Here is a 138227-nt window from a genome sequence, read left to right on the forward strand (position 1 = left end):
CTGCATGAAATGAAGCTGCCGCTGGATCTTCTTCCGCTCTTCTTCCCGGCTCAGCATTTCCAGATTACCAACCGCCGGCCTGGAGACAGAAGGTAAGGGAGAGAAGTGGACACGGCTCTCCTCTCACAAGCTGTGAGGTGACTGTGAGGCAGCAAACGAGCCTCACTGCGCGTGACAACGGGGTAGCCAAGATTCAGTATAGGCTTGACTACGCTGGTTGGCAAGCTCCACGAGATCCCAACCAAGAAGGTGCTTCCTGGGTAACTCTGGGGGATCGTGGAGCTGTAGCGCTTTGAAGGAAAAGCTGGGAGAGGAGAATGGGAAATGGGAGAAGCACAGGCACTGTGCCATGAAAGTGTGACTCGGGTAAGACGTGGTCACGGACAAGGGGCAGAGCTCCTCTCAAGAACGCTCTAGCCAAAGGGAGACTGTTTTGTTTTTTACCTTGGAGTCATTCCTGCCGCCGTCCTGACCCCTTCAACAGCGTTTCCAACGCAGTAAACGCCTGTCAGGAATTCCACAAAGCTCTCAATACATTGCCGGCACAAAGACTTGGCGTTCTGCCTTGGGCTGCCCACTCCCCTGTCCCTGGGCAGAACAAACCACTGGGGGCTTCCTAAAGAAGCATCCTCTAGTCAAGAGCTCTACAGAGACTCACCGAAGGGCACCACAACCACGGTGAAGAGCACCAGGGAAACTGTTTTCCAAACCAAAGGTTGCCTACAAAGGATGAGAAGGACGGTGATGAACCGCGACGCAGGCAGTATCTGCGCAGCTCTGAAGACAACAACGGAGCAGCAGATTTTTCCTTAAAACTCGTGAAGGAACCATATCCTTACCAGTCCCCACGCTCGCCTTCACCTCGTTGCTCCATTTCAGTGAAGCACAGGATTGCAAAGGAGTGAAAATCGCAGCTCGCTAAGGAGTGAGCCAAACCCTCTCCAACAGCTCGCTAAGGAGTGAGCCAAACCCTCTCCAACAGCTACGCTGTCAGGTCCGAGAGTGGCTAAGGCGTGGGGACAAACTGCCTCTGTGCTGAGGGCCCTTTGTGACTTCACAGTGGTCAGTGATGTCACCACAGAGGAGGCGGCGCCATGTTCTGAGGGACAGCCCAGCCTGACAGGGAACGAACAGATTCTGCACCTCCTGCCTGCAGGGGAAAGATCCTACATGGTCAGAACACCTCCTGCCAGCAGCCTGCTTGGTAGGATCCTGCTGAAGGGGGACAGGCTGGGAGCTACAAGCCGCTTTTTTCGGTTCCTACTTTTGATGCTCTGTACATCAGACGTCTCACTCCAGGTACCCAGACTTTTCCAGTGCTTTCCTGTATCTGTCTTCCTACTGTCAGCCAGCGCTTCAAGCAGACGTGAAGGACTGCAAATGGCAGTTCCTGCAGAAATCACCAACAGGCAGAAACAGCACGCAGTTCTTCCTGCTCGTGGGAATTTCCACGCACTTCAATAAATATATGTTGCTGCCCTCTACAAGATGTCAAGTCGTGCCACTGCAAATTTAAAAGTAGCCCACAGGGGAATAGCACGGGGATCACAGAATCATGGCTTGGGTTGGAAGGGACCTATAGGGTCCTCAGGCTCCAAACCCCCTGCTGCATGCACGGCTACCAACCCCCGTGTCTAACACTAGACCAGGTAGTCCAGGGCCCCATCCAGCCTGGCCTTGATCACCTCCGGGGATGGGGCATCCACAACATCTCTGGGCAGCCTCCTCCAGCACCTCACCGCTTTCTCTGAAAAGAACTATCCCTCCCTGCTATCCAGCCCAAATCTTCCCTCTCTCTACTTAAAACCATTTTCCCATTACCAGCCTGGACATGTTACCAACTGGACACAGAACCATCTGTCTCCACCCTCTCTCTGTGGCCTTTCAACCGAGGAGATCTTGGCCAACAATTCCTTAAACAGCCTGAAGTTTGCTCTTCCGAACTTCAGGGTCCTGACCTCGCTCTTTGCCAGGCCCACATTCCTCCAGACCACAGACTCAACCAAGGCTTGGTCAACAGCAGTAGCAACAAGATCATCACTTTTCAAGCGCAGCGGCATTTCCAACTCCTCTTTTCCCACACTGCGTGCATTGGTACAAAGGCACTTCAGCTGGGCTTCCTGTCTCACTGCTGTTCTGGAGGATCTAGTATCCCCTAGAGCAACAGCATCCCTCAGTCCTTTTCCATCTCTTTGGACTCCACCCTCTTCATCCACCAAGTTGCATATGTACCCTCCAACTACCTGCTCAGCCCCAGAGCAGGTCCCCTTCCCCCTTCACAATTCATTTATCGACGCCAGTTCCTGCACTGGGATCCCTTTACCAACGGAGACAGCTGAGTTTCCAGCTGCAGCCATCATGCCAGGTGCTGAGCAAATTGCCCCAGCGTCTTGCCTCCCTTCTCTGGCACCATCGGACTCAGGCAGGCACTCGCTGCAGCCACACGCTTCGACTGCCCCTTCTTCAGGCAGAGTCTCTGAATCCCCACTCTCCTTCTTTCTTTGTTTCTCCCCGGGCCTTTCTGCCTGCTGGACACCCCGCTGAGGCACGCTGTCCGGCACGCAGCCGACAGGCCCACTAACTAGCGGGCACATTCCAGGCCCCGCGCCAACTGCCGTGCCGTTCCACTTCCCGGCCCGGCCTACTGCCACCCCGCGCCCCGGACGCTCGCCCTGCTCGCTGCGCTCCGCAGCGGCTGCCCCGTCGGATCGGCGCTGCCAGGCGGAGGACAACGGCTCCCTGACTAGGCGAACCCCTCCAGGCGAGGCGAGGCGAGGCGAGGCGAGGCGAGGCGAGGCGAGGCGAGGCGAGGCGAGGCGAGGCGATTCCCTGCTGCGCTGCGGAGCGCGGCTGCTCCGTGCCGAGCGCCTCCCCCAAAAGAAGTGCAGGCTGGGACAGACGGCTCGGAACGGAGCTCGGAACGACCGTCCAGGCCGCAGCCCCGCTAAAGCAGGTTCCCTGAGGTGGGCTGCCCCGGAAATCGTCCGGGCAGAGTCGCGTTAACTGTTGTTCAGGCCTTGAATCCCACAGAAGGGGACTCTGCACCCTCTCCGGGCAGCCCGCTCCACTTCTCTGATACGTTCGCACTCAAGAAACGTTGCCTCCTGTTCGCAGGGCATTTCCAGCGTTCCTGTGCGTGCCCGTTGGCCCCTCATTCTGTTACTGGGCAGCTGCGAAAAGAGCCTGGCCCCAGCCACTCGACTGCTGCCTGTTGGATATTCATGAGCACTGAGGAGATCCCCTCTCAGCCTTCCAGGCCCAACTGGCCCAGCTCTCTCAGCCTTTCCTCAGAAGGGAGATGCCCTTCCACGCCCCTCCTCATCCTTGTGGCCCTCCACTGTGCCCTCTCTGGAAGTTCCCTGCCTTTGTTGAGCCCAGGAGCCCAGAATGGGACACGGTACTCCAGATGCGGCCTCACCAGGGCTAGAGGAGATGAGGAGAGTCACCTCCCTCAAACTGCTGGCCATGCTCTTTTTCATGCAGCCCAGGATGCCACTGGCCTTCTTGTCAGCACGGGCACACTGCTGGCTCATGGCCAACCTGTAACCCACCGGGACCCCAAGGTCCTCTCAAAGGCAGAGTAGAGTGACACAATCACCTCCCTGTGCCTGCTGGCCACCTCTCCTCTGATGGAGCCCCCGATACCATTTGCTTTCCACGCTGCAAGAGCACGCAGCTGGCTCGTATTCAGTTTCTACCAGGATCCCCAGGTCCTTCTCTGCACGGCTACTCTTTCCAAGGGTTGCTCCTTCCAGTCTGCATATATCCCTAGGATTCCACCGGCCCAAGTGCAAAACCTTGCACATGACTGTGCTGAACCTCATTAGATTCACCCGGGCCCACCTTTCAAGTCAGTTGAGGTCCCTCTGAATGGCACCCCTTCCTTCCATTGTTTCAACCACACTGCTCAGCTTAGTGTCCTCAGCAAACTTGCTGAGGATGCACTCAGTTCCATCATAGATGTCATTGATAATGATATTAAAGAGCACCGGCCCCAGGACAGACCACTGGGGGATGCACCTTCTCATAGAATGAAATCGGGTTTGTCAGACAGGATCTACCATTCGTAATCCCATGCTGACTGGGCCTCATCCCCCAGCTTACCGTTAACTGATCTGCGACACCTCCCGAGATCGTCCATTCCATGACCTTCCCTGGTACCAAGGTGAGACCATAGGTCTTGTAGCTACCGGGATCATCTTTTCAGCTCTTTTTAGAGACATGTGTCACGTTTGCCAGTCTCCACTCCACTGGGAGGACATCCCCAGTTAGCCCAGACAGCTGAAGGATGGTGGAGAGCAGCTTGGCAACCACATCCGCCAACTCACTCCCCACTGTAGGGTGCAGTCCATCTGGGCCCATGGACTTCTGAACATCCAGTTTTCAGAACAGGCCCCAAACCATCTCGTTGTGGATTATGCAAGGCCTATTCTGTCTCCCCTCCCTGTCTACCAGGGAAGACCGAAGCAAAGAAGGCATTAAGTTCCTCAACCTTATCCTGATCCTTGTCACCGTGTTGCCCTCAGCATCATCCAATGCGGGATGGAGATTCTCATAGCACTCCTCCTGCCGTTGATGTATTTTTGGAAATATTTACTGTTGTCCTTCCCCTAAGTGGCCAAGTTCAGTTCTAGCTGGGCTTTTGCTTTTCTAATTTTCTCCCTGCACAGCTTCACTATGGACTTGGACTAGTTGTAAGTAGCTTGCCCATTCTTCCAAATACCATAAGCTTTCCTGTTGTCCCGGACTTCCAGTCAAAATTCTCCGTTCAGCCTGACCGGCCTCCTTGCCCGTTGGCGCATCTTCCGTGACTTGGTGACGGTCAGCTCCTGTCCCTCTAAAAAAACTTCCTAGAAGTATTCCCAGCCTTCCTGGGCTCCCATGCCCTCCACAACTGCCTCCCCGGGGACCCTCTCAACCACAATCTGAAGGAGGACAAGCTCTGCCCTCTGGTAGCCCAAGGGGGTACCAGTTCTGCTGACTCCCACCCGTGGTCCAACAAGGATCAAAAAAAACAGCACGTGGGGATCACTCTGCCAACTCCCACCCAGTCGCTTGCTTGCTCTTCCTACCCAGAAGGAGAGCAAGAGAAAAGGGGATGAAAAAGCACGTGGGTCGAGATAAAGACTGGGAGATCTCTTAACAGTTACTCCGACGGACAAAACAGATTCAACATGGGAGATGTTTAATTAATTTATTTTGAGATAGGCCAGATAGATTTCCCCAAGCCAAATAAATTTCCCCAAGCCAAATAAATTTCCCCTAGCTAAGTATTATTCCCCTGGGGTCGTTGTCACGGGCTGGATCGCCGTGGACCTTGAACTGATACAGACAGGTGTACTCCGGGTGGCCCCAGTTGCTCAGCACTTGCAGCCTCATGTAACGGATGGACCTAGATGGCCCGTACTGCAATGAGAAAAAGAAATGAAATGCATTTTCCTCTCTTCTCTTTGATCACTGACAATGCGGGAGCAACATAGTCGCGCAACATCTTACTTCAGGCTGCGCTCCTAGTTCTTTGGCACACTGATGTGCTCCCGTAGCACAATCAAGACATTTCTTGCCCTGCTCCACCTCTTTGGCCACACGAGTTTTAAGGAAAGAAACAGCTACCAAAAGCTGCAGCAAATACCCAGGCAAGTTCTTTGCACGTGCTTTGAGTGTGTGTGCATGCACAAAAAACCGAGGGATGTGACACTCATTAGCTTCTCTAACAAGTCACCCAGGCAGAATGGCCTCCCTTACGCTGCCTGTTACCGGCAACAGCAAGACCCTTGGAAAGCCACACATCCCCAGTGTGAAAGTAGCACACTAACAGTATCGCATACATCGAGAGGTGCCTACTTCTGTGCAATCGCAAGCCACTTGGTCACGGTGGTTTCTGCTGCAAGTGCAGCTGAAGCTTAGCTGTGCTAAAAGCTGTAGTAGCTCGCAAGCTTAAAAACGACACAGAAGCAAAAACAGCACGGCACTCTGGGCATACGCAGGTAGGGAGTGGCAGCAGAAGAAATGCCAGAAGGCCCTCATACACCTCTGGCTTGGAAGCTTCTGCCCAGCCAACCTGGTTCTCCTCTCCCACGCTTCACATCCCTCTTAGACAACGTACCTTCAGTAGGAAGGTCTGACTGGGAGCCTGGCCTGGAACAAAGGTGAACTCTCCCATGAAAATTCCTTCCTTGTCATCTTCTGCCTTCAGGCCCTACAGGAAGACAGGGGTGGAGAAAACAGAACAATGGGATGCGCTGCCGGACAACGATCACAGAGCCCCGCAGGGACTGGAAGCAGAGGTGGTCTGGGACCATCCACTGTGCCGTTTCCCTTTCCCTCCGCCTCTCAAACTACCAACTTGCCCCAGGAGGGGGAAACCTTCTTTGCTGCGCCATGCTGGACAGAAAAGGAACGCTGTGGAAATGGAGCAACTCTGAGGAACTTCTTTCTCCCCCAAGGCAGGGAAGGACTGCATGCCGCAGCGCTCTTGGAGCTGCTACCACCGTCCACCTCAAATGCTAAGCAGAACCCCCACAGCCCAGGGGTATCACTTACATAGACAGCAAAGTCCTTGGGAGCACTGGAGATGCTGTCTGCACGGTACGCCGCTGCTGGAATTCCGTGGATCAAAGTAACTATTGTGGGAAAGGCGGCCCTGGACAACTTGATCACAACGTGCCCTTGGCTTCCTGGGAAGGGCCAGCAGTTTCCTGGATGATTGTCAGGCTAGAAAAAGAAAAAGGAACAGTGTTCACGTGTGAAAGAGAGTCCTGGCTGGAATTCCTGCTCCAGCATCAGAGGCTCTGGAGTTGTATTGGCCCATCAGCTCTGCTCCGAAGCGCATTCGTAAGTGCACGACAGTGAGCTGGGTGCACAACTCGCAGAAGCTCTCAGGCTCCTTCTTTTGCGGAGCCACTTGCCAAAAACAAGGAGGGGCTGCAGTGGTTGAGGGGCACCTGCCAGGACGAAGAAGGGCTGGCCTGCACGAGCCTTTCCTGCAAGGGGAAGCAATCGCTCCCCCGCATCAATTCCCACCTCTTTACACCAGCACCAGCCGGGGCTCCGATTTGTTAGGTAGCTTGGGAGCAGTGATACGATACGCTGGCAAACACAACATGGGGCCCTCCTGCAGCGCACGCCCTCTGTGCCCACCTGGGTCCACTGAGAGCCCCAGCGATCTCGCACCACAAATCTCCCGTGGCACCTTACGGGTTCCCCTTCAATGCCAGCCTGACAGTTCCACAATGGCTGGGAAGACAAGCAAGCCAGCCTGGCAGAAGCTTGCACAAGGAGGATTGGGGGCAGTCTGGCAGAAGAAATTCTTAGCAGGGATACACAAGAGGGGACTAGGGCCTTGCAAGAAGACCATAGGTAAGGCAAGCTGAGACGTGAGGACAAGTGTAAGGACAATCCTCTGCAGGGCTTTTGGTCTCCTCCACCCTGTACTGTTCTTCCCCCGTTTCTCAGTGTTCTTACCTCAAGAATAATCTCAGGGGCCCTCATATAAGGTGTCACCAGCAACGACTGCCAAAAGACTTTCCCACTTCCAGTCCAGGAGGGAGAAGTCTTGGAATGAACGATAGCAGCGCCTGCAAATCAAAACACGGGCCCCATTGTCAAGCAAGGCCAGGAGGAATCAAGGCCTGCTGACCTTGCTTTGCACATAAACAGCTGCACAGAGATGCCGGCCGCCCTTGCACTGTCCTCTTGAAAAAGCTTCTAAGCAGCCATACATCCCCAACAGTGATAGTTCCCTCCTCCTCTCTTGCCATTTCCCTCTGCAGCACAACGCAGGGACTCACTCAACTACCCTAAAGGGCAGCATAAACTGACAGCCAGCTGAGCAATCGCGTGAGAAACAACACCAAGTCGGAGTAGTGCTTTCCAGACGTGCTCCAGCCCACTGAAGACCCTCTCTGAAAGCACACTCTCAGGGCACAAAGCTGCCGTTCACTTTGAGAACCCCCCCTCCCCCTCCGCTGCCCAAATGCCCATCCTGTCAAAGCAGACAAGAAGTGCGTTGGAATCAAATTCTGTGGTCTGGTGGTTTCTAAAGTGTAATGGCACCTGAAGTCTTGCTGGCGTAATTCGGCATCCGGAATGGGCTTTCTTCCAGCTTCTCCAGTACTTGATTGATGATGTCTTGAACAGCCTGGGAAGGAAGACAAAGGAGAGCGCTGGTCAGAAGGATTAAGAAGGGGGAAAAGAGTTGCCTCCCAGGTTCCCTGCAAAGCCAGCCAAAGCAAACTTGGCTGCAAGTTGCCTGGGAACCTCCAGAACTCTACTATGAACATCTGGCACGGGAATGGAGAGAGGCTGCTCACTCCAGTGCTCCGGACACGGATGTGGCAGGAAAGGAAAGGCTTTTTCCTGTCGGGAAGCCCCATGACAGACAGGCAGCACTGGCAGACAGTCCTCTTACCTCGCCGGTGAAGCCTGGGAGCTCAGTTCTCTGGAAGACCTTGTGGAGAGCACGCACAGTAATGTCCCTTGCTCCCCACTGCATGAAATGAAGCTGCCGCTGGATCTTCTTCCGCTCTTCTTCCCGGCTCAGCATTTCCAGATTACCAACCGCCGGCCTGGAGACAGAAGGTAAGGGAGAGAAGTGGACACGGCTCTCCTCTCACAAGCTGTGAGGTGACTGTGAGGCAGCAAACGAGCCTCACTGCGCGTGACAACGGGGTAGCCAAGATTCAGTATAGGCTTGACTACGCTGGTTGGCAAGCTCCACGAGATCCCAACCAAGAAGGTGCTTCCTGGGTAACTCTGGGGGATCGTGGAGCTGTAGCGCTTTGAAGGAAAAGCTGGGAGTGGAGAATGGGAAATGGGAGAAGCACGGGCACTGTGCCATGAAAGTGTGACTCGGGTAAGACGTGGTCACGGACAAGGGGCAGAGCTCCTCTCAAGAACGCTCTAGCCAAAGGGAGACTGTTTTGTTTTTTACCTTGGAGTCATTCCTGCCGCCGTCCTGACCCCTTCAACAGCGTTTCCAACGCAGTAAACGCCTGTCAGGAATTCCACAAAGCTCTCAATACATTGCCGGCACAAAGACTTGGCGTTCTGCCTTGGGCTGCCCACTCCCCTGTCCCTGGGCAGAACAAACCACTGGGGGCTTCCTAAAGAAGCATCCTCTAGTCAAGAGCTCTACAGAGACTCACCGAAGGGCACCACAACCACGGTGAAGAGCACCAGGGAAACTGTTTTCCAAACCAAAGGTTGCCTACAAAGGATGAGAAGGACGGTGATGAACCGCGACGCAGGCAGTATCTGCGCAGCTCTGAAGACAACAACGGAGCAGCAGATTTTTCCTTAAAACTCGTGAAGGAACCATATCCTTACCAGTCCCCACGCTCGCCTTCACCTCGTTGCTCCATTTCAGTGAAGCACAGGATTGCAAAGGAGTGAAAATCGCAGCTCGCTAAGGAGTGAGCCAAACCCTCTCCAACAGCTCGCTAAGGAGTGAGCCAAACCCTCTCCAACAGCTACGCTGTCAGGTCCGAGAGTGGCTAAGGCGTGGGGACAAACTGCCTCTGTGCTGAGGGCCCTTTGTGACTTCACAGTGGTCAGTGATGTCACCACAGAGGAGGCGGCGCCATGTTCTGAGGGACAGCCCAGCCTGACAGGGAACGAACAGATTCTGCACCTCCTGCCTGCAGGGGAAAGATCCTACATGGTCAGAACACCTCCTGCCAGCAGCCTGCTTGGTAGGATCCTGCTGAAGGGGGACAGGCTGGGAGCTACAAGCCGCTTTTTTCGGTTCCTACTTTTGATGCTCTGTACATCAGACGTCTCACTCCAGGTACCCAGACTTTTCCAGTGCTTTCCTGTATCTGTCTTCCTATTGTCAGCCAGCGCTTCAAGCAGACATGAAGGACTGCAAATGGCAGTTCCTGCAGAAATCACCAACAGGCAGAAACAGCACGCAGTTCTTCCTGCTCGTGGGAATTTCCATGCACTTCAATAAATATATGTTGCTGCCCTCTACAAGATGTCAAGTCGTGCCACTGCAAATTTAAAAGTAGCCCACAGGGGAATAGCACGGGGATCACAGAATCATGGCTTGGGTTGGAAGGGACCTATAGGGTCCTCAGGCTCCAAATCCCCTGCTGCATGCACGGCTACCAACCCCCGTGTCTAACACTAGACCAGGTAGTCCAGGGCCCCATCCAGCCTGGCCTTGATCACCTCCGGGGATGGGGCATCCACAACATCTCTGGGCAGCCTCCTCCAGCACCTCACCGCTTTCTCTGAAAAGAACTATCCCTCCCTGCTATCCAGCCCAAATCTTCCCTCCCTCTACTTAAAACCATTTTCCCATTACCAGCCTGGACATGTTACCAACTGGACACAGAACCATCTGTCTCCACCCTCTCTCTGTGGCCTTTCAACCGAGGAGATCTTGGCCAACAATTCCTTAAACAGCCTGAAGTTTGCTCTTCCGAACTTCAGGGTCCTGACCTCGCTCTTTGCCAGGCCCACATTCCTCCAGACCACAGACTCAACCAAGGCTTGGTCAACAGCAGTAGCAACAAGATCATCACTTTTCAAGCGCAGCGGCATTTCCAACTCCTCTTTTCCCACACTGCGTGCATTGGTACAAAGGCACTTCAGCTGGGCTTCCTGTCTCACTGCTGTTCTGGAGGATCTAGTATCCCCTAGAGCAACAGCATCCCTCAGTCCTTTTCCATCTCTTTGGACTCCACCCTCTTCATCCACCAAGTTGCATATGTACCCTCCAACTACCTGCTCAGCCCCAGAGCAGGTCCCCTTCCCCCTTCACAATTCATTTATCGACACCAGTTCCTGCACTGGGATCCCTTTACCAACGGAGACAGCTGAGTTTCCAGCTGCAGCCATCATGCCAGGTGCTGAGCAAATTGCCCCAGCGTCTTGCCTCCCTTCTCTGGCACCATCGGACTCAGGCAGGCACTCGCTGCAGCCACACGCTTCGACTGCCCCTTCTTCAGGCAGAGTCTCTGAATCCCCACTCTCCTTCTTTCTTTGTTTCTCCCCTGGCCTTTCTGCCTGCTGGACACCCCGCTGAGGCACGCTGTCCGGCACGCAGCCGACAGGCCCACTAACTAGCGGGCACATTCCAGGCCCCGCGCCAACTGCCGTGCCGTTCCACTTCCCGGCCCGGCCTACTGCCACCCCGCGCCCCGGACGCTCGCCCTGCTCGCTGCGCTCCGCAGCGGCTGCCCCGTCGGATCGGCGCTGCCAGGCGGAGGACAACGGCTCCCTGACTAGGCGAACCCCTCCAGGCGAGGCGAGGCGAGGCGAGGCGAGGCGAGGCGAGGCGAGGCGAGGCGAGGCGAGGCGAGGCGAGGCGATTCCCTGCTGCGCTGCGGAGCGCGGCTGCTCCGTGCCGAGCGCCTCCCCCAAAAGAAGCGCAGGCTGGGACAGACAGCTCGGAACGGAGCTCGGAACGACCGTCCAGGCCGCAGCCCCGCTAAAGCAGGTTCCCTGTGGTGGGCTGCCCCGGAAATCGTCCGGGCAGAGTCGCGTTAACTGTTGTTCAGGCCTTGAATCCCACAGAAGGGGACTCTGCACCCTCTCCGGGCAGCCCGCTCCACTTCTCTGATACGTTCGCACTCAAGAAACGTTGCCTCCTGTTCGCAGGGCATTTCCAGCGTTCCTGTGCGTGCCCGTTGGCCCCTCATTCTGTTACTGGGCAGCTGCGAAAAGAGCCTGGCCCCAGCCACTCGACTGCTGCCTGTTGGATATTCATGAGCACTGAGGAGATCCCCTCTCAGCCTTCCAGGCCCAACTGGCCCAGCTCTCTCAGCCTTTCCTCAGAAGGGAGATGCCCTTCCACGCCCCTCCTCATCCTTGTGGCCCTCCACTGTGCCCTCTCTGGAAGTTCCCTGCCTTTGTTGAGCCCAGGAGCCCAGAATGGGACACGGTACTCCAGATGCGGCCTCACCAGGGCTAGAGGAGATGAGGAGAGTCACCTCCCTCAAACTGCTGGCCATGCTCTTTTTCATGCAGCCCAGGATGCCACTGGCCTTCTTGTCAGCACGGGCACACTGCTGGCTCATGGCCAACCTGTAACCCACCGGGACCCCAAGGTCCTCTCAAAGGCAGAGTAGAGTGACACAATCACCTCCCTGTGCCTGCTGGCCACCTCTCCTCTGATGGAGCCCCCGATACCATTTGCTTTCCACGCTGCAAGAGCACGCAGCTGGCTCGTATTCAGTTTCTACCAGGATCCCCAGGTCCTTCTCTGCACGGCTACTCTTCCCAAGGGTTGCTCCTTCCAGTCTGCATATATCCCTAGGATTCCACCGGCCCAAGTGCAAAACCTTGCACATGACTGTGCTGAACCTCATTAGATTCACCCGGGCCCACCTTTCAAGTCAGTTGAGGTCCCTCTGAATGGCACCCCTTCCTTCCATTGTTTCAACCACACTGCTCAGCTTAGTGTCCTCAGCAAACTTGCTGAGGATGCACTCAGTTCCATCATAGATGTCATTGATAATGATATTAAAGAGCACCGGCCCCAGGACAGACCACTGGGGGATGCACCTTCTCATAGAATGAAATCGGGTTTGTCAGACAGGATCTACCATTCGTAATCCCATGCTGACTGGGCCTCATCCCCCAGCTTACCGTTAACTGATCTGCGACACCTCCCGAGATCGTCCATTCCATGACCTTCCCTGGTACCAAGGTGAGACCATAGGTCTTGTAGCTACCGGGATCATCTTTTCAGCTCTTTTTAGAGACATGTGTCACGTTTGCCAGTCTCCACTCCACTGGGAGGACATCCCCAGTTAGCCCAGACAGCTGAAGGATGGTGGAGAGCAGCTTGGCAACCACATCCGCCAACTCACTCCCCACTGTAGGGTGCAGTCCATCTGGGCCCATGGACTTCTGAACATCCAGTTTTCAGAACAGGCCCCAAACCATCTCGTTGTGGATTATGCAAGGCCTATTCTGTCTCCCCTCCCTGTCTACCAGGGAAGACCGAAGCAAAGAAGGCATTAAGTTCCTCAACCTTATCCTGATCCTTGTCACCGTGTTGCCCTCAGCATCATCCAATGCGGGATGGAGATTCTCATAGCACTCCTCCTGCCGTTGATGTATTTTTGGAAATATTTACTGTTGTCCTTCCCCTAAGTGGCCAAGTTCAGTTCTAGCTGGGCTTTTGCTTTTCTAATTTTCTCCCTGCACAGCTTCACTATGGACTTGGACTAGTTGTAAGTAGCTTGCCCATTCTTCCAAATACCATAAGCTTTCCTGTTGTCCCGGACTTCCAGTCAAAATTCTCCGTTCAGCCTGACCGGCCTCCTTGCCCGTTGGCGCATCTTCCGTGACTTGGTGACGGTCAGCTCCTGTCCCTCTAAAAAAACTTCCTAGAAGTATTCCCAGCCTTCCTGGGCTCCCATGCCCTCCACAACTGCCTCCCCGGGGACCCTCTCAACCACAATCTGAAGGAGGACAAGCTCTGCCCTCTGGTAGCCCAAGGGGGTACCAGTTCTGCTGACTCCCACCCGTGGTCCAACAAGGATCAAAAAAAACAGCACGTGGGGATCACTCTGCCAACTCCCACCCAGTCGCTTGCTTGCTCTTCCTACCCAGAAGGAGAGCAAGAGAAAAGGGGATGAAAAAGCACGTGGGTCGAGATAAAGACTGGGAGATCTCTTAACAGTTACTCCGACGGACAAAACAGATTCAACATGGGAGATGTTTAATTAATTTATTTTGAGATAGGCCAGATAGATTTCCCCAAGCCAAATAAATTTCCCCAAGCCAAATAAATTTCCCCTAGCTAAGTATTATTCCCCTGGGGTCGTTGTCACGGGCTGGATCGCCGTGGACCTTGAACTGATACAGACAGGTGTACTCCGGGTGGCCCCAGTTGCTCAGCACTTGCAGCCTCATGTAACGGATGGACCTAGATGGCCCGTACTGCAATGAGAAAAAGAAATGAAATGCATTTTCCTCTCTTCTCTTTGATCACTGACAATGCGGGAGCAACATAGTCGCGCAACATCTTACTTCAGGCTGCGCTCCTAGTTCTTTGGCACACTGATGTGCTCCCGTAGCACAATCAAGACATTTCTTGCCCTGCTCCACCTCTTTGGCCACACGAGTTTTAAGGAAAGAAACAGCTACCAAAAGCTGCAGCAAATACCCAGGCAAGTTCTTTGCACGTGCTTTGAGTGTGTGTGCATGCACAAAAAACCGAGGGATGTGACACTCATTAGCTTCTCTAACAAGTCACCCAGGCAGAATGGCCTCCCTTACACTGCCTGTTACCGGCAACAGCAAGACCCTTGGAAAGCCACACATCCCCAGTGTGAAAGTAGCACACTAACAGTATCGCATACATCGAGAGGTGCCTACTTCTGTGCAATCGCAAGCCACTTGGTCACGGTGGTTTCTGCTGCAAGTGCAGCTGAAGCTTAGCTGTGCTAAAAGCTGTAGTAGCTCGCAAGCTTAAAAACGACACAGAAGCAAAAACAGCACGGCACTCTGGGCATACGCAGGTAGGGAGTGGCAGCAGAAGAAATGCCAGAAGGCCCTCATACACCTCTGGCTTGGAAGCTTCTGCCCAGCCAACCTGGTTCTCCTCTCCCACGCTTCACATCCCTCTTAGACAACGTACCTTCAGTAGGAAGGTCTGACTGGGAGCCTGGCCTGGAACAAAGGTGAACTCTCCCATGAAAATTCCTTCCTTGTCATCTTCTGCCTTCAGGCCCTACAGGAAGACAGGGGTGGAGAAAACAGAACAATGGGATGCGCTGCCGGACAACGATCACAGAGCCCCGCAGGGACTGGAAGCAGAGGTGGTCTGGGACCATCCACTGTGCCGTTTCCCTTTCCCTCCGCCTCTCAAACTACCAACTTGCCCCAGGAGGGGGAAACCTTCTTTGCTGCGCCATGCTGGACAGAAAAGGAACGCTGTGGAAATGGAGCAACTCTGAGGAACTTCTTTCTCCCCCAAGGCAGGGAAGGACTGCATGCCGCAGCGCTCTTGGAGCTGCTACCACCGTCCACCTCAAATGCTAAGCAGAACCCCCACAGCCCAGGGGTATCACTTACATAGACAGCAAAGTCCTTGGGAGCACTGGAGATGCTGTCTGCACGGTACGCCGCTGCTGGAATTCCGTGGATCAAAGTAACTATTGTGGGAAAGGCGGCCCTGGACAACTTGATCACAACGTGCCCTTGGCTTCCTGGGAAGGGCCAGCAGTTTCCTGGATGATTGTCAGGCTAGAAAAAGAAAAAGGAACAGTGTTCACGTGTGAAAGAGAGTCCTGGCTGGAATTCCTGCTCCAGCATCAGAGGCTCTGGAGTTGTATTGGCCCATCAGCTCTGCTCCGAAGCGCATTCGTAAGTGCACGACAGTGAGCTGGGTGCACAACTCGCAGAAGCTCTCAGGCTCCTTCTTTTGCGGAGCCACTTGCCAAAAACAAGGAGGGGCTGCAGTGGTTGAGGGGCACCTGCCAGGACGAAGAAGGGCTGGCCTGCACGAGCCTTTCCTGCAAGGGGAAGCAATCGCTCCCCCTCATCAATTCCCACCTCTTTACACCAGCACCAGCCGGGGCTCCGATTTGTTAGGTAGCTTGGGAGCAGTGATACGATACGCTGGCAAACACAACATGGGGCCCTCCTGCAGCGCACGCCCTCTGTGCCCACCTGGGTCCACTGAGAGCCCCAGCGATCTCGCACCACAAATCTCCCGTGGCACCTTACGGGTTCCCCTTCAATGCCAGCCTGACAGTTCCACAATGGCTGGGAAGACAAGCAAGCCAGCCTGGCAGAAGCTTGCACAAGGAGGACTGGGGGCAGTCTGGCAGAAGAAATTCTTAGCAGGGATACACAAGAGGGGACTAGGGCCTTGCAAGAAGACCATAGGTAAGGCAAGCTGAGACGTGAGGACAAGTGTAAGGACAATCCTCTGCAGGGCTTTTGGTCTCCTCCACCCTGTACCGTTCTTCCCCCGTTTCTCAGTGTTCTTACCTCAAGAATAATCTCAGGGGCCCTCATATAAGGTGTCACCAGCAACGACTGCCAAAAGACTTTCCCACTTCCAGTCCAGGAGGGAGAAGTCTTGGAATGAACGATAGCAGCGCCTGCAAATCAAAACACGGGCCCCATTGTCAAGCAAGGCCAGGAGGAATCAAGGCCTGCTGACCTTGCTTTGCACATAAACAGCTGCACAGAGATGCCGGCCGCCCTTGCACTGTCCTCTTGAAAAAGCTTCTAAGCAGCCATACATCCCCAACAGTGATAGTTCCCTCCTCCTCTCTTGCCATTTCCCTCTGCAGCACAACGCAGGGACTCACTCAACTACCCTAAAGGGCAGCATAAACTGACAGCCAGCTGAGCAATCGCGTGAGAAACAACACCAAGTCGGAGTAGTGCTTTCCAGACGTGCTCCAGCCCACTGAAGACCCTCTCTGAAAGCACACTCTCAGGGCACAAAGCTGCCGTTCACTTTGAGAACCCCCCCTCCCCCTCCGCTGCCCAAATGCCCATCCTGTCAAAGCAGACAAGAAGTGCGTTGGAATCAAATTCTGTGGTCTGGTGGTTTCTAAAGTGTAATGGCACCTGAAGTCTTGCTGGCGTAATTCGGCATCCGGAATGGGCTTTCTTCCAGCTTCTCCAGTACTTGATTGATGATGTCTTGAACAGCCTGGGAAGGAAGACAAAGGAGAGCGCTGGTCAGAAGGATTAAGAAGGGGGAAAAGAGTTGCCTCCCAGGTTCCCTGCAAAGCCAGCCAAAGCAAACTTGGCTGCAAGTTGCCTGGGAACCTCCAGAACTCTACTATGAACATCTGGCACGGGAATGGAGAGAGGCTGCTCACTCCAGTGCTCCGGACACGGATGTGGCAGGAAAGGAAAGGCTTTTTCCTGTCGGGAAGCCCCATGACAGACAGGCAGCACTGGCAGACAGTCCTCTTACCTCGCCGGTGAAGCCTGGGAGCTCAGTTCTCTGGAAGACCTTGTGGAGAGCACGCACAGTAATGTCCCTTGCTCCCCACTGCATGAAATGAAGCTGCCGCTGGATCTTCTTCCGCTCTTCTTCCCGGCTCAGCATTTCCAGATTACCAACCGCCGGCCTGGAGACAGAAGGTAAGGGAGAGAAGTGGACACGGCTCTCCTCTCACAAGCTGTGAGGTGACTGTGAGGCAGCAAACGAGCCTCACTGCGCGTGACAACGGGGTAGCCAAGATTCAGTATAGGCTTGACTACGCTGGTTGGCAAGCTCCACGAGATCCCAACCAAGAAGGTGCTTCCTGGGTAACTCTGGGGGATCGTGGAGCTGTAGCGCTTTGAAGGAAAAGCTGGGAGTGGAGAATGGGAAATGGGAGAAGCACGGGCACTGTGCCATGAAAGTGTGACTCGGGTAAGACGTGGTCACGGACAAGGGGCAGAGCTCCTCTCAAGAACGCTCTAGCCAAAGGGAGACTGTTTTGTTTTTTACCTTGGAGTCATTCCTGCCGCCGTCCTGACCCCTTCAACAGCGTTTCCAACGCAGTAAACGCCTGTCAGGAATTCCACAAAGCTCTCAATACATTGCCGGCACAAAGACTTGGCGTTCTGCCTTGGGCTGCCCACTCCCCTGTCCCTGGGCAGAACAAACCACTGGGGGCTTCCTAAAGAAGCATCCTCTAGTCAAGAGCTCTACAGAGACTCACCGAAGGGCACCACAACCACGGTGAAGAGCACCAGGGAAACTGTTTTCCAAACCAAAGGTTGCCTACAAAGGATGAGAAGGACGGTGATGAACCGCGACGCAGGCAGTATCTGCGCAGCTCTGAAGACAACAACGGAGCAGCAGATTTTTCCTTAAAACTCGTGAAGGAACCATATCCTTACCAGTCCCCACGCTCGCCTTCACCTCGTTGCTCCATTTCAGTGAAGCACAGGATTGCAAAGGAGTGAAAATCGCAGCTCGCTAAGGAGTGAGCCAAACCCTCTCCAACAGCTCGCTAAGGAGTGAGCCAAACCCTCTCCAACAGCTACGCTGTCAGGTCCGAGAGTGGCTAAGGCGTGGGGACAAACTGCCTCTGTGCTGAGGGCCCTTTGTGACTTCACAGTGGTCAGTGATGTCACCACAGAGGAGGCGGCGCCATGTTCTGAGGGACAGCCCAGCCTGACAGGGAACGAACAGATTCTGCACCTCCTGCCTGCAGGGGAAAGATCCTACATGGTCAGAACACCTCCTGCCAGCAGCCTGCTTGGTAGGATCCTGCTGAAGGGGGACAGGCTGGGAGCTACAAGCCGCTTTTTTCGGTTCCTACTTTTGATGCTCTGTACATCAGACGTCTCACTCCAGGTACCCAGACTTTTCCAGTGCTTTCCTGTATCTGTCTTCCTATTGTCAGCCAGCGCTTCAAGCAGACATGAAGGACTGCAAATGGCAGTTCCTGCAGAAATCACCAACAGGCAGAAACAGCACGCAGTTCTTCCTGCTCGTGGGAATTTCCATGCACTTCAATAAATATATGTTGCTGCCCTCTACAAGATGTCAAGTCGTGCCACTGCAAATTTAAAAGTAGCCCACAGGGGAATAGCACGGGGATCACAGAATCATGGCTTGGGTTGGAAGGGACCTATAGGGTCCTCAGGCTCCAAATCCCCTGCTGCATGCACGGCTACCAACCCCCGTGTCTAACACTAGACCAGGTAGTCCAGGGCCCCATCCAGCCTGGCCTTGATCACCTCCGGGGATGGGGCATCCACAACATCTCTGGGCAGCCTCCTCCAGCACCTCACCGCTTTCTCTGAAAAGAACTATCCCTCCCTGCTATCCAGCCCAAATCTTCCCTCCCTCTACTTAAAACCATTTTCCCATTACCAGCCTGGACATGTTACCAACTGGACACAGAACCATCTGTCTCCACCCTCTCTCTGTGGCCTTTCAACCGAGGAGATCTTGGCCAACAATTCCTTAAACAGCCTGAAGTTTGCTCTTCCGAACTTCAGGGTCCTGACCTCGCTCTTTGCCAGGCCCACATTCCTCCAGACCACAGACTCAACCAAGGCTTGGTCAACAGCAGTAGCAACAAGATCATCACTTTTCAAGCGCAGCGGCATTTCCAACTCCTCTTTTCCCACACTGCGTGCATTGGTACAAAGGCACTTCAGCTGGGCTTCCTGTCTCACTGCTGTTCTGGAGGATCTAGTATCCCCTAGAGCAACAGCATCCCTCAGTCCTTTTCCATCTCTTTGGACTCCACCCTCTTCATCCACCAAGTTGCATATGTACCCTCCAACTACCTGCTCAGCCCCAGAGCAGGTCCCCTTCCCCCTTCACAATTCATTTATCGACACCAGTTCCTGCACTGGGATCCCTTTACCAACGGAGACAGCTGAGTTTCCAGCTGCAGCCATCATGCCAGGTGCTGAGCAAATTGCCCCAGCGTCTTGCCTCCCTTCTCTGGCACCATCGGACTCAGGCAGGCACTCGCTGCAGCCACACGCTTCGACTGCCCCTTCTTCAGGCAGAGTCTCTGAATCCCCACTCTCCTTCTTTCTTTGTTTCTCCCCTGGCCTTTCTGCCTGCTGGACACCCCGCTGAGGCACGCTGTCCGGCACGCAGCCGACAGGCCCACTAACTAGCGGGCACATTCCAGGCCCCGCGCCAACTGCCGTGCCGTTCCACTTCCCGGCCCGGCCTACTGCCACCCCGCGCCCCGGACGCTCGCCCTGCTCGCTGCGCTCCGCAGCGGCTGCCCCGTCGGATCGGCGCTGCCAGGCGGAGGACAACGGCTCCCTGACTAGGCGAACCCCTCCAGGCGAGGCGAGGCGAGGCGAGGCGAGGCGAGGCGATTCCCTGCTGCGCTGCGGAGCGCGGCTGCTCCGTGCCGAGCGCCTCCCCCAAAAGAAGCGCAGGCTGGGACAGACAGCTCGGAACGGAGCTCGGAACGACCGTCCAGGCCGCAGCCCCGCTAAAGCAGGTTCCCTGTGGTGGGCTGCCCCGGAAATCGTCCGGGCAGAGTCGCGTTAACTGTTGTTCAGGCCTTGAATCCCACAGAAGGGGACTCTGCACCCTCTCCGGGCAGCCCGCTCCACTTCTCTGATACGTTCGCACTCAAGAAACGTTGCCTCCTGTTCGCAGGGCATTTCCAGCGTTCCTGTGCGTGCCCGTTGGCCCCTCATTCTGTTACTGGGCAGCTGCGAAAAGAGCCTGGCCCCAGCCACTCGACTGCTGCCTGTTGGATATTCATGAGCACTGAGGAGATCCCCTCTCAGCCTTCCAGGCCCAACTGGCCCAGCTCTCTCAGCCTTTCCTCAGAAGGGAGATGCCCTTCCACGCCCCTCCTCATCCTTGTGGCCCTCCACTGTGCCCTCTCTGGAAGTTCCCTGCCTTTGTTGAGCCCAGGAGCCCAGAATGGGACACGGTACTCCAGATGCGGCCTCACCAGGGCTAGAGGAGATGAGGAGAGTCACCTCCCTCAAACTGCTGGCCATGCTCTTTTTCATGCAGCCCAGGATGCCACTGGCCTTCTTGTCAGCACGGGCACACTGCTGGCTCATGGCCAACCTGTAACCCACCGGGACCCCAAGGTCCTCTCAAAGGCAGAGTAGAGTGACACAGTCACCTCCCTGTGCCTGCTGGCCACCTCTCCTCTGATGGAGCCCCCGATACCATTTGCTTTCCACGCTGCAAGAGCACGCAGCTGGCTCGTATTCAGTTTCTACCAGGATCCCCAGGTCCTTCTCTGCACGGCTACTCTTTCCAAGGGTTGCTCCTTCCAGTCTGCATATATCCCTAGGATTCCACCGGCCCAAGTGCAAAACCTTGCACATGACTGTGCTGAACCTCATTAGATTCACCCGGGCCCACCTTTCAAGTCAGTTGAGGTCCCTCTGAATGGCACCCCTTCCTTCCATTGTTTCAACCACACTGCTCAGCTTAGTGTCCTCAGCAAACTTGCTGAGGATGCACTCAGTTCCATCATAGATGTCATTGATAATGATATTAAAGAGCACCGGCCCCAGGACAGACCACTGGGGGATGCACCTTCTCATAGAATGAAATCGGGTTTGTCAGACAGGATCTACCATTCGTAATCCCATGCTGACTGGGCCTCATCCCCCAGCTTACCGTTAACTGATCTGCGACACCTCCCGAGATCGTCCATTCCATGACCTTCCCTGGTACCAAGGTGAGACCATAGGTCTTGTAGCTACCGGGATCATCTTTTCAGCTCTTTTTAGAGACATGTGTCACGTTTGCCAGTCTCCACTCCACTGGGAGGACATCCCCAGTTAGCCCAGACAGCTGAAGGATGGTGGAGAGCAGCTTGGCAACCACATCCGCCAACTCACTCCCCACTGTAGGGTGCAGTCCATCTGGGCCCATGGACTTCTGAACATCCAGTTTTCAGAACAGGCCCCAAACCATCTCGTTGTGGATTATGCAAGGCCTATTCTGTCTCCCCTCCCTGTCTACCAGGGAAGACCGAAGCAAAGAAGGCATTAAGTTCCTCAACCTTATCCTGATCCTTGTCACCGTGTTGCCCTCAGCATCATCCAATGCGGGATGGAGATTCTCATAGCACTCCTCCTGCCGTTGATGTATTTTTGGAAATATTTACTGTTGTCCTTCCCCTAAGTGGCCAAGTTCAGTTCTAGCTGGGCTTTTGCTTTTCTAATTTTCTCCCTGCACAGCTTCACTATGGACTTGGACTAGTTGTAAGTAGCTTGCCCATTCTTCCAAATACCATAAGCTTTCCTGTTGTCCCGGACTTCCAGTCAAAATTCTCCGTTCAGCCTGACCGGCCTCCTTGCCCGTTGGCGCATCTTCCGTGACTTGGTGACGGTCAGCTCCTGTCCCTCTAAAAAAACTTCCTAGAAGTATTCCCAGCCTTCCTGGGCTCCCATGCCCTCCACAACTGCCTCCCCGGGGACCCTCTCAACCACAATCTGAAGGAGGACAAGCTCTGCCCTCTGGTAGCCCAAGGGGGTACCAGTTCTGCTGACTCCCACCCGTGGTCCAACAAGGATCAAAAAAAACAGCACGTGGGGATCACTCTGCCAACTCCCACCCAGTCGCTTGCTTGCTCTTCCTACCCAGAAGGAGAGCAAGAGAAAAGGGGATGAAAAAGCACGTGGGTCGAGATAAAGACTGGGAGATCTCTTAACAGTTACTCCGACGGACAAAACAGATTCAACATGGGAGATGTTTAATTAATTTATTTTGAGATAGGCCAGATAGATTTCCCCAAGCCAAATAAATTTCCCCAAGCCAAATAAATTTCCCCTAGCTAAGTATTATTCCCCTGGGGTCGTTGTCACGGGCTGGATCGCCGTGGACCTTGAACTGATACAGACAGGTGTACTCCGGGTGGCCCCAGTTGCTCAGCACTTGCAGCCTCATGTAACGGATGGACCTAGATGGCCCGTACTGCAATGAGAAAAAGAAATGAAATGCATTTTCCTCTCTTCTCTTTGATCACTGACAATGCGGGAGCAACATAGTCGCGCAACATCTTACTTCAGGCTGCGCTCCTAGTTCTTTGGCACACTGATGTGCTCCCGTAGCACAATCAAGACATTTCTTGCCCTGCTCCACCTCTTTGGCCACACGAGTTTTAAGGAAAGAAACAGCTACCAAAAGCTGCAGCAAATACCCAGGCAAGTTCTTTGCACGTGCTTTGAGTGTGTGTGCATGCACAAAAAACCGAGGGATGTGACACTCATTAGCTTCTCTAACAAGTCACCCAGGCAGAATGGCCTCCCTTACACTGCCTGTTACCGGCAACAGCAAGACCCTTGGAAAGCCACACATCCCCAGTGTGAAAGTAGCACACTAACAGTATCGCATACATCGAGAGGTGCCTACTTCTGTGCAATCGCAAGCCACTTGGTCACGGTGGTTTCTGCTGCAAGTGCAGCTGAAGCTTAGCTGTGCTAAAAGCTGTAGTAGCTCGCAAGCTTAAAAACGACACAGAAGCAAAAACAGCACGGCACTCTGGGCATACGCAGGTAGGGAGTGGCAGCAGAAGAAATGCCAGAAGGCCCTCATACACCTCTGGCTTGGAAGCTTCTGCCCAGCCAACCTGGTTCTCCTCTCCCACGCTTCACATCCCTCTTAGACAACGTACCTTCAGTAGGAAGGTCTGACTGGGAGCCTGGCCTGGAACAAAGGTGAACTCTCCCATGAAAATTCCTTCCTTGTCATCTTCTGCCTTCAGGCCCTACAGGAAGACAGGGGTGGAGAAAACAGAACAATGGGATGCGCTGCCGGACAACGATCACAGAGCCCCGCAGGGACTGGAAGCAGAGGTGGTCTGGGACCATCCACTGTGCCGTTTCCCTTTCCCTCCGCCTCTCAAACTACCAACTTGCCCCAGGAGGGGGAAACCTTCTTTGCTGCGCCATGCTGGACAGAAAAGGAACGCTGTGGAAATGGAGCAACTCTGAGGAACTTCTTTCTCCCCCAAGGCAGGGAAGGACTGCATGCCGCAGCGCTCTTGGAGCTGCTACCACCGTCCACCTCAAATGCTAAGCAGAACCCCCACAGCCCAGGGGTATCACTTACATAGACAGCAAAGTCCTTGGGAGCACTGGAGATGCTGTCTGCACGGTACGCCGCTGCTGGAATTCCGTGGATCAAAGTAACTATTGTGGGAAAGGCGGCCCTGGACAACTTGATCACAACGTGCCCTTGGCTTCCTGGGAAGGGCCAGCAGTTTCCTGGATGATTGTCAGGCTAGAAAAAGAAAAAGGAACAGTGTTCACGTGTGAAAGAGAGTCCTGGCTGGAATTCCTGCTCCAGCATCAGAGGCTCTGGAGTTGTATTGGCCCATCAGCTCTGCTCCGAAGCGCATTCGTAAGTGCACGACAGTGAGCTGGGTGCACAACTCGCAGAAGCTCTCAGGCTCCTTCTTTTGCGGAGCCACTTGCCAAAAACAAGGAGGGGCTGCAGTGGTTGAGGGGCACCTGCCAGGACGAAGAAGGGCTGGCCTGCACGAGCCTTTCCTGCAAGGGGAAGCAATCGCTCCCCCTCATCAATTCCCACCTCTTTACACCAGCACCAGCCGGGGCTCCGATTTGTTAGGTAGCTTGGGAGCAGTGATACGATACACTGGCAAACACAACATGGGGCCCTCCTGCAGCGCACGCCCTCTGTGCCCACCTGGGTCCACTGAGAGCCCCAGCGATCTCGCACCACAAATCTCCCGTGGCACCTTACGGGTTCCCCTTCAATGCCAGCCTGACAGTTCCACAATGGCTGGGAAGACAAGCAAGCCAGCCTGGCAGAAGCTTGCACAAGGAGGACTGGGGGCAGTCTGGCAGAAGAAATTCTTAGCAGGGATACACAAGAGGGGACTAGGGCCTTGCAAGAAGACCATAGGTAAGGCAAGCTGAGACGTGAGGACAAGTGTAAGGACAATCCTCTGCAGGGCTTTTGGTCTCCTCCACCCTGTACCGTTCTTCCCCCGTTTCTCAGTGTTCTTACCTCAAGAATAATCTCAGGGGCCCTCATATAAGGTGTCACCAGCAACGACTGCCAAAAGACTTTCCCACTTCCAGTCCAGGAGGGAGAAGTCTTGGAATGAACGATAGCAGCGCCTGCAAATCAAAACACGGGCCCCATTGTCAAGCAAGGCCAGGAGGAATCAAGGCCTGCTGACCTTGCTTTGCACATAAACAGCTGCACAGAGATGCCGGCCGCCCTTGCACTGTCCTCTTGAAAAAGCTTCTAAGCAGCCATACATCCCCAACAGTGATAGTTCCCTCCTCCTCTCTTGCCATTTCCCTCTGCAGCACAACGCAGGGACTCACTCAACTACCCTAAAGGGCAGCATAAACTGACAGCCAGCTGAGCAATCGCGTGAGAAACAACACCAAGTCGGAGTAGTGCTTTCCAGACGTGCTCCAGCCCACTGAAGACCCTCTCTGAAAGCACACTCTCAGGGCACAAAGCTGCCGTTCACTTTGAGAACCCCCCCTCCCCCTCCGCTGCCCAAATGCCCATCCTGTCAAAGCAGACAAGAAGTGCGTTGGAATCAAATTCTGTGGTCTGGTGGTTTCTAAAGTGTAATGGCACCTGAAGTCTTGCTGGCGTAATTCGGCATCCGGAATGGGCTTTCTTCCAGCTTCTCCAGTACTTGATTGATGATGTCTTGAACAGCCTGGGAAGGAAGACAAAGGAGAGCGCTGGTCAGAAGGATTAAGAAGGGGGAAAAGAGTTGCCTCCCAGGTTCCCTGCAAAGCCAGCCAAAGCAAACTTGGCTGCAAGTTGCCTGGGAACCTCCAGAACTCTACTATGAACATCTGGCACGGGAATGGAGAGAGGCTGCTCACTCCAGTGCTCCGGACACGGATGTGGCAGGAAAGGAAAGGCTTTTTCCTGTCGGGAAGCCCCATGACAGACAGGCAGCACTGGCAGACAGTCCTCTTACCTCGCCGGTGAAGCCTGGGAGCTCAGTTCTCTGGAAGACCTTGTGGAGAGCACGCACAGTAATGTCCCTTGCTCCCCACTGCATGAAATGAAGCTGCCGCTGGATCTTCTTCCGCTCTTCTTCCCGGCTCAGCATTTCCAGATTACCAACCGCCGGCCTGGAGACAGAAGGTAAGGGAGAGAAGTGGACACGGCTCTCCTCTCACAAGCTGTGAGGTGACTGTGAGGCAGCAAACGAGCCTCACTGCGCGTGACAACGGGGTAGCCAAGATTCAGTATAGGCTTGACTACGCTGGTTGGCAAGCTCCACGAGATCCCAACCAAGAAGGTGCTTCCTGGGTAACTCTGGGGGATCGTGGAGCTGTAGCGCTTTGAAGGAAAAGCTGGGAGTGGAGAATGGGAAATGGGAGAAGCACGGGCACTGTGCCATGAAAGTGTGACTCGGGTAAGACGTGGTCACGGACAAGGGGCAGAGCTCCTCTCAAGAACGCTCTAGCCAAAGGGAGACTGTTTTGTTTTTTACCTTGGAGTCATTCCTGCCGCCGTCCTGACCCCTTCAACAGCGTTTCCAACGCAGTAAACGCCTGTCAGGAATTCCACAAAGCTCTCAATACATTGCCGGCACAAAGACTTGGCGTTCTGCCTTGGGCTGCCCACTCCCCTGTCCCTGGGCAGAACAAACCACTGGGGGCTTCCTAAAGAAGCATCCTCTAGTCAAGAGCTCTACAGAGACTCACCGAAGGGCACCACAACCACGGTGAAGAGCACCAGGGAAACTGTTTTCCAAACCAAAGGTTGCCTACAAAGGATGAGAAGGACGGTGATGAACCGCGACGCAGGCAGTATCTGCGCAGCTCTGAAGACAACAACGGAGCAGCAGATTTTTCCTTAAAACTCGTGAAGGAACCATATCCTTACCAGTCCCCACGCTCGCCTTCACCTCGTTGCTCCATTTCAGTGAAGCACAGGATTGCAAAGGAGTGAAAATCGCAGCTCGCTAAGGAGTGAGCCAAACCCTCTCCAACAGCTCGCTAAGGAGTGAGCCAAACCCTCTCCAACAGCTACGCTGTCAGGTCCGAGAGTGGCTAAGGCGTGGGGACAAACTGCCTCTGTGCTGAGGGCCCTTTGTGACTTCACAGTGGTCAGTGATGTCACCACAGAGGAGGCGGCGCCATGTTCTGAGGGACAGCCCAGCCTGACAGGGAACGAACAGATTCTGCACCTCCTGCCTGCAGGGGAAAGATCCTACATGGTCAGAACACCTCCTGCCAGCAGCCTGCTTGGTAGGATCCTGCTGAAGGGGGACAGGCTGGGAGCTACAAGCCGCTTTTTTCGGTTCCTACTTTTGATGCTCTGTACATCAGACGTCTCACTCCAGGTACCCAGACTTTTCCAGTGCTTTCCTGTATCTGTCTTCCTACTGTCAGCCAGCGCTTCAAGCAGACGTGAAGGACTGCAAATGGCAGTTCCTGCAGAAATCACCAACAGGCAGAAACAGCACGCAGTTCTTCCTGCTCGTGGGAATTTCCATGCACTTCAATAAATATATGTTGCTGCCCTCTACAAGATGTCAAGTCGTGCCACTGCAAATTTAAAAGTAGCCCACAGGGGAATAGCACGGGGATCACAGAATCATGGCTTGGGTTGGAAGGGACCTATAGGGTCCTCAGGCTCCAAATCCCCTGCTGCATGCACGGCTACCAACCCCCGTGTCTAACACTAGACCAGGTAGTCCAGGGCCCCATCCAGCCTGGCCTTGATCACCTCCGGGGATGGGGCATCCACAACATCTCTGGGCAGCCTCCTCCAGCACCTCACCGCTTTCTCTGAAAAGAACTATCCCTCCCTGCTATCCAGCCCAAATCTTCCCTCTCTCTACTTAAAACCATTTTCCCATTACCAGCCTGGACATGTTACCAACTGGACACAGAACCATCTGTCTCCACCCTCTCTCTGTGGCCTTTCAACCGAGGAGATCTTGGCCAACAATTCCTTAAACAGCCTGAAGTTTGCTCTTCCGAACTTCAGGGTCCTGACCTCGCTCTTTGCCAGGCCCACATTCCTCCAGACCACAGACTCAACCAAGGCTTGGTCAACAGCAGTAGCAACAAGATCATCACTTTTCAAGCGCAGCGGCATTTCCAACTCCTCTTTTCCCACACTGCGTGCATTGGTACAAAGGCACTTCAGCTGGGCTTCCTGTCTCACTGCTGTTCTGGAGGATCTAGTATCCCCTAGAGCAACAGCATCCCTCAGTCCTTTTCCATCTCTTTGGACTCCACCCTCTTCATCCACCAAGTTGCATATGTACCCTCCAACTACCTGCTCAGCCCCAGAGCAGGTCCCCTTCCCCCTTCACAATTCATTTATCGACGCCAGTTCCTGCACTGGGATCCCTTTACCAACGGAGACAGCTGAGTTTCCAGCTGCAGCCATCATGCCAGGTGCTGAGCAAATTGCCCCAGCGTCTTGCCTCCCTTCTCTGGCACCATCGGACTCAGGCAGGCACTCGCTGCAGCCACACGCTTCGACTGCCCCTTCTTCAGGCAGAGTCTCTGAATCCCCACTCTCCTTCTTTCTTTGTTTCTCCCCGGGCCTTTCTGCCTGCTGGACACCCCGCTGAGGCACGCTGTCCGGCACGCAGCCGACAGGCCCACTAACTAGCGGGCACATTCCAGGCCCCGCGCCAACTGCCGTGCCGTTCCACTTCCCGGCCCGGCCTACTGCCACCCCGCGCCCCGGACGCTCGCCCTGCTCGCTGCGCTCCGCAGCGGCTGCCCCGTCGGATCGGCGCTGCCAGGCGGAGGACAACGGCTCCCTGACTAGGCGAACCCCTCCAGGCGAGGTGAGGCGAGGCGAGGCGAGGCGAGGCGAGGCGAGGCGAGGCGAGGCGAGGCGAGGCGAGGCGAGGCGAGGCGAGGCGAGGCGAGGCGATTCCCTGCTGCGCTGCGGAGCGCGGCTGCTCCGTGCCGAGCGCCTCCCCCAAAAGAAGCGCAGGCTGGGACAGACAGCTCGGAACGGAGCTCGGAACGACCGTCCAGGCCGCAGCCCCGCTAAAGCAGGTTCCCTGTGGTGGGCTGCCCCGGAAATCTTCCGGGCAGAGTCGCGTTAACTGTTGTTCAGGCCTTGAATCCCACAGAAGGGGACTCTGCACCCTCTCCGGGCAGCCCGCTCCACTTCTCTGATACGTTCGCACTCAAGAAACGTTGCCTCCTGTTCGCAGGGCATTTCCAGCGTTCCTGTGCGTGCCCGTTGGCCCCTCATTCTGTTACTGGGCAGCTGCGAAAAGAGCCTGGCCCCAGCCACTCGACTGCTGCCTGTTGGATATTCATGAGCACTGAGGAGATCCCCTCTCAGCCTTCCAGGCCCAACTGGCCCAGCTCTCTCAGCCTTTCCTCAGAAGGGAGATGCCCTTCCACGCCCCTCCTCATCCTTGTGGCCCTCCACTGTGCCCTCTCTGGAAGTTCCCTGCCTTTGTTGAGCCCAGGAGCCCAGAATGGGACACGGTACTCCAGATGCGGCCTCACCAGGGCTAGAGGAGATGAGGAGAGTCACCTCCCTCAAACTGCTGGCCATGCTCTTTTTCATGCAGCCCAGGATGCCACTGGCCTTCTTGTCAGCACGGGCACACTGCTGGCTCATGGCCAACCTGTAACCCACCGGGACCCCAAGGTCCTCTCAAAGGCAGAGTAGAGTGACACAATCACCTCCCTGTGCCTGCTGGCCACCTCTCCTCTGATGGAGCCCCCGATACCATTTGCTTTCCACGCTGCAAGAGCACGCAGCTGGCTCGTATTCAGTTTCTACCAGGATCCCCAGGTCCTTCTCTGCACGGCTACTCTTTCCAAGGGTTGCTCCTTCCAGTCTGCATATATCCCTAGGATTCCACCGGCCCAAGTGCAAAACCTTGCACATGACTGTGCTGAACCTCATTAGATTCACCCGGGCCCACCTTTCAAGTCAGTTGAGGTCCCTCTGAATGGCACCCCTTCCTTCCATTGTTTCAACCACACTGCTCAGCTTAGTGTCCTCAGCAAACTTGCTGAGGATGCACTCAGTTCCATCATAGATGTCATTGATAATGATATTAAAGAGCACCGGCCCCAGGACAGACCACTGGGGGATGCACCTTCTCATAGAATGAAATCGGGTTTGTCAGACAGGATCTACCATTCGTAATCCCATGCTGACTGGGCCTCATCCCCCAGCTTACCGTTAACTGATCTGCGACACCTCCCGAGATCGTCCATTCCATGACCTTCCCTGGTACCAAGGTGAGACCATAGGTCTTGTAGCTACCGGGATCATCTTTTCAGCTCTTTTTAGAGACATGTGTCACGTTTGCCAGTCTCCACTCCACTGGGAGGACATCCCCAGTTAGCCCAGACAGCTGAAGGATGGTGGAGAGCAGCTTGGCAACCACATCCGCCAACTCACTCCCCACTGTAGGGTGCAGTCCATCTGGGCCCATGGACTTCTGAACATCCAGTTTTCAGAACAGGCCCCAAACCATCTCGTTGTGGATTATGCAAGGCCTATTCTGTCTCCCCTCCCTGTCTACCAGGGAAGACCGAAGCAAAGAAGGCATTAAGTTCCTCAACCTTATCCTGATCCTTGTCACCGTGTTGCCCTCAGCATCATCCAATGCGGGATGGAGATTCTCATAGCACTCCTCCTGCCGTTGATGTATTTTTGGAAATATTTACTGTTGTCCTTCCCCTAAGTGGCCAAGTTCAGTTCTAGCTGGGCTTTTGCTTTTCTAATTTTCTCCCTGCACAGCTTCACTATGGACTTGGACTAGTTGTAAGTAGCTTGCCCATTCTTCCAAATACCATAAGCTTTCCTGTTGTCCCGGACTTCCAGTCAAAATTCTCCGTTCAGCCTGACCGGCCTCCTTGCCCGTTGGCGCATCTTCCGTGACTTGGTGACGGTCAGCTCCTGTCCCTCTAAAAAAACTTCCTAGAAGTATTCCCAGCCTTCCTGGGCTCCCATGCCCTCCACAACTGCCTCCCCGGGGACCCTCTCAACCACAATCTGAAGGAGGACAAGCTCTGCCCTCTGGTAGCCCAAGGGGGTACCAGTTCTGCTGACTCCCACCCGTGGTCCAACAAGGATCAAAAAAAACAGCACGTGGGGATCACTCTGCCAACTCCCACCCAGTCGCTTGCTTGCTCTTCCTACCCAGAAGGAGAGCAAGAGAAAAGGGGATGAAAAAGCACGTGGGTCGAGATAAAGACTGGGAGATCTCTTAACAGTTACTCCGACGGACAAAACAGATTCAACATGGGAGATGTTTAATTAATTTATTTTGAGATAGGCCAGATAGATTTCCCCAAGCCAAATAAATTTCCCCAAGCCAAATAAATTTCCCCTAGCTAAGTATTATTCCCCTGGGGTCGTTGTCACGGGCTGGATCGCCGTGGACCTTGAACTGATACAGACAGGTGTACTCCGGGTGGCCCCAGTTGCTCAGCACTTGCAGCCTCATGTAACGGATGGACCTAGATGGCCCGTACTGCAATGAGAAAAAGAAATGAAATGCATTTTCCTCTCTTCTCTTTGATCACTGACAATGCGGGAGCAACATAGTCGCGCAACATCTTACTTCAGGCTGCGCTCCTAGTTCTTTGGCACACTGATGTGCTCCCGTAGCACAATCAAGACATTTCTTGCCCTGCTCCACCTCTTTGGCCACACGAGTTTTAAGGAAAGAAACAGCTACCAAAAGCTGCAGCAAATACCCAGGCAAGTTCTTTGCACGTGCTTTGAGTGTGTGTGCATGCACAAAAAACCGAGGGATGTGACACTCATTAGCTTCTCTAACAAGTCACCCAGGCAGAATGGCCTCCCTTACACTGCCTGTTACCGGCAACAGCAAGACCCTTGGAAAGCCACACATCCCCAGTGTGAAAGTAGCACACTAACAGTATCGCATACATCGAGAGGTGCCTACTTCTGTGCAATCGCAAGCCACTTGGTCACGGTGGTTTCTGCTGCAAGTGCAGCTGAAGCTTAGCTGTGCTAAAAGCTGTAGTAGCTCGCAAGCTTAAAAACGACACAGAAGCAAAAACAGCACGGCACTCTGGGCATACGCAGGTAGGGAGTGGCAGCAGAAGAAATGCCAGAAGGCCCTCATACACCTCTGGCTTGGAAGCTTCTGCCCAGCCAACCTGGTTCTCCTCTCCCACGCTTCACATCCCTCTTAGACAACGTACCTTCAGTAGGAAGGTCTGACTGGGAGCCTGGCCTGGAACAAAGGTGAACTCTCCCATGAAAATTCCTTCCTTGTCATCTTCTGCCTTCAGGCCCTACAGGAAGACAGGGGTGGAGAAAACAGAACAATGGGATGCGCTGCCGGACAACGATCACAGAGCCCCGCAGGGACTGGAAGCAGAGGTGGTCTGGGACCATCCACTGTGCCGTTTCCCTTTCCCTCCGCCTCTCAAACTACCAACTTGCCCCAGGAGGGGGAAACCTTCTTTGCTGCGCCATGCTGGACAGAAAAGGAACGCTGTGGAAATGGAGCAACTCTGAGGAACTTCTTTCTCCCCCAAGGCAGGGAAGGACTGCATGCCGCAGCGCTCTTGGAGCTGCTACCACCGTCCACCTCAAATGCTAAGCAGAACCCCCACAGCCCAGGGGTATCACTTACATAGACAGCAAAGTCCTTGGGAGCACTGGAGATGCTGTCTGCACGGTACGCCGCTGCTGGAATTCCGTGGATCAAAGTAACTATTGTGGGAAAGGCGGCCCTGGACAACTTGATCACAACGTGCCCTTGGCTTCCTGGGAAGGGCCAGCAGTTTCCTGGATGATTGTCAGGCTAGAAAAAGAAAAAGGAACAGTGTTCACGTGTGAAAGAGAGTCCTGGCTGGAATTCCTGCTCCAGCATCAGAGGCTCTGGAGTTGTATTGGCCCATCAGCTCTGCTCCGAAGCGCATTCGTAAGTGCACGACAGTGAGCTGGGTGCACAACTCGCAGAAGCTCTCAGGCTCCTTCTTTTGCGGAGCCACTTGCCAAAAACAAGGAGGGGCTGCAGTGGTTGAGGGGCACCTGCCAGGACGAAGAAGGGCTGGCCTGCACGAGCCTTTCCTGCAAGGGGAAGCAATCGCTCCCCCTCATCAATTCCCACCTCTTTACACCAGCACCAGCCGGGGCTCCGATTTGTTAGGTAGCTTGGGAGCAGTGATACGATACACTGGCAAACACAACATGGGGCCCTCCTGCAGCGCACGCCCTCTGTGCCCACCTGGGTCCACTGAGAGCCCCAGCGATCTCGCACCACAAATCTCCCGTGGCACCTTACGGGTTCCCCTTCAATGCCAGCCTGACAGTTCCACAATGGCTGGGAAGACAAGCAAGCCAGCCTGGCAGAAGCTTGCACAAGGAGGACTGGGGGCAGTCTGGCAGAAGAAATTCTTAGCAGGGATACACAAGAGGGGACTAGGGCCTTGCAAGAAGACCATAGGTAAGGCAAGCTGAGACGTGAGGACAAGTGTAAGGACAATCCTCTGCAGGGCTTTTGGTCTCCTCCACCCTGTACCGTTCTTCCCCCGTTTCTCAGTGTTCTTACCTCAAGAATAATCTCAGGGGCCCTCATATAAGGTGTCACCAGCAACGACTGCCAAAAGACTTTCCCACTTCCAGTCCAGGAGGGAGAAGTCTTGGAATGAACGATAGCAGCGCCTGCAAATCAAAACACGGGCCCCATTGTCAAGCAAGGCCAGGAGGAATCAAGGCCTGCTGACCTTGCTTTGCACATAAACAGCTGCACAGAGATGCCGGCCGCCCTTGCACTGTCCTCTTGAAAAAGCTTCTAAGCAGCCATACATCCCCAACAGTGATAGTTCCCTCCTCCTCTCTTGCCATTTCCCTCTGCAGCACAACGCAGGGACTCACTCAACTACCCTAAAGGGCAGCATAAACTGACAGCCAGCTGAGCAATCGCGTGAGAAACAACACCAAGTCGGAGTAGTGCTTTCCAGACGTGCTCCAGCCCACTGAAGACCCTCTCTGAAAGCACACTCTCAGGGCACAAAGCTGCCGTTCACTTTGAGAACCCCCCCTCCCCCTCCGCTGCCCAAATGCCCATCCTGTCAAAGCAGACAAGAAGTGCGTTGGAATCAAATTCTGTGGTCTGGTGGTTTCTAAAGTGTAATGGCACCTGAAGTCTTGCTGGCGTAATTCGGCATCCGGAATGGGCTTTCTTCCAGCTTCTCCAGTACTTGATTGATGATGTCTTGAACAGCCTGGGAAGGAAGACAAAGGAGAGCGCTGGTCAGAAGGATTAAGAAGGGGGAAAAGAGTTGCCTCCCAGGTTCCCTGCAAAGCCAGCCAAAGCAAACTTGGCTGCAAGTTGCCTGGGAACCTCCAGAACTCTACTATGAACATCTGGCACGGGAATGGAGAGAGGCTGCTCACTCCAGTGCTCCGGACACGGATGTGGCAGGAAAGGAAAGGCTTTTTCCTGTCGGGAAGCCCCATGACAGACAGGCAGCACTGGCAGACAGTCCTCTTACCTCGCCGGTGAAGCCTGGGAGCTCAGTTCTCTGGAAGACCTTGTGGAGAGCACGCACAGTAATGTCCCTTGCTCCCCACTGCATGAAATGAAGCTGCCGCTGGATCTTCTTCCGCTCTTCTTCCCGGCTCAGCATTTCCAGATTACCAACCGCCGGCCTGGAGACAGAAGGTAAGGGAGAGAAGTGGACACGGCTCTCCTCTCACAAGCTGTGAGGTGACTGTGAGGCAGCAAACGAGCCTCACTGCGCGTGACAACGGGGTAGCCAAGATTCAGTATAGGCTTGACTACGCTGGTTGGCAAGCTCCACGAGATCCCAACCAAGAAGGTGCTTCCTGGGTAACTCTGGGGGATCGTGGAGCTGTAGCGCTTTGAAGGAAAAGCTGGGAGTGGAGAATGGGAAATGGGAGAAGCACGGGCACTGTGCCATGAAAGTGTGACTCAGGTAAGACGTGGTCACGGACAAGGGGCAGAGCTCCTCTCAAGAACGCTCTAGCCAAAGGGAGACTGTTTTGTTTTTTACCTTGGAGTCATTCCTGCCGCCGTCCTGACCCCTTCAACAGCGTTTCCAACGCAGTAAACGCCTGTCAGGAATTCCACAAAGCTCTCAATACATTGCCGGCACAAAGACTTGGCGTTCTGCCTTGGGCTGCCCACTCCCCTGTCCCTGGGCAGAACAAACCACTGGGGGCTTCCTAAAGAAGCATCCTCTAGTCAAGAGCTCTACAGAGACTCACCGAAGGGCACCACAACCACGGTGAAGAGCACCAGGGAAACTGTTTTCCAAACCAAAGGTTGCCTACAAAGGATGAGAAGGACGGTGATGAACCGCGACGCAGGCAGTATCTGCGCAGCTCTGAAGACAACAACGGAGCAGCAGATTTTTCCTTAAAACTCGTGAAGGAACCATATCCTTACCAGTCCCCACGCTCGCCTTCACCTCGTTGCTCCATTTCAGTGAAGCACAGGATTGCAAAGGAGTGAAAATCGCAGCTCGCTAAGGAGTGAGCCAAACCCTCTCCAACAGCTCGCTAAGGAGTGAGCCAAACCCTCTCCAACAGCTACGCTGTCAGGTCCGAGAGTGGCTAAGGCGTGGGGACAAACTGCCTCTGTGCTGAGGGCCCTTTGTGACTTCACAGTGGTCAGTGATGTCACCACAGAGGAGGCGGCGCCATGTTCTGAGGGACAGCCCAGCCTGACAGGGAACGAACAGATTCTGCACCTCCTGCCTGCAGGGGAAAGATCCTACATGGTCAGAACACCTCCTGCCAGCAGCCTGCTTGGTAGGATCCTGCTGAAGGGGGACAGGCTGGGAGCTACAAGCCGCTTTTTTCGGTTCCTACTTTTGATGCTCTGTACATCAGACGTCTCACTCCAGGTACCCAGACTTTTCCAGTGCTTTCCTGTATCTGTCTTCCTACTGTCAGCCAGCGCTTCAAGCAGACGTGAAGGACTGCAAATGGCAGTTCCTGCAGAAATCACCAACAGGCAGAAACAGCACGCAGTTCTTCCTGCTCGTGGGAATTTCCATGCACTTCAATAAATATATGTTGCTGCCCTCTACAAGATGTCAAGTCGTGCCACTGCAAATTTAAAAGTAGCCCACAGGGGAATAGCACGGGGATCACAGAATCATGGCTTGGGTTGGAAGGGACCTATAGGGTCCTCAGGCTCCAAATCCCCTGCTGCATGCACGGCTACCAACCCCCGTGTCTAACACTAGACCAGGTAGTCCAGGGCCCCATCCAGCCTGGCCTTGATCACCTCCGGGGATGGGGCATCCACAACATCTCTGGGCAGCCTCCTCCAGCACCTCATCGCTTTCTCTGAAAAGAACTATCCCTCCCTGCTATCCAGCCCAAATCTTCCCTCTCTCTACTTAAAACCATTTTCCCATTACCAGCCTGGACATGTTACCAACTGGACACAGAACCATCTGTCTCCACCCTCTCTCTGTGGCCTTTCAACCGAGGAGATCTTGGCCAACAATTCCTTAAACAGCCTGAAGTTTGCTCTTCCGAACTTCAGGGTCCTGACCTCGCTCTTTGCCAGGCCCACATTCCTCCAGACCACAGACTCAACCAAGGCTTGGTCAACAGCAGTAGCAACAAGATCATCACTTTTCAAGCGCAGTGGCATTTCCAACTCCTCTTTTCCCACACTGCGTGCATTGGTACAAAGGCACTTCAGCTGGGCTTCCTGTCTCACTGCTGTTCTGGAGGATCTAGTATCCCCTAGAGCAACAGCATCCCTCAGTCCTTTTCCATCTCTTTGGACTCCACCCTCTTCATCCACCAAGTTGCATATGTACCCTCCAACTACCTGCTCAGCCCCAGAGCAGGTCCCCTTCCCCCTTCACAATTCATTTATCGACGCCAGTTCCTGCACTGGGATCCCTTTACCAACGGAGACAGCTGAGTTTCCAGCTGCAGCCATCATGCCAGGTGCTGAGCAAATTGCCCCAGCGTCTTGCCTCCCTTCTCTGGCACCATCGGACTCAGGCAGGCACTCGCTGCAGCCACACGCTTCGACTGCCCCTTCTTCAGGCAGAGTCTCTGAATCCCCACTCTCCTTCTTTCTTTGTTTCTCCCCGGGCCTTTCTGCCTGCTGGACACCCCGCTGAGGCACGCTGTCCGGCACGCAGCCGACAGGCCCACTAACTAGCGGGCACATTCCAGGCCCCGCGCCAACTGCCGTGCCGTTCCACTTCCCGGCCCGGCCTACTGCCACCCCGCGCCCCGGACGCTCGCCCTGCTCGCTGCGCTCCGCAGCGGCTGCCCCGTCGGATCGGCGCTGCCAGGCGGAGGACAACGGCTCCCTGACTAGGCGAACCCCTCCAGGCGAGGCGAGGCGAGGCGAGGCGAGGCGAGGCGAGGCGAGGCGAGGCGATTCCCTGCTGCGCTGCGGAGCGCGGCTGCTCCGTGCCGAGCGCCTCCCCCAAAAGAAGCGCAGGCTGGGACAGACAGCTCGGAACGGAGCTCGGAACGACCGTCCAGGCCGCAGCCCCGCTAAAGCAGGTTCCCTGTGGTGGGCTGCCCCGGAAATCGTCCGGGCAGAGTCGCGTTAACTGTTGTTCAGGCCTTGAATCCCACAGAAGGGGACTCTGCACCCTCTCCGGGCAGCCCGCTCCACTTCTCTGATACGTTCGCACTCAAGAAACGTTGCCTCCTGTTCGCAGGGCATTTCCAGCGTTCCTGTGCGTGCCCGTTGGCCCCTCATTCTGTTACTGGGCAGCTGCGAAAAGAGCCTGGCCCCAGCCACTCGACTGCTGCCTGTTGGATATTCATGAGCACTGAGGAGATCCCCTCTCAGCCTTCCAGGCCCAACTGGCCCAGCTCTCTCAGCCTTTCCTCAGAAGGGAGATGCCCTTCCACGCCCCTCCTCATCCTTGTGGCCCTCCACTGTGCCCTCTCTGGAAGTTCCCTGCCTTTGTTGAGCCCAGGAGCCCAGAATGGGACACGGTACTCCAGATGCGGCCTCACCAGGGCTAGAGGAGATGAGGAGAGTCACCTCCCTCAAACTGCTGGCCATGCTCTTTTTCATGCAGCCCAGGATGCCACTGGCCTTCTTGTCAGCACGGGCACACTGCTGGCTCATGGCCAACCTGTAACCCACCGGGACCCCAAGGTCCTCTCAAAGGCAGAGTAGAGTGACACAATCACCTCCCTGTGCCTGCTGGCCACCTCTCCTCTGATGGAGCCCCCGATACCATTTGCTTTCCACGCTGCAAGAGCACGCAGCTGGCTCGTATTCAGTTTCTACCAGGATCCCCAGGTCCTTCTCTGCACGGCTACTCTTTCCAAGGGTTGCTCCTTCCAGTCTGCATATATCCCTAGGATTCCACCGGCCCAAGTGCAAAACCTTGCACATGACTGTGCTGAACCTCATTAGATTCACCCGGGCCCACCTTTCAAGTCAGTTGAGGTCCCTCTGAATGGCACCCCTTCCTTCCATTGTTTCAACCACACTGCTCAGCTTAGTGTCCTCAGCAAACTTGCTGAGGATGCACTCAGTTCCATCATAGATGTCATTGATAATGATATTAAAGAGCACCGGCCCCAGGACAGACCACTGGGGGATGCACCTTCTCATAGAATGAAATCGGGTTTGTCAGACAGGATCTACCATTCGTAATCCCATGCTGACTGGGCCTCATCCCCCAGCTTACCGTTAACTGATCTGCGACACCTCCCGAGATCGTCCATTCCATGACCTTCCCTGGTACCAAGGTGAGACCATAGGTCTTGTAGCTACCGGGATCATCTTTTCAGCTCTTTTTAGAGACATGTGTCACGTTTGCCAGTCTCCACTCCACTGGGAGGACATCCCCAGTTAGCCCAGACAGCTGAAGGATGGTGGAGAGCAGCTTGGCAACCACATCCGCCAACTCACTCCCCACTGTAGGGTGCAGTCCATCTGGGCCCATGGACTTCTGAACATCCAGTTTTCAGAACAGGCCCCAAACCATCTCGTTGTGGATTATGCAAGGCCTATTCTGTCTCCCCTCCCTGTCTACCAGGGAAGACCGAAGCAAAGAAGGCATTAAGTTCCTCAACCTTATCCTGATCCTTGTCACCGTGTTGCCCTCAGCATCATCCAATGCGGGATGGAGATTCTCATAGCACTCCTCCTGCCGTTGATGTATTTTTGGAAATATTTACTGTTGTCCTTCCCCTAAGTGGCCAAGTTCAGTTCTAGCTGGGCTTTTGCTTTTCTAATTTTCTCCCTGCACAGCTTCACTATGGACTTGGACTAGTTGTAAGTAGCTTGCCCATTCTTCCAAATACCATAAGCTTTCCTGTTGTCCCGGACTTCCAGTCAAAATTCTCCGTTCAGCCTGACCGGCCTCCTTGCCCGTTGGCGCATCTTCCGTGACTTGGTGACGGTCAGCTCCTGTCCCTCTAAAAAAACTTCCTAGAAGTATTCCCAGCCTTCCTGGGCTCCCATGCCCTCCACAACTGCCTCCCCGGGGACCCTCTCAACCACAATCTGAAGGAGGACAAGCTCTGCCCTCTGGTAGCCCAAGGGGGTACCAGTTCTGCTGACTCCCACCCGTGGTCCAACAAGGATCAAAAAAAACAGCACGTGGGGATCACTCTGCCAACTCCCACCCAGTCGCTTGCTTGCTCTTCCTACCCAGAAGGAGAGCAAGAGAAAAGGGGATGAAAAAGCACGTGGGTCGAGATAAAGACTGGGAGATCTCTTAACAGTTACTCCGACGGACAAAACAGATTCAACATGGGAGATGTTTAATTAATTTATTTTGAGATAGGCCAGATAGATTTCCCCAAGCCAAATAAATTTCCCCAAGCCAAATAAATTTCCCCTAGCTAAGTATTATTCCCCTGGGGTCGTTGTCACGGGCTGGATCGCCGTGGACCTTGAACTGATACAGACAGGTGTACTCCGGGTGGCCCCAGTTGCTCAGCACTTGCAGCCTCATGTAACGGATGGACCTAGATGGCCCGTACTGCAATGAGAAAAAGAAATGAAATGCATTTTCCTCTCTTCTCTTTGATCACTGACAATGCGGGAGCAACATAGTCGCGCAACATCTTACTTCAGGCTGCGCTCCTAGTTCTTTGGCACACTGATGTGCTCCCGTAGCACAATCAAGACATTTCTTGCCCTGCTCCACCTCTTTGGCCACACGAGTTTTAAGGAAAGAAACAGCTACCAAAAGCTGCAGCAAATACCCAGGCAAGTTCTTTGCACGTGCTTTGAGTGTGTGTGCATGCACAAAAAACCGAGGGATGTGACACTCATTAGCTTCTCTAACAAGTCACCCAGGCAGAATGGCCTCCCTTACGCTGCCTGTTACCGGCAACAGCAAGACCCTTGGAAAGCCACACATCCCCAGTGTGAAAGTAGCACACTAACAGTATCGCATACATCGAGAGGTGCCTACTTCTGTGCAATCGCAAGCCACTTGGTCACGGTGGTTTCTGCTGCAAGTGCAGCTGAAGCTTAGCTGTGCTAAAAGCTGTAGTAGCTCGCAAGCTTAAAAACGACACAGAAGCAAAAACAGCACGGCACTCTGGGCATACGCAGGTAGGGAGTGGCAGCAGAAGAAATGCCAGAAGGCCCTCATACACCTCTGGCTTGGAAGCTTCTGCCCAGCCAACCTGGTTCTCCTCTCCCACGCTTCACATCCCTCTTAGACAACGTACCTTCAGTAGGAAGGTCTGACTGGGAGCCTGGCCTGGAACAAAGGTGAACTCTCCCATGAAAATTCCTTCCTTGTCATCTTCTGCCTTCAGGCCCTACAGGAAGACAGGGGTGGAGAAAACAGAACAATGGGATGCGCTGCCGGACAACGATCACAGAGCCCCGCAGGGACTGGAAGCAGAGGTGGTCTGGGACCATCCACTGTGCCGTTTCCCTTTCCCTCCGCCTCTCAAACTACCAACTTGCCCCAGGAGGGGGAAACCTTCTTTGCTGCGCCATGCTGGACAGAAAAGGAACGCTGTGGAAATGGAGCAACTCTGAGGAACTTCTTTCTCCCCCAAGGCAGGGAAGGACTGCATGCCGCAGCGCTCTTGGAGCTGCTACCACCGTCCACCTCAAATGCTAAGCAGAACCCCCACAGCCCAGGGGTATCACTTACATAGACAGCAAAGTCCTTGGGAGCACTGGAGATGCTGTCTGCACGGTACGCCGCTGCTGGAATTCCGTGGATCAAAGTAACTATTGTGGGAAAGGCGGCCCTGGACAACTTGATCACAACGTGCCCTTGGCTTCCTGGGAAGGGCCAGCAGTTTCCTGGATGATTGTCAGGCTAGAAAAAGAAAAAGGAACAGTGTTCACGTGTGAAAGAGAGTCCTGGCTGGAATTCCTGCTCCAGCATCAGAGGCTCTGGAGTTGTATTGGCCCATCAGCTCTGCTCCGAAGCGCATTCGTAAGTGCACGACAGTGAGCTGGGTGCACAACTCGCAGAAGCTCTCAGGCTCCTTCTTTTGCGGAGCCACTTGCCAAAAACAAGGAGGGGCTGCAGTGGTTGAGGGGCACCTGCCAGGACGAAGAAGGGCTGGCCTGCACGAGCCTTTCCTGCAAGGGGAAGCAATCGCTCCCCCGCATCAATTCCCACCTCTTTACACCAGCACCAGCCGGGGCTCCGATTTGTTAGGTAGCTTGGGAGCAGTGATACGATACGCTGGCAAACACAACATGGGGCCCTCCTGCAGCGCACGCCCTCTGTGCCCACCTGGGTCCACTGAGAGCCCCAGCGATCTCGCACCACAAATCTCCCGTGGCACCTTACGGGTTCCCCTTCAATGCCAGCCTGACAGTTCCACAATGGCTGGGAAGACAAGCAAGCCAGCCTGGCAGAAGCTTGCACAAGGAGGACTGGGGGCAGTCTGGCAGAAGAAATTCTTAGCAGGGATACACAAGAGGGGACTAGGGCCTTGCAAGAAGACCATAGGTAAGGCAAGCTGAGACGTGAGGACAAGTGTAAGGACAATCCTCTGCAGGGCTTTTGGTCTCCTCCACCCTGTACCGTTCTTCCCCCGTTTCTCAGTGTTCTTACCTCAAGAATAATCTCAGGGGCCCTCATATAAGGTGTCACCAGCAACGACTGCCAAAAGACTTTCCCACTTCCAGTCCAGGAGGGAGAAGTCTTGGAATGAACGATAGCAGCGCCTGCAAATCAAAACACGGGCCCCATTGTCAAGCAAGGCCAGGAGGAATCAAGGCCTGCTGACCTTGCTTTGCACATAAACAGCTGCACAGAGATGCCGGCCGCCCTTGCACTGTCCTCTTGAAAAAGCTTCTAAGCAGCCATACATCCCCAACAGTGATAGTTCCCTCCTCCTCTCTTGCCATTTCCCTCTGCAGCACAACGCAGGGACTCACTCAACTACCCTAAAGGGCAGCATAAACTGACAGCCAGCTGAGCAATCGCGTGAGAAACAACACCAAGTCGGAGTAGTGCTTTCCAGACGTGCTCCAGCCCACTGAAGACCCTCTCTGAAAGCACACTCTCAGGGCACAAAGCTGCCGTTCACTTTGAGAACCCCCCCTCCCCCTCCGCTGCCCAAATGCCCATCCTGTCAAAGCAGACAAGAAGTGCGTTGGAATCAAATTCTGTGGTCTGGTGGTTTCTAAAGTGTAATGGCACCTGAAGTCTTGCTGGCGTAATTCGGCATCCGGAATGGGCTTTCTTCCAGCTTCTCCAGTACTTGATTGATGATGTCTTGAACAGCCTGGGAAGGAAGACAAAGGAGAGCGCTGGTCAGAAGGATTAAGAAGGGGGAAAAGAGTTGCCTCCCAGGTTCCCTGCAAAGCCAGCCAAAGCAAACTTGGCTGCAAGTTGCCTGGGAACCTCCAGAACTCTACTATGAACATCTGGCACGGGAATGGAGAGAGGCTGCTCACTCCAGTGCTCCGGACACGGATGTGGCAGGAAAGGAAAGGCTTTTTCCTGTCGGGAAGCCCCATGACAGACAGGCAGCACTGGCAGACAGTCCTCTTACCTCGCCGGTGAAGCCTGGGAGCTCAGTTCTCTGGAAGACCTTGTGGAGAGCACGCACAGTAATGTCCCTTGCTCCCCACTGCATGAAATGAAGCTGCCGCTGGATCTTCTTCCGCTCTTCTTCCCGGCTCAGCATTTCCAGATTACCAACCGCCGGCCTGGAGACAGAAGGTAAGGGAGAGAAGTGGACACGGCTCTCCTCTCACAAGCTGTGAGGTGACTGTGAGGCAGCAAACGAGCCTCACTGCGCGTGACAACGGGGTAGCCAAGATTCAGTATAGGCTTGACTACGCTGGTTGGCAAGCTCCACGAGATCCCAACCAAGAAGGTGCTTCCTGGGTAACTCTGGGGGATCGTGGAGCTGTAGCGCTTTGAAGGAAAAGCTGGGAGTGGAGAATGGGAAATGGGAGAAGCACGGGCACTGTGCCATGAAAGTGTGACTCGGGTAAGACGTGGTCACGGACAAGGGGCAGAGCTCCTCTCAAGAACGCTCTAGCCAAAGGGAGACTGTTTTGTTTTTTACCTTGGAGTCATTCCTGCCGCCGTCCTGACCCCTTCAACAGCGTTTCCAACGCAGTAAACGCCTGTCAGGAATTCCACAAAGCTCTCAATACATTGCCGGCACAAAGACTTGGCGTTCTGCCTTGGGCTGCCCACTCCCCTGTCCCTGGGCAGAACAAACCACTGGGGGCTTCCTAAAGAAGCATCCTCTAGTCAAGAGCTCTACAGAGACTCACCGAAGGGCACCACAACCACGGTGAAGAGCACCAGGGAAACTGTTTTCCAAACCAAAGGTTGCCTACAAAGGATGAGAAGGACGGTGATGAACCGCGACGCAGGCAGTATCTGCGCAGCTCTGAAGACAACAACGGAGCAGCAGATTTTTCCTTAAAACTCGTGAAGGAACCATATCCTTACCAGTCCCCACGCTCGCCTTCACCTCGTTGCTCCATTTCAGTGAAGCACAGGATTGCAAAGGAGTGAAAATCGCAGCTCGCTAAGGAGTGAGCCAAACCCTCTCCAACAGCTCGCTAAGGAGTGAGCCAAACCCTCTCCAACAGCTACGCTGTCAGGTCCGAGAGTGGCTAAGGCGTGGGGACAAACTGCCTCTGTGCTGAGGGCCCTTTGTGACTTCACAGTGGTCAGTGATGTCACCACAGAGGAGGCGGCGCCATGTTCTGAGGGACAGCCCAGCCTGACAGGGAACGAACAGATTCTGCACCTCCTGCCTGCAGGGGAAAGATCCTACATGGTCAGAACACCTCCTGCCAGCAGCCTGCTTGGTAGGATCCTGCTGAAGGGGGACAGGCTGGGAGCTACAAGCCGCTTTTTTCGGTTCCTACTTTTGATGCTCTGTACATCAGACGTCTCACTCCAGGTACCCAGACTTTTCCAGTGCTTTCCTGTATCTGTCTTCCTACTGTCAGCCAGCGCTTCAAGCAGACGTGAAGGACTGCAAATGGCAGTTCCTGCAGAAATCACCAACAGGCAGAAACAGCACGCAGTTCTTCCTGCTCGTGGGAATTTCCATGCACTTCAATAAATATATGTTGCTGCCCTCTACAAGATGTCAAGTCGTGCCACTGCAAATTTAAAAGTAGCCCACAGGGGAATAGCACGGGGATCACAGAATCATGGCTTGGGTTGGAAGGGACCTATAGGGTCCTCAGGCTCCAAACCCCCTGCTGCATGCACGGCTACCAACCCCCGTGTCTAACACTAGACCAGGTAGTCCAGGGCCCCATCCAGCCTGGCCTTGATCACCTCCGGGGATGGGGCATCCACAGCATCTCTGGGCAGCCTCCTCCAGCACCTCACCGCTTTCTCTGAAAAGAACTATCCCTCCCTGCTATCCAGCCCAAATCTTCCCTCTCTCTACTTAAAACCATTTTCCCATTACCAGCCTGGACATGTTACCAACTGGACACAGAACCATCTGTCTCCACCCTCTCTCTGTGGCCTTTCAACCGAGGAGATCTTGGCCAACAATTCCTTAAACAGCCTGAAGTTTGCTCTTCCGAACTTCAGGGTCCTGACCTCGCTCTTTGCCAGGCCCACATTCCTCCAGACCACAGACTCAACCAAGGCTTGGTCAACAGCAGTAGCAACAAGATCATCACTTTTCAAGCGCAGCGGCATTTCCAACTCCTCTTTTCCCACACTGCGTGCATTGGTACAAAGGCACTTCAGCTGGGCTTCCTGTCTCACTGCTGTTCTGGAGGATCTAGTATCCCCTACAGCAACAGCATCCCTCAGTCCTTTTCCATCTCTTTGGACTCCACCCTCTTCATCCACCAAGTTGCATATGTACCCTCCAACTACCTGCTCAGCCCCAGAGCAGGTCCCCTTCCCCCTTCACAATTCATTTATCGACGCCAGTTCCTGCACTGGGATCCCTTTACCAACGGAGACAGCTGAGTTTCCAGCTGCAGCCATCATGCCAGGTGCTGAGCAAATTGCCCCAGCGTCTTGCCTCCCTTCTCTGGCACCATCGGACTCAGGCAGGCACTCGCTGCAGCCACACGCTTCGACTGCCCCTTCTTCAGGCAGAGTCTCTGAATCCCCACTCTCCTTCTTTCTTTGTTTCTCCCCGGGCCTTTCTGCCTGCTGGACACCCCGCTGAGGCACGCTGTCCGGCACGCAGCTGACAGGCCCACTAACTAGCGGGCACATTCCAGGCCCCGCGCCAACTGCCGTGCCGTTCCACTTCCCGGCCCGGCCTACTGCCGCCCCGCGCCCCGGACGCTCGCCCTGCTCGCTGCGCTCCGCAGCGGCTGCCCCGTCGGATCGGCGCTGCCAGGCGGAGGACAACGGCTCCCTGACTGGGCGAACCCCTCCAGGCGAGGCGAGGCGAGGCGAGGCGATTCCCTGCTGCGCTGCGGAGCGCGGCTGCTCCGTGCCGAGCGCCTCCCCCAAAAGAAGCGCAGGCTGGGACAGACGGCTCGGAACGGAGCTCGGAACGACCGTCCAGGCCGCAGCCCCGCTAAAGCAGGTTCCCTGTGGTGGGCTGCCCCGGAAATCGTCCGGGCAGAGTTGCGTTAACTGTTGTTCAGGCCTTGAATCCCACAGAAGGGGACTCTGCACCCTCTCCGGGCAGCCCGCTCCACTTCTCTGATACGTTCGCACTCAAGAAACGTTGCCTCCTGTTCGCAGGGCATTTCCAGCGTTCCTGTGCGTGCCCGTTGGCCCTTCATTCTGTTACTGGGCAGCTGCGAAAAGAGCCTGGCCCCAGCCACTCGACTGCTGCCTGTTGGATATTCATGAGCACTGAGGAGATCCCCTCTCAGCCTTCCAGGCCCAACTGGCCCAGCTCTCTCAGCCTTTCCTCAGAAGGGAGATGCCCTTCCACGCCCCTCCTCATCCTTGTGGCCCTCCACTGTGCCCTCTCTGGAAGTTCCCTGCCTTTGTTGAGCCCAGGAGCCCAGAATGGGACACGGTACTCCAGATGCGGCCTCACCAGGGCTAGAGGAGATGAGGAGAGTCACCTCCCTCAAACTGCTGGCCATGCTCTTTTTCATGCAGCCCAGGATGCCACTGGCCTTCTTGTCAGCACGGGCACACTGCTGGCTCATGGCCAACCTGTAACCCACCGGGACCCCAAGGTCCTCTCAAAGGCAGAGTAGAGTGACACAATCACCTCCCTGTGCCTGCTGGCCACCTCTCCTCTGATGGAGCCCCCGATACCATTTGCTTTCCACGCTGCAAGAGCACGCAGCTGGCTCGTATTCAGTTTCTACCAGGATCCCCAGGTCCTTCTCTGCACGGCTACTCTTCCCAAGGGTTGCTCCTTCCAGTCTGCATATATCCCTAGGATTCCACCGGCCCAAGTGCAAAACCTTGCACATGACTGTGCTGAACCTCATTAGATTCACCCGGGCCCACCTTTCAAGTCAGTTGAGGTCCCTCTGAATGGCACCCCTTCCTTCCATTGTTTCAACCACACTGCTCAGCTTAGTGTCCTCAGCAAACTTGCTGAGGATGCACTCAGTTCCATCATAGATGTCATTGATAATGATATTAAAGAGCACCGGCCCCAGGACAGACCACTGGGGGATGCACCTTCTCATAGAATGAAATCGGGTTTGTCAGACAGGATCTACCATTCGTAATCCCATGCTGACTGGGCCTCATCCCCCAGCTTACCGTTAACTGATCTGCGACACCTCCCGAGATCGTCCATTCCATGACCTTCCCTGGTACCAAGGTGAGACCATAGGTCTTGTAGCTACCGGGATCATCTTTTCAGCTCTTTTTAGAGACATGTGTCACGTTTGCCAGTCTCCACTCCACTGGGAGGACATCCCCAGTTAGCCCAGACAGCTGAAGGATGGTGGAGAGCAGCTTGGCAACCACATCCGCCAACTCACTCCCCACTGTAGGGTGCAGTCCATCTGGGCCCATGGACTTCTGAACATCCAGTTTTCAGAACAGGCCCCAAACCATCTCGTTGTGGATTATGCAAGGCCTATTCTGTCTCCCCTCCCTGTCTACCAGGGAAGACCGAAGCAAAGAAGGCATTAAGTTCCTCAACCTTATCCTGATCCTTGTCACCGTGTTGCCCTCAGCATCATCCAATGCGGGATGGAGATTCTCATAGCACTCCTCCTGCCGTTGATGTATTTTTGGAAATATTTACTGTTGTCCTTCCCCTAAGTGGCCAAGTTCAGTTCTAGCTGGGCTTTTGCTTTTCTAATTTTCTCCCTGCACAGCTTCACTGTGGACTTGGACTAGTTGTAAGTAGCTTGCCCATTCTTCCAAATACCATAAGCTTTCCTGTTGTCCCGGACTTCCAGTCAAAATTCTCCGTTCAGCCTGACCGGCCTCCTTGCCCGTTGGCGCATCTTCCGTGACTTGGTGACGGTCAGCTCCTGTCCCTCTAAAAAAACTTCCTAGAAGTATTCCCAGCCTTCCTGGGCTCCCATGCCCTCCACAACTGCCTCCCCGGGGACCCTCTCAACCACAATCTGAAGGAGGACAAGCTCTGCCCTCTGGTAGCCCAAGGGGGTACCAGTTCTGCTGACTCCCACCCGTGGTCCAACAAGGATCAAAAAAAACAGCACGTGGGGATCACTCTGCCAACTCCCACCCAGTCGCTTGCTTGCTCTTCCTACCCAGAAGGAGAGCAAGAGAAAAGGGGATGAAAAAGCACGTGGGTCGAGATAAAGACTGGGAGATCTCTTAACAGTTACTCCGACGGACAAAACAGATTCAACATGGGAGATGTTTAATTAATTTATTTTGAGATAGGCCAGATAGATTTCCCCAAGCCAAATAAATTTCCCCAAGCCAAATAAATTTCCCCTAGCTAAGTATTATTCCCCTGGGGTCGTTGTCACGGGCTGGATCGCCGTGGACCTTGAACTGATACAGACAGGTGTACTCCGGGTGGCCCCAGTTGCTCAGCACTTGCAGCCTCATGTAACGGATGGACCTAGATGGCCCGTACTGCAATGAGAAAAAGAAATGAAATGCATTTTCCTCTCTTCTCTTTGATCACTGACAATGCGGGAGCAACATAGTCGCGCAACATCTTACTTCAGGCTGCGCTCCTAGTTCTTTGGCACACTGATGTGCTCCCGTAGCACAATCAAGACATTTCTTGCCCTGCTCCACCTCTTTGGCCACACGAGTTTTAAGGAAAGAAACAGCTACCAAAAGCTGCAGCAAATACCCAGGCAAGTTCTTTGCACGTGCTTTGAGTGTGTGTGCATGCACAAAAAACCGAGGGATGTGACACTCATTAGCTTCTCTAACAAGTCACCCAGGCAGAATGGCCTCCCTTACGCTGCCTGTTACCGGCAACAGCAAGACCCTTGGAAAGCCACACATCCCCAGTGTGAAAGTAGCACACTAACAGTATCGCATACATCGAGAGGTGCCTACTTCTGTGCAATCGCAAGCCACTTGGTCACGGTGGTTTCTGCTGCAAGTGCAGCTGAAGCTTAGCTGTGCTAAAAGCTGTAGTAGCTCGCAAGCTTAAAAACGACACAGAAGCAAAAACAGCACGGCACTCTGGGCATACGCAGGTAGGGAGTGGCAGCAGAAGAAATGCCAGAAGGCCCTCATACACCTCTGGCTTGGAAGCTTCTGCCCAGCCAACCTGGTTCTCCTCTCCCACGCTTCACATCCCTCTTAGACAACGTACCTTCAGTAGGAAGGTCTGACTGGGAGCCTGGCCTGGAACAAAGGTGAACTCTCCCATGAAAATTCCTTCCTTGTCATCTTCTGCCTTCAGGCCCTACAGGAAGACAGGGGTGGAGAAAACAGAACAATGGGATGCGCTGCCGGACAACGATCACAGAGCCCCGCAGGGACTGGAAGCAGAGGTGGTCTGGGACCATCCACTGTGCCGTTTCCCTTTCCCTCCGCCTCTCAAACTACCAACTTGCCCCAGGAGGGGGAAACCTTCTTTGCTGCGCCATGCTGGACAGAAAAGGAACGCTGTGGAAATGGAGCAACTCTGAGGAACTTCTTTCTCCCCCAAGGCAGGGAAGGACTGCATGCCGCAGCGCTCTTGGAGCTGCTACCACCGTCCACCTCAAATGCTAAGCAGAACCCCCACAGCCCAGGGGTATCACTTACATAGACAGCAAAGTCCTTGGGAGCACTGGAGATGCTGTCTGCACGGTACGCCGCTGCTGGAATTCCGTGGATCAAAGTAACTATTGTGGGAAAGGCGGCCCTGGACAACTTGATCACAACGTGCCCTTGGCTTCCTGGGAAGGGCCAGCAGTTTCCTGGATGATTGTCAGGCTAGAAAAAGAAAAAGGAACAGTGTTCACGTGTGAAAGAGAGTCCTGGCTGGAATTCCTGCTCCAGCATCAGAGGCTCTGGAGTTGTATTGGCCCATCAGCTCTGCTCCGAAGCGCATTCGTAAGTGCACGACAGTGAGCTGGGTGCACAACTCGCAGAAGCTCTCAGGCTCCTTCTTTTGCGGAGCCACTTGCCAAAAACAAGGAGGGGCTGCAGTGGTTGAGGGGCACCTGCCAGGACGAAGAAGGGCTGGCCTGCACGAGCCTTTCCTGCAAGGGGAAGCAATCGCTCCCCCTCATCAATTCCCACCTCTTTACACCAGCACCAGCCGGGGCTCCGATTTGTTAGGTAGCTTGGGAGCAGTGATACGATACGCTGGCAAACACAACATGGGGCCCTCCTGCAGCGCACGCCCTCTGTGCCCACCTGGGTCCACTGAGAGCCCCAGCGATCTCGCACCACAAATCTCCCGTGGCACCTTACGGGTTCCCCTTCAATGCCAGCCTGACAGTTCCACAATGGCTGGGAAGACAAGCAAGCCAGCCTGGCAGAAGCTTGCACAAGGAGGACTGGGGGCAGTCTGGCAGAAGAAATTCTTAGCAGGGATACACAAGAGGGGACTAGGGCCTTGCAAGAAGACCATAGGTAAGGCAAGCTGAGACGTGAGGACAAGTGTAAGGACAATCCTCTGCAGGGCTTTTGGTCTCCTCCACCCTGTACCGTTCTTCCCCCGTTTCTCAGTGTTCTTACCTCAAGAATAATCTCAGGGGCCCTCATATAAGGTGTCACCAGCAACGACTGCCAAAAGACTTTCCCACTTCCAGTCCAGGAGGGAGAAGTCTTGGAATGAACGATAGCAGCGCCTGCAAATCAAAACACGGGCCCCATTGTCAAGCAAGGCCAGGAGGAATCAAGGCCTGCTGACCTTGCTTTGCACATAAACAGCTGCACAGAGATGCCGGCCGCCCTTGCACTGTCCTCTTGAAAAAGCTTCTAAGCAGCCATACATCCCCAACAGTGATAGTTCCCTCCTCCTCTCTTGCCATTTCCCTCTGCAGCACAACGCAGGGACTCACTCAACTACCCTAAAGGGCAGCATAAACTGACAGCCAGCTGAGCAATCGCGTGAGAAACAACACCAAGTCGGAGTAGTGCTTTCCAGACGTGCTCCAGCCCACTGAAGACCCTCTCTGAAAGCACACTCTCAGGGCACAAAGCTGCCGTTCACTTTGAGAACCCCCCCTCCCCCTCCGCTGCCCAAATGCCCATCCTGTCAAAGCAGACAAGAAGTGCGTTGGAATCAAATTCTGTGGTCTGGTGGTTTCTAAAGTGTAATGGCACCTGAAGTCTTGCTGGCGTAATTCGGCATCCGGAATGGGCTTTCTTCCAGCTTCTCCAGTACTTGATTGATGATGTCTTGAACAGCCTGGGAAGGAAGACAAAGGAGAGCGCTGGTCAGAAGGATTAAGAAGGGGGAAAAGAGTTGCCTCCCAGGTTCCCTGCAAAGCCAGCCAAAGCAAACTTGGCTGCAAGTTGCCTGGGAACCTCCAGAACTCTACTATGAACATCTGGCACGGGAATGGAGAGAGGCTGCTCACTCCAGTGCTCCGGACACGGATGTGGCAGGAAAGGAAAGGCTTTTTCCTGTCGGGAAGCCCCATGACAGACAGGCAGCACTGGCAGACAGTCCTCTTACCTCGCCGGTGAAGCCTGGGAGCTCAGTTCTCTGGAAGACCTTGTGGAGAGCACGCACAGTAATGTCCCTTGCTCCCCACTGCATGAAATGAAGCTGCCGCTGGATCTTCTTCCGCTCTTCTTCCCGGCTCAGCATTTCCAGATTACCAACCGCCGGCCTGGAGACAGAAGGTAAGGGAGAGAAGTGGACACGGCTCTCCTCTCACAAGCTGTGAGGTGACTGTGAGGCAGCAAACGAGCCTCACTGCGCGTGACAACGGGGTAGCCAAGATTCAGTATAGGCTTGACTACGCTGGTTGGCAAGCTCCACGAGATCCCAACCAAGAAGGTGCTTCCTGGGTAACTCTGGGGGATCGTGGAGCTGTAGCGCTTTGAAGGAAAAGCTGGGAGTGGAGAATGGGAAATGGGAGAAGCACGGGCACTGTGCCATGAAAGTGTGACTCGGGTAAGACGTGGTCACGGACAAGGGGCAGAGCTCCTCTCAAGAACGCTCTAGCCAAAGGGAGACTGTTTTGTTTTTTACCTTGGAGTCATTCCTGCCGCCGTCCTGACCCCTTCAACAGCGTTTCCAACGCAGTAAACGCCTGTCAGGAATTCCACAAAGCTCTCAATACATTGCCGGCACAAAGACTTGGCGTTCTGCCTTGGGCTGCCCACTCCCCTGTCCCTGGGCAGAACAAACCACTGGGGGCTTCCTAAAGAAGCATCCTCTAGTCAAGAGCTCTACAGAGACTCACCGAAGGGCACCACAACCACGGTGAAGAGCACCAGGGAAACTGTTTTCCAAACCAAAGGTTGCCTACAAAGGATGAGAAGGACGGTGATGAACCGCGACGCAGGCAGTATCTGCGCAGCTCTGAAGACAACAACGGAGCAGCAGATTTTTCCTTAAAACTCGTGAAGGAACCATATCCTTACCAGTCCCCACGCTCGCCTTCACCTCGTTGCTCCATTTCAGTGAAGCACAGGATTGCAAAGGAGTGAAAATCGCAGCTCGCTAAGGAGTGAGCCAAACCCTCTCCAACAGCTCGCTAAGGAGTGAGCCAAACCCTCTCCAACAGCTACGCTGTCAGGTCCGAGAGTGGCTAAGGCGTGGGGACAAACTGCCTCTGTGCTGAGGGCCCTTTGTGACTTCACAGTGGTCAGTGATGTCACCACAGAGGAGGCGGCGCCATGTTCTGAGGGACAGCCCAGCCTGACAGGGAACGAACAGATTCTGCACCTCCTGCCTGCAGGGGAAAGATCCTACATGGTCAGAACACCTCCTGCCAGCAGCCTGCTTGGTAGGATCCTGCTGAAGGGGGACAGGCTGGGAGCTACAAGCCGCTTTTTTCGGTTCCTACTTTTGATGCTCTGTACATCAGACGTCTCACTCCAGGTACCCAGACTTTTCCAGTGCTTTCCTGTATCTGTCTTCCTATTGTCAGCCAGCGCTTCAAGCAGACATGAAGGACTGCAAATGGCAGTTCCTGCAGAAATCACCAACAGGCAGAAACAGCACGCAGTTCTTCCTGCTCGTGGGAATTTCCATGCACTTCAATAAATATATGTTGCTGCCCTCTACAAGATGTCAAGTCGTGCCACTGCAAATTTAAAAGTAGCCCACAGGGGAATAGCACGGGGATCACAGAATCATGGCTTGGGTTGGAAGGGACCTATAGGGTCCTCAGGCTCCAAATCCCCTGCTGCATGCACGGCTACCAACCCCCGTGTCTAACACTAGACCAGGTAGTCCAGGGCCCCATCCAGCCTGGCCTTGATCACCTCCGGGGATGGGGCATCCACAACATCTCTGGGCAGCCTCCTCCAGCACCTCACCGCTTTCTCTGAAAAGAACTATCCCTCCCTGCTATCCAGCCCAAATCTTCCCTCTCTCTACTTAAAACCATTTTCCCATTACCAGCCTGGACATGTTACCAACTGGACACAGAACCATCTGTCTCCACCCTCTCTCTGTGGCCTTTCAACTGAGGAGATCTTGGCCAACAATTCCTTAAACAGCCTGAAGTTTGCTCTTCCGAACTTCAGGGTCCTGACCTCGCTCTTTGCCAGGCCCACATTCCTCCAGACCACAGACTCAACCAAGGCTTGGTCAACAGCAGCAGCAACAAGATCATCACTTTTCAAGCGCAGCGGCATTTCCAACTCCTCTTTTCCCACACTGCGTGCATTGGTACAAAGGCACTTCAGCTGGGCTTCCTGTCTCACTGCTGTTCTGGAGGATCTAGTATCCCCTAGAGCAACAGCATCCCTCAGTCCTTTTCCATCTCTTTGGACTCCACCCTCTTCATCCACCAAGTTGCATATGTACCCTCCAACTACCTGCTCAGCCCCAGAGCAGGTCCCCTTCCCCCTTCACAATTCATTTATCGACGCCAGTTCCTGCACTGGGATCCCTTTACCAACGGAGACAGCTGAGTTTCCAGCTGCAGCCATCATGCCAGGTGCTGAGCAAATTGCCCCAGCGTCTTGCCTCCCTTCTCTGGCACCATCGGACTCAGGCAGGCACTCGCTGCAGCCACACGCTTCGACTGCCCCTTCTTCAGGCAGAGTCTCTGAATCCCCACTCTCCTTCTTTCTTTGTTTCTCCCCGGGCCTTTCTGCCTGCTGGACACCCCGCTGAGGCACGCTGTCCGGCACGCAGCCGACAGGCCCACTAACTAGCGGGCACATTCCAGGCCCCGCGCCAACTGCCGTGCCGTTCCACTTCCCGGCCCGGCCTACTGCCGCCCCGCGCCCCGGACGCTCGCCCTGCTCGCAGCGCCCCGTCGGATCGGCGCTGCCAGGCGGAGGACAACGGCTCCCTGACTGGGCGAACCCCTCCAGGCGAGGCGAGGCGAGGCGAGGCGATTCCCTGCTGCGCTGCGGAGCGCGGCTGCTCCGTGCCGAGCGCCTCCCCCAAAAGAAGCGCAGGCTGGGACAGACGGCTCGGAACGGAGCTCGGAACGACCGTCCAGGCCGCAGCCCCGCTAAAGCAGGTTCCCTGTGGTGGGCTGCCCCGGAAATCGTCCGGGCAGAGTCGCGTTAACTGTTGTTCAGGCCTTGAATCCCACAGAAGGGGACTCTGCACCCTCTCCGGGCAGCCCGCTCCACTTCTCTGATACGTTCGCACTCAAGAAACGTTGCCTCCTGTTCGCAGGGCATTTCCAGCGTTCCTGTGCGTGCCCGTTGGCCCTTCATTCTGTTACTGGGCAGCTGCGAAAAGAGCCTGGCCCCAGCCACTCGACTGCTGCCTGTTGGATATTCATGAGCACTGAGGAGATCCCCTCTCAGCCTTCCAGGCCCAACTGGCCCAGCTCTCTCAGCCTTTCCTCAGAAGGGAGATGCCCTTCCACGCCCCTCCTCATCCTTGTGGCCCTCCACTGTGCCCTCTCTGGAAGTTCCCTGCCTTTGTTGAGCCCAGGAGCCCAGAATGGGACACGGTACTCCAGATGCGGCCTCACCAGGGCTAGAGGAGATGAGGAGAGTCACCTCCCTCAAACTGCTGGCCATGCTCTTTTTCATGCAGCCCAGGATGCCACTGGCCTTCTTGTCAGCACGGGCACACTGCTGGCTCATGGCCAACCTGTAACCCACCGGGACCCCAAGGTCCTCTCAAAGGCAGAGTAGAGTGACACAATCACCTCCCTGTGCCTGCTGGCCACCTCTCCTCTGATGGAGCCCCCGATACCATTTGCTTTCCACGCTGCAAGAGCACGCAGCTGGCTCGTATTCAGTTTCTACCAGGATCCCCAGGTCCTTCTCTGCACGGCTACTCTTCCCAAGGGTTGCTCCTTCCAGTCTGCATATATCCCTAGGATTCCACCGGCCCAAGTGCAAAACCTTGCACATGACTGTGCTGAACCTCATTAGATTCACCCGGGCCCACCTTTCAAGTCAGTTGAGGTCCCTCTGAATGGCACCCCTTCCTTCCATTGTTTCAACCACACTGCTCAGCTTAGTGTCCTCAGCAAACTTGCTGAGGATGCACTCAGTTCCATCATAGATGTCATTGATAATGATATTAAAGAGCACCGGCCCCAGGACAGACCACTGGGGGATGCACCTTCTCATAGAATGAAATCGGGTTTGTCAGACAGGATCTACCATTCGTAATCCCATGCTGACTGGGCCTCATCCCCCAGCTTACCGTTAACTGATCTGCGACACCTCCCGAGATCGTCCATTCCATGACCTTCCCTGGTACCAAGGTGAGACCATAGGTCTTGTAGCTACCGGGATCATCTTTTCAGCTCTTTTTAGAGACATGTGTCACGTTTGCCAGTCTCCACTCCACTGGGAGGACATCCCCAGTTAGCCCAGACAGCTGAAGGATGGTGGAGAGCAGCTTGGCAACCACATCCGCCAACTCACTCCCCACTGTAGGGTGCAGTCCATCTGGGCCCATGGACTTCTGAACATCCAGTTTTCAGAACAGGCCCCAAACCATCTCGTTGTGGATTATGCAAGGCCTATTCTGTCTCCCCTCCCTGTCTACCAGGGAAGACCGAAGCAAAGAAGGCATTAAGTTCCTCAACCTTATCCTGATCCTTGTCACCGTGTTGCCCTCAGCATCATCCAATGCGGGATGGAGATTCTCATAGCACTCCTCCTGCCGTTGATGTATTTTTGGAAATATTTACTGTTGTCCTTCCCCTAAGTGGCCAAGTTCAGTTCTAGCTGGGCTTTTGCTTTTCTAATTTTCTCCCTGCACAGCTTCACTGTGGACTTGGACTAGTTGTAAGTAGCTTGCCCATTCTTCCAAATACCATAAGCTTTCCTGTTGTCCCGGACTTCCAGTCAAAATTCTCCGTTCAGCCTGACCGGCCTCCTTGCCCGTTGGCGCATCTTCCGTGACTTGGTGACGGTCAGCTCCTGTCCCTCTAAAAAAACTTCCTAGAAGTATTCCCAGCCTTCCTGGGCTCCCATGCCCTCCACAACTGCCTCCCCGGGGACCCTCTCAACCACAATCTGAAGGAGGACAAGCTCTGCCCTCTGGTAGCCCAAGGGGGTACCAGTTCTGCTGACTCCCACCCGTGGTCCAACAAGGATCAAAAAAAACAGCACGTGGGGATCACTCTGCCAACTCCCACCCAGTCGCTTGCTTGCTCTTCCTACCCAGAAGGAGAGCAAGAGAAAAGGGGATGAAAAAGCACGTGGGTCGAGATAAAGACTGGGAGATCTCTTAACAGTTACTCCGACGGACAAAACAGATTCAACATGGGAGATGTTTAATTAATTTATTTTGAGATAGGCCAGATAGATTTCCCCAAGCCAAATAAATTTCCCCAAGCCAAATAAATTTCCCCTAGCTAAGTATTATTCCCCTGGGGTCGTTGTCACGGGCTGGATCGCCGTGGACCTTGAACTGATACAGACAGGTGTACTCCGGGTGGCCCCAGTTGCTCAGCACTTGCAGCCTCATGTAACGGATGGACCTAGATGGCCCGTACTGCAATGAGAAAAAGAAATGAAATGCATTTTCCTCTCTTCTCTTTGATCACTGACAATGCGGGAGCAACATAGTCGCGCAACATCTTACTTCAGGCTGCGCTCCTAGTTCTTTGGCACACTGATGTGCTCCCGTAGCACAATCAAGACATTTCTTGCCCTGCTCCACCTCTTTGGCCACACGAGTTTTAAGGAAAGAAACAGCTACCAAAAGCTGCAGCAAATACCCAGGCAAGTTCTTTGCACGTGCTTTGAGTGTGTGTGCATGCACAAAAAACCGAGGGATGTGACACTCATTAGCTTCTCTAACAAGTCACCCAGGCAGAATGGCCTCCCTTACGCTGCCTGTTACCGGCAACAGCAAGACCCTTGGAAAGCCACACATCCCCAGTGTGAAAGTAGCACACTAACAGTATCGCATACATCGAGAGGTGCCTACTTCTGTGCAATCGCAAGCCACTTGGTCACGGTGGTTTCTGCTGCAAGTGCAGCTGAAGCTTAGCTGTGCTAAAAGCTGTAGTAGCTCGCAAGCTTAAAAACGACACAGAAGCAAAAACAGCACGGCACTCTGGGCATACGCAGGTAGGGAGTGGCAGCAGAAGAAATGCCAGAAGGCCCTCATACACCTCTGGCTTGGAAGCTTCTGCCCAGCCAACCTGGTTCTCCTCTCCCACGCTTCACATCCCTCTTAGACAACGTACCTTCAGTAGGAAGGTCTGACTGGGAGCCTGGCCTGGAACAAAGGTGAACTCTCCCATGAAAATTCCTTCCTTGTCATCTTCTGCCTTCAGGCCCTACAGGAAGACAGGGGTGGAGAAAACAGAACAATGGGATGCGCTGCCGGACAACGATCACAGAGCCCCGCAGGGACTGGAAGCAGAGGTGGTCTGGGACCATCCACTGTGCCGTTTCCCTTTCCCTCCGCCTCTCAAACTACCAACTTGCCCCAGGAGGGGGAAACCTTCTTTGCTGCGCCATGCTGGACAGAAAAGGAACGCTGTGGAAATGGAGCAACTCTGAGGAACTTCTTTCTCCCCCAAGGCAGGGAAGGACTGCATGCCGCAGCGCTCTTGGAGCTGCTACCACCGTCCACCTCAAATGCTAAGCAGAACCCCCACAGCCCAGGGGTATCACTTACATAGACAGCAAAGTCCTTGGGAGCACTGGAGATGCTGTCTGCACGGTACGCCGCTGCTGGAATTCCGTGGATCAAAGTAACTATTGTGGGAAAGGCGGCCCTGGACAACTTGATCACAACGTGCCCTTGGCTTCCTGGGAAGGGCCAGCAGTTTCCTGGATGATTGTCAGGCTAGAAAAAGAAAAAGGAACAGTGTTCACGTGTGAAAGAGAGTCCTGGCTGGAATTCCTGCTCCAGCATCAGAGGCTCTGGAGTTGTATTGGCCCATCAGCTCTGCTCCGAAGCGCATTCGTAAGTGCACGACAGTGAGCTGGGTGCACAACTCGCAGAAGCTCTCAGGCTCCTTCTTTTGCGGAGCCACTTGCCAAAAACAAGGAGGGGCTGCAGTGGTTGAGGGGCACCTGCCAGGACGAAGAAGGGCTGGCCTGCACGAGCCTTTCCTGCAAGGGGAAGCAATCGCTCCCCCTCATCAATTCCCACCTCTTTACACCAGCACCAGCCGGGGCTCCGATTTGTTAGGTAGCTTGGGAGCAGTGATACGATACGCTGGCAAACACAACATGGGGCCCTCCTGCAGCGCACGCCCTCTGTGCCCACCTGGGTCCACTGAGAGCCCCAGCGATCTCGCACCACAAATCTCCCGTGGCACCTTACGGGTTCCCCTTCAATGCCAGCCTGACAGTTCCACAATGGCTGGGAAGACAAGCAAGCCAGCCTGGCAGAAGCTTGCACAAGGAGGACTGGGGGCAGTCTGGCAGAAGAAATTCTTAGCAGGGATACACAAGAGGGGACTAGGGCCTTGCAAGAAGACCATAGGTAAGGCAAGCTGAGACGTGAGGACAAGTGTAAGGACAATCCTCTGCAGGGCTTTTGGTCTCCTCCACCCTGTACCGTTCTTCCCCCGTTTCTCAGTGTTCTTACCTCAAGAATAATCTCAGGGGCCCTCATATAAGGTGTCACCAGCAACGACTGCCAAAAGACTTTCCCACTTCCAGTCCAGGAGGGAGAAGTCTTGGAATGAACGATAGCAGCGCCTGCAAATCAAAACACGGGCCCCATTGTCAAGCAAGGCCAGGAGGAATCAAGGCCTGCTGACCTTGCTTTGCACATAAACAGCTGCACAGAGATGCCGGCCGCCCTTGCACTGTCCTCTTGAAAAAGCTTCTAAGCAGCCATACATCCCCAACAGTGATAGTTCCCTCCTCCTCTCTTGCCATTTCCCTCTGCAGCACAACGCAGGGACTCACTCAACTACCCTAAAGGGCAGCATAAACTGACAGCCAGCTGAGCAATCGCGTGAGAAACAACACCAAGTCGGAGTAGTGCTTTCCAGACGTGCTCCAGCCCACTGAAGACCCTCTCTGAAAGCACACTCTCAGGGCACAAAGCTGCCGTTCACTTTGAGAACCCCCCCTCCCCCTCCGCTGCCCAAATGCCCATCCTGTCAAAGCAGACAAGAAGTGCGTTGGAATCAAATTCTGTGGTCTGGTGGTTTCTAAAGTGTAATGGCACCTGAAGTCTTGCTGGCGTAATTCGGCATCCGGAATGGGCTTTCTTCCAGCTTCTCCAGTACTTGATTGATGATGTCTTGAACAGCCTGGGAAGGAAGACAAAGGAGAGCGCTGGTCAGAAGGATTAAGAAGGGGGAAAAGAGTTGCCTCCCAGGTTCCCTGCAAAGCCAGCCAAAGCAAACTTGGCTGCAAGTTGCCTGGGAACCTCCAGAACTCTACTATGAACATCTGGCACGGGAATGGAGAGAGGCTGCTCACTCCAGTGCTCCGGACACGGATGTGGCAGGAAAGGAAAGGCTTTTTCCTGTCGGGAAGCCCCATGACAGACAGGCAGCACTGGCAGACAGTCCTCTTACCTCGCCGGTGAAGCCTGGGAGCTCAGTTCTCTGGAAGACCTTGTGGAGAGCACGCACAGTAATGTCCCTTGCTCCCCACTGCATGAAATGAAGCTGCCGCTGGATCTTCTTCCGCTCTTCTTCCCGGCTCAGCATTTCCAGATTACCAACCGCCGGCCTGGAGACAGAAGGTAAGGGAGAGAAGTGGACACGGCTCTCCTCTCACAAGCTGTGAGGTGACTGTGAGGCAGCAAACGAGCCTCACTGCGCGTGACAACGGGGTAGCCAAGATTCAGTATAGGCTTGACTACGCTGGTTGGCAAGCTCCACGAGATCCCAACCAAGAAGGTGCTTCCTGGGTAACTCTGGGGGATCGTGGAGCTGTAGCGCTTTGAAGGAAAAGCTGGGAGTGGAGAATGGGAAATGGGAGAAGCACGGGCACTGTGCCATGAAAGTGTGACTCGGGTAAGACGTGGTCACGGACAAGGGGCAGAGCTCCTCTCAAGAACGCTCTAGCCAAAGGGAGACTGTTTTGTTTTTTACCTTGGAGTCATTCCTGCCGCCGTCCTGACCCCTTCAACAGCGTTTCCAACGCAGTAAACGCCTGTCAGGAATTCCACAAAGCTCTCAATACATTGCCGGCACAAAGACTTGGCGTTCTGCCTTGGGCTGCCCACTCCCCTGTCCCTGGGCAGAACAAACCACTGGGGGCTTCCTAAAGAAGCATCCTCTAGTCAAGAGCTCTACAGAGACTCACCGAAGGGCACCACAACCACGGTGAAGAGCACCAGGGAAACTGTTTTCCAAACCAAAGGTTGCCTACAAAGGATGAGAAGGACGGTGATGAACCGCGACGCAGGCAGTATCTGCGCAGCTCTGAAGACAACAACGGAGCAGCAGATTTTTCCTTAAAACTCGTGAAGGAACCATATCCTTACCAGTCCCCACGCTCGCCTTCACCTCGTTGCTCCATTTCAGTGAAGCACAGGATTGCAAAGGAGTGAAAATCGCAGCTCGCTAAGGAGTGAGCCAAACCCTCTCCAACAGCTCGCTAAGGAGTGAGCCAAACCCTCTCCAACAGCTACGCTGTCAGGTCCGAGAGTGGCTAAGGCGTGGGGACAAACTGCCTCTGTGCTGAGGGCCCTTTGTGACTTCACAGTGGTCAGTGATGTCACCACAGAGGAGGCGGCGCCATGTTCTGAGGGACAGCCCAGCCTGACAGGGAACGAACAGATTCTGCACCTCCTGCCTGCAGGGGAAAGATCCTACATGGTCAGAACACCTCCTGCCAGCAGCCTGCTTGGTAGGATCCTGCTGAAGGGGGACAGGCTGGGAGCTACAAGCCGCTTTTTTCGGTTCCTACTTTTGATGCTCTGTACATCAGACGTCTCACTCCAGGTACCCAGACGTTTCCAGTGCTTTCCTGTATCTGTCTTCCTACTGTCAGCCAGCGCTTCAAGCAGACGTGAAGGACTGCAAATGGCAGTTCCTGCAGAAATCACCAACAGGCAGAAACAGCACGCAGTTCTTCCTGCTCGTGGGAATTTCCACGCACTTCAATAAATATATGTTGCTGCCCTCTACAAGATGTCAAGTCGTGCCACTGCAAATTTAAAAGTAGCCCACAGGGGAATAGCACGGGGATCACAGAATCATGGCTTGGGTTGGAAGGGACCTATAGGGTCCTCAGGCTCCAAACCCCCTGCTGCATGCACGGCTACCAACCCCCGTGTCTAACACTAGACCAGGTAGTCCAGGGCCCCATCCAGCCTGGCCTTGATCACCTCCGGGGATGGGGCATCCACAACATCTCTGGGCAGCCTCCTCCAGCACCTCACCGCTTTCTCTGAAAAGAACTATCCCTCCCTGCTATCCAGCCCAAATCTTCCCTCTCTCTACTTAAAACCATTTTCCCATTACCAGCCTGGACATGTTACCAACTGGACACAGAACCATCTGTCTCCACCCTCTCTCTGTGGCCTTTCAACTGAGGAGATCTTGGCCAACAATTCCTTAAACAGCCTGAAGTTTGCTCTTCCGAACTTCAGGGTCCTGACCTCGCTCTTTGCCAGGCCCACATTCCTCCAGACCACAGACTCAACCAAGGCTTGGTCAACAGCAGCAGCAACAAGATCATCACTTTTCAAGCGCAGCGGCATTTCCAACTCCTCTTTTCCCACACTGCGTGCATTGGTACAAAGGCACTTCAGCTGGGCTTCCTGTCTCACTGCTGTTCTGGAGGATCTAGTATCCCCTACAGCAACAGCATCCCTCAGTCCTTTTCCATCTCTTTGGACTCCACCCTCTTCATCCACCAAGTTGCATATGTACCCTCCAACTACCTGCTCAGCCCCAGAGCAGGTCCCCTTCCCCCTTCACAATTCATTTATCGACGCCAGTTCCTGCACTGGGATCCCTTTACCAACGGAGACAGCTGAGTTTCCAGCTGCAGCCATCATGCCAGGTGCTGAGCAAATTGCCCCAGCGTCTTGCCTCCCTTCTCTGGCACCATCGGACTCAGGCAGGCACTCGCTGCAGCCACACGCTTCGACTGCCCCTTCTTCAGGCAGAGTCTCTGAATCCCCACTCTCCTTCTTTCTTTGTTTCTCCCCGGGCCTTTCTGCCTGCTGGACACCCCGCTGAGGCACGCTGTCCGGCACGCAGCCGACAGGCCCACTAACTAGCGGGCACATTCCAGGCCCCGCGCCAACTGCCGTGCCGTTCCACTTCCCGGCCCGGCCTACTGCCGCCCCGCGCCCCGGACGCTCGCCCTGCTCGCAGCGCCCCGTCGGATCGGCGCTGCCAGGCGGAGGACAACGGCTCCCTGACTGGGCGAACCCCTCCAGGCGAGGCGAGGCGAGGCGAGGCGATTCCCTGCTGCGCTGCGGAGCGCGGCTGCTCCGTGCCGAGCGCCTCCCCCAAAAGAAGCGCAGGCTGGGACAGACGGCTCGGAACGGAGCTCGGAACGACCGTCCAGGCCGCAGCCCCGCTAAAGCAGGTTCCCTGTGGTGGGCTGCCCCGGAAATCGTCCGGGCAGAGTCGCGTTAACTGTTGTTCAGGCCTTGAATCCCACAGAAGGGGACTCTGCACCCTCTCCGGGCAGCCCGCTCCACTTCTCTGATACGTTCGCACTCAAGAAACGTTGCCTCCTGTTCGCAGGGCATTTCCAGCGTTCCTGTGCGTGCCCGTTGGCCCTTCATTCTGTTACTGGGCAGCTGCGAAAAGAGCCTGGCCCCAGCCACTCGACTGCTGCCTGTTGGATATTCATGAGCACTGAGGAGATCCCCTCTCAGCCTTCCAGGCCCAACTGGCCCAGCTCTCTCAGCCTTTCCTCAGAAGGGAGATGCCCTTCCACGCCCCTCCTCATCCTTGTGGCCCTCCACTGTGCCCTCTCTGGAAGTTCCCTGCCTTTGTTGAGCCCAGGAGCCCAGAATGGGACACGGTACTCCAGATGCGGCCTCACCAGGGCTAGAGGAGATGAGGAGAGTCACCTCCCTCAAACTGCTGGCCATGCTCTTTTTCATGCAGCCCAGGATGCCACTGGCCTTCTTGTCAGCACGGGCACACTGCTGGCTCATGGCCAACCTGTAACCCACCGGGACCCCAAGGTCCTCTCAAAGGCAGAGTAGAGTGACACAATCACCTCCCTGTGCCTGCTGGCCACCTCTCCTCTGATGGAGCCCCCGATACCATTTGCTTTCCACGCTGCAAGAGCACGCAGCTGGCTCGTATTCAGTTTCTACCAGGATCCCCAGGTCCTTCTCTGCACGGCTACTCTTCCCAAGGGTTGCTCCTTCCAGTCTGCATATATCCCTAGGATTCCACCGGCCCAAGTGCAAAACCTTGCACATGACTGTGCTGAACCTCATTAGATTCACCCGGGCCCACCTTTCAAGTCAGTTGAGGTCCCTCTGAATGGCACCCCTTCCTTCCATTGTTTCAACCACACTGCTCAGCTTAGTGTCCTCAGCAAACTTGCTGAGGATGCACTCAGTTCCATCATAGATGTCATTGATAATGATATTAAAGAGCACCGGCCCCAGGACAGACCACTGGGGGATGCACCTTCTCATAGAATGAAATCGGGTTTGTCAGACAGGATCTACCATTCGTAATCCCATGCTGACTGGGCCTCATCCCCCAGCTTACCGTTAACTGATCTGCGACACCTCCCGAGATCGTCCATTCCATGACCTTCCCTGGTACCAAGGTGAGACCATAGGTCTTGTAGCTACCGGGATCATCTTTTCAGCTCTTTTTAGAGACATGTGTCACGTTTGCCAGTCTCCACTCCACTGGGAGGACATCCCCAGTTAGCCCAGACAGCTGAAGGATGGTGGAGAGCAGCTTGGCAACCACATCCGCCAACTCACTCCCCACTGTAGGGTGCAGTCCATCTGGGCCCATGGACTTCTGAACATCCAGTTTTCAGAACAGGCCCCAAACCATCTCGTTGTGGATTATGCAAGGCCTATTCTGTCTCCCCTCCCTGTCTACCAGGGAAGACCGAAGCAAAGAAGGCATTAAGTTCCTCAACCTTATCCTGATCCTTGTCACCGTGTTGCCCTCAGCATCATCCAATGCGGGATGGAGATTCTCATAGCACTCCTCCTGCCGTTGATGTATTTTTGGAAATATTTACTGTTGTCCTTCCCCTAAGTGGCCAAGTTCAGTTCTAGCTGGGCTTTTGCTTTTCTAATTTTCTCCCTGCACAGCTTCACTGTGGACTTGGACTAGTTGTAAGTAGCTTGCCCATTCTTCCAAATACCATAAGCTTTCCTGTTGTCCCGGACTTCCAGTCAAAATTCTCCGTTCAGCCTGACCGGCCTCCTTGCCCGTTGGCGCATCTTCCGTGACTTGGTGACGGTCAGCTCCTGTCCCTCTAAAAAAACTTCCTAGAAGTATTCCCAGCCTTCCTGGGCTCCCATGCCCTCCACAACTGCCTCCCCGGGGACCCTCTCAACCACAATCTGAAGGAGGACAAGCTCTGCCCTCTGGTAGCCCAAGGGGGTACCAGTTCTGCTGACTCCCACCCGTGGTCCAACAAGGATCAAAAAAAACAGCACGTGGGGATCACTCTGCCAACTCCCACCCAGTCGCTTGCTTGCTCTTCCTACCCAGAAGGAGAGCAAGAGAAAAGGGGATGAAAAAGCACGTGGGTCGAGATAAAGACTGGGAGATCTCTTAACAGTTACTCCGACGGACAAAACAGATTCAACATGGGAGATGTTTAATTAATTTATTTTGAGATAGGCCAGATAGATTTCCCCAAGCCAAATAAATTTCCCCAAGCCAAATAAATTTCCCCTAGCTAAGTATTATTCCCCTGGGGTCGTTGTCACGGGCTGGATCGCCGTGGACCTTGAACTGATACAGACAGGTGTACTCCGGGTGGCCCCAGTTGCTCAGCACTTGCAGCCTCATGTAACGGATGGACCTAGATGGCCCGTACTGCAATGAGAAAAAGAAATGAAATGCATTTTCCTCTCTTCTCTTTGATCACTGACAATGCGGGAGCAACATAGTCGCGCAACATCTTACTTCAGGCTGCGCTCCTAGTTCTTTGGCACACTGATGTGCTCCCGTAGCACAATCAAGACATTTCTTGCCCTGCTCCACCTCTTTGGCCACACGAGTTTTAAGGAAAGAAACAGCTACCAAAAGCTGCAGCAAATACCCAGGCAAGTTCTTTGCACGTGCTTTGAGTGTGTGTGCATGCACAAAAAACCGAGGGATGTGACACTCATTAGCTTCTCTAACAAGTCACCCAGGCAGAATGGCCTCCCTTACGCTGCCTGTTACCGGCAACAGCAAGACCCTTGGAAAGCCACACATCCCCAGTGTGAAAGTAGCACACTAACAGTATCGCATACATCGAGAGGTGCCTACTTCTGTGCAATCGCAAGCCACTTGGTCACGGTGGTTTCTGCTGCAAGTGCAGCTGAAGCTTAGCTGTGCTAAAAGCTGTAGTAGCTCGCAAGCTTAAAAACGACACAGAAGCAAAAACAGCACGGCACTCTGGGCATACGCAGGTAGGGAGTGGCAGCAGAAGAAATGCCAGAAGGCCCTCATACACCTCTGGCTTGGAAGCTTCTGCCCAGCCAACCTGGTTCTCCTCTCCCACGCTTCACATCCCTCTTAGACAACGTACCTTCAGTAGGAAGGTCTGACTGGGAGCCTGGCCTGGAACAAAGGTGAACTCTCCCATGAAAATTCCTTCCTTGTCATCTTCTGCCTTCAGGCCCTACAGGAAGACAGGGGTGGAGAAAACAGAACAATGGGATGCGCTGCCGGACAACGATCACAGAGCCCCGCAGGGACTGGAAGCAGAGGTGGTCTGGGACCATCCACTGTGCCGTTTCCCTTTCCCTCCGCCTCTCAAACTACCAACTTGCCCCAGGAGGGGGAAACCTTCTTTGCTGCGCCATGCTGGACAGAAAAGGAACGCTGTGGAAATGGAGCAACTCTGAGGAACTTCTTTCTCCCCCAAGGCAGGGAAGGACTGCATGCCGCAGCGCTCTTGGAGCTGCTACCACCGTCCACCTCAAATGCTAAGCAGAACCCCCACAGCCCAGGGGTATCACTTACATAGACAGCAAAGTCCTTGGGAGCACTGGAGATGCCGTCTGCACGGTACGCCGCTGCTGGAATTCCGTGGATCAAAGTAACTATTGTGGGAAAGGCGGCCCTGGACAACTTGATCACAACGTGCCCTTGGCTTCCTGGGAAGGGCCAGCAGTTTCCTGGATGATTGTCAGGCTAGAAAAAGAAAAAGGAACAGTGTTCACGTGTGAAAGAGAGTCCTGGCTGGAATTCCTGCTCCAGCATCAGAGGCTCTGGAGTTGTATTGGCCCATCAGCTCTGCTCCGAAGCGCATTCGTAAGTGCACGACAGTGAGCTGGGTGCACAACTCGCAGAAGCTCTCAGGCTCCTTCTTTTGCGGAGCCACTTGCCAAAAACAAGGAGGGGCTGCAGTGGTTGAGGGGCACCTGCCAGGACGAAGAAGGGCTGGCCTGCACGAGCCTTTCCTGCAAGGGGAAGCAATCGCTCCCCCTCATCAATTCCCACCTCTTTACACCAGCACCAGCCGGGGCTCCGATTTGTTAGGTAGCTTGGGAGCAGTGATACGATACGCTGGCAAACACAACATGGGGCCCTCCTGCAGCGCACGCCCTCTGTGCCCACCTGGGTCCACTGAGAGCCCCAGCGATCTCGCACCACAAATCTCCCGTGGCACCTTACGGGTTCCCCTTCAATGCCAGCCTGACAGTTCCACAATGGCTGGGAAGACAAGCAAGCCAGCCTGGCAGAAGCTTGCACAAGGAGGACTGGGGGCAGTCTGGCAGAAGAAATTCTTAGCAGGGATACACAAGAGGGGACTAGGGCCTTGCAAGAAGACCATAGGTAAGGCAAGCTGAGACGTGAGGACAAGTGTAAGGACAATCCTCTGCAGGGCTTTTGGTCTCCTCCACCCTGTACCGTTCTTCCCCCGTTTCTCAGTGTTCTTACCTCAAGAATAATCTCAGGGGCCCTCATATAAGGTGTCACCAGCAACGACTGCCAAAAGACTTTCCCACTTCCAGTCCAGGAGGGAGAAGTCTTGGAATGAACGATAGCAGCGCCTGCAAATCAAAACACGGGCCCCATTGTCAAGCAAGGCCAGGAGGAATCAAGGCCTGCTGACCTTGCTTTGCACATAAACAGCTGCACAGAGATGCCGGCCGCCCTTGCACTGTCCTCTTGAAAAAGCTTCTAAGCAGCCATACATCCCCAACAGTGATAGTTCCCTCCTCCTCTCTTGCCATTTCCCTCTGCAGCACAACGCAGGGACTCACTCAACTACCCTAAAGGGCAGCATAAACTGACAGCCAGCTGAGCAATCGCGTGAGAAACAACACCAAGTCGGAGTAGTGCTTTCCAGACGTGCTCCAGCCCACTGAAGACCCTCTCTGAAAGCACACTCTCAGGGCACAAAGCTGCCGTTCACTTTGAGAACCCCCCCTCCCCCTCCGCTGCCCAAATGCCCATCCTGTCAAAGCAGACAAGAAGTGCGTTGGAATCAAATTCTGTGGTCTGGTGGTTTCTAAAGTGTAATGGCACCTGAAGTCTTGCTGGCGTAATTCGGCATCCGGAATGGGCTTTCTTCCAGCTTCTCCAGTACTTGATTGATGATGTCTTGAACAGCCTGGGAAGGAAGACAAAGGAGAGCGCTGGTCAGAAGGATTAAGAAGGGGGAAAAGAGTTGCCTCCCAGGTTCCCTGCAAAGCCAGCCAAAGCAAACTTGGCTGCAAGTTGCCTGGGAACCTCCAGAACTCTACTATGAACATCTGGCACGGGAATGGAGAGAGGCTGCTCACTCCAGTGCTCCGGACACGGATGTGGCAGGAAAGGAAAGGCTTTTTCCTGTCGGGAAGCCCCATGACAGACAGGCAGCACTGGCAGACAGTCCTCTTACCTCGCCGGTGAAGCCTGGGAGCTCAGTTCTCTGGAAGACCTTGTGGAGAGCACGCACAGTAATGTCCCTTGCTCCCCACTGCATGAAATGAAGCTGCCGCTGGATCTTCTTCCGCTCTTCTTCCCGGCTCAGCATTTCCAGATTACCAACCGCCGGCCTGGAGACAGAAGGTAAGGGAGAGAAGTGGACACGGCTCTCCTCTCACAAGCTGTGAGGTGACTGTGAGGCAGCAAACGAGCCTCACTGCGCGTGACAACGGGGTAGCCAAGATTCAGTATAGGCTTGACTACGCTGGTTGGCAAGCTCCACGAGATCCCAACCAAGAAGGTGCTTCCTGGGTAACTCTGGGGGATCGTGGAGCTGTAGCGCTTTGAAGGAAAAGCTGGGAGTGGAGAATGGGAAATGGGAGAAGCACGGGCACTGTGCCATGAAAGTGTGACTCGGGTAAGACGTGGTCACGGACAAGGGGCAGAGCTCCTCTCAAGAACGCTCTAGCCAAAGGGAGACTGTTTTGTTTTTTACCTTGGAGTCATTCCTGCCGCCGTCCTGACCCCTTCAACAGCGTTTCCAACGCAGTAAACGCCTGTCAGGAATTCCACAAAGCTCTCAATACATTGCCGGCACAAAGACTTGGCGTTCTGCCTTGGGCTGCCCACTCCCCTGTCCCTGGGCAGAACAAACCACTGGGGGCTTCCTAAAGAAGCATCCTCTAGTCAAGAGCTCTACAGAGACTCACCGAAGGGCACCACAACCACGGTGAAGAGCACCAGGGAAACTGTTTTCCAAACCAAAGGTTGCCTACAAAGGATGAGAAGGACGGTGATGAACCGCGACGCAGGCAGTATCTGCGCAGCTCTGAAGACAACAACGGAGCAGCAGATTTTTCCTTAAAACTCGTGAAGGAACCATATCCTTACCAGTCCCCACGCTCGCCTTCACCTCGTTGCTCCATTTCAGTGAAGCACAGGATTGCAAAGGAGTGAAAATCGCAGCTCGCTAAGGAGTGAGCCAAACCCTCTCCAACAGCTCGCTAAGGAGTGAGCCAAACCCTCTCCAACAGCTACGCTGTCAGGTCCGAGAGTGGCTAAGGCGTGGGGACAAACTGCCTCTGTGCTGAGGGCCCTTTGTGACTTCACAGTGGTCAGTGATGTCACCACAGAGGAGGCGGCGCCATGTTCTGAGGGACAGCCCAGCCTGACAGGGAACGAACAGATTCTGCACCTCCTGCCTGCAGGGGAAAGATCCTACATGGTCAGAACACCTCCTGCCAGCAGCCTGCTTGGTAGGATCCTGCTGAAGGGGGACAGGCTGGGAGCTACAAGCCGCTTTTTTCGGTTCCTACTTTTGATGCTCTGTACATCAGACGTCTCACTCCAGGTACCCAGACGTTTCCAGTGCTTTCCTGTATCTGTCTTCCTACTGTCAGCCAGCGCTTCAAGCAGACGTGAAGGACTGCAAATGGCAGTTCCTGCAGAAATCACCAACAGGCAGAAACAGCACGCAGTTCTTCCTGCTCGTGGGAATTTCCATGCACTTCAATAAATATATGTTGCTGCCCTCTACAAGATGTCAAGTCGTGCCACTGCAAATTTAAAAGTAGCCCACAGGGGAATAGCACGGGGATCACAGAATCATGGCTTGGGTTGGAAGGGACCTATAGGGTCCTCAGGCTCCAAACCCCCTGCTGCATGCACGGCTACCAACCCCCGTGTCTAACACTAGACCAGGTAGTCCAGGGCCCCATCCAGCCTGGCCTTGATCACCTCCGGGGATGGGGCATCCACAACATCTCTGGGCAGCCTCCTCCAGCACCTCACCGCTTTCTCTGAAAAGAACTATCCCTCCCTGCTATCCAGCCCAAATCTTCCCTCTCTCTACTTAAAACCATTTTCCCATTACCAGCCTGGACATGTTACCAACTGGACACAGAACCATCTGTCTCCACCCTCTCTCTGTGGCCTTTCAACCGAGGAGATCTTGGCCAACAATTCCTTAAACAGCCTGAAGTTTGCTCTTCCGAACTTCAGGGTCCTGACCTCGCTCTTTGCCAGGCCCACATTCCTCCAGACCACAGACTCAACCAAGGCTTGGTCAACAGCAGTAGCAACAAGATCATCACTTTTCAAGCGCAGCGGCATTTCCAACTCCTCTTTTCCCACACTGCGTGCATTGGTACAAAGGCACTTCAGCTGGGCTTCCTGTCTCACTGCTGTTCTGGAGGATCTAGTATCCCCTACAGCAACAGCATCCCTCAGTCCTTTTCCATCTCTTTGGACTCCACCCTCTTCATCCACCAAGTTGCATATGTACCCTCCAACTACCTGCTCAGCCCCAGAGCAGGTCCCCTTCCCCCTTCACAATTCATTTATCGACGCCAGTTCCTGCACTGGGATCCCTTTACCAACGGAGACAGCTGAGTTTCCAGCTGCAGCCATCATGCCAGGTGCTGAGCAAATTGCCCCAGCGTCTTGCCTCCCTTCTCTGGCACCATCGGACTCAGGCAGGCACTCGCTGCAGCCACACGCTTCGACTGCCCCTTCTTCAGGCAGAGTCTCTGAATCCCCACTCTCCTTCTTTCTTTGTTTCTCCCCGGGCCTTTCTGCCTGCTGGACACCCCGCTGAGGCACGCTGTCCGGCACGCAGCTGACAGGCCCACTAACTAGCGGGCACATTCCAGGCCCCGCGCCAACTGCCGTGCCGTTCCACTTCCCGGCCCGGCCTACTGCCGCCCCGCGCCCCGGACGCTCGCCCTGCTCGCTGCGCTCCGCAGCGGCTGCCCCGTCGGATCGGCGCTGCCAGGCGGAGGACAACGGCTCCCTGACTGGGCGAACCCCTCCAGGCGAGGCGAGGCGAGGCGAGGCGATTCCCTGCTGCGCTGCGGAGCGCGGCTGCTCCGTGCCGAGCGCCTCCCCCAAAAGAAGCGCAGGCTGGGACAGACGGCTCGGAACGGAGCTCGGAACGACCGTCCAGGCCGCAGCCCCGCTAAAGCAGGTTCCCTGTGGTGGGCTGCCCCGGAAATCGTCCGGGCAGAGTCGCGTTAACTGTTGTTCAGGCCTTGAATCCCACAGAAGGGGACTCTGCACCCTCTCCGGGCAGCCCGCTCCACTTCTCTGATACGTTCGCACTCAAGAAACGTTGCCTCCTGTTCGCAGGGCATTTCCAGCGTTCCTGTGCGTGCCCGTTGGCCCTTCATTCTGTTACTGGGCAGCTGCGAAAAGAGCCTGGCCCCAGCCACTCGACTGCTGCCTGTTGGATATTCATGAGCACTGAGGAGATCCCCTCTCAGCCTTCCAGGCCCAACTGGCCCAGCTCTCTCAGCCTTTCCTCAGAAGGGAGATGCCCTTCCACGCCCCTCCTCATCCTTGTGGCCCTCCACTGTGCCCTCTCTGGAAGTTCCCTGCCTTTGTTGAGCCCAGGAGCCCAGAATGGGACACGGTACTCCAGATGCGGCCTCACCAGGGCTAGAGGAGATGAGGAGAGTCACCTCCCTCAAACTGCTGGCCATGCTCTTTTTCATGCAGCCCAGGATGCCACTGGCCTTCTTGTCAGCACGGGCACACTGCTGGCTCATGGCCAACCTGTAACCCACCGGGACCCCAAGGTCCTCTCAAAGGCAGAGTAGAGTGACACAATCACCTCCCTGTGCCTGCTGGCCACCTCTCCTCTGATGGAGCCCCCGATACCATTTGCTTTCCACGCTGCAAGAGCACGCAGCTGGCTCGTATTCAGTTTCTACCAGGATCCCCAGGTCCTTCTCTGCACGGCTACTCTTCCCAAGGGTTGCTCCTTCCAGTCTGCATATATCCCTAGGATTCCACCGGCCCAAGTGCAAAACCTTGCACATGACTGTGCTGAACCTCATTAGATTCACCCGGGCCCACCTTTCAAGTCAGTTGAGGTCCCTCTGAATGGCACCCCTTCCTTCCATTGTTTCAACCACACTGCTCAGCTTAGTGTCCTCAGCAAACTTGCTGAGGATGCACTCAGTTCCATCATAGATGTCATTGATAATGATATTAAAGAGCACCGGCCCCAGGACAGACCACTGGGGGATGCACCTTCTCATAGAATGAAATCGGGTTTGTCAGACAGGATCTACCATTCGTAATCCCATGCTGACTGGGCCTCATCCCCCAGCTTACCGTTAACTGATCTGCGACACCTCCCGAGATCGTCCATTCCATGACCTTCCCTGGTACCAAGGTGAGACCATAGGTCTTGTAGCTACCGGGATCATCTTTTCAGCTCTTTTTAGAGACATGTGTCACGTTTGCCAGTCTCCACTCCACTGGGAGGACATCCCCAGTTAGCCCAGACAGCTGAAGGATGGTGGAGAGCAGCTTGGCAACCACATCCGCCAACTCACTCCCCACTGTAGGGTGCAGTCCATCTGGGCCCATGGACTTCTGAACATCCAGTTTTCAGAACAGGCCCCAAACCATCTCGTTGTGGATTATGCAAGGCCTATTCTGTCTCCCCTCCCTGTCTACCAGGGAAGACCGAAGCAAAGAAGGCATTAAGTTCCTCAACCTTATCCTGATCCTTGTCACCGTGTTGCCCTCAGCATCATCCAATGCGGGATGGAGATTCTCATAGCACTCCTCCTGCCGTTGATGTATTTTTGGAAATATTTACTGTTGTCCTTCCCCTAAGTGGCCAAGTTCAGTTCTAGCTGGGCTTTTGCTTTTCTAATTTTCTCCCTGCACAGCTTCACTATGGACTTGGACTAGTTGTAAGTAGCTTGCCCATTCTTCCAAATACCATAAGCTTTCCTGTTGTCCCGGACTTCCAGTCAAAATTCTCCGTTCAGCCTGACCGGCCTCCTTGCCCATTGGCGCATCTTCCGTGACTTGGTGACGGTCAGCTCCTGTCCCTCTAAAAAAACTTCCTAGAAGTATTCCCAGCCTTCCTGGGCTCCCATGCCCTCCACAACTGCCTCCCCGGGGACCCTCTCAACCACAATCTGAAGGAGGACAAGCTCTGCCCTCTGGTAGCCCAAGGGGGTACCAGTTCTGCTGACTCCCACCCGTGGTCCAACAAGGATCAAAAAAAACAGCACGTGGGGATCACTCTGCCAACTCCCACCCAGTCGCTTGCTTGCTCTTCCTACCCAGAAGGAGAGCAAGAGAAAAGGGGATGAAAAAGCACGTGGGTCGAGATAAAGACTGGGAGATCTCTTAACAGTTACTCCGACGGACAAAACAGATTCAACATGGGAGATGTTTAATTAATTTATTTTGAGATAGGCCAGATAGATTTCCCCAAGCCAAATAAATTTCCCCAAGCCAAATAAATTTCCCCTAGCTAAGTATTATTCCCCTGGGGTCGTTGTCACGGGCTGGATCGCCGTGGACCTTGAACTGATACAGACAGGTGTACTCCGGGTGGCCCCAGTTGCTCAGCACTTGCAGCCTCATGTAACGGATGGACCTAGATGGCCCGTACTGCAATGAGAAAAAGAAATGAAATGCATTTTCCTCTCTTCTCTTTGATCACTGACAATGCGGGAGCAACATAGTCGCGCAACATCTTACTTCAGGCTGCGCTCCTAGTTCTTTGGCACACTGATGTGCTCCCGTAGCACAATCAAGACATTTCTTGCCCTGCTCCACCTCTTTGGCCACACGAGTTTTAAGGAAAGAAACAGCTACCAAAAGCTGCAGCAAATACCCAGGCAAGTTCTTTGCACGTGCTTTGAGTGTGTGTGCATGCACAAAAAACCGAGGGATGTGACACTCATTAGCTTCTCTAACAAGTCACCCAGGCAGAATGGCCTCCCTTACGCTGCCTGTTACCGGCAACAGCAAGACCCTTGGAAAGCCACACATCCCCAGTGTGAAAGTAGCACACTAACAGTATCGCATACATCGAGAGGTGCCTACTTCTGTGCAATCGCAAGCCACTTGGTCACGGTGGTTTCTGCTGCAAGTGCAGCTGAAGCTTAGCTGTGCTAAAAGCTGTAGTAGCTCGCAAGCTTAAAAACGACACAGAAGCAAAAACAGCACGGCACTCTGGGCATACGCAGGTAGGGAGTGGCAGCAGAAGAAATGCCAGAAGGCCCTCATACACCTCTGGCTTGGAAGCTTCTGCCCAGCCAACCTGGTTCTCCTCTCCCACGCTTCACATCCCTCTTAGACAACGTACCTTCAGTAGGAAGGTCTGACTGGGAGCCTGGCCTGGAACAAAGGTGAACTCTCCCATGAAAATTCCTTCCTTGTCATCTTCTGCCTTCAGGCCCTACAGGAAGACAGGGGTGGAGAAAACAGAACAATGGGATGCGCTGCCGGACAACGATCACAGAGCCCCGCAGGGACTGGAAGCAGAGGTGGTCTGGGACCATCCACTGTGCCGTTTCCCTTTCCCTCCGCCTCTCAAACTACCAACTTGCCCCAGGAGGGGGAAACCTTCTTTGCTGCGCCATGCTGGACAGAAAAGGAACGCTGTGGAAATGGAGCAACTCTGAGGAACTTCTTTCTCCCCCAAGGCAGGGAAGGACTGCATGCCGCAGTGCTCTTGGAGCTGCTACCACCGTCCACCTCAAATGCTAAGCAGAACCCCCACAGCCCAGGGGTATCACTTACATAGACAGCAAAGTCCTTGGGAGCACTGGAGATGCTGTCTGCACGGTACGCCGCTGCTGGAATTCCGTGGATCAAAGTAACTATTGTGGGAAAGGCGGCCCTGGACAACTTGATCACAACGTGCCCTTGGCTTCCTGGGAAGGGCCAGCAGTTTCCTGGATGATTGTCAGGCTAGAAAAAGAAAAAGGAACAGTGTTCACGTGTGAAAGAGAGTCCTGGCTGGAATTCCTGCTCCAGCATCAGAGGCTCTGGAGTTGTATTGGCCCATCAGCTCTGCTCCGAAGCGCATTCGTAAGTGCACGACAGTGAGCTGGGTGCACAACTCGCAGAAGCTCTCAGGCTCCTTCTTTTGCGGAGCCACTTGCCAAAAACAAGGAGGGGCTGCAGTGGTTGAGGGGCACCTGCCAGGACGAAGAAGGGCTGGCCTGCACGAGCCTTTCCTGCAAGGGGAAGCAATCGCTCCCCCTCATCAATTCCCACCTCTTTACACCAGCACCAGCCGGGGCTCCGATTTGTTAGGTAGCTTGGGAGCAGTGATACGATACGCTGGCAAACACAACATGGGGCCCTCCTGCAGCGCACGCCCTCTGTGCCCACCTGGGTCCACTGAGAGCCCCAGCGATCTCGCACCACAAATCTCCCGTGGCACCTTACGGGTTCCCCTTCAATGCCAGCCTGACAGTTCCACAATGGCTGGGATAACAAGCAAGCCAGCCTGGCAGAAGCTTGCACAAGGAGGACTGGGGGCAGTCTGGCAGAAGAAATTCTTAGCAGGGATACACAAGAGGGGACTAGGGCCTTGCAAGAAGACCATAGGTAAGGCAAGCTGAGACGTGAGGACAAGTGTAAGGACAATCCTCTGCAGGGCTTTTGGTCTCCTCCACCCTGTACCGTTCTTCCCCCGTTTCTCAGTGTTCTTACCTCAAGAATAATCTCAGGGGCCCTCATATAAGGTGTCACCAGCAACGACTGCCAAAAGACTTTCCCACTTCCAGTCCAGGAGGGAGAAGTCTTGGAATGAACGATAGCAGCGCCTGCAAATCAAAACACGGGCCCCATTGTCAAGCAAGGCCAGGAGGAATCAAGGCCTGCTGACCTTGCTTTGCACATAAACAGCTGCACAGAGATGCCGGCCGCCCTTGCACTGTCCTCTTGAAAAAGCTTCTAAGCAGCCATACATCCCCAACAGTGATAGTTCCCTCCTCCTCTCTTGCCATTTCCCTCTGCAGCACAACGCAGGGACTCACTCAACTACCCTAAAGGGCAGCATAAACTGACAGCCAGCTGAGCAATCGCGTGAGAAACAACACCAAGTTGGAGTAGTGCTTTCCAGACGTGCTCCAGCCCACTGAAGACCCTCTCTGAAAGCACACTCTCAGGGCACAAAGCTGCCGTTCACTTTGAGAACCCCCCCTCCCCCTCCGCTGCCCAAATGCCCATCCTGTCAAAGCAGACAAGAAGTGCATTGGAATCAAATTCTGTGGTCTGGTGGTTTCTAAAGTGTAATGGCACCTGAAGTCTTGCTGGCGTAATTCGGCATCCGGAATGGGCTTTCTTCCAGCTTCTCCAGTACTTGATTGATGATGTCTTGAACAGCCTGGGAAGGAAGACAAAGGAGAGCGCTGGTCAGAAGGATTAAGAAGGGGGAAAAGAGTTGCCTCCCAGGTTCCCTGCAAAGCCAGCCAAAGCAAACTTGGCTGCAAGTTGCCTGGGAACCTCCAGAACTCTACTATGAACATCTGGCACGGGAATGGAGAGAGGCTGCTCACTCCAGTGCTCCGGACACGGATGTGGCAGGAAAGGAAAGGCTTTTTCCTGTCGGGAAGCCCCATGACAGACAGGCAGCACTGGCAGACAGTCCTCTTACCTCGCCGGTGAAGCCTGGGAGCTCAGTTCTCTGGAAGACCTTGTGGAGAGCACGCACAGTAATGTCCCTTGCTCCCCACTGCATGAAATGAAGCTGCCGCTGGATCTTCTTCCGCTCTTCTTCCCGGCTCAGCATTTCCAGATTACCAACCGCCGGCCTGGAGACAGAAGGTAAGGGAGAGAAGTGGACACGGCTCTCCTCTCACAAGCTGTGAGGTGACTGTGAGGCAGCAAACGAGCCTCACTGCGCGTGACAACGGGGTAGCCAAGATTCAGTATAGGCTTGACTACGCTGGTTGGCAAGCTCCACGAGATCCCAACCAAGAAGGTGCTTCCTGGGTAACTCTGGGGGATCGTGGAGCTGTAGCGCTTTGAAGGAAAAGCTGGGAGTGGAGAATGGGAAATGGGAGAAGCACGGGCACTGTGCCATGAAAGTGTGACTCGGGTAAGACGTGGTCACGGACAAGGGGCAGAGCTCCTCTCAAGAACGCTCTAGCCAAAGGGAGACTTTTGTTTTTTACCTTGGAGTCATTCCTGCCGCCGTCCTGACCCCTTCAACAGCGTTTCCAACGCAGTAAACGCCTGTCAGGAATTCCACAAAGCTCTCAATACATTGCCGGCACAAAGACTTGGCGTTCTGCCTTGGGCTGCCCACTCCCCTGTCCCTGGGCAGAACAAACCACTGGGGGCTTCCTAAAGAAGCATCCTCTAGTCAAGAGCTCTACAGAGACTCACCGAAGGGCACCACAACCACGGTGAAGAGCACCAGGGAAACTGTTTTCCAAACCAAAGGTTGCCTACAAAGGATGAGAAGGACGGTGATGAACCGCGACGCAGGCAGTATCTGCGCAGCTCTGAAGACAACAACGGAGCAGCAGATTTTTCCTTAAAACTCGTGAAGGAACCATATCCTTACCAGTCCCCACGCTCGCCTTCACCTCGTTGCTCCATTTCAGTGAAGCACAGGATTGCAAAGGAGTGAAAATCGCAGCTCGCTAAGGAGTGAGCCAAACCCTCTCCAACAGCTCGCTAAGGAGTGAGCCAAACCCTCTCCAACAGCTACGCTGTCAGGTCCGAGAGTGGCTAAGGCGTGGGGACAAACTGCCTCTGTGCTGAGGGCCCTTTGTGACTTCACAGTGGTCAGTGATGTCACCACAGAGGAGGCGGCGCCATGTTCTGAGGGACAGCCCAGCCTGACAGGGAACGAACAGATTCTGCACCTCCTGCCTGCAGGGGAAAGATCCTACATGGTCAGAACACCTCCTGCCAGCAGCCTGCTTGGTAGGATCCTGCTGAAGGGGGACAGGCTGGGAGCTACAAGCCGCTTTTTTCGGTTCCTACTTTTGATGCTCTGTACATCAGACGTCTCACTCCAGGTACCCAGACGTTTCCAGTGCTTTCCTGTATCTGTCTTCCTACTGTCAGCCAGCGCTTCAAGCAGACGTGAAGGACTGCAAATGGCAGTTCCTGCAGAAATCACCAACAGGCAGAAACAGCACGCAGTTCTTCCTGCTCGTGGGAATTTCCACGCACTTCAATAAATATATGTTGCTGCCCTCTACAAGATGTCAAGTCGTGCCACTGCAAATTTAAAAGTAGCCCACAGGGGAATAGCACGGGGATCACAGAATCATGGCTTGGGTTGGAAGGGACCTATAGGGTCCTCAGGCTCCAAACCCCCTGCTGCATGCACGGCTACCAACCCCCGTGTCTAACACTAGACCAGGTAGTCCAGGGCCCCATCCAGCCTGGCCTTGATCACCTCCGGGGATGGGGCATCCACAACATCTCTGGGCAGCCTCCTCCAGCACCTCACCGCTTTCTCTGAAAAGAACTATCCCTCCCTGCTATCCAGCCCAAATCTTCCCTCTCTCTACTTAAAACCATTTTCCCATTACCAGCCTGGACATGTTACCAACTGGACACAGAACCATCTGTCTCCACCCTCTCTCTGTGGCCTTTCAACTGAGGAGATCTTGGCCAACAATTCCTTAAACAGCCTGAAGTTTGCTCTTCCGAACTTCAGGGTCCTGACCTCGCTCTTTGCCAGGCCCACATTCCTCCAGACCACAGACTCAACCAAGGCTTGGTCAACAGCAGCAGCAACAAGATCATCACTTTTCAAGCGCAGCGGCATTTCCAACTCCTCTTTTCCCACACTGCGTGCATTGGTACAAAGGCACTTCAGCTGGGCTTCCTGTCTCACTGCTGTTCTGGAGGATCTAGTATCCCCTAGAGCAACAGCATCCCTCAGTCCTTTTCCATCTCTTTGGACTCCACCCTCTTCATCCACCAAGTTGCATATGTACCCTCCAACTACCTGCTCAGCCCCAGAGCAGGTCCCCTTCCCCCTTCACAATTCATTTATCGACGCCAGTTCCTGCACTGGGATCCCTTTACCAACGGAGACAGCTGAGTTTCCAGCTGCAGCCATCATGCCAGGTGCTGAGCAAATTGCCCCAGGCTCTTGCCTCCCTTCTCTGGCACCATCGGACTCAGGCAGGCACTCGCTGCAGCCACACGCTTCGACTGCCCCTTCTTCAGGCAGAGTCTCTGAATCCCCACTCTCCTTCTTTCTTTGTTTCTCCCCGGGCCTTTCTGCCTGCTGGACACCCCGCTGAGGCACGCTGTCCGGCACGCAGCCGACAGGCCCACTAACTAGCGGGCACATTCCAGGCCCCGCGCCAACTGCCGTGCCGTTCCACTTCCCGGCCCGGCCTACTGCCGCCCCGCGCCCCGGACGCTCGCCCTGCTCGCTGCGCTCCGCAGCGGCTGCCCCGTCGGATCGGCGCTGCCAGGCGGAGGACAACGGCTCCCTGACTGGGCGAACCCCTCCAGGCGAGGCGAGGCGAGGCGAGGCGATTCCCTGCTGCGCTGCGGAGCGCGGCTGCTCCGTGCCGAGCGCCTCCCCCAAAAGAAGCGCAGGCTGGGACAGACGGCTCGGAACGGAGCTCGGAACGACCGTCCAGGCCGCAGCCCCGCTAAAGCAGGTTCCCTGTGGTGGGCTGCCCCGGAAATCGTCCGGGCAGAGTCGCGTTAACTGTTGTTCAGGCCTTGAATCCCACAGAAGGGGACTCTGCACCCTCTCCGGGCAGCCCACTCCACTTCTCTGATACGTTCGCACTCAAGAAACGTTGCCTCCTGTTCGCAGGGCATTTCCAGCGTTCCTGTGCGTGCCCGTTGGCCCTTCATTCTGTTACTGGGCAGCTGCGAAAAGAGCCTGGCCCCAGCCACTCGACTGCTGCCTGTTGGATATTCATGAGCACTGAGGAGATCCCCTCTCAGCCTTCCAGGCCCAACTGGCCCAGCTCTCTCAGCCTTTCCTCAGAAGGGAGATGCCCTTCCACGCCCCTCCTCATCCTTGTGGCCCTCCACTGTGCCCTCTCTGGAAGTTCCCTGCCTTTGTTGAGCCCAGGAGCCCAGAATGGGACACGGTACTCCAGATGCGGCCTCACCAGGGCTAGAGGAGATGAGGAGAGTCACCTCCCTCAAACTGCTGGCCATGCTCTTTTTCATGCAGCCCAGGATGCCACTGGCCTTCTTGTCAGCACGGGCACACTGCTGGCTCATGGCCAACCTGTAACCCACCGGGACCCCAAGGTCCTCTCAAAGGCAGAGTAGAGTGACACAATCACCTCCCTGTGCCTGCTGGCCACCTCTCCTCTGATGGAGCCCCCGATACCATTTGCTTTCCACGCTGCAAGAGCACGCAGCTGGCTCGTATTCAGTTTCTACCAGGATCCCCAGGTCCTTCTCTGCACGGCTACTCTTTCCAAGGGTTGCTCCTTCCAGTCTGCATATATCCCTAGGATTCCACCGGCCCAAGTGCAAAACCTTGCACATGACTGTGCTGAACCTCATTAGATTCACCCGGGCCCACCTTTCAAGTCAGTTGAGGTCCCTCTGAATGGCACCCCTTCCTTCCATTGTTTCAACCACACTGCTCAGCTTAGTGTCCTCAGCAAACTTGCTGAGGATGCACTCAGTTCCATCATAGATGTCATTGATAATGATATTAAAGAGCACCGGCCCCAGGACAGACCACTGGGGGATGCACCTTCTCATAGAATGAAATCAGGTTTGTCAGACAGGATCTACCATTCGTAATCCCATGCTGACTAGGCCTGGTCCCCTGGCTTAGTTATAGTTTATCTGTGATGATATCCAAAATTATCCAAGGTGAGAGTAATGGGCCTGTAGCTGCCAGGATCATCTTTCCAACCTTTTTTGAAGATGGGCATTACATTTTTCACCTTCTATCCACAAGGAACTAGTGGAGCTCCGTGTCTGCTTTTTGCTTCTGTGAGCCGATAAATGGATTAAAGATAAACACTGTATCACAGAATCACAGAATTGTAGGGGTTGAAACGGACCTCTAGAGATCATCGAGTCCAACTCCCCTGCCAAAGCAGGCTCCCTACACCATGTCGCACAGGTAGGCATCCAGGCAGGTCTTAAATATCTCCAGAGAAGGAGACTCCACCACCTCCCTGGGCAACCTGTTCCAGTGCTCCGTCACCCTCACTGTAAAGAAGTTCTTGTGCACATTCGTGCGGAACTTCCTATGATGTAGTTTCATCCCATTACCCCTTGTCCTATCCCCACGCACTACTGAAAAGAGACCAGACTCACTACTATGGCTCCCACACCTCAGGTATTTATAAATCTGGATCAAGTCCCCTCTCAGCCTTCTTTTCTCAAGGCTAAACAGACCCAGTTCCCTAAGTCTCTCCTCATAGGGGAGATGCTCCAGGCCCTTCACCATCTTAGTGGCCCTCCGCTGGACTCTTTCCAAGAGATCCCTGTCTTTTTTGTACTGGGGAGCCCAGAACTGGACACAATATTCCAAATGAGGCCTCACCAGCGCAGAGTAGAGGGGGAGGATCACCTCCTTCGACCTGCTGGACACGCTCTTTTTAATACACCCCAGTATGCCATTGGCTTTCTTGGCTACAAGGGCACACTGCTGGCTCATGGTCAATCTGTCGTCCACCAACGCGCCCAGGTCCCTCTCAGCAGAGCTCCTCTCCAGCAGGTCTTCCCCCAGCCTGTACTGGTGCATGCAATTATTTCTACCCAGGTGCAAGATTCTACACTTGCTTTTGTTAAACCTCATCCGGTTTCTTACTGCCCAGCTCTCCAGCCTGTCCAGGTCTTGCTGAATGGCAGCACAGCCTTCAGGCGTGTCAGCCAATCCTCCCAACTTTGTGTCATCAGCAAACTTGCTGAGGGTGGTCACTATCCCCTCATCAAGGTCGTTGATGAAGATGCTGAACAAGACTGGACCCAGTACAGACCCCTGGGGGATGCCGCTAATTACAGGCCTCCAGCCAGACACCGCACCGCCAACGACAACCCTCTGCACTCTGCCAGTCAGCCAATTCTCAACCCACTTCACTGTCCACTCATCTCCCATACTTCCTCAGCTTTGTTATAAGGATGTCATGAGGGACAGTATCAAAAGCCTTACTGAAATCGAGGTAGACTACATCTACCACCCTCCCCCTGTCCACCCAGCTAGTGACATCTTCATAAAAGGCCACCAGATTGGTCAAACACAACCTCCCCTTGGTGAAGCCTTGCTGGGTACTCCTGATAACCTCCTTATCACCCAGTTGTCTGGAGATGGCATCCAGCACAAGCTGTTCCATCACCTTCCCTGGGACAGAGGTGAGGCTGACTGGCCTATAGTTACCTGGGTCTTCCTTCTTGCCCCTTTTGAAGACTGGAGTGACATTGGCCGTCCTCCAGTCTTCAGGCACCTCCCCAGTTTTCCAAGACCTCTGAAAGATTACAGAGAGCGGCTCAGCAATGACCTCCGCCAGCTCTCTCAGCACCCGCGGATGCACCCCATCAGGTCCCATGGATTTACGGACCTTAATGTTTCCTAGGCACTCACGGACCACCTCTTCCCTGACTAAAGGGAAATCTCCCATTCCCCGGACTCTCTCACCAACCTCCAGGGTCCGGGATACCTGAGGGAGAGCCCTTTCACTGAAGACAGAAGCGAAAAAGGCGTTCAGTATTTCTGGCTTCTCAGCATCCCCCGTTACCAGAGCGCCCCCCTCACTTAGTATGGGGCCCACATTCTCCCTAGCCTTCCTTTTGCTGTTAACGTATTTAAAAAAACCTTTTTTAGTATTCTTTATCTCCTTAGCTAGATTCAACTCCAGGTGGGCTTTGGCCTTCCTGGTTGCATCTCTGCAGTCCCTGACTACATTCTTGTATTGTTCCCAAGTGGTCAGACACTTTTTCCACATATCATGTACTTTCTTCTTTCCGCGGAGCTTGCACATGAGCTCCTTACTCATCCACACAGGTCTCCTTTCACCTTTTCCTGATTTCTTAGTGACAGGGACACACTGATCCTGAGCTTGGAAGAAGAGCCATTTAAACGCTAACCAGCTCTCACAGGCCCCCTTGCCTTCTAGCACCCCGGCCCACGGGATAACCCCAAGTAGGTCCTGAAGGAGATCAAAGTTGGCTCTCCTAAAGTCCAGGGTAGCAATCCTACTTTTTGCTTTGCTTCCTCCACTCAGGATCTTGAACTCCACCATCTCATGGTCACTACATCTCAAGCTGCCCCCAACTTTTACTTCCTTAACAAGTCCTTCTTTATTGGTGAGAATAAGGTCCAGCAACACCCCACCCCATGTCGGTTCCTCTACCACCTGCATCAGGAAGTTATCTTCAATGCACTGCAAGAATTGTCTGGACCGCGCATGCCTGGCCATGTTGGTTGTCCAGCAAATATCTGGATAATTGAAATCCCCCATAAGTAATAGTGCCTGAGAACGTGCCGCTACTTCCAGTTGCTTATGGAAGGCCTCATCAACCACCTCCTTCTGATCAGGAGGCCTGTAGTACACACCCACAACAGTGTCCCCTTTGCCAGCCTGGCCCTTGATTCTCACCCACAAGCTCTCGACTTCTACATTACTCTCCCCCAGGTGGAGTTCAATACATTCTAGCTGCTCTCTCACTTAAAGAGCAACTCCACCACCCCGCCTTGCCAGCCGATCTTTCCTAAAAAGCACATAGCCCTCCATGACAACATTCCAGTCATGCGAGCTGTCCCACCACGTCTCTGTGATCGCAATGAGATCATGGCCACGTGACCGTATGCAGAACTCCAATTCTTCCTGTTTATTCCCCATGCTTTGCACATTGGTATACAGGCACTTGAGAGAGGCAGCATCTCCCCACCCCTCTCCATGCCTTTTAACTCCATTGTCTGCACCCAGCGAGCTCTGCTTTGAGTCTTGAACTGCCGCCCCAGATCCAGCGGCCCTCGTTTTGTCCCCTTCCCCATCCTACCTAGTTTAAACACCTGTCAATAAGTCCCGACAGTTCCTCAGCTAGAACCCTCTTACCCCTTTGAGACAGGCCGCTTCCATCTGCAGCTGTCATGCCAGGAGCCGAATAAATTGCCCCATGATCAAAAAAACCAAGACTCCTATGTCTGCACCAACTCTTTAACCATTTGTTTAAGAGGTGGGTTTTTAGGCCCAACTCAGTATCCCTCCCTGCCACTGAAGGTACAGATGCAATAACCACTTGCACACCTGTTTCTTCAATTACCCGCCCCAGTCCCCTGAAATCATCTTTGATAGCCTTAAGGCTTTTTTTACTAACATCTTCACTGCCAGCCTGAACTATCAGCAGGGGATAGTAGTCAGAAGGGCAGATGATCAGACTGGGAAGTCTCCCAGCAATGTCCCTGATCCGTGCCCCGGGGAGGGAGCACACCTCCCTGCGGGTAGGGTCAGGCCAGCATATAGGGCCTTCCATTCCTCGCAGAAGGGAGTCACCTATGACGATTACCCTTCTACCCTTCCATGTGGAAGAAGTTTTGAGGTATGTACAACTGAATTTTTCATTAATTTCTTTAGTGAAAGTAAAGCATTTAGGTTCTTTAGAGCTGCTGATCTTTGAAATAGTAAAGTCTATTTCCTTTATCAAAATAAAATTATTTCATATTCAGGACACAGTTTGTTTTCATCAAATATATTGGCATATTGAACAAAATCTGAATTTTGAGGTCCCACTGGTACCTGCACAATGGATAAAACCTGAGAATGGCTAAACAAAACGGAATATAAGAATGTAGTTACAGTAGTTACATTATACACCCTTCAAAGTTGCATTCATTTTAAGTCCATTATAATATGTATTACTCTTGAATGAATTTTCGTATGATAATGTACCTGGGTATCCTGACAAAACAGTACATAGGGACTATTTACACAACAGTAATCATTGTTATCAGTAGCAAGTTTTCTTTTGTTTTGAAGTCCACACTACTTCAGAAAATATTTCCCTAAGCCTTCAGCTAAGGATAAATTGAGTCTGTGATTGTTTTTTCTTGTTTAAGCATACATACATATTTACTCTGTACATAGAATCCAGAAAAGTAGTAAAGTGTCTTTGCAGTCTGCAGTTCTATTGATTTTATGTTATTAATAATTTCTCAGAACGACCCATCCATTTTGTAATTCATGTGTCTTATCTTTGGATGCTAACTGGATCTTATGCAAAATCACACAGAATCACAGAATGACCCGGGTTGGAAGGGACCTCAAGGATCATGTAGTTCCAACCCCCATGCCTAGCAGGGCCACTAAACATACACCTTTACTAGATCAGGTTGCCCAGAGCCCTGTCCAACCTTGAAAACCTCCAAGGATGGGGCATCCACAACCTCCCTGGGCAGCCTGTTCCAGGACCTAACCACTCTCCTAGTAAAGAACTTCCCCCTAACATCCAACCTAAATCTCCCCTCTTTTAACTTAAAACCATTTCCCCTACCCCTGCTATTGTCAGCCCTTTCGAAGAGTTTACTCCCCTCCTGGGAGTAAGTTCCCTTCAGGTATTGAAAGGCTGCAATGAGGTCACCCCGCAACCTTCTCTTCTCTAGGCTGAACAAACCCAACTCCCTCAGCCTGTCCTCATAGGGGAGGTGCTCCAGCCCCCTGATCATCTTCATGGCCCTCCTCTGGACCCTTTCCAAAATCTCCATGTCTTTTTTGTACTGAGGGCTCCACACCTGGACACAGTACTCCAGATGGGGCCTCACAAGAGCAGAGTAGAGAGGGACAATCACCTCCCTATTCCTGCTGACCACCCCTCTCCTGGTGGAGCCCAGGATCCCATTTGCTTTCCGGGCTGCCAGAGCGCACTGCTGGCTCATGTTTAGTCTTTTGTCCATCAGGACCCCTAGGTCTTTCTCTGCTGAGCTGCTCTCAAGGACAACTCCTCCCAGCCTGTACAGGTGCCTGGGGTTCTTCTGGCCCAAATGCAAAACCTTGCACTTTGCCATGTTGAACCTCATTAGGTTCACCCGAGCCCAGCTTTCCAGCCTGTCAAGGTCCCTCTGAATGGCATCCGTTCCCTCCACTGTATTGACTGCACCACTCAGCTTGGGGTCGTCAGCAAACTTGCTGAGGGTGCACTCCATTCCCTCATCGATGTCATTAATAAAGATGTTAAAGAGCACCGGTCCCAAGACAGACCCTTGAGGGACACCGCGCATTACCAGCCTCCACCTGGACATAGAGCCATTGACCACCACCCTCTGTCTGCGGCCTTTCAACCAATTGCTTATCCATCTAGTTGTCCACCCATCAAATCCACTTCCCTCCAATTCGGAGATGAGGATGTGATGGGGGACCACGTCAAAGGCCTTGCTCAGGTCCAGGTAGATGACATCAGTCGCCTTCCTTTCGTCCACCAACACCGTCACTCCATCATAGAAGGCCACAAGATTAGTTAAGCATGACCTTCACCTGATGAAGCCATGCTGGCTGTCTAGGATCACGTGCTCGTTCTTTATGTGATCGAGCATGTTGTCCAGGAGGATCTGTTCCATAATCTTCCCAGGCACGGAGGTGAGACTCACCGGCCTGTAGTTCCCCAGGTCCTCCCTGCTCCCCTTCTTGTAAATGGGAGTGACGTGACCCTTCCTCCAATCATCCGGGACCTCACCTGACAGCCACAACTTTTCAAATATGATGGAGAGCAGCTCGGCAACCACCTCAGCCAGCTCCTTCAGGACTTTGGAATGCATACCATCTGGCCCCATAGACTTGTACTCATTCAGTCTAAGGAGGCACTCTCGGACTTGCTCTACTCTTACAGTGGGGAGGGATTTGGAGGGAAAATGAATAGTACTTCATTGTCTCACTGCCACCACTTATCCATACTCTCCTTTTCCTAATCCCACAGTGATTCTTAAGCTTAGTGAATATTTTTTAGCTTGGCAAGGTATCCTAAACAACATAAATATATACCTGCCAGCATCACAGGTCTCCCTTCAAATTCTTTTCTAACTAGCTAAAGTGCTGCATTGTTTCCAACAGAAATTTTTGAACCAAATGTATAGTCTTTAAACTTCATCTTAAATAATTTATTGAGCAAAATTATTTGGATCAGAGTCCATGGCTTTTATCATTAGAAGAGAAGATATCAACGAAAAACCAGGTGTAAGACTAACAAGATTTGTTTGCTAGCCAACACTGTGCAACTCCTCTCCTGATGTAAATCACGAGCATCCCCCAGGTACCACTTTATAAAATATGTTATCTGGGCTTAAAAGCAGCTGTTGCAACACAATAAAAGGCCATGCTCAATAAATAAATGTTCTTAGCTTGTGGGGTCCTGCTGGTGAGAGGGGTTTACTTCCCTCTCACACAGTTACTATGGCAAAAATTATTGCACCAATGTTCAAATTCACATCGAGGGGAATGTCAATGAAATGGTATTATTACCAAATAAATGCTAAATCTGCCCTTTGAATTACAGGCTCGTTCTTTCTGGGCTGGGGCAATAAAGCAAAAATGATGATTAATATGTACAGCATTGTGGCAAGCCTAAAGCATTCAGTCAAATCTCTAGAGGAGTATTTCTTTAAGTGGTTGTGACATGCTTCTTGAAAAGCATGTCAGTTACCAAGAGACAATTGGATATGTATCAAATCAGTTATAAGCTGAGGCTTTGTTTTTCAGAGTGGTAAGGTATTTAAAAGTTTATGCTTCTTTAAATACCAATTGCAGTTTCTATCAAAGGCCTACTGTTACCTTTTCCTGGTTTTGACTCTTATTCTGTAAATGGCATAATTTCATCTCTACTTGCTTGATCTAGGATAGGTTTGGTGAGTAGGAGTATACCGAATACTTTGCTTAGACTTTTGACAGTGCAAAAATGAAGAAATAAAATGAGGGAACTTACCTTTTCCAGGGAAAATTGAGATAGCTTGTTATGTACTTTGTCTTTCTGAACAAAAAAAGGCTTTATAGGTTTTTGCTTTTTTCCCTTGCTTTTAATAGCAAACAATAGGGAAGGTGGATTAAAGTTACAGGTGTGCTCTTAAGACTGTCAAGATAATTTTTCTCTTGTGCTTTTTTATTTAAATCCTTTCTCCCTGTTTCCTACCTACAATACTTTTCATCTAGAAATATCTGATCTTGTTCAAATCACATGGAACAAGATTTTTTAATTACTTTTTTAACCAGGAGCTACTTGCACCACTAGACAGGAAAATTCAGCTTGATTCATTCCGGTGGAGCACTACCAGATTCCATTGCATTAGTATGATAAGGGATCTTGGATGAGCACTCTTCTGAGTATGTAATTACAGGAGTTCCTATGTACCTATAAGTCTGCATGGTGGAAATAATACAATTATAATATACAGCTTCAATAGCACAAATATAGTTGGGAATAAATAGCCAGATGAAAATTAAGGAAAAAGACTCACCAACTCTAAGACCTTCAAGATGGGTGCTCCCCCCAAGAAATCCACAAAGGAACAATCTCCAGAAAGATGCTACCTTAGTGGTGGTCAACCCTTAAATGGGATCTGGGAGAGGTGGAGCCAAGCTCCACCCCTTCCAGGACCACAGCTGAATTACCTTCACCTGTGCTCTCACAGCTGACTCATTGCTTGCCTCAGATGGTTAATCAGAAGTTCAAGTTGTAATCAACCATTTCCCTTTCCTAAGGACAGTCATTGAAAAAGCTCTTTTGCTGTGCTCCCTGTGCTTTAAAGGAACACTCAGAATTAGATCCACTGAAGACTGACCACTTTTCTCATTTGGATCTTGTGTTGAACTGGCATGAAAGATGAAGGGCTACTGTAAGGTGGAATGATACAAAGATGATAATAGATATTCAAAAGGTTATTTATAAGGAAAAACTCACCAATAGGGATGCTTTCTCTGGGAAATACTGAGGCAGTCACCACCAGGGAGCAATCTCCTAGAGAGATTATGCTTTAGTGGTGGTCAGCCCTTAAATGAGGTCTAGAGGAGGTGGAGTCAAGCTCCACCCCTTCCTGGTGCACAGCTACGTTACTCTCACCTGTGCTCCCACAGCTGACCTGACACTTGCCTCAGTTGATTAATCAGAGGTTCAGGCTGTGATTACCAATTTCCCATATAGCTACTGACTGGTGACTGCTGCCTTAATAATGGAAGCAGTATGGGGAATGTCCTGAGTATTTTCACTTGCTCCTATCAAAGTAATAAACAGTGGGGATTAAAAATTTCATTGCTATTGGAAGGGACAATATTTTTTCGATTCAACCTTTCACATTGTGTAACAGTAAAGTTGGGTTTTTTTGCCACATTACCCAGTGTTTTCTAAACAAGTTATATAGAAAATGGGAAAATTTTCAGGGTACATAAATGCAATTGATCTTTCAATATAAATCTAACTCACAGAATGACCTGGGTTGGAAGGGACCTCAAGGATCATGTAGTTCCAACCCCCCTGCCTAGCAGGGCCACCAAACATACACATTTACTAGATCAGATTGCCCAGGGCCCCATCCAACCTGGTCTTGAACACCTCCAAGGATGGGGCATCCACAACCTCCTACTCATCTTGGTAGATACAACTATTTCTACTGCACATACATTTGGTGTATGAAAGTGACTCCTTATTGACCAATCACTTTGAAAATGAAGGTTTTTTTGGTGGTTTTTTTGTTTGTTTGTTTGTTTGTTTGTTTTTGAGACAACAGTCAATGTTGAATATAGCTTTCCAGGTAACACTGTGTTCCTTTTTAATTTGAAACTCTGAGACTAATGTGCAAAGATCAGTTAATAAGTTTTGTACCCTTGTGAGATACAATGATAAATCACTGAAAGTTGTTGGCTCAAACAGTTTAGGGGAAACTACAGTAAATTATTTCATTTATTGTCTCAAGAATCTCTTTCTCTTAGCATTAAGAAAAGTTATTTATCTGGGCATGCTGTATAAGGCTAAATAACAGGCAGATACATAGTGGGAATGTGAAAGAAGGATCAGGCAAGCTTTCCGCATCCTATTATTACAACCGTTGAATATATTTTCTCTGAAAAAACAGTTTAGCTGGATGTGGTTTTTCAGTCTTTTATGTTTATTTAAGCATGATTTGTTAGAAAGAATTCACCAAAAATATATATATTTTTGTCTCTTCATGACGTTTTAAACTACACAGGTGCAGAACGTTGCATTTCTTATTGCTGTCCTTACTTGTTTAGGAAACTGCTTATTGTTGCAGAGATTTCAGAACACTTCCTTTTTAAGCAGTCTTGAATTCTGTAATTAGTTGAGCTTGCTTATTAATTCACTTCTTTGCCTTTGAAGCACAAAGTTTAACTGAAGTGTTACTAAAGTTCCCGTATGTCCCTTGGAGAACTCTGGAAAAAGTTGAATAACAAATGTGAAGTGTTTGTTTTTCTCTAGGAAAAGAGTTTGTCTTGTTTAAATTTTACAGTAAGCTAAAGTAGACAATTTTACACAATGATTTGGTCAGCCTAAAATTACTTCAAGTGTTTGCTCTGTGGTAAAGGTTGAATTTAAAGATTTTAATGCTTTCTATATTGGTGTTCTTCTAACTGCACATATTTTGAATCTTGTGTTTCACATATTTGTTCATGAAATTACTGTGGGTGTTTTATATATTCGTTTCAAATAATTTTCTAAGAAATACAAAGCAACTAAATATTTTGAGAGAAATGGTTTGTAAAGAAAATGTTTCCCAGCAAAAGTTGCCTCTCCAAAAGACATGAAGGTTTTTTTGAAGATGATATGCCTTTGCATGTTTGTAAGGCATTTGCTTAAAAGACATAACACACATAGAAAACAAAAATATTCTGTCACTTCTTTATGCTTTGCAAATGCTTTTTTTTTTTTTTTTTTTTTTGACAAGTTTGAATAAAATAGGGGTAATTTATTGTTTTGGGTATTTGAATCAGTGATTTGTTAAGTGAAATTTTTTTCATAAACCACATTCTGTTGAGCATGTACATGTACATATGTTTCATAGGTGAAAGAGATGGCAATTTTGGTAATGCATTTTTTCCAAGCCCTATTAGAACTGGTACAGGAAATGGAGGGAGCTGCTGGAATAACAATGAAGTTGTTAGCTGTCGTTTATTAATGAATAAATTAATAAATGTCTGAATCACAAGACAAATTACCTCATTATGGGATTTGGTACCTGATGCAACAGTTTCTGATGAGCTTGGACAGATTTTTTGAATAGTGTGTATACTATATGTATTATAGTATGGTATACCATGTATGGTATATATTTTTGTATAGTGTAACATAGATTATGGAAGGGATACTTTCCATACATCTTTGAAGGCCTCTATTAAGTATCTAAGTAAAGACTATAGTACTTCATAAATTTTCTTTGGGTGATGTATGTCTCACTGCATAAACTTCTGTTCAAGTAAGGCAGTTAATTGTGGATCAAATTCCTTTCTTATAGCTCTGGTTTTAAGTACGCTTGAGTTTGGATCTGTTTATAATGTTGCTAGCCATCAGAAAATAAACAGTAAGTAATCAGAACCATTGTTCCCTCTTTGCTTCTAATAACAAAACCAAATTAATAAAATACCAGTATTTTGATTGGTTTATTTCCAATTAGCAGATTTATTATTTAGAGTTTAGATATATATATATATATATATTAAACAATATTCAATACCATCTTCTCCAGAGGCATTTCTGTGGTTTTCTTAGTGCTTGGGTTAGTAGTACTGTGCTCAGAAATGCAAAATTTAAAAGCAGAAGAATATTGCCTGAGTGGATTTATTAAAATTTGTCTGGTTTCAAAGCTTTTTATATTCAAAATCATTCATCCAGTCTTCTAGGAAAAAAAAGAAAAATAAGAGTTAAAATAAATGAAAAAGCTTTTAAAGGGTTTTTTTTCCACTTAAGAGATATATACCCTACCTTACTGTAGACTTATAGCCAGACGTTTCCAGACTGCCTTTGGTAATAACACAACAGCACAGAAGTACAGATGAAGAAGCAGAAATTTTAGATTAACTCTTCTGCTTATGAAGCAGAAAAATACTGAGATTAAACACTATTGTTCTGCTTTAAAAATTAATGGCTGCAATATTACTCAAGCACACTTTAGAAAAGTTAATGTCTGACAAGTATCTGTTTCCTGAGGAGACATCACAGTGATACAAAAATAATGAACTAAAAATAATGATTAAACAGTCATTTTGATGATATACTAAGCATTCCAAAAAAAAAAAAATGTACAAAGAAAAAAGTTATATAAAACAGAATATAAGAAATATAGACTTAATATATTACAAAAGTATGACAGCTACAAATTTAATATTGTATAAGAGTAGGAGCAATAAACTGAACATTCAGGACAGTGTCTTGCAAAAATATCTGAAGCAATATTAGATAGCTTTGCTCTAAATGATTTATTCCATCATCTTCAAATCTTCAGAGAATTCTGCCAGAACAGATAAGGGTGTCCCTGTTATGCAGGTTGGACTCTACTGCATCAAAAGCAAGAAGCATTCTCCTGCAATGAAGGCTTTCCTTGGCAGCCATCCTTCCCTAAGCTCTGGAGACTGTGCTGGAAGAATCAGTGAAAGACTGGTAATAGGCATAAGCTACAAAATATTCACTACATCTCTCAGTCAGTCATGGATATCAGTTTAACTTATTTGTTCCACAGCCTTCATTTTTCACAAGACTAACTTTTGTTTTCTCTGTGTTGAAATAGGTTGGGGAGTTTTCTGCCATGCTTCTTTGAACTCAAAGGCTGAATAATTTTTCTCTGCACTGTCTGGCATGCTTGGAAAGTAGAAAAGATACTGGGAGTGTCTAGGGCATACCTGCCCTAAACACCTGGAGGCATCACAGCTTTGTGATATTACTTTAGTTTTCAGGGGACCTTACATGCTTTTCTGTGGAACTGCAGGCCTGACGTGAGCATCTTCATTGAACTTGTATTTTACAGGATCTCCCTCTTGTTTTAGACATGATTGTTAAGGGAAAGATATATTTCCGAGTTCTTAACACTTATGGATCTGGTTTTCTTCTTATTCTGACCTACACAATTTCACACATGGAGGATGTGGAATTGACTGTCTGAGAGAGAGGAATACTGAATTTAATGCATCTGTGTTAGCAAATGAGAAGGGTTGGTGGAATGGATGTTCTGTAGCTAGTAGCACACCTTCAAAGGCATGCTGCCTTAGAAACACATGAATGCTAGTTGTATCATTTTGCATACTCTGTTGAATCCTAGATGTTAAATCTATCATCATGCAGTGGCTCGGCTTGCCAAAGGACATCTTGAACCAAAGTCCAGAGAATGGAGCATATAATTGAATCACTGATCACCAGCTGTCACAACAGTCCCCTCCTCCCCTAAACACTAATGAAAGGAAGCAAATGAGATAGTGTGATTCAAACTTTTATTCTAACAACATCCCATTGTTGTGCTTTAGCACTGAGCCAAGTAGAATTGAATAGAAATCATGTTCCCTGTTACATTTTCCCAAAGCTTATTAAAAATGCTCGTGTGCTGCTGATATCACCGCAGGAGCTGACTGAAACTTCAAAGATGAAGGCCAATATGTTGTTTGATAAAATGATGATCTATGCAAAGCAGCAAGGAAAATATATTGTCCTAACCTGAAAAACCCACAGTTTTTGCATACTTGAGAAATCAGACAGATGTAACTTAAGATAATTGTGATCATAAGTACTCTGATCATTCTATTAGGATAGAGTATATGATCTTTTCATTATGGTCCCTTTAGAATCTAATCAATTATAAAATCACTCCAAAGTCTTATTTTCTATGTATTTACTTGAACAGAATTAAATCTCAGCTGCAGCACTGATCTGCTAGAGATTACACAAAGAATTCAGACCTTTTCAATTATGATGCCTTCCAGATATGAAATAAGTTGCATCCTTCCCTGAACACCATGTCTTGTCTATGCTCTTACCATATATTTCTATAACCCCTGTAAATGCAAAGTGGATGGCTGTAGTTGTTCTTACAGAAACACAGAAATATATATTTTTCCTCAGTGCAACTGGAATTTGTGTGTGTGTGTGTATAAAATTTAAATTCAATTTTATGGCCAAGTTGAGAATATGATAGCGTTATTTTAAAATGATGCACTTGAAATGCACGCATGTCTTCAGAGGGACCAGACTTTCCTTTTTGGCGCTAGGAAATTGTCTTGCTGGGGGAAGCTACATGTCCATGGAACAGGCAAAGTCTTTGGAAGCTTGAATAGTGACTAGTAGCTGATGTGGAAGAGCTAAACTTTTCAGTCTTTTAGATAATTAAAACACAAGGGGGAGAAGAGAAATGCATGGAGAATGATAAATAGGGACTTTTAGCAATACATATAGGGCTTCAATCAGTTGCGACCTTCTTTTTTTGAAACCACCTATTGAAAATGATAACTCTTGTGATATTGAAGCTGAACAAACAAGAAAAAAAAATGCTGCCATTCTGTGTGGCCATTTTTTTCCTTTGGTAGAAGGTTTTAAATATGAAGCTGTGTCAAACTTTGATCTTAACAAAACAAAGAACTCTGATAGCATTCAACAAAAGTATTTTGCAAAAAAATTAAAAGAACAAACATCCTTTCCACTTACATTTTTCTGAGACTGCAAATTCTGAAGCAGACCCATTATTGAGTCTCTGACAATGAAGTTAGATTGCTTTTAATGATTTATGTCAGCTGAATTAGAGGTGATTTATCACTGTTTTCTGTAAAACAACTGACTGTAGAATAAGAAAAGAACTCTGACTTTGTTTCTTATCAGAGAAAATCATCATGGCATTGAATTCATGTTTCTCAGAGCACTGTATTACTTGTGTAATTTCAATCACTTCAGCAGAGTTCGATTTTTGTGTGTGGAGTTTTGGACTGGAATCAAATAACTGCTTTTCTTCAGATGGATATGTGCACTACTTTACCAAAGCAAAATGTGAAGCTTTGCTGAACAGAACAGAAGCAGTTGTAGCATGCAAATACAGGCCAGAGCTATAAATAAGCTTGTTTTAGTGTGATTATTTGATCTTAATTTTCTCAGACCCTACAACTTTAATTCCATATCTGATAGTAAATTATACAGATACAAAATTCTTTTTTTTCCCCTGTTTGCAGTTTATACTGTCATTAATGCCCTGTTGCTTTTTTTTTTTTTTTAAATTCTGAGCAGTGCTTACTGTGTGAGGAAAATAATTGCAACCATCTAGATACGTGAGGGAAGAATTCAATTTCTGCCTGTGAATTTAAATAGTGATAATTCTGATATTTGATAAATGAAAAAAAGATTTAGTTATCTTGAGGTGAGATTGCTTTTCAGAGAGGATGACATTTATTACCTCAAGGACATATTTCAGAAAATCCCTATCCTTTATCCAGAGGTGATAGTTCTGTTCATCAGAGAGGAAGGCAATTGGGAAAAGAAAAGATTCATTATATTTTTGTGTGCTTGAGCAGGGGCTGCAATCGGTTTATTTCTGTAAAGGACATCAGTGGAATAACGAGTATGTTCTGCAGAGCATGAAGTTTATCCAGAGAATATTTTCCCTAGTTCTTTTCAGTTATGCAATAAATTTGCTATGCTATAATTCTCATCTGGTGATTTCTTAACACAGAAACAACCTATCTACTTGGTAGTTAGCTAAGATTTAAATCACGCTCCTTCACCATCTCCCTGAAATCTTAGCCATTCTAAGAGGAGCAGAATTAAGAATTTTCCTTGGAGTTGTGTCCTGTCCGCTACCTTCCCTCCTCTCCCCGTGCTTCAGCCCCATGTTCTATCTGCATTTGACCCAAATTAACATACCTACCCTTGCCACACCCGCTCTACTTCCTGCCATTTCTACTATCATCTCTCTTCCTTTCCACCTATATAACAATTTCCCTTCCCCATCATGCTGAGAATTCAACCATAGGTCATGTGATTAATTCTGTGCTATGAGAACTCACTGAGCTTGCGCGCAGTATTGCTATTCCCTTGACTGTGGGGAACTAATTCTGTTCCTCATCATCTTTCAGACATCTGAGACCTCTATCTCATTAGCGTTGGTTGGAATTGGCCATGACAATAAAAATATTAGGAGAAAACTGTCAAATATGTAAATAGTACCTTTACATAACTCTCCCTCTTTGTTAGAAAATCAGTCTAAAAAACAGTGGGATTGAAGTATGATGATGTTTAAGTTCCTTTCCAACCTGAGCCACTCTATTATTCTATGATTCTATGAAAAGAATACAAAACAAAAAAAAACCACTCATACTTTTCATAGTGGAATTTGTCAATTTGAATGTATCATGAAATCAAAATTGTGTGATTTCAAGACATGAGTAAATATAACAGAGTAAAAACTATCATACTATCCTTCTAAATGGCTGCTGCCCTTAAATGTGGAGTCCTGTAGGTTAGTAATAAGCACTCTTGGATTTAGTTCTGTTGACTTCATACCACAGGAGTTTCATGTCTTTCTAGAGCACAGCTTTCACATTCCCATGGTGCCCATAGAAGATGTGAGAGAAGTACACTGGCCCAGCACATTTATTCCTAAATGATCCTGTGTTATTCTAACTTCAAAGCCAACACCACAGATTTTTGGGCTTAGCTGAATGATGTTCATATGGGGAGAAATTTCTGTCCCTTTCCACTGAGCACCTTTTCAACAGATTTCCTGCCTTCAACATGTTTGATCTGTTAGGAGGCATTAGTTTAGATTACACAACCTACATAACTGTTCAATCCTGAGGCTTGCTGCTTTTTGGCATGTGACAACGGCTTCTTGCTATGAAGAGTGAATATGGCTCAGAATCAACAGACATCTGTCTTCTGGCTTCAGTTTTTACTGAAGAAGCAGTGGTGGATCTATCTCAGCATCCTTGCCACAGGTTGCTAAGGTAAAATAAACCAGATGTCCACACAAGGGGAAGTTAGTTGTGGGAGGAGTAGCTCATCAAAGACACCTTTATGAACAACATAAGACAGAAAACAGACAAGCAGAACTACTTCTACATGAGCTGCTTAACAGTTCTCAGTGATGCATGCTCACAGGGCAGGTGAGTAAGTGCTGCTTTTTTCCTCATTAAACTATAATACTGTGTTACTTAGTAGTATCAAAAACTATGTTTTTCAGTCTCCTATTAGGAGACTTAAGCCTATTTCAGAACTAATGGTGAAGCTAACCCCTATTCCTCAGGTACTTAAAACTGACAAAGATTATTCTGAAGTCCCTTGTCCTTCACAAGTATTTTGTCATTGTAGCTTTATTGGTGCTAATATTTACTACTTTTAGATTCTGTTTGTATTTTAACATTGTGAAGCTTGATTTCATGCTCTGAACCTGCAATTTTGAATCTACTTTGTTTTTGTTTTTTGGTTTTTTTGTTTTGTTTTTGCTTTGTTTTTGTTTTGTTTTTGTTTTTGGTTTTTTTTTTTTTTTTTTAAGACGTATAGTAGCTAATTTAAAATATTACACAAAGTGACTTTCAGATTTTAATAAGCTATTTCCTGTTCCAAAGAAAACAATATGGCCTTATATTTATTTGGCACTTCTGCAAGTATTGACAGTCAACACACTGCTCTATTATAATTTATTTAAATGCCAGGCTTTGAATTTTGGCCTACACATCCACCTGCAGAACCTATTAAAAAAGCACTAAAAAAATTCTTATTTTGAGTTCTTGGCTGCTGAAAATTGTTTCTTGTTGACAAAACTGAAACAAATTGATAAACTTTTGCACAGTAAAGCAAATTTACAGAAGATAATTACCACACAGGAAGGGAAACTAATCATAGAGCAAGCCAAATAATTTTTTAATGTCACCTGTCTATTCTAGTGTAAGTTATCATTTCTCCACCATATGTTCCTTCGTATAAAATTTATTTAGCAGATTCATTCTCCCTCTTTCTATTTTTTTTTTCTTTTCCCCCGTATATGCTCTATTTCTCCTTTTCTTAACTCTGAACAGATTTAACAGTGTTTCTTCATTGTTTGATATGGTGTTCACAATATTAGGTGTCTAGTTTATAAATAAAAGATTACACATTTCTTGAAGAAAAAAAAAAAAAAAAAGAATGAGTCCTCTCTTATACTATTGTATATGTCATCTACTAATTAGAGTAATGGTAATGGTAAAATAATATCCACTAAATCATCCTTCTTACTTTCCCCATAGTGAGAGGGGAAAGGAGCTGTGGCCATCCTTTTTCCATTAGGAAGGTGATGCCATAAAATCACAAAGTTATACTACTGCACAACTCATGGATAGCTCATGGGATAATGCTTCTTAAAAATATTTTCTCCATATTTGGAGAATTAATTAATAGTATAGTAATGTTAAAAGTCTGGAATTTGCTTATTGTAGGACATGGGAAGAAGTCAGTGCCTTTCCCCATATATATATGTATATGTATTTTTTTCCCTTGAAGAACGAACAAGAATTCAAAGCAGCTGCATCACAATAGTTTTATCCTTGAATTTATGGAGTTACCTCTCCAGAAGTCCAGAGCAGTGAGGACTGCAAGCTGCTCTAGTCAGGGAAATTTAGAGTCTGTCTTTGGATTTACTAACCATTTCAAACTGACTTAATAAAACACAAGGCAGCAGGAGACGGGGAAGTTGAAAGAAAAAAAAATTAGTTGTTATCTAACCTCTATGCAACTCTGTTCATTCAGGTATCTGGGTACTATTTCAGATTGCTAGCCCTGGTGTATTTGCAGAAAACTCAGCTTTTACTCCATTGTGATAGTCTTCCAAAGTCTTTGTGCAGATTTCTTCGTTGTAGGATTACCTATATAACCTTGGATACATTGTTAGCAAAAGCAGCCTCTGAAGGAAAATAGCAGTATGTACATCAGTGAGAACATCATCTGCTCCTTCAAAACATATCTCTAAATCTGTTTCCGAAATAGCTATATCGAAACACATAGAAAAAAGAAATATTTGGCTTCCATTGCATTCTCCAGATCTTTTGTACATAGCACTTGATGGAAGACTGTCAGCAACAGGCAAGAATAATTTAATGTCCTTACAAAATTCAAGGTTAGAATTATATCTGGTGTTATTTTTCTAACTCACTGATTTTATGCAAATGTGCCACACCAATGTGACAAGAATTGTATGGAAATTTTTCATTATGCCTTGATCCTCAATGGGAGTTATGAACTATTAAATTGCCTTGCTCAAGAAGCCTATATAAAGCTTTGGCCTCCTGTATGGTTTGACATCCAATGATTTAATAAGTTTATAGGAATTCCCTTGAAAAATATTTCTTCACCTTATGTGAAATAAGGACAGGGAAGGAAATGTGCACATACTGTTATGTATGAAACCCAGAAATATTATTTCAGAATACTTGACGGTGTGGAGCACTCAAGTTGAAGACGCATCTGGAGAGGCACTAAGTACCTTTTATAACCTCAAAGAGGATACTTGGAACTATTTATTTTGTAAGTGCTATTTGCAGCTATTTCAACTATTTTATCCATCTTTTCTAAATTCTTGGATGTAATAATACAATAATTTCAGAGCTTTTGGCCAGATGCTTCAATTTAAGAAACATTCATTAAACATCTTCCTCTGTCAACACATACTTCTCATCATCTTCAGCATCCAATTTACTGAATATATTTTGTTATCATCATTCTGCAGCATTCAGCGAAGTCTAATCTAAGAATGAAAACCAAAAATAGCTGAGCTTGGGTAGCAAATATCACTTTCCTCTTTTCTTTAAAATAGATAGTTTCCATATAGACATTATTAGAAGATAAAAGGAAGATTTAACTACTGAATTTATTTCAGCTAACATAAACTTTAGTAGAGAATGATAGTTACTAAAACATAAGCTGGGAATATCACTCTGGATTTCTGCTGAATGTCAGTGGGTGCCATTTTCTTGCATGGAGGTATTCAGTGTCATACTTTTACTTCTTTCATGCTTCCATGTCAGATACCATTGCACCATTTTGTCAGATTGCCCCTCTGCTATCATCTGTCACACAGCAACAAAATAAGACAGGACACTGGTGGGAAGGTTCAGCCTCTACTGCCATACCACCACCATCTGCCTCTGATGTTGCAGGCCAACATGGTGCCATTACTTTCAGAGCACTCCTCATAACATGAAGGCAATATTAAGATTTATTGAGTGCCAAAACTACATGCATAACAATTTACTGATTAAAGAACATGCTACAAAGTGGAAGGCTTTCCTATCTTACTTGAAGCTGTCTTTGTGTAGCTTTGCTAAACATAAAGATTCTATTTTCATTATAGTAGCTGATGAGACACTACATGTTACAATTGCATAGTACTGTGCAGGAAGACATTGTCTAAGCAGAGGCACAGTAAACACCTTTAAGGAAATGAGGCACTAATATCCTATTAATGATGTATGATTATGAACAACTGTGTTCCCCAAGGCCATGAACATAGTAAAGAATGGAAATGAGCAATAATTCTGTAGTTTGTTATAGCTGCTTAAAGAGAGATCTCAAGAGGAGTGTTTCACTATTTCTTTAGCAAGTGCTGTGGATATAGTTTTGCCACGGAAGAGCTTCCTTGTAAGAGCAATGCAAAAGTGCCAGCACTTTTATCTTATGTTTACTGATCCTGAAGAAAGTACATGGAGTTGAGTTAACATTCATCAATACAATAGAGAGGTACTCACATTACATCACGTACAAACTACAGCTGGCCGGTAGTTTCTTCAAGTCCTCATTAGTGGAGGTAGCAGGCCAGTAGAGTGTCTGCACAACTCCTTAGTGCTGTTGGCCATATCCATAACAGCAGGAGATGAAGTGTCAGGAATTGCCATAAACAAGGTAATTCACAGAAAGCAGAGATACTTAGTTACAGCTACAGAGCAGTTTCTCAGTTTTCTTTCAGCTATCTGGAAAAGCTAGAGTCAGTTTACTTGTTTTCCTAAGCTAATACAAGCTCTTCCCACAGACTAGTCATCTGTTCAGGCCATTATCTCTATTCTTCCACACAGTAAGAGCCAGAGATTTTATCATAATGTAGTAGGTTAAATCATGTAAACAAAAGTCTGCTTTCATGAAAAATGGAGTGACAATGGCAAGTCAGGGATGGAAATCCTGCCAGCCTCTGCTCTATGCTGGTGAGGCCTCACCTAGAGTACTGCACCCATGTGTGTACTCTTCAGTATGGGAGAGTCATAGACATGTTGGATTACATCCAGAGGAGGGCCACAAAAATGGTGCAAGGGATGGAACACCTCGCCTATAAGGACAGGCTGAGAGAGCTGGGGCTGTTCATCCTGGAGAAGGGAAGACTCTGGGGAGGCCTGGGAGAGACCTTTCAATTTCTAAAGGGCTGTAAGAAAGAGGGTACAATTTTTTTAGCAGGGTTTGTGGTGATAGAACAAAGATTTCAAACTAAAAGAGGGGAAATTTAGATTGGGTAAAGGAGGAACATTTTTGGGTTTGTTTTTTTGTTTTGTTTTGTTTTGTTTTGTTTTGTTTTGTTTTCTTAACATAGGGGTAGTGAGGCACTGGAACAAGTTACCCAGAGAGATGGTGGAAGCCCTGTCCCTGGAGATATTTATGGTCAGACTGGACCAGGCTCTGAGTGTCCTGATCTAGATGTAGATGTCCCTGTTCATTGCAGAAGATTTGGACTAGATAACCTTTAAAGGTCCTTTCAACCTTTAAGGATTCTATGATTTTAATGGCATCATTGGATCCAAGTATCCTGCTTTAGCAACTAATGAATGATAACTTCAGTTCTAACAGGAGTTTCTTTTAGGGTCAAACTGTTCCAGGCTTGTCCTGTCAGAACTTGTAACTGAACACTTCAAGTTGTTTAAAAGGAACAGGGTACTTACTTAATAATGTTACTGAAAAACTTTGCATTTGAAGAATTGAGGTAGGAGACAGAAAGGTTGAAAGTAAGAATGTTTTTTTCTCCAGAGATCAATATAATAATCCGTATTTAAATGAAGTATGCATTATTACACTAAAAAGGCCTAATGATATGAAATTTGTAATTAGGCTATTTGCTTATTGATAATAATGATAATAATGATGTTAATAATAATGTCATAATACTTACATACATTATTACTAAACCCGAGGAAGGTGATTAAACTATTACACTATGATACCCTAAACTCCACATAAGACTCTTGACTTAGAAAGGTAAGTCTTTCTGGATATCTCTTGGAAGTGAATCTGAAGGCCTGGATGACATGGTAACGATCACCTACTGAACTTGGGGCAGAACCAGGGTGTTGTCTGTTTGGGATTCAGTTATCTTTCTTTCCTTACAGCACACAACATTAAATATAACAATACCCTTTATTTTAAATTATGTGGCAGTTAATATGGCACATGGCAGACATTGTTTTCCTAGTGTTATGTGTTAGGTGTGTAATTTAATACTATTTAATTAGTGCAGTATTGGGCATAACATGATTATTGAGACTTCTAAGCAGTGCATTGTCATAAATCAACATGAGACAATCACCAATGCTTCGTGGACAGTTATACATTCAAAAACATTCCTTTGGACAAAGCTGGAAGCTGTTTGCTTTATCAATGGAAAGGCCCAGAAATGTTTTCTGAACAAAGACCTTGCTTGAGAGTAAATATTTCCAGCTTGATACTGGAAGTTAGAAGATGACAGAATTGTACCCTGTGAAGGCAAGATATAAGCTAGCATCTTCAGATTTAGGTCCTCTGCAAAATATGGTGAAACACCATTCCCAGGAAATTAATTTCTGATAAGGCTTCCATTTGTGCAGACTTTAAGAAGCCAGTGAAAGTGGGTACCACTTTATAGAAATAAACATTTGAGGTAGTATGAAACACTCATGAGACTTCTGAGGTTATTTTTTAATGAGTAGTGTGATTTGATGCATGTGTCAGAAGGATTTGGTGCTCCCTATGCCTAAAGGCTCTTATAGGTTTTCTTTTGTCAGAAGGGCTCAGCCATGGTTTTTAATCCATATTGGCCGAAATGACAATTATTATCATTATTATTAATAGGCAAGTAGCCTAATTACAGAGTTGCTAATGTAATGCAACTTTTTCCTCCTTCTAGCAATTACTTTGGTAGTTAGCTGTGAAATAAAATGGCAGTCATTCATATCCACATCAGAAAGTCATGGCTTACAGAAGATCTAATAGGTTGTGCTTTTATGATGCTTTCTCTCTCTCTCTTTCTCTCTCTCTCTCTCTTTTTTTTTTTTTTTTTTCCCCTGTACAGTATCTACCAGTATCAGGTGGCCTACAAAAAATCAGGCTGTCATTTCTAAAGATGTGAAAATACAGACCCAGACAACATTTAACAGAAAATTACTCAAAATTCCAGATTCTTTATTAAAGGTACACTCCTAAAGATATATACTGGTATATATACCAGCATAATTCTGAGACCTGTTCAGAAGAAGAATTGATGCATAAAAGTTTAGGTGACCTGGGTAAAAATTACTTGGTTTTATGACTGCATATTTATTACCTTCTTGTTTGTTTTTGTTACACAACTGGATGCACTCATTATTGATACACATGACTAATACTTGCAGACTCCTGCTAGGATCTTGGAATTATTCATATGTTGCAGTAGTTTCAAAAGTTTACTAGAAAATGTCAAGCACACATCCTCTGTGTATGTAATTTTTGAATTTATTGATAATTTTCTCATTATTTTTGAAGGTAGTGAACATAAATATAGCTCCTAATTTATGTTTTCATTCTCACAACTACTTAAGTGTGAAGTAAAGTGTATACTTCCCTGATGATGGTCCTCACATGCTTGTAAACTAAAGGTGATGCTGTTTTGTAAGACTGTTCTCTACAGATTTCTTTATATACCAACAAGGACGTGTGATTATTAAAGAATGCATCTTATATATATATTTGATTTTAAATAGAATTATAATGCGCTATTCATACCGCAGAGGAACCAAAAGTAAGCACATTCTGAGAGAAGAAAGTGTAATTGTGGTATAATTACCATACCAGAGTGGCAACAGGTTTGTGGATAGGGCCAGCAGGAATAAAATACAATGATTAAAAGACACAATACTATCTATGTATTACTCTCAGTTAGGAGCCTGCTGGGTCACCTTTTTGTGTATTTCTAAGGTAGTGCACCTTCTGCAAAGATTTTCGATTCCAGATTTTGTAAACAAATCTAATAGCAAACCCCTGTAAATTCAGTTCAGTCATGCTAGGAGGAGAATAATATTTGTGTGAGTCACATCACGAGCAATTCTATTATCCTAGACTGAGTGTTTCTACTCTTCATATTACACAGAGAATGAAATTTTCAGAAATCTCTTAGCCAGCCTTGCTGGCCGTGGCTGCTGGGCCCAAGGCTGAGGGAAGCTGAGTGGGAGTGAGCTGTGAGAAGGTGTCTCAGGGCTTGCCAGATTGCCTTATACCAAGAGTGACCACTGCTCACTTGCCCGGAGTACCCTGCGCATCTGCTTCCTGCCACTTTCTCACTATTTTGTTGATGATCTGAGATGTAGTCAGCTGGATGCTAACTCCTGATAGATACTTGATTAGACTTGATTAGATAACCAAATTTTACAGTGTTTGAAAAAGCTGACTGTCTGAAAAGCTGGTCAGAGAGAGCAGATCACATGGACCTGGAAAGTGAATTTAAAAAGAAATATTGGAAATATATTAAATTTATAGAGAAGTATTTCTCATGTATATTTAATGCTTTTTTTTTTCCCCCCCAAAACTTTATGTTGCAAGCTTTTTCATGAACTAATATTCTTAAATTTGCAATGAAGAGATCTGTTAGCAAACTCAAACATGATGTTTAAATTCAGTGTCTTAGCAGTTGCAATGGAAGTGGACAATAACAGTAATGAAGTATAATTTAAATTGTTAAGAGAGGTAATCCCAGTAGGGAAGCATGAGGTTATGACTCCTACTTTATCAAAGGCATGAATCCCAGGACAGTTCTGAAAAGCCTATTAAGTATTTATCACTCATAGAAGTTCAGAAAATAAAGTGAATTAAAATGCTCCCAATTTTCTGAGGTATTAATAGCTCCAGTGAACATATTTATTCCTCATTAACTAGCTTTTCGTTATTGGTAGCTGAAGGAAACGTGAAATGAATGAAAGAGTAAGGTTCCAAATTAGGAAAGGATTATCTCATCCATTTTTCTTACTTAAATCTAACTTAAAATCTTATAATTTCAGGTTAGAAATGAAAATGTGTATGGAATCCAGTAGGTTTAATGAAAATCCAAAGTAGAAGCTAATATAGGAGTTATTTCAAAGTGAAATAGTTGTATATGTGAAAACACCTTCTGAACAGCAGTAAGCAGCTCAAATAATCTGAGTGTGTCAGTGGATCTACAGTGAGCATTTTTGGTCACTAACATATATACTTCCTGACCAGCTTATTATTAAAATGATGAACATAAACATAGAAAGTTTAAACAAATCTGGTACTTTTTTTTTTTCTCTTTTCTTTTCTTTTCTTTTCTTTTCTTTTCTTTTCTTTTCTTTTCTTTTCTTTTCTTTTCTTTTCTTTTCTTTTCTTTTCTTTTCTTTTCTTTTCTTTTCTTTTCTTTTCTTTTCTTTTCTTTTCTTTTCTTTTCTTTTCTTTTCTTTTCTTTTCTTTTCTTCTCTTTTCTCTCTTCTCTCTTTTCTCTCTTTTCTCTCTTTTTTTCTTTTCTTTTCTTTTCTTTTCTTTTCTTTTCTTTTCTTTTCTTTTCTTTTCTTTTCTTTTCTTTTCTTTTCTTTTCTTTTCTTTTCTTTTCTTTTCTTTTCTTTTCTTTTCTTTTCTTTTCTTTTCTTTTTTTCTTTTCCTTTTTTTTTTTTTTTTTTTTTTCCGCCTCCAAATATGTGTAGATAGACCACAAACAAGGGCATCTTTTACACCATAAATCAATCCAATCAAACTTGGATGTTAAACAGCACTGTAGGCTATTCAACCTCAAGGTGCATAGGAGCAAGTAAAGAAGATGAATTTTATTTGTCCAGGAACAATAAAGTTAATGAGTAAAAATACTAAAATTCTGCCTCAATTGTCTCCGTTCTTGTTTTTCAATAAAAATGTTTTACTTTTACCTTAAAGAAGGAATACCTGTTTGAACTGTGTAGATTTGGGAATAAAGAAAGCTAGGCCAAGACTTGATTGGCAGCAAAATTGCCCAACTTTAATTTTATGGATCACTAATAAATGCCTGCTTCAGCCTTATGCAGAACTTAGGAAAGTGAAACACGGTTTTCTGGGGCTCAGTAAGTTACGTTTTTCACTTTCAGACATGAATAGGTTGATATGGTGAAAAGTAATTTCTTGTCGGCTAAGGCAAAGGATAGGATAATTTACACTGCAATTAGATGATTTACCCACCCTAAAATTGCTTTCCTGAAATATTAAAACATGTACAGTCACCTTCATGTAAGGTTATTTTAGCAAGAGCATCTCTTTGCTTCCCATTGCTTAGGCTATATGCCTATGCTCTGTTACCTGCTTAACACATATGTGCTGCCTGTTGTTTAGATGGAAGGCAACAAATGTGGAACACTTTTTTGTTGTTGACTATTGAAAAATTACTTGTATTTATGTTAAGTCTGCCCATTTGTATCGTTTCACAGATCTCCTCCATATTATTTTATAGCTGAATATTATTTGTTTTCTCTTTTCTAAAGCTTGGGCCACTTAACTTATCCATGTTAAGTAATGCTGTTTTAAATCATTGCTCATTTTTAGTGCTTGAGCTGTTACCTAGCATTCTTCTACTATCTTCTTTTGTTTAGAAAATGCCCAACATTTTCAGCTTTTTACTGTTGTTAAATTATCTTTACTTAGTAGTTTTTCCAGCTTGGTTACATCTGCTCCTTTTGATTATATTCATCTAGATTTAATGTTCTTGGACCCATTAATTAAATGTATGTGCAGGAGTTTTATTTGTTTTAAGCCTAAGAATTAGAGGAGATCCTAAGGCCATTTCTGAACCATTTCTCCCATATGCAATGGAAAAATATCCTCAAAACACCGCTACAGAAAGCCCTGATATTTCCCTTAGGCAAACAGTTCAGCTACTTGAATTTTAACTGATAACACAAAATTTGGCACCATGTTGCTGAGTGCATTTTAAATTTTTATTGCTTTATTGTGTTATATACAATAAGTAACGTTATCTTTCCAGTCTAGATGAGAATACAGCTGTTTCCAGAGGGTTGTTTTTTTTTTCTTTTTGTTTTTGCGGTAGACAATTAATTTAGCAAGATTTCTCTCTCATTTCTTTCTCTTGTTCTCTACCTGACTGCATTTGATCCCTATCCCCACCATTACCATCTCAAGAGATATCTTAAATTATATTCAGCATAGGTGAGACAAATAAATGGGAAAAAAAGAGCAATGTACTTTGTTGTAATGGAAATTAGCTGAAAATTTCCTTGGAAATTGTGGTTTGAGGGTTGAGTAAAGGATAAATTGAAGTTGTAACAGTTTCAGAAAACAGTGTATTCTGTAACTGGTATCAAAACATTTGTGCTCAATGTGCAGTGTTCTCAAAATCTTGTCCATTCATGACAAAATTGCACTTTATCCATGTGTATTTATGAACCACAAACAATAACAATTCCTGTTCATTATTTAATCATAGAAACTAACATAGTGATGAAGCCTTGATGAGGCCTCCCTGGGACACTGTTCTGTTCTTGTAGGAGCATCCAGAAGAGCAAACCAAATTAAAAAAAAAAAAAAGAGAGAGAGAGAGAGAGAGAGAGAGAAAGATAAGATAAATAGTGCAGGGCAGGTCATCACTTAAAGAATCAGGAATAAAATACTACACAGGTTGCTATCCCTACAGCTGGAATGTGTCAGTTTTAGTAGCTACCTCAGATTATCCTTTTCATTGTCAGTGAACTGAATAAGGCAGATGATCATACATAAACTAGAAATTCAGTTAATTTCAGAAAAGCTTTGCAGTATAGTATAGCCAATACCCTTCTTTGAATATATAATACCCTATATTAATTTGAAGAAGATTTAAATGTGATACAATTGCATAAGTTTGATGTCCTTTGAGTCTTACATGAGGATAATTACAGTCTATCAAAGGAAATATCTCCAGGAATATTTTACAGATAAAAGCATATTTTAGATTTCAGTGATGTTGATGAATATTTCTTGTAACTTAAGGATGTTTTCAGGCTTCTGGAATTATCATCTGATGTACTGAAAAGTTCATGAGTTCTGGTTCAAAATGAGTTAAAAAGTATTGAGTGTATGTGGAACAGATTACTTAGAAAAGGAACATTAAAAAGAAAACATGTAAATTTTATTTTAGTTTCATTCAGAAGCAGAAAAATCTACTTATGCCTTGATAATAGGAATCACTTCCGTTTTTGTTTTTTTTTCTGTTGGGTTTTTACCTTTCAGGATCTTGTATTCTTTAAAATTTTTATTTATTTATTTATTATATAATAAAAATTGTTTGAATTTAAGTAAAATTTAATTGAACTGTGATCTAATCTCCTGAAATTTTCAGATAACTGTGGTGTTTTTGTTATTGCTTCTACCTCTCCTAGTGTTTCTTGTCTTACAATCAATACTACGATCTGATTTTGAAGTTAATGCTTTTAGTCTTCAGGTGTTTTAAAGTAAACAACACCTTAAGAATATGATAGATGTTACTCTGAGTGAGGAGCACCATAGAAAATGAAGCAGTTCAACTATTTAGGAAATGTACATCTTAAAGTTGAACATATAAAGATTTATTTGGTGGTTGTGTTAATTCATATGTTCATAGACATACTGTTCTATGGGTTTTACAGAATATATTCCAATATTTGTGTTTTGGTACAGGGAACATTGGAAAGAATGCCCCTCTGTACTCCCCCAGTAAATTTTGGTTAGGTCCAATGCCAGATTGTCAGAAATTGTCAATGCTCTAACAGCTCTACTGTCAAATTACATTGATTTCTGGCATTGGTTTTTGGAATAGTCTCACAAACAGTGTACATAAAGAACACTCTTTGAAACTGCTGAGTCATTTCCAACTGAATAATAGTTTAAGTGAATTACCTTGAATTAGCTGAAGCAGATGTGTTCATAGTTTTGGCAAAATTAACCTATGAAAAATTAAAATACAACAATTAGTATTCAGTTAACGCAATCCATGGAATAGTCTTAAATTCCTCTCTAGAGTGATCTCACGAAAGCTCTGGATGCACAGTTGGGATGTATGTTTAGCAGCTAATTTACATCCTGGCTGGTATTTTCCTTGCTTCAGTGGAAGAATAATTGGAAATGTATGCACTGTATTAAATGTGTTGACTGAAGCCATAAATTGGAAGAGATTGTGTTTGTATATAAATCTAGAGAATACCGCCAGGTTTGGTCATAAATATGTAGCTTTCGGAATTCTACAACAGATAATAAGAAACATGTCAGTGGGTGATGAAATGCAGATTTCCAATTATTTTAACAACAATAAACTGGCTTTTGGGGAAGTATTTATTACAAAACTTTCATCTAGTTGAAAGAGTAGGATGGAGTGCACATAACTCATGGTGTTTCCCGAGTGAATAGCAAACTAATGTGCTCAAAATTCCAGAGGGGAAAGTAAGATTTGTGTTTGTCTTTTGCAGTAAGAATTAATTCCCCCATTTTCTTGTTTGTTTTTTTTTGTTTTTTTGTTTTTGTTTTTTGTTTTTGTTTTTTGTTTTTTTCTTACTGCTGTTTTGAAGGGAGGAAAGCTATTTCTTAATATTTGGATAGAAGAAATTTATGAACCTGGTCTGTCTGTGACACAGCAAGAAAGAACATTTAAAATTTTATAGCATTCACTTTCTGTCAAGTTTAAAACTGTATCTAAAGACTGAAAAAAAGCAAAGGCTGTATTTCAAAGAAGTTGCAAGAAGGATAGCAGCCTCTGCTAAACAAAGCTAGATATTTTCAGATTTGTGGTGAGACTATGTAGTTTAATTTTCATGAGGTATTTATGTAATTTAGGTAATTGTTTCCTGGCAGAAACACATCCACATCTTAGAAGGAAAACGAGGTTTCCCTTAACAAAGATGGGCTGTGTGAATGTGTACCCATGATATCTCAAATAATAATAATAATAATAATAGCAATAATAATAAAAATTATGAGTAATTACTCTGAATTGAGATTGGCACACTAAAGTTTAAGAAGTGCCTAAAAGCTCTACTCAGGAACTGCCTGCTTTGAATTACTTGTCCTGTTGAGATTCCTTTCCTAAAGATTGTGTCATTTCCTTCATACAATTTCTCTAAAAGTCCTGAGATAATTGTCATTAACTGTACTTAGTGAGCATACTTCATCCATATCTTCATTGAGCATTGGGAGCATGACATCTTGCTGGTTTATTTTATCTCTAATAAAGGAAAAAACATAAAAAAATAAAAAAGAGAGAATGGATGAAAAGGATTGCTATTCTATCTAGGAGACTAGTGAAAGTGTTATTACCTTACTTTATTTTTTGCTGTTGAGCAAGAGAAACATGACTAGCATAGCAGATAAATCAACATTTAAAAACTTCATTTAGATTCCTTTTTAAATCAGAAGTAATAATGACCAAGCCTGACAAGTCTTGGCATCCTCTCTTTGTGTTTATAAAGGTGTATGCATGATCTGGAAGATATACAATAGCACAACAACCTCATACAATGATTTCAATATAAGGTACACAGAGACTATATATTCAACACATTACTGATTACCAGTTCATCTGAAATGACACTTGTTTCTTCTCCTTTATTTAAAACTGCACATATCTAAAATTATAAATAATGATGGTATCTTCATCACTTCATCACATGAAAAGATGTGTTGAGTAACCTTTCTCTGATCCAGTAATTACATGACTTCCCCCACTCCCCCCCCCCAAAAAAAAAACAAAAACATTTTCAAAGCTCAAGTGAGTTTTTAGTAGCAAGGTTATTATTCACAAATGAGTCATTATTCACAGGCTGTGTGGGACTAGCACTGACTGATCAGACAGGATCAACGGAATAGTAAACTCAGTCATGGTTCTCAGGCTACCTGAAAAGCTCATATACATTTTTTGCTGTCTGGATCTCTCTCTTTTTTTTTTTTTTTTTTTTTTTTTCCTTTGGAAGTGCCTCCTGAAGGACATGCAGGTGTCTGCAATGACTCAGGAATGCAGGGAGGAGCATTTTTGTTGGTTACATGGCAGTAGGAGCTGAATCTTCCTACTAATATTCCATTTTGTTGTTGTGTGACAGGTGGCAGCAGAGGGGCACTCTGACAAAATAGGAACTGACATAGAGGTGTGGATGGAGCAGAGGTTTGTCATTGAATTCCTCCATGCAGAAAAATATTACACTCATTATTATTTATCATTTGTTGCTGTATGTTTATGGAGACCTGTGTGGAAACCATTAGGTTATGTCCTGAACCTCTGACTGAACATCTGGTGAGAAGCCATAGCTAGCCCTAGGTGCACATGTGCAAGAAATTCACCTATGCAAATAGAATATTTAGAATATATACATAGAATATATAGACTATGCTTTGGACTCATCCCTCCCTCATCTCATATCATTTCCTTGCAGGTTTTTGTTAGTGAGCCTTTGCCTTTGGAATTGGGAGGTCTCTTATTATTGACTTTTATTTGAATATCTCTCATGGGTTATCTTAATGGTCAGGTCATTTCATCTTTTTTGTTTGTTTGTTTGTTTGTTTCTATACAAGACCAAGCAGATGTGAGCAAAGAAAGGTGGTGGGGTGGTGGGAAGTGCATTTCAAAAATGTTGATAGAGGCATGAAAAGTAAGTTGTATTCTAAATGGCTGTGCAGATTTTTGTGGCCTGTTGTAGGCGTTAACGAGGAACAGCCATAAGATGGATTTAGTTGTTTTTCATGTATTACTAATCTTCTACATGAGAAATACCCAACTTTTTTTTTTTTTTATTAATATTTTGAAGCAAAAAAAAGGCAAAGCTCAGTATAAAACTTTCAGATGTCAAATTTGCATCAAATTTTTTGCCTCCCGTGTATGTACTCTGGTTTTTGCTCTGATTGCTTCTGCTTTATAGGAGTATACATTGATTGTCAACTCACTTTTGTAATGAGTTTTCTTCTAAGATTTTCCAAGAATTATATTAGAACTGGATTGTACAAATCTTGCTTTTTTTTTGTTGTTTTTTTTTTTTTCCTGTTACGCTGCCAAAACAATTTGATTGTATAAGTGTTGCAGTTTACTACTTTCTAGTTTCTATTAGATGTCTTGCACTTGTGAGGTTGTCCTTTAATGTCTGCTTCTTCCCTTGCATCCAGCGAACCTTCTTATGTACTTCTTACAGCTACTTTCTATTCCTCATGTTAATTTGTATTTATGTGTTGAAGCTGGCTAACCTTTTCCATTTGTGAACTTGCTAACCATCCAGCACCTCTCACTGAAGTATGAGTAATCATATCTTCGGAGAGATCAGTTTACAAGTCTTATATCCTATAAACATAGATTTAAGAGATTATATTCTGAAAACCTGCACAAACACATACACTGACAGTTTTATTTTGAGACAGAAAAAGGTTTTCCAAAAGCATCTGCTTTCTGGAATGTTTTTAAGAGGTTCTCTCCTGACCCATCACTCTGTTCATAAATACTTCAGTTACTGCAAATATTGTATAAAGTTTCACTGCAAACTCTTCTGCTGTGTATATAAAATGTGAAGAAAGAAGCATTTTTTTGCTGTTAAATTCATAAAACTTTGATGTAAGAGGAAAAAGTAGACTGCCAGTATAAAGAAAGTATAAAGAAATGGTGTTAGAGGTAAGCATTGTGTGTTTGTAAGCTATGCAAGATGCATGTGGTCTGTTGCAATGAGTTCACAGACCCCTGAGCTAGCACTGCTCCTGCCAGAACATCTGTTCTGGATGGAGCATCTATAAGAAATTCAACTACTCTGTTACTCTGTTCATCATAAGGTAAACTGTGCTTTCTTAAACCAAAATGATTATTGACAAGATGGAGCAGTTTGACCAGTTGTTGTCCACTGAAATTTTAAATTATGCAAATACTGTCTGCGTATAACAGATTTATTTGATTTTTTTTTTTTTTTTTTTTTTAAAAAACCTTCAGCTAGTTAAATAAGTCTGACAACAAAGGGCCTTTACTAGGGACTTATATACAGAGATAGATTGATATAAGTATATATATAGCTGGCGGTGTACCCAAGAAGAAAATCACTTGTTCACCAGGAATGCTCACTAAACAAACATAAATTGGTTCAATTGACTGGAACTTGACTGTCCTCACGGGACTGTGATGAATGCTGGTCTTTACTTAGACTAAGCATTCAGCTTTGGGAAGTCTACCACATTATGAATTGTTTCACATTATTAGGTAAAGTGAGGGTAGTCATGTAGACAAATGGCACTGTTTTAACCAATTAACTCAAATAGTCTGGATGTAGTACATAATGTCAGATTTATAATAGTTTACAATTAACACTGGGCTTGAAAGGGTTTTCATACCCACTGAGGGGAAAAAATTGTTACTAGGGATTTTCCCTGTTCTGATATTGTATTTAGCTTCTTTGGGGACTGCTTGCTTTTCAGAAGCAAAGCAGATATTTTTGGCCATGAAATTGCCCAAATGATACTTTCAGGTCTGAATACAGTCTGAAGCAGTCTGCTCATTGCTACACATGAAGCAACACTGAGCTCTTAATAGGGAGATGAATATGAGAAATGTAATCTATAAATTAAATTTTTATGATATGGAACAATACAGTATAAAAATTCACTGTTTTGTATGAATAAAAGAATAAATAACTCAAAATCTTTCTTAGGGTTTCATACAAGAAAGAACTAAATGATTACTCTGTAACAGCAGCTTTTTCTGCACAGTGTTCATTCATTATGATTTAATGATTTGGTGCTTGGTGAGCTGATTCTAGAACTTGTGTGTCTTATGTAGAAGGAAAATATGTAAGGTATTGTTGTTGATGAAATTTGCACTATACAGTTACTATTCAATTATGAAGTACTGAACTAATTAAAGAGATGAGGTGACTTTTTGGTTTTGCTTTGTACCAAGTTGCCCTGAGTAGAAGAAAACCATTTAGGCACTTTATTGTTTGCTTCTAATGTATAGGAAATGTATTTTGGTCCAACAAGAAACAGTAGTGGCATCACAAGGGTAGTACAGTATCTTCATTTCAAAATCAGGAGTAAAGTAACTGATTTTTAAAGCAAACATCCCCTGTTGGAAGACTAGATATTCTTAGTTATCTACAGACAGTTAAAAAATTTTACTCTGTTTTTCTTTAATAAAAATTGGGAAAAGAAAGAATGCCAGTGGCCAAGAGGGCCAAAGGCATCCTGGCCTGCATTAGAAATAGTGTGGCCAGCATGAGCAGAGAGTTAATCATTCCCCTGTGTAGTCAGAACTGGTGAGGCTGCACCTTGAATGTTGTGTTCAGTTTTGAGTCCCTCACTACAAGAAAGACATTGATGCCCTGGAACGTGTCCAGAAAAAGGGCAATAAAACTGGTGAGGGGTCTGGAGCAGAAGTCTTATGAAAAGCAGCTGATGGAGATGAGATTGTTTAGTCCGGAGAAGAGGAGACTTGGGGGAGACCTCATTATACCCTACAGCTTCCTGGAGGGAGGTTGTGATGAGGAGGACTTTGGCTTCTTCCCCCAGGCAACAAACAGGACCTGAGGAAATGGCCACAAGTTGTAACAGGAGAGGTTTAGATTAGATGTAAGGGAAAAGTTTTTCTCTCCAAGAGTGGTCAGGCACTGGAATGGCTTCTCAGGGAGGTGGTGGAGTCGCTGTCCCTGGCAGTGTTCAAGAGGTGTCTGGACGAGGAGCTATGAGATAAGGTTTAGTGGCTTGTGGTAGCAATGGTAATGGGACTAGATAATCTTGTAGATTCTTTCCAGCCTTGTAATTTTATGATCTTATGAAGCTAATATTATAAATAGTAGTTGGTATCTCATGTAAAGACATCAGTACAAAGATAATTTATTTAATATGACTCAAGCAAAAGAGGTAGGAAACCAACTTGGCTGAAGAATTTCCTGCTAATCAAATGGATTAGGGAGGTTGGAAAGGAAAAGGTTGTACACATGGCCCAGAAAAACTAAAGGAATGTGTTCCTGACGTACAAATACTGGATCTGGAAAGCCAAGGCAGAGATGAAATCAAAATTGGTGTGGGCTGTGAAGAATAACAAGGGGTTCTACAAGTTGTTTGGCCAGAAGAGACAGGCAAAGGAGAGTGTATCTCTCTCTGGTAGGAGTGAACTGGCAATGACAGACATGGAGAAGGCTGAGGTTCTCAACTAGCACTTTGCCTCAGTCTTAAACACACCTTTCCAATTGTCTCACATCCCTGAACCTGTAGTCAGGAGCATGAAATCCTTCCCACTGTAAGAGCAGAACAATTCTGAGATAGACTTACAGGGCTTAATGTGTATGAATCCATGTTGCTGTATGACATGCATCCCAGGGTCCTTTTTTTTTTTTTTTTTTTTGTTACATATTTCATATTTTTTTCACATAACGAAGCAGGTTACATAGTATTGTGAATTTATAAGCAAGAATCTGTATAAAACAAAAATAATCCTTTTTTTTTAAAAAAAAAAAAAACAACAAAAAACAGGTGCCACTTTTTTTTTCCAAAATGAAATAATCTCCCATGTCTTTGAGATTTAACCGATAACTTTCTGATTTTAGAAGACCAGTCCGGAATAATCTACTAATCACAATAAATCTAGGTGTAGCTTTTATTTTTGTTTGTTGTGTAAATGAGATCCCCAGACTAAACAAATCTTCAAGCTATGAGGACTGCTTTGAAAGTAGTGTTTCCTGTTTGATTATGTAGCCCATAACATCAGAGGAGGGTGTTGATATGGCATTAGAAGCTTAACTTTCCCACCAGTATCCAGTTATATTTTGTTACTGTGTGACAGATAGCAGCATAGGGGCATTCTGAAAGAATGGCAGCTGACATGGAAGTAAAGATAGTGTGAAGGTGTATCACTGAATTCCTCCATGCAGATAAAATTGAACCCATTTTGTATGCTCTTATGTACCCTCTTTGTATCTGTTGTAGTTTCCAAAGGAAATAAATAGGAGGCATTACATCTTTAGCAACCTACTAGAAACAAGGCTTTTCACCATGTCACAGAATCACAGAATTATCAAGGTTGGAAAACTACAAGATCATCCAGTCTAGTCTAACCATCCACCCATCACATTAGTTCTCACTAAACCATGTCCCTCAACTCAGTCCACCACCTCCCTGGGTAGTCCATTCCACTGTCTGACCACTCTTTCAGAGAAGTAGTATTTCCTAATGAATGTGTCCTCCTGAATCATGGGGGGTTTAGTTTATATATTAGTAGATAATTAAAAAAAGGAGGGTAGCATATATCTGAATATATTACATCTTTGTTCAGGCCTATTTAGCTTGTTCTAGGATGAAATATGTCTGGTTTGTATGTAAAAAATACTGTATGATCTATCAAGCATCACAAATGAACTGCACAGCTTTATGGATTGTTGTTTCTCATCTGAGCAGGAGTAACTGTTCATTACGGCATCCTTAATGACATTTACCAGTACAGATACACTGTAAAAACATATTAGATTAAAGCTTTCATTAGCATGATTGAGTTGTAATGACTTAACAAGTTTCCTCCCTTCAGCTAACCTTTGTTATCCATTAGTTGGGTGCATGCTTTGCCTGTCAGTTTGAGAGATAATACAGTTCAGTTTCAGATTTGAGTGAAGTCATGTTATTGTATATTTAGCTCTTAACACTGGAGATGAAATGAAATGTGTTATCTCATAACTGAAGTAGGCTAAAAGCATCAGGCAGATGGCTACTTCAGCTTAGCAGCATAACCCATTAAGGTCGTGATAACTTGCATGCGTCTGAGCCAGCAGTGCTCTATTAGTCTTCTTGAAAAAAGTGAGGGAAGATGAGTGGGGCATTGAATTGGAATAGCAGCAGTAGTCAGGACGGTGCCATAGCAGCAATCTGCATGCAATGAGTATGTGTGTCTTCCTTGAATTGACTTTTTTTTCCTCTGTGCAGAGCTCCAAGATTATCACTTGGTTTAACGTACTCTTAATGCTTCAGAGTGTTTTTGTATTGTTTTTGTTTAAATGTGGGGTTTTTTTTTGTTTGTTTGTTTTTTAAAATATGGGTGTATGGGGCAGTTACAATAATAACTGCTGTTCTGGTATATGACTAAGAAGCATATCAGAATGTTCAATTGAAAATTGTTTAAAGCTTTGAAAGAATGGAACCGGAGAGTCTAGTAATGAAAGATCTGGAAGAGAGTCATGGTCTTTATCCAACTTTATTTCAGAAATGCTCACTTCTGTGGTGCAGTAAGCTCGATATACAGGCACATATGGGCCTGAACCTCAAGATACATTTTTGTTATTAAAAACTTTAATACCTAGCCAAAAGTATTCTGCCAGTACTTGCTAATTTTGGAAGGCTAGCTATGGATATTTTTCCTGTTATAAAGAAGCAATAAGAGTATCAACCAGCTGACCTGTCTGTGGAGTTAAACAGAGAATTTTTCCTTTTGTAATCTTTTGTATACTTTCACATCTTTTGACTCTCGAATGCAACACAAAACAAACAAAAAGCCCCAACAAATATTGCCAAAAATAACTTGTAATTTCTAGAATTATTATTAGAATAACTAATTGTAGTTACATTATGTCTTAAGGTCTTTCTAATTCAGGTACTTCTTACTCTTTCTTCCACATGGCTACTATGAGAAGCCAATCTCAAGCTGGATTGTTATGATGGAGAATGAGATAGACACTTCAGGTGAGAAGCCTAGCATGTACATGAAATCAAGGTTACAAAGACCTTGTCAAAGGTTAACCTTGTAACCTTGTCAAGGTTACTAAGACCTTTGACAAAGACAAGTACAAGGAGATTTCAAAAGTCATTAATGATGCAAAGTCAATTATGATCTGGAAAATAGATGAACAAAAGGCCTTAAGATATAAGTAATTAAAACTGGGGAAAAAAAAAACAGAAAACAAAAGGTCAGTAACATAACTAATAAGCTCCAAATCTATTGTCTTCTTACCAGATATTAAAGGAATCGCCTAATAGCTAGACCAAGGGATTAATGTGTCTCTCATCTTGGCCTATATTTGGAATTAGCACTGATTTTGGTAATGTTAGGTAAGCTAGTCTCTTTCTGACATTTAAAGGAACATATCAAAGCCTCATGATGTGTCAAAATATCATGACAGAATTGTTTATTCTCAGAAATGAAAACATATGGAATGTGATAGCATGCGCTAGCTGCATTCCTTTCTCAGTTCTCTCCATTTTGGTTCATAACATCCTAGCTTTTTGGGATGTAAGAGAGCACTTGCAAGACCTTATAAACCTATGAGAAGGTCACGGGTATATACAATGGCTTTAAAGACTTTTCAAGGAATTTCCCTTATAGTATTTCAGAATTAATAAATTCTGAAATTTAAATTAGCAAATCTGAAATTTAATTAGCATTTAATCTGAAATTTAATTAGCATTTAAAATCATCAGTGGATAGAGTTTAGGGTTAGTCCTATGTTTATTTCTTCTAAATGACACAATTCTGATTGTTTTTCTAATAGAATACTTCAGTTATTTTATTAAAAAGAAAATGCTATATTTCTTTAAAGTTTATAGAGAGTAAAGTAATAAGTCAACCACAGGTTTACAGTGTCTGGGTTGAATAGGCCATTAAGCAGTACTGAAAAACTAGTCAGGTTTTTTTACCAGCGAATTCTGAAAACAAAAACACTTATTATAGAAAAAAAAAATCAATCGTCATATAGGTACAAGGCCCTTCACTTTCAAACAGAGGAGTAATAATGAATAAGCTGTTAGATGTAAATATCCCAAATATCATACAAGTGATTCCATCCCCATGGAAGGGTTGACATATAAAGAAGAGTCTTTATCTAGAAGACATCTATACGTGTACTCTACAACTTCTGCCTTCTATAGTATTGAAAAAAAGTCATTTTACATTTCTTCTCCCCAGACAACATATAAAAAGATTGCTTTCCATTGAAAATACTTCAAAAGATAGAATGAATTACTGATTGTAAAGCAAATAACATGTACTGGGACCAGAGGTGTAGACCTGGCACAAGGCTATTTTTTTTTTTTTTTTTTTTTTTCCTTATGACATCCTTTTTGTCCTAAATTAAACTTCAGTTGTTATGAAATATAAGCTGAAATTCTAATGGGGGTTCTCTATACCATGTTTTTAACACGTATAAGGTACTAATCACCAGTTCTAAGACAGAACAATAGTTGTGTTAGGTGGCTGCTGGCTTGGAAAGAACATTTTTACTTTCTGTATCTGTGTATATGTGCACACATATGTAAGAGAAAATTATCTGTTATAATACTGCAATACTACTATGGTCATTGCTTCTAAACATGATTAAAGTATAAGTAATCATAGAATGGATTGGGTTGAAAAGGACCTCAAAGATCATTCAGTTTCAAGGCAATCCTATGTGCAGGATTGCCAAGCACCAGACCAGGCTGCCCAGAGCCACATCCAGCCTTGTCTTGAATGGCTCTTGGGATGGGGCATCCACAACCTCCTTGGGCAAGCTTTGTTATGTAACATAGTGGTAGGAAGGTTTGAGCACCTTTTGTTGAACTAATTTATTGGAGCTAATGTAATTCATAAGGAAACACTCAAATGCCGTTGTGGTTTTGGTTATTTATTCTGATTAGACTGTTTGAAATTGAAATAATTTAATTGAGAATAGATATCCAAGACAGGAGGATAGTTCTAAACAATTTATTGATCTTTTGAATTAATGAATAATTCAGGGCTTGTGTATCTTTGAATGACATGCCAGGAACTACATTGCTGAAATTACAAGAGTATGAGAATGATATAATATCACATAAATTTGATATTCATCTATAAAGGTTGGTTGTTTGTCAAGCTGTTTGTGTGTTTGCAGCTGACCTTTAAAAACTTGAAGATGAATCAAACTAATAGCCTGAACAGTGAAAGTCTTTCAACAAGTGAGCATAATAAATCTTTCTACTTCAAAAGCGAGGCAAGTATAGTATATATAACTAAAGACAAACTCTAATAGACACACAGAACATAGGGAATTAATTCTGAATATAGAAAGATTAATTATAGCTATGGTAGAATTGAAGGTACGAAACGTACTAATACATTTGAAGATTCAAGATTCGTGTACCCAACTTGCAACTGTATTTTTGAAGCAAATCTTTCTAAAAGAAGCCTGTATGAAGCAGGGAACTTCATTTCCTTTACCTTTCAAAACCATGTTTTAGTCACAATAATTACACTGTGAAGTAGAGAACTGCTAACATGTGTTGCACTAGTTGAATCATAGTGGGGGGAGAACTAATTCAAGAAACAGCACTACAATAGTAAATTTCTGACAGCTGTTTCTTAGGACTTTGTCATTGACAGTGAGGTCTTAAATACCCAATGAAGTGTAGGCTGTGAGATATTTAGGGCAAAGATTCTCTGTGCAAAGTAAATCTTAGCTCCTGATTGGGGCTCCTCAATACAAAGGTTAGAATCTAATCTTTGCATTAGTGTCTAGACTTCTGATGATGAGGCATTCCTGTGTTTAAGTTATCAGTTTGAAGTGGTGGATTTTAATTGCCATGGATTGGAACCTCAGTTACAACTCTTTAATGTTTCTGTTTGGTAGGACAGATTGGTATAGTATCGAGAACATATGGGATGTTTAGGGCAGCATGTCAAAAGCAATGTTATACCTTTAAGGAATGGTAAGCATTTAAAAAAAAAAAACCAACACAAAACCCCCCAAAAAACAACCAAACAACAAAAACAAAAAACAAGGGCAAAGAATAAACAACCTCATAATACCGTGAAGAGTGAGGTAAAATAATAATAATAATAATAATTATTAGAAATGAATTAACAATTTAGAAAGTAGTCTTCCACTCCTAGTGCAAATCATAACATTAGTTGTCAGCTTCAGAACATCTGTTCTGTGCAGCTTACAAATATATGCTTATATAAGCAAGCATCTTTGAAAAACAGATTTACGTACCTTCTATGAACAGGTTGCTTACTTTTCTGCTGAAGTTCAGAAATGATTGTGATGACAAGAAAAAGTCAGAATGTATCTGTTTTTTGGTTTTTTTTTTTGTTTTTTTTTTTTTGTTGTTTGTTTTTGTTTTTGATGGGTGTGGGTGTGTGTGTATGGAGAAAAGTACCAACACAGGAAGTTAACTTCAGATTTAACATCACAATGCTAGCTGTCATTGTATCATGCTTAAATCCATCTGTGTCTGAACTTCAGGTTGTGTTTAGCATTGTGCTTAGTTAAAATGATTGTGGTAAATCAAAACTCAGTTTTCAGTGAGGTACATCCAGCCAAACAACAAATATAATCAAGTTTAAATTGGGACTATAAAACATGATTCCTATGAAATGTGAAGCTGGGCAGAAATAATTTGGCTCTGTCCTTCAGGAGCCTGGCTTTGGGAGCTGAGTTTTTGAGCCTTTTGAACAAATACTTGTGACTGGAGTTCTCTCTAGGCATTCCAGGGTCATTTTATGCTGTTCAAAATTGCAGAGAGTTTGGTAGTATACACAAACTTGATGCTTTTCAGGGTTACTTGGATACCAAATACAAAATGACTTTTCTAGGTTTTCTGCGGATTTCAACTGAAAGAAATGATGTCCTGTAACATATGACTCTGCCAATGGTATGCTCATCACCCCCCAAGTAGTAGGTATGTGTATCTATATGGCTTTCTCATGCTTGTGTGATTGTCAAACCATAAAAAGTGCTAAATGTAATTCCTAACAATATATTGGAATAGATGTTTTCCTGTCACCACGGGGATTTCCATATCATGCATGACAGGGTAAATTTAAAGCAAATGCACTTGCATGTGATACATGACTCTATTAATCTTACAGTAAAATAAAAATGAATGTGTAAAGTGTTTGTCTGCTTAAGAGGGAATTCACAAAAAAGCTGCATGCTATGCTTGCACCATGTTCAGTACAGCAAGCTTATGAATGCAGTGTTATTGAATATGTTGTTACATAGTGTGGATCGCCTTGGAATTCTGGAGAGTCCAAAATGCAGTGAATGCTTATGCAAAATACAGCTTGAATTTTATCTGAAGAGAATGGCAAAATAAGCAGTCATACAAGTACAATATTTGCTCTAATATTTTTTATTTTTATATATAGAGTTCTCTGATAGCTGTTAATGTAGCTGTTGTTATTATGCCAGATGAAGATGCTGAGATGCAGTGCTATTTGATCACAATTATGCCTTGATCTTTAGTTTTCATTTCCTTCTTGCTGAGCTGTTCTGTCTGAAGTACTTAATGGGTTGGAATGAATGTAACTATAAGTTGCTCTAGTTACTCAAGCAAACTACTGTGGCTTGCACAGATCATGCAGGATACAGCACAAGGTTTTATGTTAGTTACACAATTAACTGCTATTAGCCATAGTATTCTTTGAGAGAGTCTGTACAAGAGATTTTCCTTGCGTTGTTCAAAAGATGCTGATGAGAAATAAGACCACCAGGAGTTATGCTAACGTGAGTGAGGTGCATTGTGCTGGCATTTGGGTTTCCAGAAGGTCAAAAGTAGTTTTTCTTTCATCCCAGAGTATAAGAATGCTACTGTGAATACTCTGTGAATGGATGCAATGTATTTTCTATGCCTGAGAAAACTGATGGTTGTTAAAGTGTTAGATAACAGTAGAGGAGACAGTGAGGCTTATCATTATTTTTTTTAAATACTATTCCAATAAGCTCATTTTTAGAGTCATTCCTTTCACTATGCAAACCAACATTGTATCTTTTTTTATTTAATCTTTGATGTTTATTTATTGATTTATTTATTTTAAATTCATTTAAAATCTTATGCTTTCATCAGTTTAGTGCCTCAACTTAATGCCATGTGAAGATGGAAGCATGATAAATTGTACAAAAAGATAATTTGGAACAAAGGCATTATGCTTTTTCTTTGTTAAATAAGGATCTAACTCACATATAGGAGTCAATGTATGAAAATTCTGATGTGGATGTGTAACACTCCAGAAAAGATTGTATCTTCATCTCTGTATCACAAATGATTGTTTCCTGAAATAACAATAACCAAAAAGAAAAATAGGCTCCAGTATTACATTTATACATGAAACTTCTTCAGATTCCTAATGGAATAATGTTGAAAGTTCTAACAGCAAGGCAGTAGTGTCTATGAAGTTTGCTAATAACATTTGCTCTTGACTTTCTGATGAATGACAATGTGTTCATTTGGGAAACCATCCTAAAACAGTTTCTGAGGGTAACACCAATGCTAATCAATCACTATATTGCTGTCTTTCCAGTATAAGCTGTAAGATGTTGAAATGCTGCTTAGATTATGAAAGTAGAGGGACTGGAATGGAAAACTAGCGTATACTCAAATATCAGACCGGATTTAATATTTTAGTGACAGGCTATCTTGCTTACAACATTAGTGTTTCTGCAGATAACTGGCTTGAATGGCTGTTGGTACTGTGCCGTTTGATGTCTTACTATACTGTGAAGTTCCACTGAAACTATGGAAAGGTGAGCTGTGCTGAAACTAGTAGAGTGTTTACCCAGAGGCATTATTTTAAAATACTTTCACTTTCCATTATATTGATATATATTCTTTAACTGGTGTCTCAAGGCAATGGGAGAACAATGTTAAACTTTTATTAGTTTCCTGAATTTTCCCTGAAAGGCAAGCAAATGTTGGAGATGAAGGAACGAAAATATTATTTTATGCTAATCTGTGCCATTTTTAGATGAAGTTGTTTTTAAAAATCCTATGGCTACCAAAATCCATTAATTCAGAGTTTTAAACCTGGAATTCCTAAATGGCTGGGCTCAGAGACGGCAGAGAGCTGGAAGGAGCTGTGCAATGCATAGAGTTAAGATGAGAGTGACAGCTGCAGCTGTCTCAGTGAGGAGGCATAGAGTAGTTGGGTTGAACTTTAACTGGACATCCCTGTAGCAAACCTGTTATAATCCTAAGTGTATATGAAGATGGTTTCATCATCCAGAAAAGGCTCTAATCATATGGACAAGCTTAAAGAGTGTGTTCACAGAATTTTTGTAAACAGGTGGGAAAGATCTGACGTTTAGATGCATTTTTAGATGAAGTGTGTAGTAAAACAGATGATAGTGAACTTTTCTTCGACCACTTTGAATTCTGCCTATGCCACCTGTCCCCATTCTGATGGCAGTAGCATATAGCCTTCCCCTTTGTTCCCCCCAGTTGCAGTCTTTTCTGTCCTTGAGCATTCTCAAAAGTACATAAATTCTGTTAAATCGAAGTCAGAATTCCTTATACTGTCCCCCTGTGCCTGGCAGTCTTCCCACTGAAGAATGTGGTTTGTACGAGTGTATATAAATTCTTGTTTTTTGAACAGAATCCAAGTAAGCATCTTCCATTATCTGTTTATCTTATAAAATTTTTGATTAACATATTCATTCTGGAATTATTTTCCAGAATATTTAAATGTCTTATTTTCAGATCTTCCTTTATTTTAACCTGCTATGCCTTGATCAGTAATTCCATCCATTCCTTCTGCATTATTCTGGGTAATAGGTATAAAAATTTCATATCTAAAGACTGTGGAGTTTTTAATGACATTAGTAATTATCAAGGCGGTGTAAGTAGTGACTAACAGGATGAAAAGTCAGTGCAAATGCTTTGGAGTTGCTGAAGCTTTTCTTTCTCTTGGATAAGTTTATTTTTCATGTGGTAGTCCCCTGAGATTAAGAATTTAGGGTATCTGAAAAACATTTTAACAGCAAAGCAAGGAAAGCAAAAAGTGATGCTTGGGCTTAGGATTACCTTCCAGGATACATGAATTCACATCTTGGAAACTGAAACACATAAATAGGCATGCTCAATGAATAACTTGGAAATAGTGCTAGGTTTCTTGATTAATGTGTCTGTGTGTGGGTTTCCATAATAGCACAGTACAAAACTGAATTTTAAGATCTCAATTTGACCTACATAATGGATGATGTTATAACATCATTTGGGAAAAATGCGTAGAGCCTCAGATCCTACTTGTAGCTGACCTATGTTTATGTCTGTGTTACTGTAATTTCTAGGAATAAATCTTCTATTCATGTTATAACTTTTTTCTGATGAACCAACTGAAATCACAAAGGCTTCACCCCCAGTGTATCCTTTTGTGATACTACTCCATGAGAAGCATTAGTACTAAATGAATAATACTTATTCCAGAAAGCAATCCATTTCATTCCAGAAGGATATCTCTGCTAGCATGTTTTTAAATGTGGGTTAATGTCATGTGGCTATTTGGTTAATTTGATCTAATGCTATTGTTAACTACCAAAGTAAATAATGTGCTCATCTGTTTATTGGTATTCATCAGAGCACTGTACCATGTGTCTAGTTTATAGATTTTGATTTTACTACTTCCATTCATCTTCTATTTTTCATGCAATGTCTAGTACAAGGGTAATTGATAAAGAAGTGTGAACTCAACTGAGTAAGACATATAGAGAGGCTGTACTTGAAAAATGTGTGTGATGTTACTTGCTGATAATAAATATACTTAAAGTATGGTTTGTCATTTCTAGATGACAGATGACGATTCTCGGTACTGCAAGGAAGGTTATTATAGCTATGAGATATAAATGACTGGACTGAACTGCACTGAGATTACATAAACATTTTGTAATTTCTTTTACATATTAGCTCTCAATTTTAGAGAAATATAACACTTCTAGTTTATTGCATCAGATGTCAGCCAGAGGAAAAACTGTCTCTATAGACAATAGAAATTATGTGCCAAACATGCCTTCCTCTAAATGAGTAAGCTACATCCCTTTTACCTTGGAAACGGCTTCCAAAGGCAGAGCATGATTGCTATCCACTTTTGAGGATTTCTTGCTTGTAAGAAAGCTGGAAAGTTGAAACAGCTCTTTGATAATAATTCTGTTAGTAGGTGAAAATACTAAAATACAGAAATGCTTGCCCTGACTGTATGGGGTTTTTGTTTGTGCTGCTCCCTACTGCCTGCCAAATAAGAGGCTACATGGCAGAGTATCTGAAGGATCACTTTAGATCTGCAGTTATTTTGGAAAAAGTGTTGTGTGTTGGGCCAGTATAATAATATGTTAATCTGTCTGATTTAATTCAATTTCCTTCTTTAGGAATGAAGTGCTTTCATTGCATAAAATACTTATTTTATAGTGGCTTTATCTTACACACTGAGTGTAGATTTTTAATATTGATGTAAGAAAGATATTACACAACATGTAATGTACTGAAAACTGCATAACTTCTATTAATTTTTACACTAATATATTAAAATGTTTTAGAGGAACTAAATTGTCGCAAAATTAGGAGTAGATACATTGTGTGAAGTAGAAATTTTACCCTTCATCCTCCATGCTGCCCACCTACTTTACTTTCTCTTTTAATATGACTAATAGATGTTTTTTTTTGTAATCATTCACTCATTAAAAAACATACATACTGACTGTGAATTTAAATCTTACTCTTTATTTAATATTTCATTCAATTCCTAAAAGTTTTTATTTAAATTAGTCTGCTCAGTAATGTACAGTGGTCTATTAGTTTGGGGCACAATTGATGGTCTCTTTGCTGGTGGATATCTCAGTTCATATAAGATTCTCCATGGTATGAATAAAACATCAGTCTTTTATGTTAGATCTCTGCTTATTGCTTAGCATTCAGAGGTCTTTAAGCTATACAGTAGATGGAGGCTAAAATATGCATTTGATAACTGCCTATTTTCTTGAACCAAGAGTTTCCACTTCCTTTTCAATATTCAAGATAACTTTATTGTCATTAAATTATCACTGGAATAACTGGCACAAAGTTCCTGAAAAAAGTTGCCAGGAAGTTCTAAAGCTCTGAATTTTAATATGAGTCACATAACTGAGGAGCAAAACCCGCATTTAAAACAAAGCCAAACCAAGATTTTCCCAAGTTTCTTTGCAGAAAAGTGCTATTAGAGTTCATTCTGCATTGTTAAACAGGAGAGAAAACTTACATTTTTGTTATTGTCTTATTTATTTCTAATGGATTTTTGGAAAATTTAGAATTGATGTTAGATGTGCAAGCATGTAAAGAAAATATAAGGATAAGATAAACCAAAGTATGCTGTATGAACAAGAGTAAGGAAGGACAACTAGTATTGTTCTTAAATAGTTTGACTTTGTGAAAGAGCATTTATGATTTAAAGCTATTTTTATATCGTGTAATATTGTTGAAACCCATGTTTTCATTACATTACATTCATTACAGAAATCACCCTGGGATTTCTGTGGTATGCCTTTTGCCTTCTCTGTTTCTCAGTTGCTACTGTTAGAATTCTGAACACATCCAGAACTTCTTATTTTAGATGAGAGAGCTTTTAAGTTTTTCTTTTGTTGTTGTTGTTTCTTTTTTTTAATTGTTGTTTTGTGGCTTCTTTTTTCTTTTTTACTACATTTTTTTATTCCATAGATCTTGACCATGCTCTGTACAAGCAAGCATATATATAAGTAGAAATAAAGAAATCAGTATTTATAAAAGTAAAAATACAATTCTAAATGCCAGCAGTTGTATTTCAAATATAAACTCATGAGGTGCCTAATGTAGCTTTTCGTCCCTCCCCTACAATTTTCAGGCTGCTTTGTATTTTAAATTCGATATACTTTAAAGCAAACATTCTTTACTTACTGATGACATGTCAGTTCTATAAAACTCTTTGATGCAAAACAATGATAGTTGTCTTTGCTTTGTTTCCAAATGATAGCTTTAAAACCTATAATTTTAAACCACCTGCAGTTAGAGTAAATACTGGTTTCACAGTCTGATATACTGCTGGATTTTACTTTCAAGTGTGTGTTTTGATGCGTGTAACTTTCCTTCTCCATGGAAGTAGCGCAGATTTTTGTGTTGACTTCCTGTTTAACTGACTTCCGGGCAAGGAAATATGAAGCATAAGAGTACGGCTACTTTCTTGCTCTTATCTTCTGTTGTTGGCTATTGCTGAGGTGCCAGGTACTTGTGAGCTAGGCTGACCTCAGAGAAAGAAATTTGAAAGGTAATGTGAATACAGGAGCTGAGCACTTCTAACTGGAGAAAAAAACAACCAACTGAATGAAAAAACTGTATTAAGCAATGGAGAACTTGTTTGTTGGTAAGCAAAAGCACCTGCTGCTTTTGAGTGGGTTTGTTAGGAAGAGTTGTCTAGACTGAGATACATCCCTTGTAGAATCCTTATTTTCATATGAAGTGCATTTTATAAATTCAGACCAGATATGCATTAGTCTGAGAAAATGGATACAAAGAGACAGCAATCTGCTTTTTTTGATGTCCCTCATTTTTCTAACTAAGCACGATCCACTTCCCTACTAGTTAAAATGCTACTCTATGCTTTTAAGTTAGCTTTCATGTCAAGATAAGGAGCTGATAGTTTTGCACCCTAGGTCAATCTACTGAGCCTGCTAATTATATTGATTCAGGCACTCATCATCACTCATGGAATACTAATAGCCACTCTCTTCTCCCAGCATATTCAACAGTTGCTGGCAGCCCTTGGTGATGGGGTACCAAACAAATTTGTGGTTTCTAAAAGTATATGAGGCAAAGTTAAAATATCCAACTTTAAGAGGTGCAACCTTGGATCAGACAGATTATGTAGATCTGTATAATTCTGTAATTCTTTACCGTATTCTGTGAGCTTTATTTGCTTCTTAAAACAAACCTCTAGAACCACCTCATTTCAAATAGATTCTACTCCTACTGTCCTAAAAATGAGGAAAACAGCAGTTCTCTTGCGCAGTCAAATCAATCATTTTTGATTGAGGGAATATTTTGGTAGAAAATATTTCCTTTAAAATTATATATTAATGGAATTCAAAGAAATTTACTTTTTTTCTTCAGCAATATACATGTTGCTCTGTTGAATAGTATTTCAAGCTATATTATGTTTTAGGTATATTTTGTTTTTGTTCCTTGGATAAAATAACTTTCTTTTTCTGATTTTTTTTTTTTTTTTTTTTTTGGGGGGGGGAGAGAATTGGAAGAATTTACTTTTCTGGTAACATAATGTCTGGAGCAACACCCAGTTGAAGAGGTTATAAGTTAATCAGGGACTGCTAGACTGGATTGCCAAATGAAGAAGCACAAATCACTTCTAGCCCCTGAAACATCCAGTAGCTGTTGGAGTGCTCACCAGTTGTTGCTTAAACAGAGATTGCTTAAGCCTATTGCTTAAGCAAAGTTGCTTAAGCAGAGAAGGTGCACGTTGGATTTTCAGCTTTGATTTTTATTATCAAACTCTCTAAGATACAGTAGATATACTTAGCATCTGTTAAAAATAAAAAAAGACTGATGAAAGTGAAGCCTGGTCAGCCTGAGACTCCTCAGCTCCTTCTGAATATGGTACTTCTTGGTGTTATGTCTCTTTCTTCTATTTAATTTTCTGTCCTCACCACTTGCTTTTTGTAGGTACCTAATTGCTGCGTGCAGCTAATTCTTTGTTCTGTAAGTTACTCTGAGAAGCCTGTCACCCTGCTGATGCCTATTTTTCTCTCTCTTTCTGGGTTCTGACTAGTATAGCATGACAAAGGAGCCAGTGACTTTCTGTGGTTTTCAAATTGACCTGCTCTAGTCTGTGGTAATGCTGGGTTAGACTACATACAGGTCGAGCACTCTTTTACTACAAAGCTTCCATCTTTGGGGCCTACATTTAGATCCAGTCTGTATCTACAATTGTTCTTAAATATCTTAACATAAAATGTATTTGGGTCAAATAAAAAGTCCAGTGGACGGCTAGGAGAGGATCAAGATTCTTCCATCCTAACCTTCAGTACTCAGCAGTCTCCTGTGATATGTATGATCTGAGCCAAGGATTCTATCTGTAAATCCAGGTTTAGGTTTAACTCAGTTCTCTCCTAATTTTTTCCAGATATGAATGAGTTTCAGATACTGTGGCCTTCTGACACTACAATATGAAGCCAAATTCACTTGAAATTGAAAGGGTTGCATTTCGAATTTAGTTTGCTAAAAAGGGCAATATGATGGGTGTGGTCTTTGGCCAAAACAGAAATGAAAATAGAAATCTATTTCAACCTCTTCTCTGTCAAAATAGATAAATACGAAATGTGTGACTAGATTTTTCTGGAAGAAGACTGTCTGATTAAACTGCAGAGTAAAATGCTTGTTCAGTTGAAATTGCAGGGATGTATTCACAAATAGGCTTTATGGAATATATTGACTGCTCGACACAATTTTCTAAATCAGGAGGCACTTTAATCTATAGAGGGCAAAGAAATTTTAAGTGAAATGCTGTAACTTACTGCAAAATTAATTACTTAGTGATGACTAAGCAACTCTTCAACAAGCCAGAAGGAAAAGAACCATCTCATCAGATTATGAAAAACAATACTTTCATGATGAATGTTTTAAGTTTAAAGACTTCATAGCAGTCATTTTTAAAAGGGTCTTCAATTAGTCAGATCTCTTTTTTGTAAGGAAAAGAGAATGTATGCAGTCATTTGGTTCAGAATTTCAACTGCTGAAACCTGGTTGAAACAACAGTACTAAAGAAAAAAGATTGTCGGTTTTAAAATGCCATAAACCCCATGTGTTAAACGCTTTTATCGGTGTTGCAATAGACTGAATAACCAAACTAAAGAAATCTGAAACTTGGATAAAATATTGATAAGAAAATCCATCTGGGAGACCTTTTACATTCAAACTATGTGTTAACAGTTTGTAAGAATTCTTTGCTATTGTTAATTTAAATATTGTTACAGTATTTTCCTGGACATCCAAAAGTCGACATGCAGTGGGGGTGCAGGTTCTACAATATCTGTGATGAATGTGTACTGGGAAGATACTATTCTTTCATTTTTTCTCCTTTACTTCAAATTTACAGTCTCTGGAGGAGTTCTGTAATTTCCAACTAAAGCATTTTCAGTTATAATGGAGTATTGAATGTTTGTCCTCACTTTACAACTACAAATACAGAAAAGGAGAGAGAATTTATATTCTGCATTTCACACACCAAGGAATGATAACTGGGGTCTCCTGATGCTTTGAGAAGAATACAAGTGTGTAGCTGATGACATGAAGTGGATCAATGCAAAAGAACATATTTTTAAAACTGAGTTTTGCAATAATTCTGGTGGCTATTATGATGTAGTCTGAACTGATGTTTGACTATTGTAATTATCAGAAATAGGAAAGTATATATGTTAAGAAGAAATAATTGCTTTAAGCTATCATATTATTCAAGAGGGCTATCAGAGGTGCTGGGAATTATCCAAGCACCTCGTGTCAGCTGAGGTGCTGGGCTTCACTGTTGAGTTAGAGCATCTTCAACAAGAAAGTTCATCTGGAAGAGGTAATGAAAGTTTGAGCTTACAAATACTGCTAAACGATAACCAGGAAAAAAAGGAAAACAGTAACAAAAAAACCCAGAGGAGTAGCCAGTTGAAAATCTCAAAATCTCAAGCTGACCTGAGATTTCATGAGTGGGGAGGGGGAAAGGGAAATTAAAAAAAAAAGTAAAAATGTTTTTGTGTGAAATTCTAATTGCTGAGACCTAGGGAAGACTATTGAGGCAGTTCCTGAACTAGAATGTCAAAATAAAACTTTCTTTTCAAGATCCCCCTATTTTTATCTAGAACTGCTATTTTAGTGAATGCAGTATTGCTTGTTCCCACTTTCTCTTACACTTTCATAGCTTCTATGTTTGCAGTCTTTATACTTTACACTGGTCTGCAGGGAAGGAAAAAAACACACTGTACAGTATAAGCCACATCAATAGAAGCTAGTAATTGGGTGACTGATTGTACTTGCAAATATCTGTATCTTATTAATCTGAAATATTATTTGAGGTAGTATTGTCATGTGTCAGCACTGTTGGATGGGAATGATGGATAGAAGGTAAGAGGAATGGGGAATGTTACTGGAGGACCTGTGTGTGGATGTAGAATCCAATGACTAGGAAAGCAAAACTACTGATAGAGCTAAACACGTTTCAAAATAGTTGAGCTATTTTGTCAGTCATGCCAATTCCCTGGCTTGTGTGCATAATGCTGATGTAACAAGATGTTGTGCTGCAGATGAATACTGAAGAGTATCTTTCTTTTTTATAATCTTTTGAAAGGTGTATCTTAAAACACCAGTAGACTCATTGGAACAAAGAGTATGATGGCTGAAACAGTTCCTATCCATCAAATACACAGAGGGATCACAAATACTGCTGTGAAATTGTAGTCTTCATAGGGATTGTAGCAATCGTCTTATTTCTCACAGGAAGCAATATGTATCCTTAGATTATTATTCTGCTTTTTTTATTCTCTAGTCTACATGGCAACATAATTCTTTGGTGCTGTACTGAGATTTGTAGGGTTTGGTTGTGTTCTTTAAATTTTGATTAAAAAAATAAGATAAAATTAAATTTTGATAACAGAGGAGTGAGGGTTAACCTCAGCTTTGCTCACAGAGCTATGTTAGCCCACACTGGCCTGACAGTGATCATGTGGAAAATTTTAAATGCAGTCAAGCAGATTTTGGGTCTGTAAATACCAAACTGATCCAGAAAGGCTCTACTTGGTATATTGCTTATCTCTTGGGAAGTGAAGCTATTGGATGTCTTTTTAATGTTCTCTCCCCATCTCCCTCCTTTAAAAATAAAGAAAGCACGGGAACAGATGATATCAAAATACTGGAAGAAAGCAGGTAGGGCAGAAGATCAGCCTGGCTGAGAAGTGATCTTGTCAATGATTTATGGGCTGGTTAGGCCTGGTTCTGTGACTAGTGAGGCAGAGGGATTTTGCAAAATCTGCATCTCCTGAAAAGGGAAACAGGGGACCCCAAAATAGTTAGAAAACAGCGGCAACAATCTGAGAAGAAACAAACTAAATTACTAAATATGGTATCAGAATGCAAGATAACACACTATAATACAATATAATTAGAATTGAAGCTAATAGATCAAATATAATGAGAGAGTATCTGAAAGCTGTAGGCCTTACAGTAATACTGAAGTGATGCGTGCAGTTGGGATGGGCAGCAGTGAGGAGAGGTGAAGAAGAACCAAAGAGCCTGATCAGGTGACCTTGCCAGAAGTTCTATCTATCTATCTTCTCTCTGACCGCAAAGTTCCCTGGGGAATGTAGTTCTTCTCTTCCAGGCAGCTACCCAGAACTGAAGCATTAACACTTTAACTCCCAGTGCCCTCCCTACATGACGTTATGATATGGAATACCAGTAACCAAAAATCATAAAACCATGACAGATCTAGAATTTAAGTGGAATAAGAAAGTGGTACGGACACTGGAAGTGAGGTCAGGCAGCACAGTAGGACTGCAGAGATGTTGTTCACCATTGCAAGGGAGATAATTCATACAGTCTGAACTTGATTAGAGTTGAAGCTGTCCAGTTCCATGGGTAGTGATAACAAAGACTTTTTAAAATATACCAACAGCAAAAGGGATGCCAGAGATAAAGTCTATTATTTGTTGAGAATGCTCACCACACAAAGTAGGATGTAGACAGAACATAAAAATGTCTTCTTTGCATTTGACTTCAGCACCAATGATGGGCTTTGGGACCCCTGAATTCCTGAGCTGGAGGACTCTGAGTACATTAATAATAAATTCCAAACCAACCTCAAATGATCATGAGAGACAATGCAGTCATTGGTCACAGCCAACCTGGATTCACAAGAGGGAAGTCCCATTTAACTAAATTTCCTTTTATGAAAAATTTGCCAATCTAGATGACCAGTAGAATCCAGTTGATTAAATTTCAGCAGAGATTTCAGTGCTGCTTCTCACAATATCATTCTGGACTAAATGTCCACTATACAGTTAGACAAAAGTATAATGCCATTGATGAACAATATGCTGACAGGTCTGTCTCAAGAGGGTTGCAGAATATAGGGTTACATCTGGCTGACAACCATTCATTAATGAGATTCTGCAGAGTTCTATTTTAGGGCCATTTCTCTTTAGTGTTTTTATCATTGACTTCAACAAAGGACTTGAACATGAACTAAGTAAGTTTAGGGACAACACTAACCTGGAGGAACTGCTGATTCCCTTAAGGATAAAAGAGGCCTTGCAGAGAGATCTTAAAAAGTGGGATTGCTGAGCAGTCACCAAACACATGAAGTTTAACTGGGGCAAATATTGGATGCTGTACCTGGGATAAGATACTGACTGGGGGTGAAAGGCCAGAGAGCAGCTCTATGGAAAAGGGATGTGGAGGTTCTAGTTGATGGCAAATTGAATATGACTCAACAATGTGCCCTGGTAACCAAAGGACAGACCGTGCCCTGGGATGCATCAGGTCCAGAACTACCTTCTGGGGAAGAGATGGTCTTGTTTTGGTTTGTGCTGTTACAGCTTAGCCCTAATAGCTGTGTGCATTTTTGAGAACCACAATAAAAAAACCATCAGAGCACATCCAGTGAAGGGCTATGAAGATGGATTGAGAAGGCAAAACATTTGAGGAGCAGCTGACTTTCCTTGATTTCTTCAGCCTAGAGAAGAGGAAATTGAGGGGAGGTTGCATGGTGGCCTATAGGTTCCTCATGAGGAGAGGAGAGTGCTGATTTTCTGGGTAACAGAAAAATAACAGTCTGTTACATCTGAGTGGCATTTGGAAAGGGAACCAAATGAAAATTCCTAAAGAAAACTGATTATTTTCCAGTTTAATGGAAACTTAAGTATCGCTTGCTTGGCAGATCTGCTAGAATTTAAACTGTCTCTTGTCAGATTTCATTATAAGAAGAAGGGAGAAAAAAAAAAAAGAAAAAAAAGAAGGTAAGGATGCCAGAATGATGCAAACGTGAACAACTATACAAGCATGTAAACAACTATGTGAACTGTCTTCCTGACTGGATTTGCAATGAAATGGGTTGGTTTTGAAGTGCAGCTAATGAGAGATACACACTATTATAAGAAAGAAAAAAGAAGTCTTCTATACCTTATTGGATCCAATCTGTCAATTAAGAGTTAGTGATTTATTTATTTATTTATTTTACATCTCGATTCTATCTCATGTTTTGTATATACTGTTCAGCTGGGACTATGAGACAGAAGGCACCTTTTCAGTGACTTCTGAGGCTTTACTTCATTTTATCTGCCATTATCTGAATTGCTCACCACACTTCTGTGAGCCTTGTCTGACTACAGCTGAGTGACTGATACAACTGAGCAGCCAGGTAAGTGACAGAAGTGACAAGAGATAGTAGAGCAGTGGTGCAGTGATGGTCCTTCCTGTTCTGGAGTTCAGCAGAGCCCTGCTTGCTCTTGTGGAGCAGTTGTATTCAAATCTGTGTAGTGAAAATTTGATCAGCAGCTTATTTCCAGAGCCATTAAGCACATGCACCTAGGCTTAGCCATAACTAACTAGTTAGCTGTAAATAAAGTTTTGTGGTTTTTTTTTTTTCTTACCTTTTCCTTCCTTCTCTCATCTGTCCTATTGCCCTCTTAAAGTCGCTTATGACTTTGATCTGTAGATGTCTGTCAACCTTCTATTCTTTCCTATCCTTCCCTGCTTGTAAGTTCATGTTATGTACCTGCTGCATCTTCACTTCTTGACCTCTTGCAGAAGGCAGTTTTGATTATTCAGGGCAGACTGTCTCTCTGCTTGTCATTTCTTATCTGGGGTATGGAGTGGAATTGAAGATGCAAGTAGCCCAGACCTAAAGTACATGTGTTACATTTTTTTTCTGCTGATATGATTCAGGTGGAATTGTCGTACAGTGTTACAACTTTTAAAGTTCTCTGGTGTAACACAAAGTCTTTGAATAAATATAGCTGTAAAGTTGATACGTCTGCAAAATCTTTGTAGAATTGAAGTCTAGGAAGTATAACTTGCCCAGAAAGGAGGAATGTTTTCCATAGGATGAGTAAAACCAGTTTTCCACTGTTAAGGCAAACCCTTGTTATTTTAAGACCCTATTGAAAATGCTGTGGCTACTTTTTTTTTTTTTTTTGTTTATTTGTTTGCTTAAATGCAGTTTATTGTAAAAATCTCATCTATGGAAACTGAAATGAAACAAGTCCAAATAGCTATACTTAATCAAGTCATAAGGCTTAAAATAAGGCCTTGAAAGGAAACTATTGAGTTAAGCCTGTTGTGAGTAGTAAGACATTACTGACCATGCTTTGTTTAAGTCTTGTGCTTTTTGCTGTAGTTGCAGTGAAAGCATTTGTACAGTTGTGTTTTAAAACAGAATTCAAATGAAGCTATGCCACGTAGTCTCCCATAAGCTTTAGCAAAAATAATGATTTATTTTTATAACTATTAATCAGGATGTATTTATAGACATCTCAATTCAGCATAAAACAATAGAAGTTTTTATGTCTTTGAAAACTCTTATCATTAGTCATTTTTTTTGTTGTAAATGTCATAGTGCATTAGAAGAAGTTGTAACAAGTAGCTTTATTTTACAAATAGTAGTATAAATATAGCTTTCTTTTTCATATTAGCTCATTATGAAATGCAAAAATGATGCAGCTGTCCATGTTCTCTTCACAGAATCTAGCTCATTTATCTATCAGACTTCAGATAGCTACTTTTTCTGCATACATAGTGCAGTTTTTTTACTGCGTATTCTGTAAGTGCGGTTGAGAGAAAAAGACATCCATCTTCCCCCTTAAATGTTTGATTTATTCAGGGTAAAAAGAAGCCATTATTGGGAAAAATATTTTTCAACAAATGTTTTCTAGAATCCTTGAAAAAAAATGACCTTTGTTCTTTCACTTAGTGAGAAGCTGTACTAGCCTTCACAGTCTAGTTTTAAACTTGGAGTACACTCTACTTTGTTCTCTCATCACACATTGTAGTAAGTAAAAGCTAGTAATTTATAGGACTCAGAAGAGCTAACTATGCTTGATACATCTGATAGTTGACTTTCAAAAGTGGGTGCTACAGAGCCCATAATATTTTCAGGCAATGACTTCCACATTTTCCTTACTTTTTCCTCTCAAATTTGCTTTTTGTCTTTGGAGCACCTTTTAACCATAAATGCAGGCTTCCTTTTCTTTTTCAGTTTTGGAATACCTCATTTTTGCTTGTATAATCAAAACATTTGAATAGCCATTCATGATTCATTTTGTAAGCAAAGAAGTACACATGACAGGTGCAGTTTTTGCCTGTGCAATCTGGAATCGAGTGCTGGAATTCATTCAAATGCAAACCTTTAATTTTGTGGTGTTAATTGCTGTATCTTAATAGTATGTTTCCCCTTTTAAAAAATACAAATTAGTGTATTGCTGAATAGTCTTAAAAAAAAAAAAAAAAAAAAGAGACCTGTGGATTCTAAATGTTGCTGATGACTTTTTATTTTTAATGTGGGAAAATGCTATGAGGTAATCAGTGTGTGTATATTGCTCCCTCTTCTCTTAAGTTTAGGAAGTAAAGAAGGAAGATGATCTTGACTTTTAATAAGTAAGATAAATCTCAAGTAAAACTAAGAACCTTGAGCAGAATGTTCAAAGAATGTCAGGCTTCACTGAATAAAGGTGATGCCATTAACACTGATCTTTTTTCTTTTTATATTATAGCTTCTTACTGCTTTATGCTTCTGTAGTTTTTGTAAAAATCCTTTCATTCTTTTCTTCCAGCCTCTTCTGTTATTCACACTATACTCCAGCTTTCATTCTCCTGGAACATGAGTTGTGATGGGTTGCCCCTGGTCACCAGCTAAACAGCTACCCTACCACTTGCTCAGTTTTCACATCAATAGGATAGAAAGAGAGACTGGTAATAGAAAAAGTGATGGAATTCATTGTCAAGACAAAGTTTAATAAGTGAATGGAAAAGAAGTGATGTGAAGGCAATAGCTCTTCATCTCCCACAAGCAGACCAATAGTCAGACAGTCTACATGCAGAGGCTACACCAGAAGTCCCTGTTTTTAATGCTTAGAGTGATGTTATCTGATATGGAATACTTCTTTGTGCAGCTCAGGATGGCTATCTCCTTGCTAGGGATACGAAGGGAAGTAGAACGAGAAAAAGAGAAAACTTTGACACTGTACAAACACTGCTTATCAATGGCCCAAACAGCAATACATTGTTAACACTATTTTAGTCACAAATCCAAAACATAGCACTATATGGAGGGTTTTTAAAACCCTTCATCAATGTCAGACATGGTGTAATCCGGCAACTGAAGAACTGAACTCTTGATAGCCAATAATTATGGGGCAGCAATGGGGAAGTAGTAATAAGGTGTTATTACTTTTTTTTTTTTTTTTTTTTTTTATCTTGTAGCATGAATATGTTTCTAACTCAGCTTGTTATATTGCGCTGTGCATTTTTTTTTAATTCTCTAAGTGAGATTACATTTCAAATGGCTGTCTTCCCTAGCATTAGCCCTAGAATAATGCCTGTTAATTAAACCTGAGTCAATAATTTTTCTTTGTACACCTAAAAGCATGATACCCTGCTGAGCACTGAATAAAACATAGTCTTCCATACATTCTCCTCATATGTTTTGATGTGAAAAGAGTAATATGTTTCCTCACTTTAAGAATGTTTGCAGATTCTGTGAATAACAGAGGACAGTAACCTGCAGATATAACAGCAGTTAAGACTTTTCAGAACAGACCTAAAACACCTGATATTGAGAAATGCATGTTGTAAAGACATTAGTGTTTCTTCCCAAATAACTTAGTGTATAGCAGCAATGTAGTACCAATGATGCACTTTCTTACTCCTCCAGCTTTCAGAAAACTTTAAGTTTATAAT

At 47.1% G+C, this 138227-nt stretch overlaps 10 protein-coding genes across 14 annotated transcripts in view; all 10 read right to left on the bottom strand.

Annotated features, from left to right (window-relative positions):
- The window catches only part of LOC146762040 (SUN domain-containing protein 3-like), a 4042-nt gene extending 3308 nt beyond the window's left edge, over positions 1–734 (bottom strand). Inside the window, exons 1-3 of the mRNA XM_085538020.1 lie at positions 659–734; positions 445–505; positions 1–79 (exon numbers count right to left, since the gene is read on the bottom strand). The exon at positions 1–79 is cut by the window's left edge and continues 78 nt beyond it. Of these exons, the coding sequence (XP_085394146.1) occupies positions 1–79; positions 445–455 (90 nt within the window). The 5' untranslated portion in view covers positions 456–505; positions 659–734. The remainder of the gene's footprint in view (positions 80–444; positions 506–658) is intronic.
- Positions 735–5180: 4446 nt separating this feature from the next.
- Positions 5181–9822, bottom strand: LOC146762041 (SUN domain-containing protein 3-like). Of its 2 annotated transcripts, XM_085538023.1 has the most exons (8): positions 9147–9822; positions 8933–8993; positions 8411–8567; positions 8056–8140; positions 7465–7577; positions 6544–6714; positions 6107–6199; positions 5181–5406 (listed from the first exon to the last, which is right to left on the bottom strand). In XM_085538023.1, the coding sequence occupies exons 2-8, from the start codon at positions 8941–8943 to the stop codon at positions 5263–5265; spliced, it is 774 nt and encodes a 257-aa protein (XP_085394149.1). In that variant the 5' UTR covers positions 8944–8993; positions 9147–9822; the 3' UTR covers positions 5181–5262. The 2 variants fall into 2 exon arrangements, with proteins under 2 accessions (XP_085394149.1, XP_085394147.1); XM_085538021.1 differs by having other exon boundaries at positions 8933–9822.
- Positions 9823–13673: 3851 nt separating this feature from the next.
- On the bottom strand, positions 13674–18315 carry LOC146762042 (SUN domain-containing protein 3-like). Of its 2 annotated transcripts, XM_085538025.1 has the most exons (8): positions 17640–18315; positions 17426–17486; positions 16904–17060; positions 16549–16633; positions 15958–16070; positions 15037–15207; positions 14600–14692; positions 13674–13899 (listed from the first exon to the last, which is right to left on the bottom strand). In XM_085538025.1, the coding sequence occupies exons 2-8, from the start codon at positions 17434–17436 to the stop codon at positions 13756–13758; spliced, it is 774 nt and encodes a 257-aa protein (XP_085394151.1). In that variant the 5' UTR covers positions 17437–17486; positions 17640–18315; the 3' UTR covers positions 13674–13755. The 2 variants fall into 2 exon arrangements, with proteins under 2 accessions (XP_085394151.1, XP_085394150.1); XM_085538024.1 differs by having other exon boundaries at positions 17426–18315.
- Positions 18316–22131: 3816 nt separating this feature from the next.
- LOC146762043 (SUN domain-containing protein 3-like) lies at positions 22132–26795 on the bottom strand. The gene is made up of 8 exons (XM_085538026.1): positions 26098–26795; positions 25884–25944; positions 25362–25518; positions 25007–25091; positions 24416–24528; positions 23495–23665; positions 23058–23150; positions 22132–22357 (listed from the first exon to the last, which is right to left on the bottom strand). Exons 2-8 carry the CDS (start codon positions 25892–25894, stop codon positions 22214–22216), a joined length of 774 nt encoding a protein of 257 aa, XP_085394152.1. The 5' UTR covers positions 25895–25944; positions 26098–26795; the 3' UTR covers positions 22132–22213.
- A 3854-nt stretch (positions 26796–30649) lies between these two features.
- LOC146762044 (SUN domain-containing protein 3-like) lies at positions 30650–35313 on the bottom strand. The gene is made up of 8 exons (XM_085538027.1): positions 34616–35313; positions 34402–34462; positions 33880–34036; positions 33525–33609; positions 32934–33046; positions 32013–32183; positions 31576–31668; positions 30650–30875 (listed from the first exon to the last, which is right to left on the bottom strand). Exons 2-8 carry the CDS (start codon positions 34410–34412, stop codon positions 30732–30734), a joined length of 774 nt encoding a protein of 257 aa, XP_085394153.1. The 5' UTR covers positions 34413–34462; positions 34616–35313; the 3' UTR covers positions 30650–30731.
- Positions 35314–39122: 3809 nt separating this feature from the next.
- LOC146762045 (SUN domain-containing protein 3-like) lies at positions 39123–43786 on the bottom strand. The gene is made up of 8 exons (XM_085538028.1): positions 43089–43786; positions 42875–42935; positions 42353–42509; positions 41998–42082; positions 41407–41519; positions 40486–40656; positions 40049–40141; positions 39123–39348 (listed from the first exon to the last, which is right to left on the bottom strand). Exons 2-8 carry the CDS (start codon positions 42883–42885, stop codon positions 39205–39207), a joined length of 774 nt encoding a protein of 257 aa, XP_085394154.1. The 5' UTR covers positions 42886–42935; positions 43089–43786; the 3' UTR covers positions 39123–39204.
- Positions 43787–47570: 3784 nt separating this feature from the next.
- On the bottom strand, positions 47571–52212 carry LOC146762046 (SUN domain-containing protein 3-like). Of its 2 annotated transcripts, XM_085538030.1 has the most exons (8): positions 51537–52212; positions 51323–51383; positions 50801–50957; positions 50446–50530; positions 49855–49967; positions 48934–49104; positions 48497–48589; positions 47571–47796 (listed from the first exon to the last, which is right to left on the bottom strand). In XM_085538030.1, the coding sequence occupies exons 2-8, from the start codon at positions 51331–51333 to the stop codon at positions 47653–47655; spliced, it is 774 nt and encodes a 257-aa protein (XP_085394156.1). In that variant the 5' UTR covers positions 51334–51383; positions 51537–52212; the 3' UTR covers positions 47571–47652. The 2 variants fall into 2 exon arrangements, with proteins under 2 accessions (XP_085394156.1, XP_085394155.1); XM_085538029.1 differs by having other exon boundaries at positions 51323–52212.
- A 3792-nt stretch (positions 52213–56004) lies between these two features.
- On the bottom strand, positions 56005–61980 carry LOC146762047 (SUN domain-containing protein 3-like). 2 transcript variants are annotated; one of them, XM_085538033.1, is made up of 8 exons: positions 59971–61980; positions 59757–59817; positions 59235–59391; positions 58880–58964; positions 58289–58401; positions 57368–57538; positions 56931–57023; positions 56005–56230 (listed from the first exon to the last, which is right to left on the bottom strand). In XM_085538033.1, exons 2-8 carry the CDS (start codon positions 59765–59767, stop codon positions 56087–56089), a joined length of 774 nt encoding a protein of 257 aa, XP_085394159.1. In that variant the 5' UTR covers positions 59768–59817; positions 59971–61980; the 3' UTR covers positions 56005–56086. The 2 variants fall into 2 exon arrangements, with proteins under 2 accessions (XP_085394159.1, XP_085394158.1); XM_085538032.1 differs by having other exon boundaries at positions 59757–61980.
- A 2458-nt stretch (positions 61981–64438) lies between these two features.
- LOC146762048 (SUN domain-containing protein 2-like) lies at positions 64439–68480 on the bottom strand. Its single transcript, XM_085538034.1, has 7 exons — positions 68405–68480; positions 68191–68251; positions 67669–67825; positions 67314–67398; positions 66723–66835; positions 65365–65972; positions 64439–64664 (listed from the first exon to the last, which is right to left on the bottom strand). Exons 2-6 carry the CDS (start codon positions 68199–68201, stop codon positions 65592–65594), a joined length of 747 nt encoding a protein of 248 aa, XP_085394160.1. The 5' UTR covers positions 68202–68251; positions 68405–68480; the 3' UTR covers positions 64439–64664; positions 65365–65591.
- Positions 68481–72886: 4406 nt separating this feature from the next.
- Positions 72887–76926, bottom strand: LOC146762049 (SUN domain-containing protein 3-like). Its single transcript, XM_085538035.1, has 8 exons — positions 76851–76926; positions 76637–76697; positions 76117–76273; positions 75762–75846; positions 75171–75283; positions 74250–74420; positions 73813–73905; positions 72887–73112 (listed from the first exon to the last, which is right to left on the bottom strand). The coding sequence occupies exons 2-8, from the start codon at positions 76645–76647 to the stop codon at positions 72969–72971; spliced, it is 774 nt and encodes a 257-aa protein (XP_085394161.1). The 5' UTR covers positions 76648–76697; positions 76851–76926; the 3' UTR covers positions 72887–72968.
- Positions 76927–138227: the final 61301 nt, after the last annotated feature.

This window comes from Coturnix japonica, chromosome 2 (assembly GCF_054131305.1).
Source record: "Coturnix japonica strain WE chromosome 2, WE-NBRP24, whole genome shotgun sequence".
Classification (NCBI taxonomy): Eukaryota; Metazoa; Chordata; class Aves; order Galliformes; family Phasianidae; genus Coturnix; species Coturnix japonica.

What these genes read in the sequence shown, in the direction of transcription:
- LOC146762043 (XM_085538026.1), bottom strand. An exon ending in TCCCAGGCTTCACCGGCGAG is followed by an intron (nt 25,092 to 25,361) that starts GTAAGAGGACTG and finishes CTTCCTTCCCAG; the next exon opens with GCTGTTCAAGACATCATCAA. An exon ending in TTACGCCAGCAAGACTTCAG is followed by an intron (nt 24,529 to 25,006) that starts GTGCCATTACAC and finishes TTTGATTTGCAG; the next exon opens with GCGCTGCTATCGTTCATTCC.
- LOC146762045 (XM_085538028.1), bottom strand. An exon ending in TTACGCCAGCAAGACTTCAG is followed by an intron (nt 41,520 to 41,997) that starts GTGCCATTACAC and finishes TTTGATTTGCAG; the next exon opens with GCGCTGCTATCGTTCATTCC. An exon ending in CCAAGGACTTTGCTGTCTAT is followed by an intron (nt 40,142 to 40,485) that starts GTAAGTGATACC and finishes GTCTTCCTGTAG; the next exon opens with GGCCTGAAGGCAGAAGATGA.
- LOC146762046 (XM_085538030.1), bottom strand. An exon ending in TCCCAGGCTTCACCGGCGAG is followed by an intron (nt 50,531 to 50,800) that starts GTAAGAGGACTG and finishes CTTCCTTCCCAG; the next exon opens with GCTGTTCAAGACATCATCAA. An exon ending in GTCAGACCTTCCTACTGAAG is followed by an intron (nt 47,797 to 48,496) that starts GTACGTTGTCTA and finishes TTCTCATTGCAG; the next exon opens with TACGGGCCATCTAGGTCCAT.
- LOC146762044 (XM_085538027.1), bottom strand. An exon ending in CCCCTGAGATTATTCTTGAG is followed by an intron (nt 32,184 to 32,933) that starts GTAAGAACACTG and finishes TTCTTTTTCTAG; the next exon opens with CCTGACAATCATCCAGGAAA. An exon ending in CCAAGGACTTTGCTGTCTAT is followed by an intron (nt 31,669 to 32,012) that starts GTAAGTGATACC and finishes GTCTTCCTGTAG; the next exon opens with GGCCTGAAGGCAGAAGATGA.
- LOC146762042 (XM_085538025.1), bottom strand. An exon ending in TCCCAGGCTTCACCGGCGAG is followed by an intron (nt 16,634 to 16,903) that starts GTAAGAGGACTG and finishes CTTCCTTCCCAG; the next exon opens with GCTGTTCAAGACATCATCAA. An exon ending in TTACGCCAGCAAGACTTCAG is followed by an intron (nt 16,071 to 16,548) that starts GTGCCATTACAC and finishes TTTGATTTGCAG; the next exon opens with GCGCTGCTATCGTTCATTCC.
- LOC146762041 (XM_085538023.1), bottom strand. An exon ending in TCCCAGGCTTCACCGGCGAG is followed by an intron (nt 8,141 to 8,410) that starts GTAAGAGGACTG and finishes CTTCCTTCCCAG; the next exon opens with GCTGTTCAAGACATCATCAA. An exon ending in TTACGCCAGCAAGACTTCAG is followed by an intron (nt 7,578 to 8,055) that starts GTGCCATTACAC and finishes TTTGATTTGCAG; the next exon opens with GCGCTGCTATCGTTCATTCC.
- LOC146762049 (XM_085538035.1), bottom strand. An exon ending in TCCCAGGCTTCACCGGCGAG is followed by an intron (nt 75,847 to 76,116) that starts GTAAGAGGACTG and finishes CTTCCTTCCCAG; the next exon opens with GCTGTTCAAGACATCATCAA. An exon ending in CCCCTGAGATTATTCTTGAG is followed by an intron (nt 74,421 to 75,170) that starts GTAAGAACACTG and finishes TTCTTTTTCTAG; the next exon opens with CCTGACAATCATCCAGGAAA.
- LOC146762048 (XM_085538034.1), bottom strand. An exon ending in TTACGCCAGCAAGACTTCAG is followed by an intron (nt 66,836 to 67,313) that starts GTGCCATTACAC and finishes TTTGATTTGCAG; the next exon opens with GCGCTGCTATCGTTCATTCC. An exon ending in CCCCTGAGATTATTCTTGAG is followed by an intron (nt 65,973 to 66,722) that starts GTAAGAACACTG and finishes TTCTTTTTCTAG; the next exon opens with CCTGACAATCATCCAGGAAA.
- LOC146762047 (XM_085538033.1), bottom strand. An exon ending in TCCCAGGCTTCACCGGCGAG is followed by an intron (nt 58,965 to 59,234) that starts GTAAGAGGACTG and finishes CTTCCTTCCCAG; the next exon opens with GCTGTTCAAGACATCATCAA. An exon ending in CCAAGGACTTTGCTGTCTAT is followed by an intron (nt 57,024 to 57,367) that starts GTAAGTGATACC and finishes GTCTTCCTGTAG; the next exon opens with GGCCTGAAGGCAGAAGATGA.